The sequence below is a fragment of the Dermochelys coriacea genome, chromosome 2 (assembly GCF_009764565.3).
Source record: "Dermochelys coriacea isolate rDerCor1 chromosome 2, rDerCor1.pri.v4, whole genome shotgun sequence".
Lineage (NCBI taxonomy): Eukaryota > Metazoa > Chordata > Testudines > Dermochelyidae > Dermochelys > Dermochelys coriacea.
Genome location: NC_050069.1, coordinates 94786157 through 94930335, shown reverse-complemented (window position 1 = coordinate 94930335; position 144179 = coordinate 94786157). Strand labels below are relative to the sequence as shown.

The following is a 144179-nucleotide window of genomic DNA, read 5'->3' as shown; positions in this document are numbered from 1 at the left end:
CAACAAAGTCCAGCTTGCCCTCCAGCGATGGGGGGACTTTAATCAAATCCTCTGGGCCGCAAGAGCCCTCATGGGGGAGGGGAAAAGGACCGGGAGGCAGGGCGCCGCGGCCTACCAGCGGGTCCGCCTCTTCAGTGACTCCTTACTCACCTACGGGGTGGGTCACGGACTGCTGCGCGGCCCGCCGGAGCCATGAGCATCCCTGCCGGCGAGGATCCCCCCCAGCCCTCCTCATGGCACCCTTTACCATCGCAACATTGAACACCCGCGCCTGTAAGATGGGTCTCCGCAGGTCCCAGGTGCTCTCCTTCCTTCGGGAGGGGAGGTACTCTGTGGTTTTCCTGCAGGAAACCCATACGGATCCGACCGCCGAAGACAGCTGGTGGCTGGATTGGGGGGACAGGGTCTACTTTAGCCACCTCACAGTTCATACGGCAGGAGTGGCGACCCTATTCTCCCCCGACCTATGGCCCGAGGTGCTGAGGGTCGCCGAGGCTGTGCCGGGCCGCCTGCTGCACCTCCGGGTCCGCATGGAGGGGCTGGTAGTCAACCTCGTCAACATCTATGCCCCAGCAGCGAGCCCGGAGCGGCTGCAATTCTATCAGCAGGCTTCCGCCTTCCTCGGCACCTTGGATCCTCAGGAGTGCCTGGTCCTTCGCGGCTCCCGCTTCTTCTATGCCCTGGAGAAAAAGAGGGGGGCTAAAAAACATGTCATCTGCCTACTGGCAGAAGATGGCACCCCCCTCACGGATCCGGTGGAGATGTGCGGGAGGGCGAGAGCCTTCTACGCAAGCCTTTTCTACCCGGATCCGACCGATCGTAACGCATGCAGAGTGCTGTGGAAGGAGCTTCTGACGGTCAGCGTGGTCGACCGAAACCGAAGCAGCAGCCACCCTAAAAAAGACTTGTGCAAGCACACGTGGGTGCATGTGCCCCCCCCCCGGACTGCCTACTCCCCAGCTTTGCCCTTTACTACCTGCCCCATTGGCCACCTGTAGCTTTGCCCCCACTTTTGCCCCAGCCCCCTGTATTAGCTTCAGTTTGTTTGCCTGCCCCGCCCATTTCCTTCTGCAGCCTTTGTTTGTTTGCCCCGCCCCAGCCTCTGAAGCTAGCCCTTTGGTTTCCCTGTTCTACCTCCAGACCGCTTAGCTCCTCGCTCCGTGTGCCCATGCCCCCTCCCATGCGCTTGTGCAATTCCCCATTTTAGTTGCAACCCTCTTCACTACACCCCCAATGTTGTTGTATCCCCCCCTCCCCTAGTGCACCAAGAGGAGCTGGAATTCCACCTTGTGTCAGTGACTGATCCCTAACCCCTGATTGCCCCCCGTCCAGCCCACCCCTTTTGGCACCCTCCTCCCCTGCCTGCTTCGACCTGTGGTCGACCTGCTTCCCCTCTCCTCTCCTCCTTCTGGTGTCCCGCCTTCCCTTCTTGCTCATGATGGCGGGGGAAGAGACGGGTGGGACCCCTCCAACAGCCCGAGCTCCCCTTCCCCCGCCTACCCCTCCGTCACCCCCCAAGTTTGTACCTCCGCTGCCGAACCATCTGCCACCGCCCCCGCTGGGGCACCAGCAGCGATGGGCACCGGGATGACCTCCACTGCTGCCATGTCTCTCACCCCCTCAGATTCAGGGGGAGCCCCCCCAGCCGGCGGGAAGGGCCAGGGGAAGAAGAAAGGGAAGGGCCCTGCTAAAAAGACCAGGCCCTCCATGGCAGGGGCTGCCCCCAATGTACCGGCCCCACCGCCGGCTGGGGCGTCCCTCCCCGCTGTTCTCTCCACCAGCTCTGCGGGTGTCCCTCCCCCAAACCCCGCGGCGTACGCCCAGGTGGCGTCAGCCCTCCCGCCTGCCGCCATGTCATCTCTCCTGCCCACCACCTCCACTACCATCTATAGCGGCCGGGGCCTCTTTCCCACCATAACCAGGAAGCACGGCATCCGTTGCCTCCTGGTGCCCGCCTCGCCCCACATGGAGACATATGTGCGGGCATTGGCGAGGGTGGTGGGGCCCACGGCCATTGTGGCGGCCTCCAAAATGTATGGCAAGGTCGTCTTCTTCTTAACATCGGAGGCCGCCGCCCAGGAGATGTGCGATCTCGATTTCGGTGACCGAAACCGGCTAGAGCTGCCTCTCACTCTGGCCGAGTTCTCAGAAGCCCTCTGTCGCATGCCCACCAATAAATCTCCGGGCATGTACGGACTGACCGTGGAGATCTACCGCGTGTTCTGGGACGTCCTGGGCCTAGACCTAGTCACCGTCTGGGTCATAGAATCATAGAATCATAGAATATCAGGGTTGGAAGGGACCCCAGAAGGTCATCTAGTCCAACCCCCTGCTCAAAGCAGGACCAAGTCCCAGTTAAATCATCCCAGCCAGGGCTTTGTCAAGCCTGACCTTAAAAACCTCTAAGGAAGGAGATTCTACCACCTCCCTAGGTAACGCATTCCAGTGTTTCACCACCCTCTTAGTGAAAAAGTTTTTCCTAATATCCAATCTAAACCTCCCCCATTGCAACTTGAGACCATTACTCCTCGTTCTGTCATCTGCTACCATTGAGAACAGTCTAGAGCCATCCTCTTTGAAACCCCCTTTCAGGTAGTTGAAAGCAGCTATCAAATCCCCCCTCATTCTTCTCTTCTGCAGACTAAACAATCCCAGCTCCCTCAGCCTCTCCTCATAAGTCATGTGCTCTAGACCCCTAATCATTTTTGTTGCGCTTCGCTGTACTCTTTCCAATTTATCCACATCCTTCCTGTAGTGTGGGGCCCAAAACTGGACACAGTACTCCAGATGAGGCCTCACCAGTGTCGAATAGAGGGGAACGATCACGTCCCTCGATCTGCTCGCTATGCCCCTACTTATACATCCCAAAATGCCATTGGCCTTCTTGGCAACAAGGGCACACTGCTGACTCATATCCAGCTTCTCGTCCACTGTCACCCCTAGGTCCTTTTCCGCAGAGTCTTTGCAGAGCGGGGTCCTCCCTCTTTCGTTTAGGCGAGCCGTGCTGGCCTTATTGCCGAAGAAGGGGGACCTCCGCGATTTACAGAATTGGTGTCCCGTGTCGCTCCTCAGCACGGACTACAAAGTTGTGGCAAAAGCCATCTCGCTGTGGCTAGGGTCCGTGGTGGCGGACGTGGTCCACCCAGACCAGACCTACACCGTCCCGGGCCGCAGCATCTTCGACAACCTATATCTGGTCTGGGACCTATTGGAACTTGGGTGTAGGGATGGTCTGTCGTTCGCCCTCCTGTCCTTAGATCAGGAGAAGGAGTTCGACAGGGTGGATCACAGGTATCTCCTGAGCACTCTGCAAGCGTTTGGCTTCGGACCCAGGTTTGTGAATTTTCTCCGGGTGCTGTACGCCTCCGCAGAGTGTTTGGTTAGGCTCAACTGGACCCTGACCGAACCAGTCAGCTTCGGGCGAGGAGTACGGCAGGGGTGCCCCCTCTCTGGCCAGCTGTACGCTCTGGCGATTGAGCCCTTCCTCTGTCTCCTCCGAAGGAGGTTGACAGGGTTGGTGTTGCGGGAGCCGGAGCTGCGGCTGGTCCTGTCGGCGTACGCTGATGACGTGCTCCTCGTGGTCCAGGACCCGGGTGACTTGGCGCCAGTGGAGGCTTGCCAGGCCATCTATTCGGCAGCCTCCTCCGCGCGGGTCAACTGGGTCAAGAGCTTTGGTTTGGTGGTAGGGGACAGGCGGCAGGCGAGCTCCCTCCCACCCGCGCTTCAGGCCATTCTGTGGAGCACGGGTCCGCTGCTCTATCTGGGCGTTTACCTTTCTGCCACGCATCCCTCTCCGCTGGAGAACTGGCAGAATTTAGAGGGTGGGGTGATAGAGCACCTTCGGAAATGGACAGGACTAGTCCGGTGCCTCTCCCTTCGAGGGAGAGCGCTAGTGCTTAATCAACTACTCCCGTCCATGCTCTGGTACCAGCTCAACACCCTGGTCCCGGCCCCGGGTTTCCTGGCCAACCTCCGGACATCAATTCTGGAGTTCTTTTGGTCAGGACTGCACTGGGTCCCTGCAGGGGTTCTTCATCTACCTCTGGAGGAGGGAGGGCAGGGCCTAAAATGTCTGCTCACTCAGGTCCATGTCTTCCGCCTCCAGACCCTGCAGAGGCTCCTTTATGGTGCAGGTATTCCGGTGCAGAGCATACTGGCGCACGCCTTCCTGCGCCGCTTCCGAGGGCTCCGATACGACCGGCAGCTCCTTTATCTCCATCTGAGAGGTCTTCCGCGAGACCTCTCCGGGCTGCCGGTCTTCTACCAGGACCTCCTCCGGACCTGGAAACTCTTTACAACGACCAGATCCGTGGCAGCCACCGAGGGGGGCAGATCTCCTCGCGGAGCCCCTGCTACACAGCCCCCAGCTCCGTGTGCAGGTGGCGGAGTCCTGCTCAGTGCGCCAGAGGTTGGTCCTGGCAGAGGTCACAAGAGTCGGAGACCTCCTGGACTATGACCGGGGAGACTGGCTGGATCCCCTGACGCTCGCTCAGCGCATGGGGCTTTCCAGACTTTGTACTCCCCGGCGCATACTTATAGATTCATAGATTCAAAGATATTAAGGTCAGAAGGGACCACTCTGATCATCTAGTCCGACCTCCTGCACAGCGCAGGCCACAGAATGTCACCCACCCACTCCTATGAAAAACCTCACCATACTTCAGGAGGTGAAGGCCGCTTTGCCGTCCACTGCTCGGGTTCATCTCGACTGGGTCCTGTACGAGGGCACGACCCGCCCACCCGCTACCCCAGGCCCGCCGGACCTTTTAATTGGACCCCTGCCTCGTGGACCCAACCAACCCCTTCACCCCTTCACTAGAAGCCGGCTGAACGAGATGCAGCCGGTCTGCTTTCAAACCGCGCCAAGAAAACATCTCTACACACTCGTGCTCCACACCCTTCATGCCCGCAACCTCGTGTCCCGCCCCGATACAAAATGTCAGGACCTCCTGCCACCTTTGGAGGATTAGGAGCCCCGGTGGGCCATCCTATATTCCACCTTAGTCCCAAGGCCCGCCGGGGATGTCAGTTGGCGGCTCCTTCACGGAGCCATGAGCATGGGCTTGTACTTCGCGCGGTTCACTTCAATTCCAGGTACCTGCCCCTTTTGTGGCGTGAGGGATACCCTGGCACATGTATACTTGGAGTGTGCCAGGCTGCAGCCCCTATTCCGGCTCCTCACCAATATTTTATTACGTTTTTGGTTGCACTTCTCCCCTCACCTTCTCATTTATGCACTCCCTATCCGTGGCCCCACAAAGTCACGGGATCTCCTGGTCAACCTCCTCCTGGCCCTAGATAAAATGGCTATCTATAAAACCAGAGTGAGGAGGTTGGCCGATGGGACTGTGACTGTGGGGCCTATTTCCTATCCTCGGTCTGTTGACGTATCCGGGCAGAGTTCCTCTGGGCGGCATCCTCTGACTCCCTTGACGACTTTTAGGAGCAGTGGGCACTGTCCGGGGTTCTCTGCTCGGTGTCCCCGTCTGGTTCCCTTCGTTTGACCCTTTGACCGCACTCCTCTCCCTGTTATTTCATTAGTTGTCCCCCAGAATTTTTTGGGTATCTAGGTCCTGTGGATCCCCCTTTTAGGCTGAGGGGGATCCTTTAGCGGTGGACGGGCTTTGCCCGCCCACTTCCCGGATCCCAATAAGACTACTCTTCTATAGCCATCTGTCCTTGCCCCATCACAAGTGTTATAGAGAGCGGACAATTTATGAGTTTACCCTGTATATGCTTTATACATAGTAAAACTGATTTATCTGGGATTTGGATCCCATTGGAAGCTGGGGTCTGGGTGCTGGAGACAGGAGTACTTGCTGAGCTGTTTTCAGTTAAGTCTGCAGCTTTGGGGGCTTGGACTAGACCTGGGTCTGTGTTGCAGCAGGCTAGTGTGTCTGGCTCAACAAGACAGGGTCCCTTCCAACCCTGATATTCTATGATTTCTTCTTCCTCTCTCTTTCTCTCTCCCTCTCCCCCGCTCTCTCTCTATAGATACACACACCCACACACACACAGAATATAAAGCCTAGGGATTATGTGGTTTACTAGTATTCAGGATAATTATTTTTAATGGATAAACAGTATTATGTATTAAAAATTAAAAATAAAGTCCTCACTCCCATTATATATAGCTTGGATGATCTATTTGAAAAGTGGGTATTTATATTACATAGAAACAAGTGAAAAAGTTATTTGCTTCAGTCTTTTTTTAATCTCTAGTGCTGTTGTATTTTTAGAAAAGTGAAGGTTTGGTTCTAACTTGTGTTGATCCTAAATTTAAAAGAGTGGGAAAAAATTGTTTGTGTAAAGTAGATTTTATGAAATAAGACTAAATTATAGAATTGTTCAAATGATGGACATGACAAAATGTATCTTTAATATGCAGGTTCTCACACTGTGCAGAAAAAGGCAAAGAAAATTGTCCTACTCTGCACAAAAGAAATTTGGGTAATACTAAGAAAAAGTGACATTAAAAGGAGTTTATAATAAATTGAAATTAAACAATTCCTTTCATATTTGCACATTGCCTTCAGAAAAAGAAAATTGTCAGAGCACCAGATAATGCTTATATCTACTTGTTCTGTTCTAGTGGATGCAAAGAGATGAAGTCAAACTCACACTTGGAAGAGTCTAAAAACCTCAACAATAGCTGTGTTAGGAAAAAGTAATTTGGCTATATAATCAAATTGTAATGTGTTCAGTAAGCAGATGTATGCAGATAAAGGAACAACTACATTTGGGTTTGTGCCAATTGCTCTTTCATTTGTTTGCTTGTTTTTGAAGTCTTCCTATGATTTTTTTCTAGTTTACTTTGTGGTGTTAACATACTTCATGGTTTCGAAGATACCCCTTCTGGCTGCAGCACTGCAGTTTGCCAACAGATGGCATGTTGCATTATTTTCATCATTCCATGGCTTTCAAACAAGATAACCAAGTGTTCAATTGATATCTGCCTTAAAACCAACATAGCAGCATTTTGGGCCCCAATCCTCCAAAGACTTAAGCATGTGCATAAATTTACATATCAGTTCCAATGATTCTCAATTTTCTTAAAGCATAGGGATAACTAATTGTGCTACCTATGTCAATAACTGCCTAACTTATGATTGTTTAGGAAATAATTTTAGAAAGACGGAGTGTATTCTTTATACCGTCTACATATTTGTATAACGTATACATTCAGACATCTTTTATATTTTATTTTAAACTGAGAGTTTGTTAAGAATGTCCATCACTAGTGAATGGAGTGACTGCATAATAAGTACTGCAGTGCAAGTGATCGACATGATCTGTCACTTTCTTTTGATCACCAGATCTTGGAGAAGGAAAGCCCATGACAAAAGGTGGTAAATTTTTAAAAGGCAAAGTTTTAAATATTTACTCTGGGGAGGATATTACTTGAAATAGTATGAAACGTATATAGACTATTCATTTAGGGTCATCTTTGAATATGGGTCAAGTTTGGATTATATAATCAAGAGTTGTGCCAGGATATTAAAAAAATTAAATTCCACTTTATCTGCAAACTTAACTCATCTATAACTGTGGAGTCATGACTGATGCCTCTGTAATTTGAAACTAACAATTAAATCTGCCAAATGACTCTCTTGGGCCACAACTCCACCTCAGAGGAGCTGAAGAAATGAACAAATCATTAGCACATTAACCCCTTGCAGTCTTTGGGATCCTATTCATGGCTTTTATTCAGGGTACTGTCTAAGCCAAATCCTTCATTTCTGTAAGACTTCTGCCTGTACATTCACGGTTTTTGCCCACAGTGTGAACTGGAGAGGACACAAGTTCTAAAGATAGCAAGATGCTGTTAAAGTCTTAAGAACCCTAAAAATCAATAGGACTACAGACCTAATTCTCAGTTTCAAGAGCAGCTACTTTAAATAAATGAATAGTGGAGCAAAATGAATATAGGGAAAACAATGACAGATTTTAATGAACTGCAAAATTGTGAATGGCATGCAAGACAAGGAAACACTGGGCCTTGTCCCAGTATGTTAATGCTACATGGGCCAATACTAATTAATTCTCCCTCACTGAGAGGGATGATCAACTTTATAGCCCCAAATATGCCTGCATCCTACAATTTTTAGTACAAATTATTGATATCAGAAATGTTGGGTTTAGGGATCATTATTTAATTACAGTTAATAAACTGTTAGGCCCTTACTCAAAAGCCTATCTCTTTATAATAACTGCTTGGTTGCCAATCTCCCTTTTTAGGGCAGCATATAGAGAATGTTATGCCGAAGGTTGGAAAGGAAGCATGGTTCAGTGGTTAGGATTTGGGAGTCCCAGACTGAATTCCCTGTGCTTCCACAGACTTACTGTATGAACTGGGACAAGTCCCAGCCTCTCTATGCCTCAATTCCCATCTATAGGATAGGACTTCCCTACCTCACAGGGATGTTGTGAGGATAAATATGTGAAAGATTGTGAGATATTCAGCTATTATGATGATAGGAACCATATATGTATGGAAGATAGGGTTCTTTTTTCTGTCTAGCAATAGCTAGAGCGCTCACATTTCATTGACCCTAGTCAATTAACTTTAAGTAGATAATGTGGCAGAGAGACTTCATTAGTTACACTTGTTGATAGTATATTGAGATATGGATGGTATAGTGTCTCCAATGTGTTTTATATCTCTGTGGGCTAGGCCCCTAGATTATTTATCACTCCCCCAATCTTTGTATCATCTGCAAACTAAATTTGCAATAATTTTGTACTTTCTTTCAAGTCATTGATAAAAATGTTAATTGGTGTAGGGCCACAAATTGTTCCTTGCAGGACCCCACTAGAAACACAGCCACTCAGTGATCATTCCCTATTTACAATTGCATTGTGAGACCTATCAGTTAGTCAGTTTATAAAACATTTAATGAGTGTCATGTTAATTTAGTGTCATTCCAATTTCCTAATCACAATGTTGTGCAGTACCAAGTCAAAATCTTTACAAAAATCTTAGTGTCTTACATCAACACTAATACCTTTATCAGCCAAATGTGTAATACAACCAAAACATGATATCAACTAAGTTTGACAGGATCTACCTTCCATAAACCCATCTTGATAGGCATTATCTACATTACCCTACTTTAATTCTTTATTAATGAGGTTCTGTAGCAGAATTATTTTCCCCGGGATTAATGTCAGGCTGACAAGCCCTTAATTACTGGGGTCATGGGACAAACAAGTTGCAGGGAGTCAAACCCAAGGCCTCCCTATGGCCTCCCAGCCAGTTCCCCATCAATGGCTTGCAGTGAGGAGTATCAAGAACTGTGCTCCATGCCAGACCGAGACTTCAGCTCTAGGTAGGTCTTATTCAACAGGATAGGATGAAGGAAGGAAGCCTCACACAGTTTCCCCATGAAGTAAGACCAAGGTACCATTTAATCTTATTTCCTTATACCCAGAAGGCATGACTGATTTGGCTACTTCAATCTACCTGGAGCTGGACTTTAGGCATGGGTAAAATGGCTCAGAATCAATTCATACACAGTAAGGCTGATCTTATTCTGGTGCAGCTGGGGAAACAAACAGAAGAATTGTTATACAGTAGTTGATATCAGCTCCCTTAATCGAAGAATTTGCACACTGGCTACTGCTGCTCTGAATCCTGAGGTGGTGGCTAAGAATACTTCTTATCATTTGTACTTAGCTGCAAGGCTGCAACCTTTTCTTTCTGATGTTGACTTCACCCCAGCTACTTTCTGCTTTAAAGACTGGATTACAACAATGCTCTCTTCATGGAACTCCTCATTAAAACCTCTTAGGAAATACCAGCTGTTTTGGAATTGCAGAGGCATATCTATTAAGAGTTGTTTCCCATAGAAAGCACGTTACTTTTGTAATCCGATCTGCTTCCAATTTGTTTCTGAATGCAATTTAACATGGTGCCTTAATCCATAAACTAAGCCTTAAACAAACTGGGTGTTGCCTTTATCAGAGGTCACTTCTCTCCTTGTGTGACAATGTGGCAACTGAGATAATCTGATATGCTTAGGTTTACTCACTTGGTGTAATCACAGTTGTGCTGGAGACAGAACATTTTCAGTAAAGAGCCTTAGCCTGTGGAAGTCATTTTCTCTTCAATCCAGTGGGGACTGAATCTGTTGACCTTCAGGCGAAGTTGCAAGACCCTTTTCCTCTTCCCAGGATATGAGGTGGGGTGAGAAGTTAAGTATGTGAGACCTGAGAGAGTTTATTATTTGTGTACATTCTGGTATATCATATGTGGTGGTAGATTTTAAAACAGTATAAACAGGTTTTGAGAACATTGGATGGATGCATTGTTTAAAAAAAATCAAAATTTTAAAAAATATGCTAAGAAATTAGCTTCACATTGTATAAAGCTTCTTGCACTATTTTGCATCTCATTTTCATTTTTTGTCTCAATTTTGGCCTAAACAGGTCCAATGATACACTACACATGGGTTCCTCCTCAACTATATGTTAATAGGCCCATCCCACTAGCAATCACTAGCGGTTACTTTAGAGAACTCATGGAGGACATGAGGTGAGATTTTAGAGGAATGGAAAAGTGAAAACATAGTACCTGTCTTTTAAAATGAGGAAGAAAGAGGACCCAGGGAATTAGAGACCAATCAGCCTAACTTCAATACCTGGAAAGATACCGGAACAAATTATTAATCTATTTTGAGCACCTAGGAGATACAAGGGTCATAAGGAATAGGCAACATGGATTCACCAAGAACAAAACATGCCAAACCTGTAAGGACAGGATTTTATAATTGTACTACAAAAATTGATGTAAACTTTGAATTAATTCTGCCAGCCACCCTTTTTGAACAACAGAAAGGAATGAGACTGGGATCCTGTTTCCCATATGCCTTACAATTAGGATCTGTTATAAAGTTTAGATAGTAAAAGACAGGATTTTGTATTGTGTCTATGATAAATAGATTAGAGAAATGTTGAGGGCTTGAAGCCAATGTAAATCATTTTAGTTATAAGATTTAGCAAGGCTTAATGTACAATGTATTCTGCTACCTTTGAAGGTTTCTGTGAACGACTGTGTGAATGGAGAAAGCATGCATTAGGAAAAGATAAGGTGTGAAGACCATTGTTAACCAGATTGTCAAGAAAGGAGGGGCAAAGATGCCTAAGGAGACTTATCCTTGCCAGAGAACCATTAATGCACATCCATGATTGAGGAAGGGCAAATTGAGGACCCTGAGGTGAAGGCTGGCACCCCTAAAGACAGGACAATTGATTAAATCGGAACCAGGACAGGATAATCCTCTCAGAGGTGTATTGGAATGTTTACATCAGAAGATGACACCAATTAAGAAGTAACCTGTCACAAACTGACACAGCAAAATCCGTAGACTTCAACAGAGAAGAGGAACTGTAAGAATAGGGTGCTTTGCCATGGGATTTTGGGTTCATCTTGTCACTACTCCAGGAATATCGGATCGGGACCGACAAAGCCCGGCTCCCCTCTGCGACCAATCTGGCTGGCCACTAGATTGATCCAGACTAGTAACTATAAAAACATCAACTGGCAGGACTGTGTGCATGATGCGTATGTGTGTGTGACTAAAAAGCATAAGCTAACAGTTATATTTTCAATAGAGAAGACAAATATGCCATATTTCTTATAAAAGATCCCATGTGCTTTGTATAGCATAATAAACCAACCTAATTTACTTCTTTGACAAGGTTACTGGTCTAATGGATGGGGGAAGCAGTAAACATGAGATATCTTGATTTTAGTAAGGCTTTTAACACAGTCCCACATGACATCATAAGCAAACTATAGAAATTTCCTCAAGGCCACATTTCCCTAAAGTGGCTGCACCTGATAGTACCATACTCAGAGGAGTTATCCATGGTTTGCTGTCAGAGTGGGATATATCTAGTGGAATTTAGCAGTGGTCAGTCCTGGATCTGGTATTATTCAATAATTTCATTAATGACCTGGATAATGGTGGGGACAGTATGCTTATAAAATTTGCAAATGACACCAAACTGAGAGGGACTGCAAACACTTTGGAGGACACCATTTGAATTCAAAACACCTTTTACAAATTAGAGAATTGGTCTGAAATGGACAAAATTAAATTCAATAAAGACAAGTACAAAGTACTACACTTAAGAAGGAAAAGTCAAATGCACAACTACAAAATGAGGAATAATCAGCTAGGCAGCAGTACTTCAAAAAGGGATCTGGGTTTTATAGTTGATCACAAATTGGATATGAATCAACAATGTGATGCAGTTGCAAAAAAGGCTAATATTCTAAGATGTAGTAATGGGTGTCTTATGTAAATCAGGTGAGGTAATTGTCCCATTCCACTCAGCACTGGTGAGGCATCAGCTGAAGAACTGTGTGTAGTTCTGGATGCCACACTTCAGGAAACATGTGGATAAATTGGAAAGACTCCAGAGGAGAACAACAAAAAGAGGTTTAGAAAGCCTGACCTATGAGGAAAGATTTAAAAAGCTGGGCATGTTTAGTCTTCAGAAGAGAAGATTGTGAGGTGATTATAACAGTCCTTAACATATTTTAAGACTGCTATAAAGAGGATGGTGATCACTTAGTTCTCTATATCCATGAACATAGGACAGGACAATGGGCTTAATCTACAGCAAGGGAGATTTAGGTTAGATATGAGGAAAAACTTTCCAACTATAAAGGGTAGTTAAGCCCTGAAGTAGGCTTCCAAGGGAGGTTGTGGAATCCCTATCATTGGATATTTTTAAGAAGAGGTTAGACAGTCACCTGTCAGGAACAGTCTACGTTTACTTGGTCCCACGTCAGCATAGGGGGCTGGATGACCTCTCGAGGTCTATTCCAGGCCTTCATTTCTATGATTCTGAAATCCTGTATAAGACCGCAGGCTAACTTATTTCTCCATCAAAGAGATTCCTGTCAATACTGAATATGTTTGGAGTATTGTACATATTAGTCACCATTTCTATTTTAGTTTATTCCCAATTTTTTTAGGCATTCATGGGCTTTTCCACACACCAAAGCTTTAAAAATAAGCAGTTGCCACATTCACAGATGTGGAGGAAGCAAATCACTAAGGTAAAAATGCCCCTGTTTTCTCTAGTGCCTTTAAGAGTATAACCTAAGGGTAAAATTTTGATCCCATGAGCAAAGTGTCAGTAAAAGGATTTTGGCTACAGAAAGTATGTGAATCTTCCTTTCCTCCAGCCTGTTAGAAGGCTCTGGGGTGCCCTGGCGATAGCTCTCCACAATCTGCTTCCTTTCCCTCTGAACAGCAGAACTGCAGAAATTCTGCTGTGCTGTGGAAACAGGTTACTCACACAGGATAAACAAACTTTCCCCTTGCAAATAAACTGACTGACCCTTAACTCATTTGACAGCTTTAGATCTAAGTGCGTATCCATTCTATTGAAGGAAAAGCTGATTCTGTCTTCATATGATCACACTACAGATGTGGTAATGACATACGAAACACGCATCCCCCATGTGATTTCTGGAGGGGGGGGGCAGAAATATGCATTCCAAATGTAACATATAAAGCTTCTGCCAATCCCTTTTGTCATGTCACTCCCATCAAATCACACAATTTGAGTGGAGTTTGCTGTTCCATTTTAGGATGGTTTGTGCTGACTCCACAAAAGCCTCATGATGCCCATAGCAATGATACTAGGATGCTGCAGTGTAAATAATTTATTATCATGGAGTGGGGTGGGGGGTGATGGGGAAGAAACTGAAAGATATAGATAGTGATAGGGAAACAGCAGAGCTGAGTCTGCTTAGTGTACAGCAGCAGAACAGAATGGAACAAAACGGCCAGAATGCCACTCTAACCCTTCAAGCCCCATGATTGTAACATTACTAATGCTACAAAAATATGAAATGCAGCTGAGCCCTCATCCTCACGAGGTTCATGCTTTTAAAAAATAAGAGGGCTTGGAGGAAAAGACATAGTTCTTTTGAATCCCCAAATAATTTGAGTGTTACTAGTTTTTCCACATGGAATTCTGAAAAGAAAATGAAGCAAAACTTCCCCAAAGAGAGTGGAATTTAGACAGCTATTATTTCAATTCTAGCATATTTTAGAGGAGTAAACAGCCAGAAAGTGTCCTGATATGGAAACTGACATGCAGTGGAAACATTTGATCTCAGATTTGTTCAGAAGCCAGGATAGATTGTCTTTATTTCCCCTTCAATGGCCAAGGTATGGGGACCAGATGTCTCAGTTTAAGTGCTCAAGTTCCAATTTTTTTTTAAATGGACTGGCCCAGTGTCCAATGATTTCTATTAGGATGCAGAAACATCCTACCGTTGTCTTGCCACTAGTCTACCCTCAGTACAAAAATGGCTGGTTCACAGACTTTGCTCCACCTCCTCTGTATGTTGTGTCTACAGTAGATGATCAAATTCTCATCAACACAAGGGGAGAGTCCAACCTGGCGGTTGAAACACATCTTCAAATGTGAATGCTTAATGTCTCTTGCCAACGCTGATATCCAAGAGGAAGCCAAATGCTGGTGTAGCCAAGGATATACTCCACAAGATCTCTATCTGCAAGCAATTGAACGTAGACATGAGGAACAGGTATGGTTTTTATGCACCCTCTTTACTGTTTTATGCCGGCTTCCATTTAACACTCTCCAGCCATCCCTTTTCCATGTTTAGCTTAGTCGTCCCCTCTTTTCAGCTTCCAGTTCTTACCTCTCCAACCTGATGAAGAGGTTGTGTTTTTCATAAACCTTCCTTGACTATTTAAATTTCTAACAAGAATTGCTGCTGTTTGGGCTCTGTGTGGTAAGATATCACTAACAGAGTTGTTGTTTGATGTATTTTGGGGGTAGTCTGGAAATACCTGTTTGGTCTCATTCACATGTTAACAATGTTTTCTGGTCCCTCTGCTTTAAAAATGATAGGTTCAAATTCCCTACCAAGTTTTGCTTGGCACTACAGAGCGGGGTCACTGGGTTGTCCGGAAACCTAATATAGCACCCTGATTTTCAGTGTGGTTGTATGGTCAATCTATAATAGAGCACCCTACCTTGCATCCCTGGGGTTGGTCTGCCAGCTGTCTTTGGACACTGGGCCAGTCCATTAAAAAAATTGGAACTTGAGCAATCAAACTGAGACATCTGGTCCCCCATATCTTGGCCACTGATGGGGAAATATAGACAATCCATCCCGGCTTCTGGACAAATTCCAGGCCTCCATACTGGGACTAGGAGGGAAGAGTAGTGCAGGAGGCAGATATGCAGGCTCTGTGTCAGCAGAAAACTTGCCTATGCTGAGAGAATTGTCTTCTGGACAGTAGCACAGAGGGGCTGGAACACAAAAGGCAAGCTGGGCTATGTACTCTGAGTTTCTATTCTCCTGTTCTAATAATAGCTTCACATTCACAATGGTGTCAGGCTTTCCTGTGATAAAGTCTGAATTTCAAAGTTTTACAGTATACATTGTAGTCATACCAACTTAGTTTGTGAACCTGTCATTTCTCAGCAGATAAATAGGGTTGGGCTGGAGGAGCACTTAAATGGGTGACACAAAGAAAAAAAAACAGGTTGCTATAGAAAGTAGGGTTATCCAGTAAATTACCCTCTTACCTTTTGATCTGTGCTGCACCAGAATGCATTAGGGGTATTGCATTTCTGGAGGTTCTTTCAGCCAAAGGCCTATCTACTTGTGATCATTAAAGCACATGGTATAGCTTTTTACTAAAACTGAGATGACTCTAGTGTCCTAAATACAGTGGAATTAATTACAACCTGTCTACCAGTTACCTAACATTTGCTATGCGGTTTCCGCTGGATCCAGTACTCTTCAGTCCCCACCCTGAACTGTTATGAATTACTGATTTATATGGTTAAATAATTTCACTTTACAACCAAAAGATGACAGCATTTCAGTGAAGAGATTCCTATGTGTGGAATTTATACTATACAGATGAACTGTTTGAAATACCTCGATGGTTTTGATCAGTCCAAAATAAAGCAAATGTGTTTAAAATATCATTTTGAAATTTTATCTACCAGTTATAAGATATTGATACACTATTGTGATGCTGGCAATCCAGGTGCCAGCTTTTGAGATGCCTTTCAGCCTCAGCTGAGCACTGATGATATCATTGCTGAAAACCACTCCAGGTAATGTGTGTGTTAATATAGTTAAGATGCGTACTGGACTTAACAACAATATGTTTAGAGTTTAGACTTTATGAAGTGCTTGTAAATTGCTATTTAGAGTCAGAGAATCATAGGACTGGAAGGGACCCTGAGAGGTCATCTAGTCCAGTCCCCTACATGTATTAATCCTACTTATATTGTCTGTATCCCATGCTATAACGTTATACTTAAATGTTTGCTATATAGCTGTAAAATGTTTGTTCTGAACTGTATAACTTACCAAACAAGAACAAACTTTACCTAGTGCAAAATGCTAAATTCCTATGAAATGTATAACAAATTTATTAGAGCATAAGCTTTCATGAGCTACAGCTCACTTCATGTAGCTCACGAAAGCTTATGCTCTAATAAATTTGTTAGTCTCTAAGGTGCCACAAGTACTCCTTTTCTTTTTGCGAATACAGACTAACACGGCTGCTACTCTGAAACCTATGAAATGTATAACATCTTGCCAATCAGGAAGATTATCAAAACTAAATTGGCCACTGGGGGACATCACAATACAAAGACCATGTTAATTGCCTCTGTACACCTACGAAGAAACTACATGTAAAAGGGCTTGCCCCATCAGCTTGAATTCTGAAAGAAATACAGACAGTTGACAAGAAAATTTTTCATCTCTTTTGCTGTTTGGACTCTCACAAGGCTGGAGCCGTAAAATAGAAGCAGAGAGTCCCATGATCATCCTGGATTAGCACTAAATGACATTACGTGCTGACAGACTGCTACAACTCTGTTACGTTTTGGAACTATATACTGTAACACATTTGTGTATATATATGTTTGCCTGCTTTAACCTGTAAATAAGTCTTCTTTCTTTTTTCTAGTTAAAATAATAAGTCCTTAGTTTACTATAGGACTGGCTACAAACATTGTCTTTGGTGCAAGATCTGAGGTACAAACTAACCTGGGGTAAAAGACTATTCTCTTGGACCTGGAAGCAACCTGAATCTTTGGTGATCAGCAACCAACCATCACTAAGTCTGGCTTGCATGTAGCACGATGGACTCACAGAATACCCATGGGCATTCCAGTCTATGTTAAGACAGTGTTAGTGCTTCAGGAGTTTATATTTGCTACTGGGTTAGTGAAATATAGTTACAGAAAATAGAACCAGTTTGGGGTGTCTGCCCTCAGTTTCACACTCACAGTCATGAACCATAATACAGATTTTTTTTAGCTATTTTGCACACAGATATATGAAACTAAAGTACCATAGACACTACAATTTAATTTTAAAAAATTCTTCTTAAGATAGCTTTGAAGATAATTTCAGTGAGTATCTTAATATATAGACTTATTGCACAAATATATCTAGCCATGTTTGAGTTTGTACATTAAGGTCTTAATCCTGCACCCATTGAAGTCAATGGTAAAAGCTTCCTGTGACTTCAGTGGGGCAAGATCAGGCACTAAGTGCTCAACCCTGCAGGATGATGAGCAGTCTGGCTATGATCCACCATAGCACTATGCTTATCTTTAAGCATATGACTATTCCCACTGAAGTCAAAGAGTGCACTTATAGTTAAGAATGTGCTTCAGAGATGAGCTGGATCGGAGTCAGCACCTTATAGAATCAGACCCTAAATCTGATTTCTCTAAACCAGTGGCTCCCAAACTTGTTCCGCTGCTTGTGCAGGGAAAGCCCCTGGCAGGCCTGACCGGTTTGTTTACCTGCCATGTCCGCAGGTTCGGCGGATTGCGGCTCCCTGTGGCCGTGGTTCATTGCTCCAGGCCAATGGGAGCTGCTAGAAGCAGCAGCCAGTATGTCCCTCAGCCCGTGCTGCTTCCAACAGCTCCCATTGGCCTGGAATGGTGAACCGCGGCCACTGGGAGCCACGATTGGTCGAATCTGTGGATGCGGCAGGTGAACAAACCAGCCCTGCCTGCCAGGGGCTTTCCCTGCACAAGTGGTGGAACAAGTTTGGGAACCACTGCTCTAAACTATTCCTTGTTATTTTCAGTTTATTTTAAATGTAATGCAAACAACTCAGTGCCGTTTGCCAGTGCATGAAAACGAAAACTGTTATTTGGAAAATCTGCTATTGCGCTTGGAGGCTGAGGTACTAGATGTGCAACTTTTTGTAACAAAGCTGTTTTGATATTTAAGGATTTAAAAAAAATCACAAAAACAAGAAACATTAAAACACACACACACACACACACAAAGCAGTTCAGAACAAATTAAAATTAGCTACAGGCTAACACTGTTCCTATTGCTAGGAGTAACTATTATGACGAACGGTGTGTGATAGATTAGTCTTTATTCCCACTTTGAATAACACTGCCTAAACAACATTAGCAATATCCTTGCTATATTTTACATCCTCAGCTGCTGTGTCCCCATCCCTGCTTCTCTTAGTTTTAAGGGTTGAACTTTTTCAGTTCATTGTTGTTTCTTGGCAGCTTAGGTACTGACATAGGGCCAGATTGTGCCTTGCTGCTCAATGGATGTGCAAGGGGTGGAACAAGTGCAAGCAAGCCTTCTGCACCTTGTTCCCTAGTACAGTGACACAGGGTACAATTGGTATTTCAGGAACTGCTCCCTCACTGCAAGCCCTCGGTTGCAAGATCCTCCAAAAGAGGATGGGGACGAAGCTATTCTTCACTTCTCCTGTGGTGGTATCCATCCATGCTAACCCCACACCTTAAAAATACAATGGAGCCCATACAGAAAAAGGTGCTTTTTTGCTTTTTAATCACTACTAATATCAATGCTGTATTTTAGAAAGATATGAACTTTAGTATCCGAGTGTTTATATTTTAAACTAGTGCTGGTTTGAAAAAAATGGGGGGTAGGGGTATTCTGGAGGGGAAAAAAATGACAAAAAAAATACTAATGGAAAATTTAGATTTTTTTGCAAACATTCAAATACAAATAATAATAATAATAATAAATAAAAGGGCTTGGGTGCATTGTGTTTGAGATTAAACATCACAATTTTCCACAGAAAGCAGACTTTTTTTGCAGAAAAAAATCATTATGGAAAAATCTAATTTTCTGTCTATTAACAAAAAACAAAACAAACTAGTTCTGATGGAAAATTTTTGACCATCCTTAATTTCAACATTGTTTCATTAGCTCATGCATTTACATTTCTGAATCCAGTGTTGCCTTACTGTCTCAATTGTATCCTGAGTCTCACAATACAGAATGTCTTCCTTCAGTCTGAAGGTCCTAGCAGCATGAGATTACATGAGAATCTTATCTTTTATTTTTAAAAAGTTTCTAGCCCCCTTGGTTGTAGAGAAAAGACTGAAAATGTGAACCTTAACTGTACAAATTCTTGGGAAAAAAAAGATTTTTGTAAAATGTCATGATCAGTAATCCAATCTCATGGGTTTTTGGACTGCCCGATTTATGGTTTTTGAATCCTTGGGGTTGGTAATACGTTGATGGTTAGTGTAATAATACGTTGATGATTCACAATGCAAGATCCACATACTGACAACTGACATCCCTGAATTGTAATAAATAAATCTAAGTAACAGGGTTAGATAGCAGGCTGAGAAATTCTGTAATCTCTACAGAGTAGCCAATGGATCATCCTCTGTTTGTGGAAGGGTAAAGTAAATTATTGTGGCATCCTTAAATGCAACATCCTGCAGTTAGACATGACCCTTTCATGGATAATGCAAAGTGGGTGCGGGAAGCCCTTTCCTTACTTCCATCACATTATTGTGCTTGGTACCCAGGAAGAATCTGTCCCTAATAAAATATAATAATTACTACTATACTCTACAGCTCCTTCCTTCCAAAGCTCTCATGGCACTTTACTAACTTTAAATAATGATCCATACAAGGTAGAGAATCCATGTCAGGTTAAAAATCTTCTCTTCTGAAACAAAAATCTTCTCTTCCTGATTCAGCAGAGATAGAAGTGGTATGCACTTTCCTTTGAGCTGCTGCCTTCTTCCGCCAGGATTCCTGAGGAACTTTCTCTGCCCCCAGCTTGTCCCAAGCAGCAGTGGGGTAAATTCTGCCAATCAATTTCCATGAATAAATTGTTTGAGTTTATAAATACACTTACTTTGGTACTGTTTTTTGGTTTCAGAGTAGCAGCCGTGTTAGTCTGCATTCGCAAAAAGAAAAGGAGTACTTAATAAATTTGTTAGTCTCTAAGGTGCCACAAGTACTCCTTTTCTTTTTGTGTTTCTTGGGTTCATTTTCCAATAATGTTCTAGGGAAGGAGTATGCTGGCAAGAATGTCTACCACGATAGCCTCTTTGAAGCAAATATTGGAGAATATTGCTTGCATTCTGAATTTGTAAGTGCAAGTGGTTGTGCTGGAAACCTAATTCTAAGTGTTCTGTTCATCCACTTAGGAAATGGAAGCATACTTTCTGTCCATAGAAAGTCATGTTCAATCTTTGCAAGAAAATGTCTGAAGAATACCACTCTCTGTCTGTGGTCAATTCAAGCACAGAAAAGGAGGCAGCATTTAACGAACACAGTCTTTATTAGGAGTAGAGCTGGTACACAATACATACATGTCTCAGTGGGAGGAAACACCTCTCTGACTGAGAGGGATAGTTCAGGCTCCATACACCATTCAATTGTTGGCCTACATGACAAGACTTCAAACCAGGTGTCGCTTGTTTGTGTCCATATTGGGAGCAAGTTCACCTGTTCACCAAGAACTGGACTGAAATGTCAACTGTTTTCACATGGACAATGAACAGCTATTAGATAGTAACAACTTTGTGTACTATTGGCTTAGGCCCCAATTCAGCAAATCATTTAAGCAGCTATATGTATCCCTGAACTCAAGGTGAACCACATAGATTCATAGATAATAAGGTCAGAAGGGACCATTATGATCATCTAGTCTGACCTCCTGCACTATGCAGGCCACCGAATCTGTCACTGAATTGCCAAAATCATGTTAACCACATGCTCAAGTGCTTTGCTGAATAGGGATGGAATGCTGAATCAGGATATTGGGTTGTGTTTCAGCTAATAACGTGGGGCCTGATAGTCAAAGATATTTAGGCACCTAACTCCCACGGGTATTTGGTTTCCAAATACCTTTCAGGATCTGGGCCATGATTTAAAGCCCATTGTAGTCAATGGGAAATCTCCTGTTGATTTTAATGGGCTTTGAATCAGGCCCAAGATGCATATTGTTTTGTAATTCCCTGAACTATTCAGTTGACCAACAAATACGCTTCTAACTTTTGCCATAAAAGTGCTATGAGAGAACATAAGATAGGAGGCTTTGTTGTGACACTAAAGTAGTTCTTGAGTCAGTTACATTTTTTGTTTCTAAATCTTGTAGTGATCACAGATTTCAATATGATCCTTCATACTAGAACAAGGCTAATATAATGCTAATGATAGTGACCAGCTGACCATGATCAAGACAGAAAAGTATGTTTTAATGCTACTCTTAGGATTTTATCTATTTTTCCTTTAAAAACAAAACAAAAACCAGCTTACAAAAGACATATACTTCACAAACTCTAGTGGCATGAGCATTAAGAAAAAGTCATGACATAAGCCTTAGGCAAAAAGCTATACCCTCCACATACCTTAAAGCTATATAACTGATATTAAATCTATTGAACTGTGAGTTAAAGCTATTTCAGTAACTCTCTGCTGAATGAATGTTTCATTTGTCAACACACATGAAAAAAGAGAAAGAAAACTAGACTAGTGTCTTCAATAAACAAACCTGCTAGCAGATTTTGTTCTTATTCCTACTGTAGAAACAAACAAACAAAAATCTTATAAAGTTACAATATCAGCATGGACATAATTTTGTTTTACCCTTGAAATACAATTCAGCATCACAACCGTATATCACAACACGATGTATCTTTCATCGTGTTACCAGACATATTAGATCAATCTAGCACCCATCACTTTTTAAAAACACCAAATTTGCACACTTTCTAACCCCTAAATCAGCCTCACAATATGTTAAAACACATTGACATGGATCACAAATTCCTCAAAACGATGCTTGTCTGACATATTTCTTTAGCAGTATGAAATACTAATGTGAGCAGAAATAAAGCTATTTGATGCAATGTGCTGGTCCTATATTCAGATCCCCACTGGGCAGATGGTTATTTTTAATAGTCTGACCTAATTTCTTGCTGGTGATCCACAGATAGCATAAAACTCTACAGCGGGACTGTTCTATCACATAAAAGTAGCAGGAGGGGAGACTAAATATTTATAATAGAGCATTTGTTGGTTTCAGCTTAGTCTCTAATGCACAGCTGTCCATATGACAGAAACATTAGGTGCTATTAGGTTAAAATGGACAATCCTTGGGAGCAGGGGAAACCCAGCTAGAATTGTGTTACCATGAAGAAAGAATTAGTGCTGGTTCCCAAGAAGGAACTGCTGCATTTTCACAAGAGTAACATAACTCTATATGAAGTTGTTCTTTTATTATCTGTTCTGGGGGTAATCAGAGAATGGATTTCTTTTTTATGGCTGGCCCTATGCTGCATGTACCCTTCCTTTTATAACTGTTAAGGTAAGATGATGGTAACAAATAGTAAAAAAAAAAAGTGCATGCAGCAGACAGAATGTGTAGACATTGGGACTGCTTCTGCTTTCATTGAATTCAATTGAGTTATTTCTAATTTGTATGATGTGAGAGCAATATCTAGCCTATTATGCATAACAAAGTTCAGTATATTGCCAATAGGCAGCCATTTTCTGTATGAAATAGTGGCCATGCTTGGATCTGATAATTTACCCTGAAGAATTAGCTCCAACATCAGATAAACCTGGGGTAAATTCTATTCGTGAATGAATGCATACATCTCCCATTGATGTTAATGGAAGCTCTATGTTCATCTAAGAACTGAATTTATAGAAACACTACCAAAGGCCAAAATCATCACGCAGTCTACGCTTGTGTGTTAGATAGCACAGGAGTGTCAGCAGTGGCAAGTAGTAAGGCATCCAGCTATTCTGACCAGAGAGAATTATGCATAGTTCCATGCAGCCCTGCATAATCTATGTACTCTCACAATAACATGGCAATATGCAAATGAAAGGGAGTCACCCAAGGCAGGGTGGAGTTTAGCAAAGGAGCATTCTCTGTGGCCCCTGTGTCATGAGCAGGTATTAGCATGTGATCTTCTAGCCTGTGATATCCACACAGCTGTAGCAATTTAACCTGCCAGCTATGTTCAAACAGGAATGTGACAACACATGCAGGGCACGAAGATCAGGTGACCTGTAGTGTTCTCTTGAAAACCAAGAAGCAGACCCCAAAACAGTGCAAGCGTGTTCCCCACACCAGTGAGACTATTACTTGCTCAGGGTTGCATTATTCAAGAGAACCCAGACTTCTCCAGGGACTTTTTATATCTGTTTAAGGCTCACTAGGTCATGATGCTGAACTTGCCCCCTTTACTTCCTTAGGGGGTGCAGTAGTAGCCGTGGCCATCACTTATTCACACTGGTCATGCTGCAAGTGCACAGTTGGGGATCTGGCTTACCCCACTGTAGGAGCAGCCTGTGATCATTGGCAAGGTGATCTCTGGAGCCTATAACAATGGGTTAAAATTTTGTCCATACTCTACAGTACATGTCCAAAATATTGTAATACCATTGTTTTTGAGCCATTACTAACAAACAGTAAAGTACTATTTTAAAGGATTGGGAGTGCTGTCTATGAAAAAGGAACAGAAAGCTCTCTCTGGTCCTTAAAATTGGTTCAATGATAAAAAAAGGAGGTCTGAAAAAAAACAACAAATAATGCATTCAGAATAGAAGAGAAAAATGTATTTATAATCTCTTCCCTGTTTGGTAGTGAAAGGATACATGGGCATAATTTGAGAGAAAACTGCTTTTTAATTAAAATGCAAAATAAGCAGACTCCACAACCAAAAAGTCATTTCAGGCTGTGTATTAGTAAACTTATTTCTGCACTTCATGATGCAACTGAGGTGTGCACCTGAGCCTACTAATACAGAGGGGTTTTTTTTTGCCATAGTATATAATAGGCTTAATAATTCTCAGACTGTGATTGGTTAAGCACACTATTGTGCTAATTATCTCCGCAGCACAGATGGGATCCTTTTTCTAGAAAGTGACTTCATCACAAGCACTAAAAACTGGATCAATATTCCAATTCCATTTGAATAAGTCAACAGTTTAAACATCACGTTTACAGACTAATTGGGTCTGATATCCACTTTAGTGGAGTTATACCAGCAAAAACCTGATATTGTGGCATAGAGAATGAGGTCTCTGATGCACATATTATATAGTAGGATGGCCCTCACCCAGTTCTGTGCCATTTTCCTTTCCACCTTTGCTGCTTAAGATTACCCTCCTTTTGGCTATCCTTTAGATTCCAAGAAACAAATATTGTGTGTGTTCTCGTTCAGTTTGCAATGACAGTTTGTCACCCCAGGTCTCTTCCTACATTTGTACACTGTCTCTTTTGAATGTAAGTGCTTTAAGACAGACACTGTCTTCAGACAATAACTAAGGCTATGCTGGAATGATAGGTGGTTAGGAAGATCCATGACTACTAGAAAATGCTTGGGTAATGGGGATATGAACTGTAGGGGTAGAGAAGTTCAGAACTAAAACACAAATGTGCAGAAAAGTCTGAGTAACCAGGGATGCTGTTCACAGGAAGATGGAAATCCTGATTCCAAAATAATAAAGGAACAATACGACTGGCTGGCAATATGCTGTATTTAAAAAAGGAAGAAAATGAATCAGCAACCTGGAAAATATTTCAGTGCTACATTGTGTTAAATTGTTTGGTTGAAAATAACTCTTTAATGTCTCCTCCATAAAATTTTAAGAGTTTATTTTTAACATTATTGAACATTAATGTTTTAAATACTTTTTAAAAATGATGATATTCTAATCTTACTAAGACACTTAAGATCTCATAATAGAGTTGATTAATATCCACCTGAAGTGAAACATTAATTGGGACTCCCACATAGTCTATCATGTCTTATTACTCAAACACCTCATGAAGATCTGAAAATAAGTTTCCTGCTGTACAATACAAATAACGTTGAACCTATTAATTCTCTTTAAAAATTACTGATGCATGTTTGCCATTTAAGAGAAGTCCAGTCATGTGTTTTATTCTCTGGAGAATGCTGAATGTTTATTTTTTGAAGTATAATATACTTAAGTGTTAGGTTTAGAGAGACATAGCAAGAATAAATTATGTGAAAATGTAGTCAATGGGATTCCTTCGGTTTACTGAAAAAACAATTTAAGATGTCTCTTCATGTTCACCCATAAATTACAACAACAGAAAAGATTTCTTCTCATTTTGCATGCTAGCTGCTTGTAAAGGTTAAAAGTATATAGCTGAACTATACTGGCATCTTCTTTGGAATGCTTGGGAGGCCATAAATTGAATGGGTTTGGAAACTAACTACCCTCATTGAGACATCCTTCTTAAAGCCCTTGTAGATTTAAGTGACAATCTGTTTGAATTTCTTTTCAGAGTAGCAGCCATGTAAAAATCACAAGACAACACTGAGATCCACCAAGCCTGAGTTATGTGCCTAGCCTCCCTATACAATCAGTGGGGAGTGTGACAAAGTTCCTGGTCTACCTTGGTGAGTCTTGCGCTTATTGGCGGATTTGCTCGCCTTGGAGTTTCACGGCAGCCCTCAGCTTGACCATTTTTCTGAATTTACAGTCCAAGTCAACTCCTCCTGTGTTTGATCAGGAGTTGGGAGGATTTGGGGGGAACCCGGGCCCTCCCTCTACTCCGGATTCCAGCCCAGGGCCCTGTGGAATGCAGTTGTCTAGAGTGCCTCCTGGAACAGCTGTGTGACAGCTGCAACTCCCTGGGCTACTTCCCCATGGCCTCCTCCCAACACCTTCTTTATTCTCACCATAGGACCTTCCTCCTGGTGTCTGATAGTACTTGTACACCTCAGTCCTCCAACAGTCCGCGTTCTCACTCTCAGGTCCTAGCGCCTCTTGCTCCCCACACCTCACACGCACACCACAAACTGAAGTGAGCTCCTTTTTAACACCCAGGTGCCCTGATTAGCCTGCCTTAATTGATTCTAGCAGCTTCTTGATTAGAACACCTGCAGCCAATCAGCCTGTCTTAATTGTCTCCAGAAGGTTCCTGATTGTTCTGGAATCTTCTCTGTTACCTTACCCAGGGAAAAGGGACCTACTTATCCTGGGGCTAATATATCTGCCTTCTATTACTCTCCAATAGCCATCTGGCCCGACCCCGTCACAGGAGAAAGAGACCTTAGTATGGGATACACAAAGCCAGCATGGTAGGCAAGGAGCCGCTTAAACTAGCCAATAGGAGATGCTGTCCAGAGGTGCTAATCCCTACCCCTCTCACAGAAATAAGCCACTAAATCCCGGCTACAGGGAGGTTCTTAGCTCTGGTTGAAATGCACAACCTGGGAGGAGATAGGTGTTCAGCCACCTAGTTCATGGGCAGGACCTGAAACAAACCCAGGGCAGGGTTGCAAGGACCCTACCCTTATTACCTATCAGCTAGAGTACTCACCCAGGCTGTGGAAGAGGCTGGTTCAAGGAGGGGAAGGGATTTGAACAGAAATCAGCCATCTGTATCAGTAGGATACATTTCAGAGTAGCAGCCGTGTTAGTCTGTATTCGCAAAAAGAAAAGGAGTACTTGTGGCACCTTAGAGACTAACAAATTTATTTGAGCATAAGTTTTCGTGAGCTACAGCTCACTACAGAGTCATTCAGCCAGACACACCTCTCCTAGGAGAGACCCTTACTGAGCTACACAGCAGTATGTATATTTGGGGTTAATTCCACAAAGGATTTAGAGTTGGCTCAAAGAGGCACTCCCAGCTGGGAGGTAATTAGGTACAGTCCAGTCTAGGTAGGCTCAGCACCTTGAAGAAGGTCAGAGATATAGGTTTGTTGATCCCAAGTCAGGACAGGGAGCTCTAGGGAAACAGAAATGCTGTGTTGGTTTCCTAATTGATTTTTGGAGTTTACTGACTGCAAACTATATAGAAGGAGTGTGGCCAGGGACTTATCAAGTTGATCATATTTCTAATTCTAGCCAGAAATACGAGAGTTTTTTTTGTTTGGTTGGTTGGTTTTATTTTGATTTGATTTTTTGTTCAAACCTGAGACTCTGTGAACCTCTCTGTCTGCTCAGCCCTGGCCCTGGCACATAAAAGACAGATGTTTATTTCTTAAATGAGCCAAATGGGTCAATATATTTTTTCAAGCCTTTTCTGGTTATTTAAAGGTGTTCTGTTGCTTTTCTTTTCTCCTTCCTGAATACACACACCAATGCTCTTCAATATAAAAGTGGGGGGAGGGGGGAAGGATTTCCTATTCAGACATTTTGCAGACAAATTTCATCCTGAAACCACAGTCAGGAGTGGGGTTTATAAAAGAAATTACAAGTAGTTCAACTATCTGTGGCATCAGAAATATGAACATAAAAGAACAAAGTACTCATTTGTGTAAGCAACCACTCATTTCCTTCCATCATTGGGCTCATACTCAACCTAAAGTTGCTTAGTTCAGTAAAAAGAAAAGGAGTACTTGTGGCACCTTAGAGACTAACAAATTTATTAGAGCATAAGCTTTCGTGAGCTACAGCTCACTTCATCGGATGCATTTGGTGGAAAAAACAGAGGAGAGATTTATATACACACACACAGAGAACATGAAACAATGGGTTTATCATACACACTGTAAGGAGAGTGATCACTTAAGATAAGCCATCACCAACAGCAGGGGGGGGAAAGAAGGAAAACCTTTCATGGTGACAAGCAGGTAGGCTAATTCCAGCAGTTAACAAGAATATCAGAGGAACAGTGGGGGGTGGGGTGGGAGGGAGAAATACCATGGGGAAATAGTTTTACTTTGTGTAATGACTCATCCATTCCCAGTCTCTATTCAAGCCTAAGTTAATTGTATCCAGTTTGCAAATTAATTCCAATTCAGCAGTCTCTCGTTGGAGTCTGTTTTTGAAGCTTTTTTGTTGAAGTATAGCCACTCTTAGGTCTGTGATCGAGTGACCAGAGAGATTGAAGTGTTCTCCAACTGGTTTTTGAATGTTATAATTCTTGACGTCTGATTTGTGTCCATTCATTCTTTTATGTAGAGACTGTCCAGTTTGGCCAATGTACATGGCAGAGGGGCATTGCTGGCAAATGATGGCATATATCACATTGGTAGATGCGCAGGTGAACGAGCCTCTGATAGTGTGGCTGATGTGATTAGGCCCTATGATGGTATCCCCTGAATAGATATGTGGACAGAGTTGGCAACGGGCTTTGTTGCAAGGATAGGTTCGTGGGTTAGTGGTTCTGTTGTGTGGTGTGTGGTTGCTGGTGAGTATTTGCTTCAGATTGGGGGGCTGTCTGTAAGCAAAGACTGGTCTGTCTCTCTGATCCCACTGAGAGTTACCAAAAGAAACTACAGCATTTGCTCAAGAAACTCCCTGAAAAAGCACAAGAACAAATCCGCACAGACACACCCCTGGAGCCCCGACCTGGGGTATTCTATCTGCTACCCAAGATCCATAAACCTGGAAATCCTGGATGCCCCATCATCTCAGGCATTGGCACCCTGACAGCAGGATTGTCTGGCTATGTAGACTCCCTCCTCAGGCCCTTCGTTACCAGCACTCCCAGCTATCTTCGAGACACCACCGATTTCCTGAGGAAACTACAGTCCATTGGTGATCTTCCTAAAAACACCATCCTAGCCACTATGGATGTAGAAGCCCTCTACACCAACATTCCACACAAAGATGGACTACAAGCCGTCGGGAACAGTATCCCCGATACTGTCACGGCTAACCTGGTGGCAGAACTTTGTGACTTTGTCCTGACCCATAACTATTTCACAATTGGTGACAATGTATACCTTCAAATCAGCAGCACTGCGATGGGTACCCGCATGTCCCCACAGTATGCCAACATTTTTATGGCTGACTTAGAACAACGCTTCCTCAGCTCTCGTCCCCTAATGCCCCTACTCTACTTGCGCTACATTGATGACATCTTCATCATCTGGACCCATGGAAAAGAAGCTCTTGAGGAATTCCACCATGATTTCAACAATTTCCATCCCACCATCAACCTCAGCCTGGACCAGTCCACACAAGAGATCCACTTCCTGGACACTACGGTGCTAATAAGCGATGGTCACATAAACACCACCCTATATCGGAAACCTACTGACCGCTATTCCTACCTACATGCCTCTAGCTTTCATCCAGATCATACCACTCGATCCATTGTCTACAGCCAAGCGCTACGATATAACCGCATTTGCTCCAACCCCTCAGACAGAGACAAACACCTACAAGATCTCTATCATGCATTCCTACAACTACAATACCCACCTGCTGAAGTGAAGAAACAGATTGACAGAGCCAGAAGAGTACCCAGAAGTCACCTACTACAGGACAGGCCCAACAAAGAAAACAACAGAACGCCACTAGCCATTACCTTCAGCCCCCAACTAAAACCTCTCCAACGCATCATCAAGGATCTACAACCTATCCTGAAGGACGAGCCATCGCTCTCTCAGATCTTGGGAGACAGACCAGTCCTTGCTTACAGACAGCCCCCCAATCTGAAGCAAATACTCACCAGCAACCACACACCACACAACAGAACCACTAACCCAGGAACCTATCCTTGCAACAAAGCCCGTTGCCAACTCTGTCCACATATCTATTCAGGGGATACCATCATAGGGCCTAATCACATCAGCCACACTATCAGAGGCTCGTTCACCTGCGCATCTACCAATGTGATATATGCCATCATGTGCCAGCAATGCCCCTCTGCCATGTACATTGGCCAAACTGGACAGTCTCTACGTAAAAGAATGAATGGACACAAATCAGACGTCAAGAATTATAACATTCAAAAACCAGTTGGAGAACACTTCAATCTCTCTGGTCACTCGATCACAGACCTAAGAGTGGCTATACTTCAACAAAAAAGCTTCAAAACAGACTCCAACGAGAGACTGCTGAATTGGAATTAATTTGCAAACTGGATACAATTAACTTAGGCTTGAATAGAGACTGGGAATGGATGAGTCATTACACAAAGTAAAACTATTTCCCCATAGTATTTCTCCCTCCCACCCCACCCCCACTGTTCCTCTGATATTCTTGTTAACTGCTGGAATTAGCCTACCTGCTTGTCACCATGAAAGGTTTTCCTCCTTCCCCCCCTGCTGTTGGTGATGGCTTATCTTAAGTGATCACTCTCCTTACAGTGTGTATGATAAACCCATTGTTTCATGTTCTCTGTGTGTGTGTATATAAATCTCTCCTCTGTTTTTTCCACCAAATGCATCCGATGAAGTGAGCTGTAGCTCACGAAAGCTTATGCTCTAATAAATTTGTTAGTCTCTAAGGTGCCACAAGTACTCCTTTTCTTTTTGCGAATACAGACTAACACGGCTGCTACTCTGAAACCTTAGTTCAGTAAGTTTTCATAAAAACAGGAAGAAATGGTTTAGAATTTTTTTGGGGCTCAAACTATGTACCACATGAAGAATCACTGTCACATCTTCCACAAGTATATATATATATATTTCCCTGTTATAAATCCAAGTCTTAGTCTAAAGGGACTTTCATCTGTTTAGTTTGTCTTGTGAACATAAGATAATGATGGTTCAAGTAGATGTAATAATGATCCGTCAACTATATTTGTGGGTAAAAGATATAGTGCTCATAATAGTGAGGGACCGAAGGCATTGGCTAGAGCAGGGGTCTCAAACTCGAATCACCAGGAGGGCCACATGAGGACTTGTAGGTTGGCTGAGGGCCGCATTGCCCCCCCCCCGCCTGCCTCCCACTCCACCCCGCCCCTGCCTGTGAGGTGCAGCAGGGCAGAGGTTGGGGTGCAGGAGGGATGCAGGGTTTGGCAGGGGCTTGGGGTGCAGGCAGGGAGTTGGGGTGTGGGGTGCAGGAGGGGATCGGGTTCTGGCCTGGCGCTGCTTACCTTGAGCGGCTCCGGTGGCAGGGGCATGCACCGAGGCCAGGGTAGGCTCCCTGCCTGCCCTGTCCATGGCCATGGCCCCAGCCCTTGCCACTCTGCTCCGGGAAGTGGTGGGCACCCTGTGGTGCGGCCCCACGGGGAGGGGGAGCAGAGAACTCCGTGAGCTGTTATTTCCTGTAGGTACCTCCCCCGAAGCTCCCATTGGCCATGCATCCCTGTTCCCGGCCAATGAGAGCTTCAGGGGAGGTAACCACAGGCAAAAACAGCTCGGAGTTCTCTGCTCCCTCTCCCGGGGCGGCAGGGAAGTGGTGCGGGGCCCTCAGCACCACGGGGTTGGCAAATCTGCGGGCCAGATCCAAAGCCCTGAAGGGCCGGATCTGGCCCGGGGCTGTAGTTTGCCCACCCATGGCCTGGAGGTAGGCTGGGGACGTGGCTCGCTGGGACGGGGACAGGGAGGGGCTGTGGGGAGCTTGGCGGGCCGCACGGGCCGCAAGTTTGAGACACCTGGGCTACAGCCACTAGACTCGGAGTGGAGCCATGGTCAAACTAGGAAAATAGGTCACTTTTGAGAATCTGGTGAGCTTTAAACATGACCTTGAACCTCGCATAGGCACGGTTTAATCCTCTGGAAAGTGTTAACTGGTCAGAGTCAACAGTAGTAGGGAATCAAAGGCTGCAATAGAAACTGGCACAATGCAACAACATAGCACTGCCAATGCAACTCAATTTTCTTATTTTAATTGAGGTTTTCAACACTACTGCTATCAGACAGGTTTATCAGGGATTTTCAGATAATCAGGACGTGTCCTTGAATGTTTGAATTGTCCCATGTACATAAAGTACGAGACAGAATTTTAAGATGTCTTCCTAATTATCCTGATTCTGATTCCATTTACAACAGGTTTATACTTTACTGGGGTTACTCCCAATTTAAACAGACCTGGGGTCAGACTCAGGCCTCACATTTGTGTAGCACAATTTCAAATGTGAGATTTTTGATAACATAACTTTGGATACATATCAGTTTTATTGCAGTATGTTGGCTATGGCCCTCTTCCAATAAAGCATGTGCTTAACTTTAAGCATTCAATTCATCCAATTGAAACCAATGGGACTACTCATGCTTAAAAGCTTTGAAAAATCAATTCCTATTGCATTATATGAAGAGACAAGGTAAGTAAGGTGAAGAATGTGAAAGAAAAAAATAAGAAAATAAAATACTTTACTGGGGAATGCAATATTTTGCATTGTCATATGTATTCTTTTCCTGTGTGTCAAATCTCTTTACTCATGTCCTGCCATGGCACAAATGAACATAATCAAGGAATTGGATGTACAGATCCTTGAATTTTTCTATTATCATGTCCACTGAAAATAAGTCACTTACATGATGCAGCTTCTGCTAATACCATAATACATTCATTAACTGTGGGTGGTCTTTCCAATATCCAAGTGTATTTTTTTTAAACCAGCATGAGACTTTCTTATCCTTTATAATAATGTCTGAAGGAAAAAAATCAGTTTGATTTATACAATACTGTTCACATGTCTCATGGTGCTTTAACAACATCGACATAGTCAAACTAAAAAACTCAAACTTCCACTGTTCTGGGGAAAGAAAAAAAAATCACTGTAAACTTCAAAATGGGAAATGAAGGCCAGCAGTGTTCCTTCGTTAGTAGATTTTGACCCAAGAGTGCTTTAAGTGCTGAATACCCACAAATCCCACTGAAGTCAATGGGAGCTGAAGAAACTCAGCATCTTTGAAACCAGGCCATAAATGTGCTAAGAATTTAAACGTAGAAATGGCAGGGATAGCAGGACCAACATCAACAAATGACTCAAATGTAAATAAAACTGTTGGAAACAAATGTATGAACTAACTCCTGAAGATAAAATGTGCTGAGAAGAGTCAATAGTACAATTTGTATCTAAATCTCATTTGCAAGTGTTGCGATTGTAAAAAAAACCCTGTTGCAGCAAGGTGTCCAAACCAAAAGTCCAAGTTGATGGACCAATTTACCAGTCCCTTGATCAATTCAACCTTTGTTCGCTCTATTACAAGAGATTTGCCCCTCAGCATCTCTATCAGGGCTGTAATTTAATTATTAGCAGATCCCAAACAGAACATGGATTTAGCCCTGTAGCTCACAGAATCCCTGGGGCAGATTTTTCATTTCAGGGGAAGTTGGATCTCAGGTTCCCATCGCTAGTCCAGATAGAGAATGTAACCTGGGATTGAACTTCCTCTGGTTCTGAGGAATTGCTCAGAATATCCAATGCGCTACAAGGTAGAATTTACCCTCGGGAGGGGGGGGGGGAATCTGTTAATCATTAATGTACAGTCTTAGTAGAGAGGCAATGTGGTCCAGTGGATGGGACACAGGTATGAGTACCAGAAGGCCTGATCTGTTGAGTGGCCAGGTAAACTGCTTTGCTGCTCTGTGCCTTATTTTCCCCATCCATGAAATGAGGATAATATTTGTGTTACATTGTAAAGCACTTTGAGACCTTCAGATAACACTGCTTCAAAAAAGCCTTAGTATTGGTATTATTTCTTAATTATTAATCATCTTCTCCCTGTTTAAATCCCTCCTTTAAACTGACTTTTATCATGATGCCTATAAATCACTACAATCTGGCAAAGCTGGTGACCACTTGTGATTTCTGAAACCACTGTTATGACTAATTTATGAAAAAAGAAAAGGAGTACTTGTGGCACCTTGGAGACTAACAAATTTATTAGAGCATAAGCTTTCGTGAGCTACAGCTCACTTCATCGGATGCATTTGGTGGAAAATACAGAAGGGAGATTGATATACACACACAGAGAACATGAAACAATGGGTTTATCATACACACTGTAAGGAGAGTGATCACTTAAGATAAGCCATCACCAGCAGCGGGGGAGGAGGGGGGAAAGGAGGAAAACCTTTCATGGTGACAAGCAAGGTAGGCTATTTCCAGCAGTTAACAAGAATATCTGAGGAACAGTGGGGGGTGGGGTGGGGGGAGAAATAACATGGGGAAATAGTTTTACTTTGTGCAATGACTCATCCATTCCCAGTCTCTATTCAAGCCTAAGTTAATTGTATCCAGTTTGCAAATTAATTCCAATTCAGCAGTCTCTCGTTGGAGTCTGTTTTTGAAGTATTTTTGTTGAAGGATAACCACCCTCAGGTCTGTAATCGAGTGACCAGAGAGACTGAAGTGTTCTCCGGCTGTTTTTTGAATGTTATAATTCTTGACGTCTGATTTGTGTCCATTCATTCTTTTACGTAGAGACTGTCCAGTTTGACCAATGTATATGGCAGAGGGGCATTGCTGGCACATGATGGCATATATCACATTGGTAGATGCACAGGTGAAGGAGCCTCTGATAGTGTGGCTGATGTGATTAGGCCCTATGATGGTATCCCCTGAATAGATATGTGGACACAGTTGGCAATGGGCTTTGTTGCAAGGATAGGTTCCTGGGTTAGTGGTTCTGTTGTGTGGTGTGTGGTTGCTGGTGAGTATTTGCTTCATGTTGGGGGGCTGTCTGTAAGCAAGGACTGGCCTGTCTCCCAAGATCTGTGAGAGTGATGGGTCATCCGTCAGGATAGGTTGTAGATCCTTGATGATGCGTTGGAGAGGTTTTAGTTGGGGGCTGAAGGTGATGGCTAGTGGCGTTCTATTATTTTCTTTGTTGGGCCTGTCCTGTAGTAGGTGACTTCTGGGTACTCTTCTGGCTCTGTCAATCTGTTTTTTCACTTCAGCAGGTTGGTATTTTAGTTGTAGGAATGCATGATAGATATCTTGTAGATGTTTGTCTCTGTTTGAGGAGTTGGAGCAAATGCGGTTATATCATAGAGCTTGGCTGTAGACAATGGATCGTGTGGTATGATCTGGATGAAAGCTAGAGGCATGCCATCACCTTCAGCCCCCAACTAAAAGTTAGTCTTTGCAAAGACTAACACGGCTGCTACTCTGAGACTAATTTATGCACACACACACATATCCGTGGTGGTTTTCTGCCCAATCCTTCCTCCATTTTCTCCATTTAAAGAAAAGGAGTACTTGTGGCACCTTAGAGACTAACAAATTTATTTGAGCATAAGCTTTTGTGAGCTACAGCTCACTTCATTGGATGCTTGAATTCAGTGGTGAAGTGAGCTGTAGCTCACAAAAGCTTATGCTCAAATAAATTTGTTAGTCTCTAAGGTGCCACAAGTACTCCTTTTCTTTTTTTGAATACAGACTAACACGGCTGCTACTCTGAAACCTTTCTCCATTTAATCACCCTGTCTTGTTTTGTCTACATCTTAAATTGTGTGCTCTCTAGATCACAAACTGTCTATTTGTTTGTAGAGTGACTAGTGCAATGGGGCCTCGATCACTGACTGAGTCCCTTGTGACACCACAATAGAAAAAAAAAACAATTAATGTACAGCCTTGGGAGAAATGCTGAGGGGTGAAGACCTTCATTTGGAGTGTGGAATTTGCGGGGCGATGGTAGGCTAGGAAGTAATGTTAATTTTGATCTCTAATAAAACTGAATCCTTCACCTGCATAAGCCACAATGTTATTTGTCCTTTTGGTGTGGCAATTTACAACACTGTGGTACTTTAAACTACAGTGCAAAATGGACTTATTAATGTCAAAGATACTGCATTCATGTATCCTATATTCTCTTTCATATTGTTAAAGGTGAAGCTGAATACTGAAGCCCTGACTGTACTAAATTCTTTTTACTAGTCAACAAAAAAAACAAAAAACTCACTATGAGAGACAAATAGCAAGTAATGACCATTTGTCTTGACAGCAGGATAACACAACATAAAACACACATTCGATATATAAAAAAGGAGCTCTTGAAGAGGTCTATGTATGGCCTGAAGCACTGTCTGTTCATTTTATTGAAATGATTTAAATATACAAGCAATACCAACTTGAGGTATCCCCCCCTTGGAACTTCTTGATACAAGTTTCCCATTTCAACTAGAGACGTAATGAATACACTTTGTTATTCATTCAATTACATGCCAAGTAGTAGTTACTGGTATGCAACATGCAACTGGTATGCTGAAAATGAATACCCAATAATCCTGCAAGACCAACCCTGCAAAACTGCAAGGTCCTTTGGACAATTTTTATAGGGGATTCTTTGGAAACATTTTTTTGATTGTTTGAATTTTTAACCTTGCTCCCCGCTCTACCAGTAGGAGACAGGAGGTAAAAAAAAAAGATTATAAAATGGCAAGTGGGCTTCCAGCTATTTTTAATAAAATCTTCCTTTGTTAATTTCAAAGACTATGTCTTGGGGAAGACTCAGAGTTAATCACAAAGAACTGTATCCTTCTACCCAGATTTAATGATTTTACTAAATAGTGAATGAAGTAGACAGAATGCCTGCCTCCATTTGGAATTGTCTGGTTCACATTGCTTTTCTCTGCATGATTGGACTGTATACAATTATAAGAGGCTTTAATTTTCTGACAGTTTTTGGCATACCCAGGAAAGTGAGCCACCTTGTTACCCCCTGCCTCCAGTGTGAAGGGAGTCATGTTTGTACTTGGCTAGGTATCAGGTTCCTATCACTGCCAGCCTTTCAGTCACTCAAGCACTTTCCGTTTGGCTATGCCAGCCCTTACTGTGCCTTGAATGTTAATAGGTGGGCCCCAGTCCCGGAGTCCCTTTGATGCATCCTCCTGTGATATCCAGCCTTTGTCACTGGCTACTCATACAAATACCAAGTCTGCTGTCCCCAGAAGACTAGTATATGCACCAGTTTGCAAGATTCAGCTAGAACCAGCACTTTGCTTAATATCACAGGACTTCGGTATATTTATAGTAAAAACAAGAATAAGTTTATTATTAGTAACTCAAGATTCAAGTGATAGCGAGTTAGGCTACTGGATACAAAAGGTTACATATAAAACAAAATCATAACATGCTTTCTAGAGACTAAAACCTAACAGTTTAACTTCCTGTCTAAAAAAAATTCTCACCCAAAGTCTTTTGCAGTGTTTTAACCAAGGATGTCTGAGATCCCATTTTCATGAATGTATGTTGCGCTAAGCATTTTATTCCTAGCTGCAGGATGGAGGGATGTCTTCTTTCCCTGCTACAAATATCCACAACGTTCATACTCTGTCCTGTATGGTGATATTTTACGTATCTTTAATACTTTGGGAATGAGAGGCATTGGACAGATTTTGAAGTGACTATAATTTATATTTTAAATAAAAACATTTCCTTGAAGAGAAAACTGTATAGATGAGGAGCATAACATATATTCTACCATAACACACTTAGGGCAATGTTTTGCTTTATAGTAATAGGTGGTGCAGAGCTGTATCAGTCTGGAACACTTCCACATGTCTTGCCAACTTTAGTGGCCTGTGTAGGGCAGAGAAGGTGAAGCCCCCTTTTCACCCGATCTACTCCTGGGTGAAGTCACTGCACTCAAGTGTGCCTATCCTGCAGGTGGCACAAGGGAGGGAAGTTTCTTACAAACTCCTCCTTTTTGCATACCAGTCCAGCAGTCAGGCACAATCCGACTCATAATTAGGAGGTTTGTATATGAATTTTTTTAGTCTAGTAATTTTTTAATAGGCTTAAGGGAGGAGATACTGTATTTGAACAGTACATGTGTGTCCATGTTTTGGGGTACAATTTGGTCCTACTCTGGAGGTTTTCAGTGGGAATGTAAAATAAATAAAAACTGTGCACATGCTCATTATTCCATTTACCCAAAAACAAACACTAGAGAAAAGATCTGATTCACCAGTGCCAGAAAACAACTTTCTGGAAACGTTATAAACTGAAATTGTTAATAATCCATGTTCCTGTGTGAATTTTTCCCTTTACCTGTTGCTTGTTCTCTTATTCGTCTGTCTGCTTCTCTGTCTGTCTTATCTTCAGCTCCGAAGACAGCAATATTTGCCCGTCTATCTCAATCTCCCAAAGTTCTAAACTATATCCCGTGGAAGGAGCAATTGCCAGATAAGGCGAAACACAGCCACACATTTCTTTGCTTTGAAAATGTCAAGTGAATTATTTTTGCAACTACCATGCCCTGATTACTGTCAATTCAGCAAAGCAAGTTAGTGTGTGCCATAGTACTATTGACTTCAATAGGAATAAAGCATATGCTTAAAATTAAGGACATACTTAAGTGCTTTGCGGAACTGGAGTGAGAGAAAATAAGCCCCTTTCCAAATCTTAGAATCATAGAATCATAGAATCATAGAATATCAGGGTTGGAAGGGACCCCAGAAGGTCATCTAGTCCAACCCCCTGCTCAAAGCAGGACCAAGTCCCAGTTAAATCATCCCAGCCAGGGCTTTGTCAAGCCTGACCTTAAAAACCTCTAAGGAAGGAGATTCTACCACCTCCCTAGGTAACGCATTCCAGTGATTCACCACCCTCTTAGTGAAAAAGTTTTTCCTAATATCCAATCTAAACCTCCCCCATTGCAACTTGAGACCATTACTCCTCGTTCTGTCATCTGCTACCATTGAGAACAGTCTAGAGCCATCCTCTTTGAAACCCCCTTTCAGGTAGTTGAGGTAGTATCAGGTAGTTCAGGTAGTATCTTGCTTCACCTAGCAGATATACTCACTTTCCATTTAACATAACATCATAAATTTATCTGAAGTTCTCACAAGCCTTAGCGAGAAGAATATTAGAAACAGTCCTCTTTAAGAATTTGAAAATATTTTGGTCATAAGCAAATGCCTGCAACTTTTTTTCCCAAATTGTATTTTTCATAAATATAATTATCTCTTTCCTGCTGCTCCACACAAACTAAAGTGAGAATCTGAAAAAAATTCTCAGTTGGATCTAAAGCTATAGTGTGAATCTGTCATTCCTCGATATATTGAATGAAGAGAACTTAGAAAATGCTTGTTGCTAACAGCAGTTGAGCTGAGTTTGAGATTCTTTCTTTTCAATGGTATTTAGTAGCACATTTTTGACCAAGGTTATTACTATTGCAGGTAATTCAATTTCTCTTATGAGATATAATTATCGCTGGAAGAAACAGGAGAAAGGTACCATTCCATCTAATTTTCTATGATTTCCTCATCCAGAACTTATTTTCCTCCCCACAAACATGAGGGTCTGTGTGTTACATGTTTGATTTTGTGTTACTGCACTGACTGTGGGGCACAATAAGACTCCATATTTAGCACCATTTTCTTTATGCTCCTGCTATATAAATCACAGCAGAATTGCTAACAGTATGCGACTGACAATCTTTCTTGATAGACAATTTGTGATCCTTTCAGCCTTTTACTAACAAGCTCATTAGGATAGAAGGGCTGAAAATACTTCCTAGTATATTGCAATGAACCTCAACAAATTCAGTGCATGTCAGACCATTCAAACTTTAGAGAATCAATCTTTCTTCAATCAGAACTTTGTCAGCTTCCCCTGATTGTCTGCTGAAGGTCACTGTGGTGTGTTTGTATGTGTTGGTTTTGTTTTATATTGTTTCATTTTTTAATAAAGCATTCTGAGAAAAACCTCAACAAGCCCTCCAAATGAATGCAGGTCAAGGTGAAAAAATTTTGAACACTTTTTTTTTTTTTAATTTCCCCAAATCAGTATTTGGAAATCATTTAAATACTCTATTTTGATTTAGTCACTATATTTAAATTTGAAATAAAATCTAGGCTACATTTTCCAAAAGTAGCTAAGTACTATTTTTTAAAAGCAACATTAGGTGCCTAAGTGCAATTGACTTTGGCACATAGAGATAGATATCAAAGGTATTTAGGTATCTGCAACATTGCAGATACATGAGTAGTGGGATTTTTCAAAAATGCCTAAGCAGGCTAGGTGACTATGTTGTCCTATATAGCCAATCACCTAGTTCTTTACTGCCTAAGCACCTGCTGTAACTATTTCAGAGTGAGGATAATATGATCCTTATGTGTACAATCAGTTAGCAAAAGTTTGTAAAGTGCTTTGGGAATCTGTTTGGATGCCAGGTGCTATCTAAGTGCACGATCATTACAACATTCCTCAAAATTAATTGTTGGGGCACACTCTTTTGTGCTTTTAACATTTTACAAAGTGTCTTCTGGTAATTGGATAAAAGGGCAGCAGATGGGAAGTGGGGGATGTAACCTTTCCCCAACACAGCCAGATACTTACCTGGAAGAAATTATTATTCTTGCCAGGTGTATGGAAATGTTTATTGTTGTGCCTCATTTTCATCTTATTGTGAGGTCTATGAGTGAGTACAATTCATTTCACTGTTAGTTACTAATAGCAAGTATTGTCTAGATATGATGACTGTTCATATATCTTATTTTGCCAAAATATAAATTTGGCTTAATTTAAACATTTCTGATTAATCATGTTATTTTAAAATGGAATTGTATCCTTTTTTTCCTTCTTTCAATCTCTTCATTAATATGTAGCATTCATTATACTTTCCTGAGACCTAGATAATTGGACATATAAGTGCAACTAAGTTAGTGACAAAACCTCTTGCAGGTCATATAAAACCAATTTTATGCAAATTAATTAAAGCTTGCAATGATAACACATGTATGATAAAATAGGAATGAAGACGGGAAGGACAAGTAAAGAAATACTAGTGAGGCTATAAGCAAAGGAATACTTGTGGCACCTTAGTGACTAATAAATTTATTTGAGCATAAGCTTTCGTGAGCTACAGCTCACTTCATTGGATGTATAGGGAGGCTATATTACTGTACTATGTCTCATGGAAATGCAATTAAAAAAATCAATTCTATTCAGTGTCACAACTGTTAGTGTACATCAAACTAAAAGTATAATATCATTTCAGGCTACGGCTGGGCTGTGTAGATAATGGCCGATGAGTTGTGAGGTTCCATGCTGTTCTATAAATCCACCTCCTTTCTAATGTATGGCACAGCTAGTAACACCTCTCCCTCCCTCCCCCCCCCCCACCCCTTAAAGGAGGTGGTGGCAATTGCATCAAATGGGGTGTGTTGTATCTTATTGGGTTGACAAAGTATACAAGTGACTAAAAAAAAAGATGTTGGTTTATACTCTTGTAATTTGCAGTAGATTTGAATCCTGGCATAAAAATAATGACTAAAACTTAGAAATCCAACACAATTTCCCTATCTAGGTCATTACTGAGTTATATTTCTTGATGTCTATGTAATGTACTATATGCAGCATTTTGGGGCTTGGGAATAGATATTTCTTTGGGTCATAACACAAAAATCCCAATATCTACTGTTGTCTTCTTTATGCCAATAAAATGCTTTCCAAGAAGAAAAGATGCATCATGAATGTCACAGTTTCAGAGTAACTATAGCTGTGTAAAAAGAAACTGTACCTATGTAAAACCCACATGGGTTTTAGTTCATGAAAGCTTATGCGCAAATAAATTTGTTATTCTCTGAGGTGCCACAAGTACTCCTCGTTCTTTTTGCTGATACAGACTGACATGGCTACCACTCTGAAACCTGTACCTATGTAGGAGCAGGATTTTATATTTGTACTATAAGAATTAATGTATGATTTGATCATCCTGCCAGCCACCCTTTTTGAATAGCAGAAAGGAGTGACTCTCTGGGACATTGGTAGAAATGCATATGACAGACTGCCAGTGTCTGTACTGATGTTAAGGCAGGGACAGACCAGAACAATTCTTATGACTGATTATGGTCACCCTTTTGTTTTAGGATAAGTTATAATGTCTACTATGGTTTCCTATATGTATTATAAATTAGGCACTCTAGTTAAATAGAGATTTCTTTGTTTTAAGGTTTAAGTAAGTAAGAGACAGGATCTTGTATTGTGTCTATGTTAAGGAGATTAGAGGAATGTTGAAGACCTGGGCTACAATGTGAACTATTTTGATTACAAAATTTAGTAAGGTTTAATTTACAATGCCTTTCTTCCTCAACATGAAAACTGCTGTATATCTTTGAAGGTCTCTGTAAAAGACTGTGTGAACGAGGAATGCATGCATCAGGAAAAGATAAGGTGTGAAGGACATTGTTAAAAATCAGATGGTCAAGGAAGGGGAGAAGTGAAGAAACTTAACACTAGAGAACCATCAATGCGTATCCATAAGTGAGGAATGGCAGACTGACGACCCTTAGGTGGAGGCTGGCACCCCTAAAGACAAGACAATTGATTAAATCGAAACCAGGACAGGATAACCCTCTCAGAGGTGTTTTGGAATGTTAACATCAAAAGATAACACCAATTAAGGAGTAACCAGTCACAAACTGACACAGCAAAATCCATAGACTTCAACAGAGAAAAAAAAGACTAAGAACAGGGTGGTTGGCCATGGGACTTTGGGTTCATCATGCCACAACTCCACGAACATCGGATCACGACTGACAGAGCCCGCTCCCCTCTGTGACCAATCTGGTTGGCCACTAGATTGATCCAAACTCTGGACTGGTAACTACAAACATCAACTGGCAGGACTGTGTGCATGGTGCGTGTGTATGACTGAAAAGCATATGCTAACAGCTGTATTCTCAATAAATGCGGCGTGTTGCCTTTTTCCCTGAAAAAGATGCTTCTTATAAGCATAACAACTATATCCCCCCCCACACACACACACGGTCCCTCAACAGCACCCACATTAAGTTTCAGACTCCTATTTGCCACCTCTCTTGGGTGGAGACCCACATCTCTCTCCCTTCTGAATGAGGGTTTTAAGGCTCCACAGTCCCATGTCGTACAATGTGGTATCTCTAGCAAGCCACTCTGCCTTGGTTCTGCTTGTTTTCCAAGGGCTATGAACAGTATGTGCCAGCACTACAAGTTAGCACACAGTTTTTTCCTCAGGGGAGTACATTTGTTCTTAGGATGGCCGAAAAAAATACACAAAAATAACAAAAGTTCCTACACATGTACTAATAAACCTATCTGAAATCACTCATCTTCCACATGGGGAGTCTTCAGGTATGTCTACACTGAAAGAAGCCCACAAAAAATGCAGCAGTGAGTCTCAGAGCCTAGGTCTACAGACTTGGACTTGCAGGGCTCACTCTAGGATGCTAAAAATAGCAGCATTGACATTTCTGCTTGGGCTCTGAAACCCGGCAACAGGATTGATTCTCACGGCCCAAGCATCAGCCTGTGCAAGAACATCTACTCTGCTATTTTTAGTGCCATAGCATGAGCCTGAGTCTACAGACCCAAGTTCTGAGACTGGCTGCTATGGGTGTTTTTTTTGTTTTTGGTTTTTTTTAAGTGTAGATATAACTTGATAGGCCAATATCCCTGCAAACCCTTCAGCAAGTTTTGGGGCCTTTCTTTGAGAGGAAGGTCCTGTACATTTGCTAAATCTCAATGAAGCCAACCAGTCTGTTTAAACTCATCTGTTCATAGCCATCTAGTCTCTGAAAACCCAGTTTGAACCAATATAAACATATACCAAGGGGGGTACCTCTGGATTTGTTTACAGTCTTAGTGACAGTGCTTTTACCAAGTACTAGTATTATGTATTAGAAGAAATAACAAATTGCACAGGCAACTCTGTTGTTCCATAACCTTCAAGTCCTCAACTTTGCAACCTTAATAACATTCTTTTAACATAATTTTATATGTTATGTTGATACTTTTACAATTATAGGTTACTTGAACATTAATTTATTCTTGAGATGAATATAAAATTGTAAGTCTGAGTGTGATTGTAATTGTTTAAAGCGTGAGTGGCAGTGGCAGATATCTATAAAGATGCCTCTGTGCATGCCTTTGTATAATTGATGTCAATTTCCCTCCTTCTAGATATGTAGTTTTTAAAAGTCATATCAAAATTCTTTAAAGGTAAATTAAACTAAAGAATGGAGCCAACTTCAAGAAGAAGCAGTGGAAGCATAACCATTAGCACTTACAGGTGACAACTTAATAAGCACCTCTTGGAAATGATAAAGAAATACAAGAATCTTTCCTAGAAAATAAATAAATCAGGAATCATTCCAGCCCTAATATTCTGTTTCATATCACAGAGATTGTGACAGAAGCAATACCAGAAGAGAGAGGGTAATGTAAACTGGATTTCATCTCAATAGCTATTTTTTACTCCAATAACAATTTTAAAGTGCCTGAGATAAAGTATAAATGTTAAGAATTGATTGGTGTAGCATCTCATAGAGCCGATAGTACATCTATCTATGATCACTTATTTTTTAAATAGAAATAATCCTCATTCCTCAGAAGAAAAAAAAAGTTCTATTAAAACTAGGGAGCCTGATCCTTAACTGAAAACATCACACTGAATAACATTTCAAAAGAAACCTAGAAATGTAAGCGCTGTCTGGGGCTACCTCTCCACACTGTGATAAGATTGTTATACTAGAGGGGAAACTGAGATCCTATCTTACATCTTATATGTTCCAAGTTTTTCTTCTTAATTCAACAATGTGTTAGGAGGGTGTAAGCTTTAAAAGCATTATTTTTTTTTAAAAAATCTGTTCTTTTTTATACAGTTTGTGAATTAGATAAGAACATAACTGAAGGGACAATGTTTAGGGATGTTGGGTTTTTTTGAACAGTGAATCACGGTGAACTGGTGTAAGTTAGTCCCATTATGTTCAAAGGGTCTACACATATGCATATGGCTGCTCTGCACTGCACTGCAATGAAACACTTGCAGCTGGCCTGTGTCAGCTGTGGGGCTATAAAACTGTGGAGTAGATGTTTGGGCGCAGGCTGCAGCCTGGGCTCTGGGACCCCATAAGAGGGAATTCACTGACTCTACTTGACTATACTAGGGCAGAGTTTAGACTACAATTTTTGACATAATTATATTCATAGATGTCATTGTTTGTCAGTGTTACAAGGATCCTAAAATACCCTGTGCCCAGAAATTTCCAAGTAGTAAAAGAAAATAGTATCATCATGAGACCAACCCTAGGGATTTCCCCTTCTCGCCTTTATAATTTGAGACATAACAAGTTAAACAACTCCTCTACCCACAATACCATCAACCTGCAAAACTTATTTGCTGGGTGGTCTTATTCTGAGCTATCAGTTTTGTGTTTGGATTGTCTGATTTTATCATAGGCACCGAAAACCCCACCGACATCAATGACTTGAGTGCCTGAGGGCAACACAGAATTTTAGAAGTCTAGATCAGCTGTGGGGGGAAGAACTGTGCCCTAATAAAGTAAGAGCTCTAGGGCGAGATTTTTTGAAGATACAAAAAGACATTCAGGCTCCCCATTCGCATTGACTTTCAGTGGGAGTTAGTACTTAACTTCTTTCTGTGTCTGGGAAACTCTCCTGCTAACTGTTGAGTCAATTGCAACTGCAGATTAAAGTATAGCGGAACAGTTTGCAAAATCCCAGGAAAATTTGTTCATTGAAGTGAATGCAAATGGGGGGAAAAAAAAGTCAGAGTTCCATCCACATCCTATTACACAATGGTATAAAAGAGGCTACAACTTTGCTTTGTTTTGTTTTTCAGTGTAGGAGAAGAGCCATGGGATTTTTTGTAATTATTTATTTTCTTTCCCTTTATTTTTAAATACTACTTTTTAAAAAAACAAAAGAAACTGGAGTAAAGCAAAAACAACATATAAGACCATTACTTATGGACTGAATTTTCTGCTGGTATAATTCTGAGGCCAACTGACTTTCAGCAGCAGAGATTTGGGCCCATTTTGTTTGTATTCCCAGTACATGGAAATTGTGTTACTCAAGTCTCCCCCCCATTGAAATAAGGTTACAGCTGAAAAATTGTAATTTAAACAAAAACAGTGAAACCCAGAATTATTGCTATAGCACTAATGCTACTCTTTATGGACCCTGGTGTTGCTTAGTATTCTTGAATCTACAGTACTTTTTGTAATATAGCCATTGTTCTGAGTTCCTGAAATTCTTCATCACAACAGGGTGAGTTAAGAATGCTGGAACATCTCTAACTCTGAATTTCTTTCCTTTAGTTGCTTTAAATGACAGCCATAACAATATACAGGCAGTTTAACACTTTGACAGTGTGGGATTTGGGCAGCAGACTTAGTTTATTGTTGACAAATGTAGTTCTTGAGCCTGAGCCATCTATCCTGGGATAGAAGATGGTATAAAAGGTTGTTGACTGGAAACTTTGAATAATTCATAACATATGCTCTCTTCAGTGAAGTCCTATTTTAGATCAAGCTTCCCCGTACAGCAGAATGTTGTCACCTAGAATGATTGGAAACATTTTTTGCTACTCTTTTTGTTTGAATTGAGTTCTAAAGGAAAGTTCAAAGGGCCACAGCTGACAAGGATAGTCTCTCATAATAATCTTGGCAGTACTAAATTCATGTAGATGCCCACAAGAGAAAAGAAGTAAACCCTGTTTTATAACAAAATAAAGAGATACTTGAATCACATCATGATCCTTTTTGTGATACCAGTGCTCAGCGCTAGTATCACTGGGTAGAGATACACTACACATGTGTCGGATAGAAATGTGATGCTAGCTCTGCGTGCTGTTAGCATGGGGCATTTCTGCTGATAAATGTTAACTCTGCATGACAGGTTGTATTGATAATATCACCATGAGACCATTCCTAGGGATTAGCACTTTGGTAATTTAGAGTGGGGGGAGTTCAACCTCTATATCAGACAACCTGTTGTTTAAAAAAGTGTAACAGTAATGATTTTTGCATTTATATTGCACTTTTCATCCAAAAACTGCAGTTCAGATTTCTGTTTCTTGTGATGTCACTAGTCTCTGAACAGTTGTCCACTGGAAAGTGAAATGTCCAGACCAGACATTCCTAAAGTTAAAAAGGGGATTTTTCTTTTTAATCAAGTCATGTTTATTTACCATAAGGAGCAGTAAAGTTCATATTTTTTTCTTTTCAGGCACTTTAAAGGCCCAGTGTGCAATTTCAACAGTTATTCAAGTAAGTAGACAAGACTCTGAAAATGCAAAGGATGCAGATCCATTCAGAAGTAACATGCTTCCGCCTCCCACCCAGAAAACAATGACATTTAAACTTACTCTTTGGTACTTGATTATTACAACATGCCAAATAAAACAACATGTGGCATAGCAGAGCTATACAAAATGCTGCATTTGTATTACATAATCCCTACTGACTTTTTCTAATGTAGCAGGTTTCTCTTGTAAAAACTTCTCAAAGCATACTATTTGAAGGCTAGCCCTTTAAACTTAGCAGACTCAAGCTGCTACCACACCATAGTGGCCATTTTGCAACTGGCTTCTGCTTGCTATATCTCTTCCTGGTTTTGCTGGTAAGTATTTCAAGTCTTTATGCTTTTTCCCCACTTTTCCTTTTCTAATTTCTGAGAGATGGTATGTTCTCACACATTTTGACCTAGTTTCAGAGTAGCAGCCGTGTTAGTCTGTATTCGCAAAAAGAAAAGGAGTACGTGTGGCACCTTAGAGACTAACAAATTTATTTGAGCATAAGCTTTCGTGAGCTACAGCTCACTTCATCGGACCACAAGTACTCCTTTTCTTTATTCTGACCTAGGTATTCAGGAGTGTCTGCTAGCCATAGAGGAGTGGCTAACAATACTTAGGGAGTCTTTACTTTGAATTTGTTTTCTGGTTTCAGTTAGTTTGCTTATTTTACTTTAATAAAGTTTAATGGCTTGTTGGGGAGGATTTGGATAATGATTTCATTTAGCTTTGAACAAAATAAAAATTGAGCCTGAGCTGTCTATTGAGGAACAGAGGATGGTATAAAAGTTTGGTGACTAGGCATGTTGAATAATTCATCATACATACTCTTTTCAGTGAAATAGTATGTCTGTTTGAAATAAAGCTTCCCTGTGTGGTGGAAGGTTATCACCTAAAATGATTGGAAACATTATTTTGTTACTTGCTGCATTTTGAATTGAGTTCTAAGGGAGAGTTCAAAAGGCCACAGCTGACAAAGACATTCTTTTGGAAACGTGTATACAAATATTGAAGATGTTCAGGAGACCAGTCTACTGAAATATAGAAAAAATTTTATTTACTCTCTAAAAATAACATTAGTAAATCCTTCCTAAGAGTCAACCCAACATCTGAATTACTCTAAAAACCTAATAACTTGGAGGATTTCAGTAATTCATACACAATTTCATGATTAAATTCCTTGTTTAAACAAGACAAAAAAATGATAAGCAGTATAAAAATGAACTGATGTCCTAGCTCTAAAATTTTTTTTTAAATTAGATTAAAATGGACTGTGCAATACAATAAATATAAACCCAACAATATAGATAAATACTGCACACTAACAACCAACCTCTCCCTTCAAGCCCCCAGTTCCCTCACCAATACAAAACATATGCAACTTAGTCTTGAAAAGAAGATACCTAAAGGATCATATTATGATAGCTGCCTCTCAGCCCTCAGGCACAATTCCATCTTATCATGGGTATAATATTTTATACACTAATTTAATTTGTCAGGCTGAGAAAAAGTAAGAGAGCAGTTAGCATCAGAATACAGGTCTCAAAGCTCTTGCTCCATGCTACAGAGATGACAAATGAGTAAGATTCCAATGCTACAGTTTGGAACTGTGGAATGTAATAAGCAGATAGCCAGAAATCACTCTAATGACAACCCCCTTCTCCACTCTTACATCTGTTGGATACTATTACACTAAAGTCCAACTGCCCCCAGTGCACAGATCAAGTGTGTTACAGTTCTCTCCACATAGGTGGTGAAATCACACAAATGGGAGTAAGGTGTCTTTGAAATATTCAGCATGTTCTGCCTCCCAGAACAAGTGGTTGTTTAAAATTTTTGATAGATTTGCTTTGTGTCTACTTAATGTCATATGAGAGATTAATTAGGCATTAAATTTAACAATTTGAAATCCTGAAGGAAAAAATAAATGGAAAATATGTTATGGACAATAGTTTTGGAAATAAACAGACATGAGCTATGACTTACAAAAATTCTGATGTACTCTATAGTTTCAGTGTTTCCTTTCTAAAGCATGAGTATTGTGGAGAAGGAAAAGGGACTTACAATTGCACTCTACATTTATTTACACCCATGCAATCCTATTGACTTCAGTAGGTCAGACAGACCCCCAGCAGTAAGAATCCAACACTTGCTTTATATGGGCCATAACCAGAGTGTTCTTGTTCAGCAAATAGATGCACTGATTATCTTGAGGGAACAGGATGCCTCTGGAGTTTCCAGCACAGAATTAAGCCTGATCGTTCCAGGCAAAAGACTTCCAGGAGAAAGGTCATGACTGAAAATCTTCCTGCTTCGCTCTGTTATTAAATTGCCACTGTGCATGATCCAGCCCCTTCTGTGCCAGGAATAGGTGTCTGCACACATGCTCATTTCCCATATTTTCCTATATGTATTCTATTCAGGTTCTAATACGGTTCTGATCAATGAGCACCTGAACACCTCTAGTGATGCTTTTAAGCAGATTCTGATTCTAATGTGTTATGTGTAGTTCCTCTCCCCAGAAAGAAAATTGCATACAAAATGTTTGTGTGGTTTTGTACTGACTGTCATCTTCACCACCACTTGGACTCGGAGATCGAAAAGTCTGTCCTTTCAAGGTTTGAGCTCAGGGACTAAATCCTGGGACTGGGAGCTGTAACAGACTTGTATCTTCTGTGGATAGAGCACAGTGTGGAACACGTAACATGCACTGTTTGGTGGGTGTAAAGGGGCTAGGCCAGGGCTCAACCTTCTCCGGGGCAGTGGGGAGCCACACCGGCTTGCTACACACAGTTGACTTTGGGGGAATTTATCCAGCCACCAGAGTCTCCCTCGGCAGCCTTTGCGGTAACTGGAATCAGCACCATAGGCCCGGGCCCAGGGTCAGGGCGGGGCACCAAATAGTTAATAGCTCAGGCCCTCAGGCAGAGGCTGAGCAACACAGCGTGTGTGAATTAGCCTAGGCCTCCAAGTACCTGGAAGAGGGGGAGACTGCCACCCACAAGTTGGGTGGCAGGGCGGGGAACGCAGGCCCACCCACTCCACTGCGTCCCAGCCCGGGCTCTAGCGTGGCAAACGACCTGCTGCTGGGTCAGTGGGGATCCTGACCGCAACACACTGACATGGGTTCTTGCAGAGTTACAGCCAGACTAGGGTCGGCTGTCGCCGCGCTACTTCCTAACTCCCCTCCTTCTGGTACCTGGGTCACAGTGGTGTTTTCTGGGAGGTCCAGCACCACGGGATCCTCGGGGCAGTGGGCAAGCGGCAGGTCCGGCAACTCCCCTGGATAGCTGGTGCAGGGCAGGGCACGGCAGGGCAGTCTTGGTGTGGACCTGGAGCTGCGGGGTTTCCCAGTCGCAGGCTAGGCTGGCTATGTCTGGCCTCCCCAGCTGCTGGTCCTCTAGTGAGCTCTGAGGGCCCGCCTTTATATTTCCGGGTCTCGCCTTTCTACTTCCGGCTCGCCGCCTGTCCCTCTGAGGGGCGGGCTCAGAGCTTCCTGGCTCCGCCCCACTCTGGTTTCTGGAGGGGTTCGACCCTCTCCGGGGTGGCGGGGAGGCACACCACCTCGCTACAGTGGGTTATACTTCTTTTATGTATGAAGGTGAGGTCACAGTTGGAGTAGAAAGTGGGATGATGATGATGGTTTTGTGGTCCTGCAGGAGTGAATTTCACAGTCATGTAACTGCCCCCAGAAAAATTCTGAGTGAAATCCTGGCCCTATTGAAGTCAATAGCAAAACTTCCATTGACAGCAAGAGGCTGAGGATCCACCCTTTGTCTCCTGCGCAAATGGATTTCATTCGTGCATTTAAACTCTGCCATGATAGGAGATTTTGACCTAATATGTGTATGAAACTTCACTAATTTACTTTATTTTGATTAATAGAACGTGCCTATCCCATGCTCTAGGCACATCAAAGTACTCAAACTGCTTATATTTTATTTGATTTTTTAGCAATTGTATGCAAATCAGAAGGAAGGAAAATATATTCCTTTGCCATAGGTACTTTTATTTGTTTCAATTCATACTACACTAAAAAATAACCAAAAAGCCTAAAACAACCATCCCGGGCTCTGGTCAGCTATTACATTCATTTGTATAGATTAATCATTTATATGACATGGCAGTTAGGCAACTGAATAAACGGAGTCTTTCAGTTACTCCCAAATCACCATAATTTAGCAGGAGAAATCTAAACAAAAACTTAACTTCCCCCCTTCTCCTGCTGCCTTCATCCCCCAATGTCATACCCAAATCTTTAACAATGATGATGTTTGGCTGTCTGTGCCAGGGCAGTGGTGATCTAGTGGGGCATCGCTCTGTGTAGTTCATATGCCAGAAAAGGAAACTTCATGCTAGCTGATAATAATTTACATAGAATGTGAGATTTCTCTTCATTTAAATTAATTTGAAGGGTATTTTTCAGTTGAAGAGTGTGTGGGTGGGGTGGGGGGGTGTAAACTTGCATTGAAAGCTGTTGTAGTAACTTCTTTTTTCTTTAAGTAAGAATTAGTTGTGGGGAGGGAAGTGACTTCATACTTAAAGCCAGATTCTGCCACCCTTACTCACCCCATGGAGTGCTTTGGCATTATTAATAAATCAATGAGACTACCTTTCTGAATAATGAATGTTGAGAGGATTTGATATTATTCTGATTTGGGAAAGATAAGGCCTTTATATGGCATTAGCAGAATCACAATATTTATATATTTTTATTAATATATATTTTGCAAATATAAAATATACTAAAAAATCTGTGTGTGCTGCTTTTATGTATTTTGCAAAATAAGAACATGAACTACTTCGAGGTACGTACAGAATGAATAATTTTGCTTTTGTAAGGCTTGTATCAAAACAACTTTTACCACGTCTCATAAGATTACTATTACTAACTTCTCATATATATTCTAGACCTGTCTTTTTCTTCCACTGAAATTCTTGTTTGTTTAAACAGTAACAAAATTACAGAGCAAAACAAGACACATGCACAATGACAATGTAGCCTGGGCCTTACACCTTCTAGTTTTTTTAAAGGAATAGAGTATGTGCCAGTCTATTTATCCTTATAGCAGTTCAGCAACAACTATAATCTCGAATGGAACAAGCACTGCTACCTCCATTCTTGGTAGAAGTTCAAATTGTACCATTTCTCCAGTGGAATTAAGCTCTGAGACTGGCCACTGCATTGCAAAAGAAGGGAAATATGCCACATAAACTGCTCAAGATGTACCATTACTCAGCAAATCAATGTGGAAGCCTTGCTAATATCCAGTGTCTTTTAGTAAGAATAGTGGTTACAAACACTTCATCTTTACTTTTGAAGAAATTGACCTGAACCAAAACTTCATATTCAAACAATTGTAAACTTTGAAAACTATTGCAAATCCAAACATTGATGTGCACAGCTCTTAACAGGTTCTAGAACAGACCAATATACATAAGACATGACTCAGACGTAAGTCAGGATTTAAACTCACATCTTCAGAAATATCTTATCCTTAAAGGTACACATGCAGCATAAACAAATGACACAATCCCTCTTCAATCCCAAGACAATTTCACCCTTCTTAAGGACAATGTGGCCCTCAAGCAATGTTGTAGTTTTGAGACTCTCTTGAACAGCAAATCTGAAGTCTCAGCTGCTACCATGGAGTCCATTCTTCGGCATCCAATAATAGAACATCTTGCTGACCCCCCATCTTCTGAGAAAGTTTGGTGAGCCATCACTCAGACTAGAAACAATGAGGTGCCAGGCCCAGATATCATCCCTGTGGAGCTCTTCAAAGCTGGTAGAATGGCACTTGTGCAAAAACTTCATCAACTTCTTGTTAGAATTTGGGTTAGTGAGGAAATTCAACCCTACCTAAAGAATGCCAATAGTGTGACCATTTTTAAGAAAGAGGAGAAGCCAATGTACAGGAATTACTGAGGTATTGCCCCCTTTTCCCATTTCCAGGAAGATTCTGCTCGCATCCTTTTGAACCATCTCCTCCCTCTGGCTGAAGATATCCTTCCGGAATCCCAATGTGGTTTCAGACCATCTGGGAGTACTATTAGCATGATTTTTGTTGCATGACACATCCAAGAGAAGTGTAGAGAACAACACCAGCCATTGTTTATGGCATTTATTGACCTAACTAGGGCCTTTGATTCTATTAATTGTAAAGCAATTTTGGAAAGTGCTGTCTAGGTTCAGTTGTCCATTGAAGTTCACTTGTGTTCTCAAGCTACTTCATAATGGGATGACCATTAATGTCTTCTGTAATAGGTTGGAGACCGACCCATTCATAGTGGGGTACTGTGCTATTGCCCCAATCCTTTTTTCCATCTATCTTGCTGTAATATTGATTCTTATTTGTGACTGCCTTTCTTTAGAAATTGGGATTGAACATCGCATAGATGGCCAGCTATTCAATCTGCAATATCTTCATTCTAAAACTTAAATCACCAGGACTCTTATTATTACTGACCTTCAGTATGTTGATGACTGTTTTATCCTAGTGCACACTGAGGCTGACTTGCAATCCACCCTGCATCTGTTCTCAGGTGCCTATCATAGCCTGGGATGTCCCTCAACATTGAGAAGACTAAAGTGCTCCACCAGCCTGCCCCAGCACAAGTTCCCCCCATTCTCCCACATATTGTCATTGGTGGTGAACCCGTGGAAAACGTTGAGCATTTCCCTTACTTTGGTAGCCACCCTTCCCAGACGGCCAGTCTTGATGTGGAGATTGAGCACAGGATCATTGTGCCAGCATATACTTCAGAAAGTTGCTTCATCATGTCTTTATTGATGGAGATCTGCGGATGGAAACTAAGATCCTGGTTTACAATGCAGTAGTCATCCCCACTCTTCTTTACGGGTGCAAGACATGGGTGACATATAGAAGCCTTCTTAACCATCTGGAGTGGTACCAACAGTGCTTAGGAAGATTCTCCATATCAGATGGGAAGACCTTCACACTTATGCCAGCGTTCTCTCTGCAGCTAACATCACCAGTGTTGAGGCGAAGATTATGAAACATCAACTTTGCTGGGCTGGCCATTGTGTGTGGATGGCTGATACACATCTTCTGAAACAAGTCCTCTTTTTTCAACTTAGTTGTGGTAAGAGGGCTTTTGGTGGACTGAGGAAATGCTACAAGAACACCCTAAAAGTATATTTTAAGAAGGGAAGCATTGACCCCATGAACTGGGAAGAGCTGGCTGGCACTAGAATACAATGGCATTGCATCATACCTCAAGCCTCAACCTATTTTTGAAGAGAATCACGTTACTCAAAGAGGGTGAGAAATGGCAGAGGAGGAAGAAAATGGTACAGCATCCCAAATAGCAGTTGTGCTCTTTCCAAGCAACCACCTGTCACATATGTGGAAAAATCTGTAAACCGCAAATTGGACTCCTCAGCCATCTTAAGTCTCATAAAGACTTTCCCCGTGGCAGACATCATCCTTGTATCAAGGGACAGCTACCGCAGCGTAAACACATCAAAATTTGTCAGTGCAAATCTTAGATGTAAAGTCCCAGGAATAACACCTCACTTATTTTCATGTCCCTCTGCAAAATAAGCCAGCTGGCTCACTCGTCCTTGCAAAGGATATAGCTATTTTTGGGTGCAATGATGTTATTTTCTTCACTGTTTGTGAATACATTAAAAAATTCTTTGGGGAAATTAGTGTTTTAGCAAAATTCTGGATTGACAGCCCTGGAGACCAGAGTCCTCTATTAATCCACGGAACATGAAACATGCACAGCCACAGTGCAAGTTTCCCCAAACTGTCTTGCCAGCATAACTCACTCTTCATGAACTACTTCATGGGAGAGAAAGTAGTCCAGTATTCATGCTGTTCAATCTTTGGTTTCTCTCTTAAATGGAGAGTGTGATTAACCACTGATTACAATAAACTGACTCCAACATAAAATTGGAGTTAATGAAGTGGTGAATCAGTCCCAAGGGTCTTTCATGTGGTAAGATTTTATTTTAATCTGGTGATTTATGCATTGTAAACTAGATTGAAGTCAAAAAGATTAATTCCACAAGGTGTGAACAGCCATTAAGTGTTAACTACTCTCACTTATTATTTGAATGAACCATCCTGAAATTACAAGCTCTATATTCCATTATCAGTATCAAGAACCAAACAGTTTCCCCATTGCTTGTGAATATTATGTAACATGAACTCTGCACATGAATATTAGAGCTGATCAATTTTTAAATGATTTTTTTTAAATTGAAAAATGGTCTTGTTTTGAAAATGATATTTTAAATGACTTTTTTGAAAGTCCTGACATTTTTTGTGTGACTTTTTTGGAAAACTTTTCAGCCATGTTTTTGCTGGGGGGTGGGAGGGGAGGTACAACAAATTTCAAAACGATGTAGATTTTATTTTCAATCAGGTCTATTGAATATGCAAGGCACTTGGTTTTGACAAGCTAATGAGACTAAACTAATGAGAAATATTTTCAGATACAAAAGTAAAGTGTTAAGCCTTTGTTTGCAAACTCTGCAATGTTATCATTGGCTTGACATCATAAAATTCAATATGTAATTGAGACACCTTAAATGTCTTCCTTTGTTCTTTTATTGTTATGTTCATTACAATTCTATATCTATATTGTTGTTTGTCTAGTCATTCTATATGACAATTACAAACTGGATAAATTTTAATTTCAGATTTCAAGTATAGATAACGTATATCATAGATAACATCTATGTTGCATATTTTTAATGACCAGTTCAACATTAAAAGTCACATGTTATTGGGCCACATCCTGAAGTTCTTTTTCCAAAATTGACTATGCTTTGTTGGCACAGTGCATAGTAAGGGGCAGTGTGGAGCTCTCCCACCTGAGGAGGTAAAGGGCAGCACTCTGCTCATTGAGAATATTCCTGAAGCATCTGTTCAGACAGAAGCAGTGAATAGCAGCTACAGCTTTTTCCATCGTGTATGCAGCTCACTCTATGGGATGGTGTTAAATGGAGTAGAGCCCTGGCCCTGCTTCCTCTTCCCCTCTTTGAAACATTATGCATACCTGATGGAGGAGAAAGAGATCAATCCTCGCATGAGTTTAGGTAATATAATAATGCCTCGTTGTCTTGGCAGCCATAAAGGCCAAGCAAAATCCAGATATCAGTTTTCGCTTAGTCCTTACTCACACAAAACTCTCACCAAATCAATGAAATTTTTGCCCAGGTACTTCCGGATTTGTTCCAATATGTGCAATTCACCTAATCCCAGATCCAGTTTACTCTCATCCCTAAAAGCAGACAGTCACTCACATTGCAAAACCAAACTGCCTACTATTTAACTCCAAGACTGAAAATGTTTGATTGTCAGCTGTTTTATGCTGCAGTGGTTAATTGTGTCCTGTAGCAGAGATCAAAATAGAAGAATTTACTGAATCTTAACTTTAGGGATGAAAATGGCTTTCAGCACTGCTAATATATAATCCAAATAACATAACTTTTAGAATGTTAAGTGCAATGGCAGTATTAAATGTAATCCCTTGTTTTCAAGGGATAAGAAAATTTTCCATGCCAATATAGGAACCTGGATAGACAGACATGCAATATAGACCATTTCCATAAATTTACATTTGGAATTGAGATTTGTCCTAGCAATGCAGAATGCTATCTAGATTGGGTTAAAACACTAATACTCCAATACAGGGAGTTCCATGTAAAGAATCATAATACCAGGATCCTTCCTTGTCCCTTGAAGCTTCCAGGCAGTAGGAAAGAAAGTGAAGAATTAACCCATTCCCACCCATCAGAAAAAAGTCAGAAAACCTCTGTTGTGTCCTCTCCCATTGTACAGAAAATTGCAAGGGAGGAGTTTTTGGACTTGATTTTCAGACTCACTTGTGTATGCACAATTTTGCACACTTGCTCAGCTTTGAGACACTGTCTATGCAGTAGCACCTCTTCATGTAGTTAATGGCTTCTCACCTTTGCAAGCTCATATGTCCCAGTGGATTCTGAGTGTGCAGTGTCCAACCCCTATGCACACACGTTTAGAATCTAACACAGGGTCAAAAAGTGCATGTGCATAACTATGCAGTGGAGCTCAGGTGAGGCAACAACAGATATGTTGAGACAAATGGTCACAGGGACACCAAATCCCCATAGTAAGATGTGCCTATGCTTTCATTGTATAATTTGTACCATAGAATCCCATCAATACATGGTGATGTTTTATGACAGCCATACAGTGTGACTGTTAAGAGCTCCTATTTAAAAAAAATGCACATTGGAAGCTATTTGCAGTGCACAACAACTTCTGTTGGTTCTAGAAAAACCTATAAGTAATGTTCTTGAGTGTTCTCTCACAGGCACGTTATCTATTAGCTATCTGCATATGTACGGACATTCCTTTTCTATCCCACAGCAACAGTCACAATATAAACATCGCAATAGAGTCTCAGGTCACTGCAGTGCCACTGACAATATTTTTAGCATGCTAGCTCAGACACAGAAGTATAGCTTTGGCAGCACAAGCAGTGGGAGGGGCTAGCCACCCCAAGAACATACCCGTGGTCTCCGATGGGATCATACTTGGCATGGCTAACCCTTCGTGCTGCTGTGCCTACATTCTATTTTTAGTCTGATTGAGCTTGCCTGGGTATAACCTCCTCCATCTGGAAATTACACCTTCCAGCTATAGTGTAGATATACCCTGAGTGACAAAGTGCTGTTCCTGCTCTGTGAGGTTGAGTGAACACAGTCAAGAATGGTGAACCACAACATCTGACTGAGCAGCTTTGTTTTGGCTTGTAGGTCTTCTATTTGACCTGCATGCTTCCATCTTGCTAGCAGGTGGGCTTTGAGTCCCAGTCTGGGAGAAGCCCAATTTGCTTGGCTATATAAACAAAAGAGGAAGGCAGACCAGAACGATGGTGCACATCCATAATGATAAACAAATCCCAGCAATCAATCTTAGCTTAGGGCTTAATGGAAGAGTTGCCATATTGACAGTGTAACAGCATTGCCATCTTTCATAATTTTATCACACAAATTTGAGGGTGTTCTCAGAGTCCCATCTGCTGGAATCACATTATTGCATGAGAAGCCTCGGCTTTTTATTTGATAAATAAGTACGTTTTTAGCCCTCATAGTTGCAGAGAAAAGCTTGATAGCTTAGAGCAGCGGTTCTCAACCCACGGGCCATCTGTGGCCCAATTAGCACACAGCTGTGGCCCAGCTCAGCTGCATACTAAAGGCTGACATGCCTCGCAAGGCAGGGGTCTGGAGTCCAAGGCTGCCGGCCAGCCCCGCACAGAGTGAGTCAGGGTCCGGGCTGCCACTGCCCTGCCATCCGGCCCCTGCGGTCCAGGTAACATATTATGGTCCTCATATAACCACTGGCTTAGAGTGTATGCTATAGATACAGAAATCAAAAGGAAAGGAGAAGAACCCAAAACTTTTTTTTTTCAGTAATATGATTTTAAGAGAAACTTATGATTTTTTTGGGGGGGGGGAAGCGAGGGACGCTGATTAATGATTTTCAAATGACTGAGGTGAGATGAGTTATTTAGCCCTCATTTAACTGATTTTGGTTAGTGTTTGTTCTGGGTCAAAAAAGATGTTTAAAAGATTTTTTATGTGTAGGCTAAGTTCAGAACCTGTTTATCATAACAAGTCCCACTTCAACATGTATTCTTTTGATACTGCAGGATATAAAACACTTGGCATTGTAGGAAACTGGAGGTCATGAGACAGACCAATCAGTCTTGTATCCTCAAGTTTAAGTACTAGCATTTATCTATATTTAAATTTCCATGTAGATTTTTACATTCAAGAGTTGTTATAGTTCCTACCGTGATGATTGTGAGAGTTCTCTTCATCATGCTAGCTGCCAAAGTCATTGACTAATATTTATAGCAAAGCAGTTTATTCTGCAGCTGTAGAAGGAGTAAATCCAGCAAAAGTAAAAAAGCTGGTTTTGAGTTAAACGTGCTTAGCCAAGTCCCACACTACGCTTGAAGTGCTGTTCAGGTGCAAACAAATATTTGTCTACAGCAACTGCTCATCCCTCTCGAGGATGCAGTGTGTAACTTAGCCTCGCCCACCTGTGAAGCATGTTATTTCTTTTCGTGCATTTACAAGAAACTTGTGACAAGGTTTAAAATAAAAACCACAGAACCTGAAAGTGCAAAAGGTTCAAAGGTTAGCATAGTGATAACGTGTGCAAAGTTTGGGTAAAAGAATGTAAGAACGTATCATGTTCAAGGTAATGTATTACCAATAAAAGTTCCATGCCATGTCACTATGTCTCAGTCTGAAATGTCATAAACATTAGAATTTAAAATAATTGGAACATATAAACTTTGTTTTTCATTTTTAGAAGTTCTATTTTAAGACCTTGCCTTTAATTATACTTTCCAGAGACAGTAGATAGTTAAAATGCATATGTTTGGTATGACCCTCTATTCTTTACAGCTCAGATGCCTATGAGCCTGATCCAAAGTCCATTACAGTCAAATGAACTCTGCATTAATTTTCGGGGACTTTGGGTCAGGACTTTTGAGCACCCACAACCCAATTTAGCCCATCTCTCCTGTTATGGAAGGGAACCAGTCATGCTGGTCCACTGAGGTGTGCAATTAGATCATTACTTGCTTGCAAATAGGGGCATGGTTCTGATCTTACATGTATTGGTTTTATACCAGTATAACTTTGTTTATATCAGTGGAGTTACTCTTGAATTACATTAATGCAGAGCACCATGACACCCAAGTGTTGTGGGTGTTTATGATGAAAGGGGGTATGGATAAAACACCAGCCTGTGCCTCAAAACAACACTCCAAAATTTGGGTTTGAAAAATTTTGCCTTAAGGGGAAAAAAGTGTTGGCCTCTGAATTTCCAAGTTTCTCTACAAACAGAAGTAGAAATTCTGTGAAATCTATGCTAGATCACCTGTCCTAACAGCCTGTAAAATACCCATCCTTGTGTGAACCTCTACATATTAATTACAATGAATCATGTAGCCATCTGTTAAAACAGCCAGAAAAAACACATCTCTTTAGTGACAACTTTGATGGGTTCCCCCCGGGATGTCATCTGGAACAGGGGTACCACTGAGCAGCCTGACCCACTAGCCTGCACTCCCTCTCACACTGTACTGGTGTGACAAGCTGCAAAGCTCTCCAGCCTGCACTTTCACCAGCTCACATACACGTAGGGACACACCCAGCTGCAATTACATGCAGGCTCTCTGACCAGCCCTTACACGGGAAGGCTACAGCTAAAGCAACTCCCAGCTCTTCAGGCTTGCATCTCCTCTGGAGTATAAACCCAGAATTGTACTGTCTTGCACTTCACAGGGAACTGTACAGCATAAGTTCATAAAATTTGCCCCCCTCCTTCAATATAGAAAGGAATATGCAACAGCCTTTGCGCCACTTCACTCCAACTCACTGCTTTAGATAAAGCAAAAACAAGTTTTAACTACAAAAGATAGACTTTAAGTGAGATCGAACAGATCAAAGCAATTGTTTAGCAAATAAACTAACCAAAACCAGGCTCAATATACTAATAGACTGGATATCAATAACACCCTAAAAGATCTCACACTTATAACGGTTCCGAGATCAGCTCGTTAGTTTGTAGTTCGCAAAAGAAACGGAGCGTACTTGTGGCACCTTAGAGCTAACAAATTTATTTGAGCATAAGCTTCGCGCTTACAGCTCACTTCATACGCTTAGATTTCACTTAGGGTACGTCTTCAATACCCGCTGGCAGGTCGTGGGATCGGTCTATTGGGGATAGATTTATTGTGTCTCGTCTAGACGCAATAATCGATCCTAATCAATGCCTGTACTCCATCAGCCCGGAGCGGTAAGCAGAGCGTACGGGGAGTTGCCGCCTATGCCTGCATTGAGGATGGTAGGTAAGTCGAACCTAGATCTCTGACTTCGCTGTACATGCATCATAGCTGAAGTTACATATCTTAGTTAAACCCCCCCCAGTGTAGCCCAGGCCTAAGTAATGGCTGCTGGACTCTACAGGGACATGTGATCAGACCACATGATGCTGGACTCCTTTGGGATGCAGTATTTTTCTAAAGACTGGTCTGGGACCATGCTTTGAAACAAAGGGCCCAACCTCTGCAAAAGTTATATAAGACAGGGGTGACACTACCTGGTATTCTTCACTCCCCACACAAGAAGATTCTTGAAAACACCTGAGGAACACAAAGACTGAACTGGGGGAAATGTTAGACCCAGGCTAAAGGGATTTCTAGCCTGTGAATGAAAACACCTGGGGATGCCAAGCTTGCCCCTTAAGAATCTGCAGCCTGCTTGTATCATCTCTTAGGCCTGGGCTACTATCGGGGATCGATTTATTGCGTCTCATCTAGACGCAATAAAATCGATCCTGAATGCGCTCCCCGTCGACTCCGGAACTCCAGCTCGGAGAGGCAGAGGAGTCAACGGGAGAGTGGCAGTGGTCAACTTGGCAGCGTCCTCATGGCCAGGTAAGTCAACCTAAGATACGATGACTTCAACTACGCTATTCACTTAGCGGAAGTTGTGTATCTTTGGTCGACCTGCCCCCTAGTGTAGACTAGGGTTTATTTTGACTTACCTGGCCATCCTTACGGCGGCGAGTCAACCACGGTGGCTCCCCCATCGACTCTGCTTACTCCTCCTGCCGAGGTGGAGTACAGGCGTTGATTCGGGGATCGATTTATCGCTTCTAGACAAGATGCAATAAATCAATCCCCGATAGATCGATCACTACCCACCGATCCGGCAGGTAGTGAAGACGTACCCTCAGAAGCTGTCTGTCGCATTCTCTGGAAGGCTCCGCAGGTGGGAGATAAGCTTCTCCTAAGGCCTTTTGTTTTTTCCTAATGGCCCATTGCCCTGAATAGGCCCTTCCCCACCCACTATCTTTATTTGAGCATAAGCTTTCGTGAGCTACAGCTCACTTCATCGGATGCATTACGTCTTCACTTAGGGTACGTCTTCACTACCCACCAGATCGGCAGGTAGTGATCTGTCTATTGGGGATAAATTTATCGTGTCTCGTCTAGATGCAATAAATCTATCCCTGAATCGATGCCTGTACTCCACCTCAGCAGGAGAAGTAAGCGGAGTCGACGGGGGAGCCACCACCATTGACTCGCTGCCATGAGGACGGCCAGGTAAGTCGAACTAAGATACTTTGACTTCAGCTACGTGAATAGCTGAAAGAATCTTGTGAAGTGGGCATTACCCAGGTGTAACTACATTTGAAATCCAGATGCATAGTCAATTCATAACACAGCTACAAAAACGATACATGCATACAAGTATAATCATATCCAGCAAACCATAACTTTTCCATGACACCTCACATAACTTATCTTGCATAAAATACATCATAATTGATCATAATCATATCACAATAATATTACTATGCTGAACATGGGGTGCAGTGTCACAACTACTATCAACAATTTTTCTTGCAATATTTGGAATAAAGTGAGAAAAGCTGCTTTCACGGTATTTCTAACTCAAGTGAATCAGGAAAGACTGGGAATCTCATTAGATAAGATTTCTTGACACACTAGATTTTGATAAGGATCAAACTCCTCAGCACACTCACCTCCATTAATCTAACAGGACCTTTGTGCGTGAGTTGATACAGTAGGAGCTATTCCAGGTCAGAAATGTCTACTCCCTGTGATGATCACATGAGAGTGAGTGGAAGCAATTGGCTGATGTGTATAGGTTTGGGCATTTTGGTACTGTTTGCTGTTAGCTGAGATGTTTGTCTAGCATATAACTTCCCCTCCCAATCAAGCTTATTCTTTCACTTGATCCTGGACTCATTTGTTACACAAGTATGTCTATATTAAATGAGCTTCCTGCGTCATGCCATGGGCAAAACAGCTAATGCTCTCCAGGGATGCATAAACAGGGGATCTTGAATAGGAGTAGAGGTTATTTTTCCTCTGTATTTGGCACTGATGTTACCACTGTTGAAATACTGTGCCCAGTTCTGGAACCCACAATTCAAGAAAGATACTGATAAATTAGAGAGGTTCAGAGCACAGCCACGAATGAAAAGGATTAGAAAACATGCCTTTTACAGTGATAGACTCAAGGAGCTCAGGCCATTTATTAGCTTAACAAAGAGATGGTTAAGGTGACTTGATTACAGTCTATTAGTATCTATTTGGGGAACAAATACTTAATAATGGACTCTTCAGTCTGGCAGAGAAAGATATAACATGATCCAATGGCTGGAAGTTGAAGCTAGACAAATTCAGACTTGGAGTAAGGCATACATTTTTAATGGTGAGAGTAATTAGTTATTGGAACATCTTACCAAGGGATGGATTGTCTATCACTGGACATTTTTAAATCAAGATTGGAGTTTCTCTAAAAGATCTGCTCTAGCAATTATTCTGGGGCAGTTCTATGGCCTGTGGTATACAGTAGATATACTAGATGATCATAATGGTCCCTTCTGACTTTGGAATCATAAGTCTATGAATTTGATTCTTTTTTTTTACTATGTGTAAGATCCACCCCATGTGCCCAACACAAGCTATGAACCCCCTTCAGTCTAGGGATGAATCTCTCCCAAATGACTTCACCTCAGAGCCAGTAGTAGGGCACAGTAAGCTGGGAACTGAGTTAACGGATATTGCAAGAAAATATTCTGAAGAACAGAATAAGGAAATGTATTTAAGTCTATAAGTTTTAAAGATTCCCCACAATGACTTTTTCCCCTTTCTAATATGAACTGCACTGAGGACTTGCCTGAGCTCCTTTCATCTCCCCTCATCAGTCACCCAATGCTCTCCCAGCTGCTGATCCCTCCTCCTACCTCTTCCACCAGGTCCAGCCCCTCCCCAGCTCTATTACCCTTGCTGGACATCTCTGTACCCAAAAATGCACTAATCTGATTGGCCCCATCTCCTGGCCTCTATGCTCCTTTGGTCTTCCTACTCTCACCAGCTTCCTGACAGTGTCTTACCTGAAGATGTAAGATCTCTTACCTTCTCATTTAACCCACCTTTCCCCTGTCCTGTGTGTTGGGTCTGGAATTAGTACTGACTGAAAGGAACACTTACTAGAGATCGGAGAGGGTTACCTAGAGGGAGATAGGGTGTGTTGATTATTCCTTCAAGCAAGAGACCTAGCCCACCCCACAACCTTGCTGCCAGAACCCCTTCTCTTTCACACTAGTTGCCTCACACACATTGGACTATTGCCAACCTGTTTTAAACAGCCAGTTTCCTAAGGATGAAGGTTCTTTTCAAGGCTGTCAGATTTCCTGAAACTGTTATAGCCTATTAATTAGGTATGGTATGTTTTTCATCATTAAGTTATCAGCATGTATTGTCATTAATTATCAGCTCAACTCTGCTGTTTATGAGAGATTCTCTGTTGATTTGCATGCACTCTGAATACATATATCGGCACACCAGAGAACTGCATACTCCATATTTGCTCTCGCCTTGGGCAGACATAATCCCAGAAATGAAACCATTAAAAAGGAACATATTTTGTAACCCTTTATTACAATACAGCAGGGCTAATACCACTAAGGCATCTTTATTATTATTTTTTTTTTGTATCTCAGAGTACTGCTGAATGAGGCTTGCACATTACATACTTAGAAAGCTCTGTAACAAATAAAACAGTTAAATCTACGTCAGCACAAGAGACATACTGAATAGTTCCAAGGTAAACACAAATCCCAGGAATAGTAAAAATATCTGTTTGAGCAAGGTGTATGTTTTTTCTAAATTAATGAGACTATGAGATAGGTTTATTTATTTATTTTTGTTTTTGTAGGTTTTTGAATCCATGGTATGCAATGTATGTCAACAGGAAGGGTTACATAGTGGTTAGTGCACTGAAACAAGAGTTAGGAGTCCTGGGTTCTAGCCCTGACTCTGCCACTGGCATTTTTGCGAACAGATATATGACACTATTCCCTCCCCCTCCCACTATCCACTTTTCCCCCCAAACACATAGATTCATTACCTGCTTCATCTCCACGGATTCTGTGAAAGCATTTGCTAATATTGAATTGCCAGTCTCCACTTAAAGTGTTTTGAATCTAGGTTTTTAAGGAGAGTTTAAATGGATTTAGTTATTCTAAACGAGAACTGATGGACTCAGTTACAGGTTACCAGCCAGAATGCAGGACTCTCTTGGGTACAAGACAAGATTGCTCAGCCTATTCATCTTCTATCTAAGGTACTTTTAAGGCTCTCATCACTACAGGATCTGAGCAAGTCATGATTTGTGATGTATTTATCCTCACAATACCCCTGTGAGATAGAATTATTATCCCATGTCACAGATTACAAAACTGAGGCTCAGAGACTAAGTGATTTACCCAAGGTAACACAAGAAATCTGTGACAGAGCAGGAAATTGAATCTGTCTCCTAAATTTCTGGTTAGCACCCTACCTACAAGACACACTTGCTTTAAACTCTAACTCTCTAAACTAAGATGATTGTAAAGATGTATGCTATCTTTGCAAGAGGTGAGCCTCTTGGATGCAATAAGAGGTCATTGTCTAGCCCTTGACACAGACAACCTGTTAGCATTTGCTAGAACTAGGGAAATCAATTTTTGCTTCAATGAATTAAATTGACACGTTTTGCTGGATTTCAAGGTACTAAACAATTATCATATATTCAAGGTTCTGCTGTGTGAATTTAGCACTTCCCATAATCTCTTTTCATTATTTCTTCACGTCACCACACAAGAGGGAATAAATATCCCTGTGGATTTAAACCAAGTCTTTAAAATAAATGTCTGATTGATCTGAAACACCATTAAGGAGCTCTGGGAAGGCAGACTGACTTAACCATCTCCCTGCTAGAAAAAATCTCATTCATAGAAATGACTTGCTCCCCCTTTTATTATTTGCTGCAGATGTACCTGAATATTCTCAAGAACCCTTTATTAACAGACTGACAAGATGCTTTGCAGCATCAAAAAGCTCCCAATTTCTCTCAAAGGATGTGCTCAAGTGGGCACGGAATTTATACTTCAAAATTTTAATTCTGGGTAACCCAGTATGAGGTTAAATCCAATTTGGAAGAGACATTTTATGACTATGTAGTTGGGCAGGCACTGGAGTGCATTGTGTTTCTTCTTTACTATTTTGAGAAGATAAACATATACCATCAACTGTGGGAGATAGCTTAGCAGCATATGGGAGCTATCGCTCATGGGGGCATTTTAAACAGACTCTTTATACATCCAGAGAGAAAACTGACAGACCATAAAATTCTTCAGAAACAGAGTTTCCATCAGGTTTATTAGATAATATTTCAACAATGAACCAGGATGGAACTATAACTCCAAACTCTAGAACCAATGGGAACAAGAACATAAGATATGTACTTCTGCAAAAGACCAATGCTCCTTATAATCAGGTATCCTGCCTTTGACTGGAGTCAATGCCAGATGTTTCAGAGAAAAAATTAACCTTAATCTACCACCATCTCCCTACTCTGTTATGCACCTTACTGTGCAGTACTATACCACAGAGGGAAATATGTTCCTTACACCAGCTGGTGATCTATTTATGCCATGAAATATGAAGACCAATTGGCCCAGTAATCTTTTTTATTCCAGCTTGTGTAAGTAAAGATATTATTCTTATTCATATAAATGTCTAATCTTTTTACCTTCTACTTTTAAAGCAATGTCCCATTGGCCAATCCATTAGTTATCCTCACTGGGAGAGTGAGAAAAGAAAGGTGGGGACAAAGAAATGAGTGCACAAAAGTTAACACCTAAATGTTTTCCTTTTACAGTATACAGAAAGGTAGTGTGACATATACTCATTAAAAGTGAACACTACTGTTATATGAAAATTTGGTTGTTACTGTCTGACTTCAAGGACAAATTTATTACTTGTACTTTTTTCTCTTTGAATATGCCACATCTGTTATTTATCTCTGTGCACCCATATATGGGGGTTGTTGGTTTTTTGGTTTTCCACCTGCCTCATAGATATAGCTACCTCTCTACAGCCCATCTCTGCTAGCAATCCAGAATGGTTGTGGTGGTGCCTATCTTATACTTTTTAGCCTAGTGTTAGAGCACTCTGCTGGGATGTGGGAGACAAGGGTTCAATTCCCCATTCTACCTGAGCAGGAGAAATATTTGAACAGGGGTCTCTCACTTCTGAGAAGCGTGCTCTAACCACTGAACTATGGGATATTGTTGTGTAAAGCTTTCACAGGCTCTTCTGTTGAAGCTTTGCACTCTGTATACATAATTAGAAAGTCATTAGAGCAGAGAAGGACTGGGTCTTCTGCCTCCCACATGGGTGCCATAAGCCCATAACAACCAGGCTATAGTCTCTCTTAGAATCATAGAATCATAGAATATCAGGGTTGGAAGGGACCTCAGGAGATCATCTAGTCCAACCCCCTGCTCAAAGCAGGACCAATCCCCAATTTTTGCCCCAAATGGCCCCCTCAGGGATTGAACTCACAACCCTGGGCTTAGCAAGCTAATGCTCAAACCACTGAGCTATCCCTCCCCCCTCTCTCTCAGGCTATAGTTTCTCTCTCTTTCTCATTCTCATTCAATGCCTCTATTTATCTGAACAGGAGAGACAAGCCTTGCACCAGAGTATTCAATAGGCAAGTGAATTAGAGCTGTCTCCTGAGAGGTTTGGGAGAGCCCTGTTCAAATCCTTTCACCCTGTAAAGCAGACGGCGGAGCTCAGCGTGGGTCTCCAACATCCCAGGTGAGTGCTAGGACACATGTGCCTAAGTAGATCTGGGCAAAATAACTAATCAATCGGAAAGGCAATAGAGAATGAAGCCCAATGTGTTTGCTTCTGACCCTTTGTTCTTAGGAAGATTCATCCAAACCTACCTGCCTCCCTGATATTCAATTCTGGTCAAATCTTAGCATTGTTCTCCCACTGTTTGTGCTGGTATCCTAGAATCAAAACATTTCAGAACTCAGGACCCTGCTTTATCATCTCAGCTCTTATATTAAACTTTTACTCCAAGAGTGCTGTGTCCCTGCTAGAAGATGACACTACTTTAAGCTGCTTTCACTACACACACGAGAAATTATGTAATGTTTGTGATCTCCATGTAAACAATATCCTGCATATACCACTATCCTCACTACTGTGAGATGGCTAGGAAATGTGGTGCTTGGACAAGGCAATTAGTGCTTGGAGGGAGGAGAGAGAGAATGACTGAATCACTTATCCTTTAATTGGTAGGAATTAGCTGTGCTGACATAAATTGGCCTTTTGTCAGTTTTCCCTGACACAGTAACTCTTTATTCAAATTAAAAGAATGAAATGAAGTAAATACTCAACTCATAAATTGCCATCCCAGAACCTCAATGTCTTTCTCTGTTGGTGATAGCTGGTGTTAAAAATCACATGTTGTGGACATTCTGCAATCTTAAAAGAGAAAACAACAACTCTCTCTCTCTCTCTCTCTCTCTCTCTCTCTCTCTCAAAAGAATAAAAAGAGAGAGAAAGTGAAACAGTCTCCCCACCAAGCCAAGAAGTAGGTGTTACTAAAGTGATATTTACATTCAAATGAATATAGCAACATAAAACGTTTTAGTTGGAGCTATTTACCCATCAGGACTATTGGCCCATCAGGCCTCATCCATGTTAAGTATTCCATTTCTTTAGAACAGCACCTAATTGTTTCTTGAATGATCCTTGTGTTTTGCCTCAGCAGTAGTGCCTGATAAGCCATTCCATATGTTTATTATGTTTAAAGTGAAAAAAGCCTTGCTAACATCTGTTGTGGGTTAGCTTCTCTTTAGTTTCCACTTATGTCTCTTGAAATTCATACTGGATAGGAAATAGTGATTCAAACTGACATTCCGCATTTTCTTTAGATTCCAGCATACTTCATTAAAGTACCTCTAAATTTTGTTGTTGTTTATAGGTTACCAGGGGTGCTGGAACAATTTTTATAGTGGGGGGTGGGGAGGCTGAGAGCCATTGAACCAAACTGTGAAGCCTGTATATAAAGGAATCCACTTCAAGCCAGAGGGATGTGGCAGCACCTCTAGTTCCAGCACCTAAGCAGGTTACTTTTAATTTGGTCTATATTATTGGTTTTTTATAATACAATTGTTACAATAATTCTAATAAGAAAAGGAGTACCCGTGGCACCTTAGAGACTAACAAATTTATTAGAGCATAAGCTTTCGTGAGCTACAGCTCACTTCATCGGATGCATTTGGTGGAAAAAGCAGAGGAGAGATTTATATATACACACACACACACAGAGAGAACATGAAACAATGGGTTTATCATACACACTGTAAGGAGAGTAATCACTTAAGAAAAGCCATCACCAGCAGCAGGGGGGGGAAAGGAGGAAAACCTTTCATGGTGACAAGCAAGGTAGGCTAATTCCAGCAGTTAACAAGAATATCAGAGGAACAGTGGGGGGGGGGAGGGAGAAATACCATGGGGAAATAGATTTCAGAGTAGCACCCATGTTAGTCTGTATTTGCAAAAAGAAAAAAGAAAAGGAAAAGAAAAGGAGTACTTGTGGCACCTTAGAGACTAACAAATTTATTAGAGCATAAGCTTTCGTGAGCTACAGCTCACTTCATTGGATGCATTTGGTGGAAAAAGCAGAGGAGAGATTTATATATACACACACACACACACAGAGAACATGAAACAATAGGTTTATCATACACACTGTAAGGAGAAAAAAGAAAAGGAGTACCCGTGGCACCTTAGAGACTAACAAATTTATTAGAGCATAAGCTTTCGTGAGCTACAGCTCACTTCATCGGATGCATTTGGTGGAAAAAGCAGAGGAGAGATTTATATACACACACACACACAGAACATGAAACAATGGGTTTATCATACACACTGTAAGGAGAGTGATCACTTAAGATAAGCCATCACCAGCAGCGGGGGGGGGGGAAAGGAGGAAAACCTTTCATGGTGACAAGCAAGGTAGGCTAATTCCAGCAGTTAACAAGAATATCAGAGGAACGGCATTGGCACCCTGACAGCAGGATTGTCTGGCTATGTAGACTCCCTCCTCAGGCCCTTCGTTACCAGCACTCCCAGCTATCTTCGAGACACCACTGACTTCCTGAGGAAACTACAGTCCATTGGTGATCTTCCTAAAAACACCATCCTAGCCACTATGGATGTAGAAGCCTCTACACCAACATTCCACACAAGATGGACTACAAGCCGTCAGGAACAGTATCCCCGATACTGTCACGGCTAACCTGGTGGCTGAACTTTGTGACTTTGTCCTGACCCATAACTATTTCACATTTGGTGACAATGTATACCTTCAAATCAGCGGCACTGCGATGGGTACCCGCATGGCCCCACAGTATGCCAACATTTTTATGGCTGACTTAGAACAACGCTTCCTCAGCTCTAAGTCCCCTAATGCCCCTACTCTATTTGCGCTACATTGATGACATCTTCATCATCTGGACCCATGGAAAAGAAGCTCTTGAGGAATTCCACCATGATTTCAACAATTTCCATCCCACCATCAACCTCAGCCTGGACCAGTCCACACAAGAGATCCACTTCCTGGACACTACGGTGCTAATAAGCAATGGTCACCTAAACACCACCCTATATCGGAAACGTACTGACCGCTATTCCTACCTACATGCCTCTAGCTTTCATCCAGATCATACCACTCGATCCATTGTCTACAGCCAAGCGCTATGATATAACCACATTTGCTCCAACCCCTCAGACAGAGACAAACACCTACAAGATCTCTATCATGCATTCCTACAACTACAATACCCACCTGCTGAAGTGAAGAAACAGATTGACAGAGCCAGAAGAGTACCCAGAAGTCACCTACTACAGGACAGGCCCAGCAAAGAAAACAACAGAACGCCACTAGCCATCACCTTCAGCCCCCAACTAAAACCTCTCCAACGTATCATCAAGGATCTACAACCTATCCTGAAGGACGACCCATCACTCTCACAGATCTTGGGAGACAGACCAGTCCTTGCTTACAGACAGCCCCCCAATCTGAAGCAAATACTCACCAGCAACCACACACCACACAACAGAACCACTAACCCAGGAACCTATCCTTGCAACAAAGCCCATTGCCAACTGTGTCCACATATCTATTCAGGGGATACCATCATAGGGCCTAATCACATCAGCCACACTATCAGAGGCTCGTTCACCTGCGTATCTACCAATGTGATATATGCCATCATGTGCCAGCAATGCCCCTCTGCCATGTACATTGGCCAAACTGGACAGTCTCTACGTAAAAGAATGAATGGACACAAATCGGACGTCAAAAATTATAACATTCAAAAACCAGTTGGAGAACACTTCAATCTCTCTGGTCACTCGATCACAGACCTAAGAGTGGCTATACTTCAACAAAATAGCTTCAAAAACAGACTCCAACGAGAGACTGCTGAATTGGAATTAATTTGCAAACTGGATACAATTAACTTAGGCTTGAATAGAGACTGGGAATGGATGAGTCATTACACAAAGTAAAACTATTTCCCCATGGTATTTCTCCCTCCCACCCCACCCCCCACTGTTCCTCTGATATTCTTGTTAACTGCTGGAATTAGCCTACCTTGCCTGTCACCATGAAAGGTTTTCCTCCTTTTCCCCCCCCCTGCTGCTGGTGATGGCTTATCTTAAGTGATCACTCTCCTTACAGTGTGTATGATAAACCCATTGTTTCATGTTCTCTGTGTGTGTGTGTGTGTGTATAAATCTCTCCTCTGCTTTTTCCACCAAATGCATCCTATGAAGTGAGCTGTAGCTCACGAAAGCTTATGCTCTAATAAATTTGTTAGTCTCTAAGGTGCCACAAGTACTCTTTTTCTTTTCCTTTTCTTTTTTCTTTTTGCGAATACAGACTAACAGGGCTGCTACTCTGAAATCTATTTCCCCATGGTATTTCTCCCTCCCCCCCCACCCCCCCCCACTGTTCCTCTGATATTCTTGTTAACTGCTGGAATTAGCCTACCTTGCTTGTCACCATGAAAGGTTTTCCTCCTTTCCCCCCCCTGCTGCTGGTGATGGCTTATCTTAAGTGATCACTCTCCTTACAGTGTGTATGATAAACCCATTGTTTCATGTTCTCTGTGTGTGTGTGTGTGTGTATATAAATCTCTCCTCTGCTTTTTCCACCAAATGCATCCGATGAAGTGAGCTGTAGCTCACGAAAGCTTATGCTCTAATAAATTTGTTAGTCTCTAAGGTGCCACGGGTACTCCTTTTCTTTTTGCGAATACAGACTAACACGGCTGCTACTCTGAAACCTAATAATTCTAATATTATAATTACACCCAAAACATTATTAAGATAACTTTTAAGAAAACACTATGGGCCTGATCCTCAACTGATGTAAATCAATATAGCTCCAGTGAAATCAATGGAGCTCTGCTGATTTATACAAGCTGTGAATCCGGCCTCAAAAGATTATAAATACACCAGCACAAGCTAAATAAATAAATCAGAGTTAAGGATGTTGCCTTATGTTGTTAAGTTTCAGCGAATCAAGGATCTCGATGTAGGGACTGATGTTACACTATATATCATATGGTCTGTATTAGTAGAAGATATTTTCACTAGGTGGCTGGGCGTTTGAAGGGGAGTGAGAGCCCAGTCTATCTGTGATCGGCTTCTGCAAGGAGACAACCTATCTCAGCCACCTGTCAGTTATTAACTCTCTATAGGTTTTCCTACACTGCAGTTGGATACCTGCAGCTGGCCCATGCCAGCTGACTCAGGCTTGCAGAGCTTGGGCTAAGGGGCTGCTTAATTGCAGGGCAGATTTTCAGGCTCAGGCTGCATCCCAAGCTCTGGAACCTTCCCACGTCGCAGGGTCCTAGACTTCAGGCTTCAGCCTGAGCCCAAGTGTCTATACTACAGTTAAAGGGCCCCTTAGCCCAACCCCCACGAGTCTGAGTCACTGGCACAGGCCAGCTGTGAGTGTCTAATTGCAGTGTAGACATACCCTAGGTGGATGGCTGGCAGCTAATTGAGTAGGGAGTACCTGGACTTGACCAAAGGCTATGGGAGCTCCTTGAAAAAGAGTGTTCCAAGAGAGAGGAGCAGGATGTGTGTGGATCTCTTGATTCAAGAGATGAAACGACTGGTGGGGAAAGGGGCCAAGTGGATAGAAGCTGATTGAGGCCCGAAGCCGGCCTTTTTACTGGTTTGGGACTTTTGATCCAAGAAGACTCTGACTGTTTACAACCCAGCTCTTGTAGGAGGGCTGTGGGACTCCTGAATACAAGGAGGAGACGCCTACCTGAATTATTACATAGGCCCAGGAAGAGGTTGTTGGGTTCCTGATCCTGAAAGAGGATGCTTGTTGGTGTTAACCCCAGGACCACAAGAAGGGTTGGACTTGAGAGGCTAAAGAAATTAATAAAGGAAGACACCTAAAGGGAATATCTTATTCTTAGTACCTGTATCATAGAAAATGATTGCAAGAACCTGAGGGCTGTATACCTGAAGGACCAGAGGGAATTCTTGAGGACTGCACAGATAAAATAAGGTGAGCTGCAACTGAAGAGACAACCTGAGTTTTGAATTTCTTTCCTTTTGATAGTTTGTATTTGTCTAAATTAAAATTGAATGCTAACTTATAATTATGCCTGGTGTTCGCTCTTTTCATTTTGGTATTGGCCCTTCAGTGTAGATTCTAATGATGATGCACTTTGGGAATAACAAGAATGACTTGGTATATTGGGCAACTGGCAAGAGTTTAAACAGTAAAACCCAAAATGTTTCATAATCTCTTGTTGATTTCAGTCTGACAGATTTGTGCTGACATTATATTTCTAATTTGGATCTCAGCCTGGTTTTGTAGTCTCTTGTGTCTGCAATTTTTAAAGGAAATTTTAATTATGGTAGTACTACAAAAGCTGCTTCCACAGCACTGTGTACTCTCAGCCATTCTGGGAAAGAAGGCCTGCAGCAAATACTAGACTGCTTGCATGTGTGAGAGATCCTGTCACAGGCCAAGACCAAGCAAAGAAATTCAGGCCCTTATCATGGGGTGAAAGGAAAGGTTGAAATTAGCTGCCCCCATCTCCCTTTAGTGGTTCCAAAGCTCTGGAAAGGAGATAATCCAGTGTTCCTTAGTCATGAGAGCATGAATTGGTCTCTTTTCATGGCTCCAAAGATGCTCTTCCTTGTAGGAAGTGGGGGAAGGGGAAGGAACAGGCTGCTCTTATGTGGCACAGGAGGAATGTACAGTGCAAGCAGCAGTGAGAGTTGCTATGTTATTACTACACTGAACTTGGGCGTCTTTTGTAACTCTGACGGAAACAAGCCAGCTTATCTCCTGGATTCCATTGCTGTTTAACAACATTAAGAAAAAAGGAAACATGAAAAGGGTGTAAATTTGAGCCAGGAAAACAGAAGGTAGATAATTATCGCTCAATAGCTGTAGATATGAAAAACAAGTTAAGAGAATACATATGCAGATTTGCATGCAGAGATCAACGTATCTTCAGCTGGCTTGTTTTCCCATCAGAATTCCAAAATTGTGGTGTATCTCAATGGCTTACCATAGAAAACAAATCTGATTAATGTAAAGTCAAACTATTTTTGTTTAAGCTACTAGCTTTGTAAACTCAGCCTGGGATCTGTGTTCTTTTCTTTTCATGTATTGTCACGTATTACAAAGTATCCTTTTTCAAAATTTTGCCCTTACCTCACTTATGCCAGTTTAATGCTTTTGTCTTAAAATTGTGTGCTCACTTACATCAGTGCAACTTCACTGATTTTTTTTGTTAAGGACCCATGCAACTGAGGGCAGAATTTGACCCACAGTTACAACTTACGTAGCAATTCTGTTGACTGTTTGTAAAGCATTGGATCTAGCTGTCCGAATCCTATAGATATGGTCATGCTGCAGATCTAAAAGGAGTGTCAAGTGCCATTTGTCACTAAATTAAGCAGATTCTGAATACACATAAGTAGCATCTGTAGAATAAGAAGGTACCATTTTTACATCATCACTATGCATTAAATTGCGATGCTACAATGAAAAGTTGGCCCCCAAAACTGTCACTCCATTTATTGTTCTCATTGGTGGACCTGGAGCTGTGGACTGAGGTGGGGGGGAAGGAGACAGACAGACAGACACCCCAGAAGAAGCATCTATATTTTTCTCCTTTTTCTCCATCTCTTTCAACCCTATCGTCTATCTTCAAATTCAAGAGACTTTACAAAATAAAAATGTGGGGTTCTTTCTATTTACCTTCTGCTTTTTGAAGTTTTAGGGTTCATATTCAAGCTTTTCTCCACAACCAGGCAGGTTGCTTCCCTCTAACCCTACCCCACAAAATGAGGTTGCACCACTGGGAAGTGTTAGTCTTCAAATGAGATATTAACTCTTTTGCTATCAAATAGTACCACAGATTAATTGGTGACAATACTAATGTACAGTGCTGTATAAAATACATTTGTAAGCGCACTACATCAGATGTGGCCATTTGCATACTGTACGGGTTTGTGTACACAGTAAAGAAAAATACTTCTGGGCTCTAGGACCCTGTGGGGTAAGAGGGTCCCAGAGTTTGGGGGTTTCAGCCTGCTCCTGGAAGTTTACACAGCAGTGAAAGAACCTAACAGCCCAAGCCCAAGTCGGCTGGCATGGACCAACTTCAGATTTTTCTTTGCTGTGTAGATATGTCATCCTCTAGGTATGCAATAAACTTTTCCTGGAAATCGTTCTGTTATTATGGCATAATACCATGAAATACCAAGTATTGCTGTCACAGGAAAAGTGCACTGCTGTCAAATTTTAAGTGATTGTTCAGACTTCTAAGGCTCTGCTTGTTCCATATCAGAACAAATTTACTTTAGAGGCTCATTTCCAACACTTGCTTGCCTGTGTCCATGATTGGTAGTCTGAACAACCAGCACACATTTACAGAGTTTGGAAATACACATAAAGTACAGCAGTCTCTGTTCAAATCCTAGCTCCCGGTAGGGTCATGGGGTAACACTCAGTACCTCTTTATCCTGAAGAACCTCCTAGTGTGTTTTAATTCAATTGCTAGAGTTACTCCATTCACACCATGTACTGTGGTATACAAAGAAGGCCCAAAGAACAACAGAGAAAGGTTAAAGGCTTCTGACATTCTCCCGGGTGCAACCTGAATGGCTGAGCTTCTGTGTCCCCTTAGCTCTCCAGCCTGGGATGCTTTTTTCACTGCTTTACTAGTGGTCAACAAATCTCTTTAGATGCTGATCACTCACGGCCACCAGCATGGAGAGTCACTCCCAGCTGAGTACATGAATACTATGCCCAGCCATCCATGAATAGATAGAAGGCAACACCTACATACACCTCAGTCCCAGCCTTGCCCTCCAGAAAAGTATGTCTTGTACCATTCAGCAGCCCACTGGACTGTACAAGCTCATAAATCAGTTTGTCATGCCATCAAGGAATAGTCGTCTCCAGCCTGTAATGCACCAGCCTGGTTATCTCCAGTGGAGGCTTCCCAACACTTCAATCAACACACTGGTTTTGACAAAACAGTAAAACAACTTTAGAGTAACTAGAGAATGATAGATTTTAAGTGATTATAAGTGATAAGGCATATAAGTAAGAGTTAGTTACAAAAGAAATATAAAGATAAACGCACAATACCTACTAATACCTAAATTTTACCAAGGCTAATAAGCAAAAAGGTGTGTCTCACCCAAAAGCCTACAGCAGGCTGTGCTAGCTGGAAAGCCTGCTGGATAGGACCCCTTCCCATGGTTCCAAAAGCTTCCTTTGTTCTTTCAACCATTGTAGGTGCCATGAGCAGGGATGGGGGGAAAGAAGGTGTCTATCCTTTTTATACTCTGACCCTTTGCACTAGAAAACTCTTTGCTGGGTCATGGGGTCAGACAGTTCCATGGCCTATGTGAACTGCCAAATGTCCTTCAGGTGAACTGTAAATACTTTGTTTATACCCCTCTTCCTCCCAAAGGATGACTGCTTATCTAAGTGATAGAGGTGATAGTCCCTGATGATTTGTTTGATTATGCTGATCCCTCATTGTGCCTTTGTCTCTGAAAATCTAGTTTGGACCTCCTTTTCTAACTTTGTAACATAATACAGTAAAATCATGGTTATACAGTATAGTCTCATAACTTTACATACAAAGCTGATACACACATATTACCAGGCTAATAATGACAGGTTTCAGAGTAGCAGCCGTGTTAGTCTGTATTCACAAAAAGAAAAGGAGTACTTGTGGCACCTTAGAGACTAACAAATTTATTAGAGCATAAGCTGAAGTGAGCTGTAGCTCACGAAAGCTTATGCTCTAATAAATTTGTTAGTCTCTAAGGTGCCACAAGTACTCCTTTTCTTCAGGTTAATAATGTTCATCAGTTTATGAGTTTTCAAATGATACCACACAAGGCATACTTTGTATAAAATAACTATATAAATGCAGTGAACATAGAGTACAGGGTTCCACATGGGTTACAGTGTGTCAGAAGACTATCCTGAATAGCCATCTCCTCTGCTTGGGTCAGACCCCACCAATAGTTCATATAAGTCAGAGTGCTTCACAGGCCAACCGGAGCAGCTGACACTCATTCTGATTCTTCTCTGTTTGTTTCTGCTGCACTTTGTGATCTTTGCCTACTAAGCTATTGTGTGAATGGTGTACTCTAGGTTTCTAGTGTAGGCTGTTTGTGCAGAGGAAAAATGATATACATAAGGTATGCAGGCATGAAACTGCTTTTGGGAACCTGTGAATGATTAATATCAGTCAGTTTGAATGGCACTGATGCGGATCTTCCATGTTACCCTCTAGCTTCACTGAAAACAAATGCAGTTTAGCTTTACAGTAGAGAAGCATGAAGGGGGGATACGGTGAAGAACTGCCTCGCAAGGATGTGCAACTGATTTGAGGAAACATCCAGTTTGGAATGTGAATTCAGGCTATTGCATTTTATTCCATCTGTTGCTTATGAGATGATCTTGAAACTGCTCCTTGCATGGAACACCCAATTGAAATTCCACTCCTGGGGTGACTACAGGAAAATGGATTGTTTATTTATGATTCAGTGAAGGGGCTGTTCTCCCAAAGTATAAGACAATGTGTACATAGAAGATGATGATGTATCTTTCACCTGTTTGTTATAATTTAATTGTTCCTAAAGAGCCCAATCAGAATTGATGCCTCCTTGTGCTAGGTTCTGTACAAATCCATCTGATGATCCAGGCTTGTACTGGAGATCTTATAGTCTAAACCCATAACATACTCCAAACAAAAAATAACAAATTATCCTTCTCTTCTTTGAACTAGTGAGGGAAACCTTAGAAATTATGTTAGCTGACTAGGATTATATGAAGTCTAGAGTCTGACATGTTTTGTCTTAAAATGATACAATACAATAATCAAATATTTATTATGGAAGGGACTGGAACCCAGGTGTGTTTTCCCCCTCCCAGATGTGTACCCTGACCACCAGGCTATGGAGTAATTCTCTCTTTCATCTCTGGTGCAATTAATATTTAATTATTTAATACAAAATGGAACAGCTTCAAAAGGAGAGATTGAGAGAGACTTACCCCATCATAGCCAATAACCTGGTGATACATGCACTCATCTTGGATGTGGGAGACCTGCTTTCTAGGACCTGCTCTAGAACAGGGTTTCAAATTTTAGTCTCCTGTGTCCCAAATGAGTGCCCTAACCACTGTGCTATTGGATATAACAGGGGGATGCACAATCTTCTCTTTCTCTTCAGTTCTCTGAATCTAGTCCTGAGCTTCTCAAAGAGGGGCTCAGTGCAAAATGTAGTCGGAGGTGGGTGAGAAGCTTTAGGGGAAAAAAGACTTATGGCGCGCATTTTACCCACAGCAATGAATAAATAGCAAAGCTGATTCCTCCAGACATATCATGTCCTCAGGTGGCGCTGTTCATTTGACTCAAAAGCACTGTGCATTTCAATGGATTTCTATGAACCTTGCATAGCATTATACAAAGTCGTTGCCAGCTGTAAATTAACTCATTTGCTATGACACAGTGTGTACGTTCAGTCATAAACATCAACCCACAATTGCAGTTTTGCTTTTGCTCTTACTAGAATGGATGGTTAGTTCTATTTGAATCAATGCCTTACTTTTTTTAATATTTAGTGAGAGTTGCAGGTTGATTATTTTTTATCAGTGGATGTATTTGTGTAGTGGGAGGGGTGGGCATGAACTACTATAAACCCAAAGAAGGGGGCGTAATCAAATAAGTTTGAGACCCACTGATTTAGTCTGAAAGCAAAATGTTTCATGTGATCTGATACAAATTATTTTCCAACTTGTTGATTCACTGAAAATTCTGACTTTTTCAGGTTTTTGGAATTTACCCGAAACATTTTTTTTAACTGGTGCCAGTGAACGGAAAAATCAGTTATTGGCACAAATCTATTGCCTGCAGTAGGGAATGACTTGACCCCCACCCCCAGACTTAGTTAGATCAAATGCAGGGGCTGCTCTACCTTATAGTAACCTTCTTTGGGTTACCCATAGACTGCTCTGCAGCCCAGAATATGCCATAGTGCGGAACACTACTTGTGTGCCCCTCCTGTTCCCAGTCTGTGTTTTCCCCTCCCCTGGCATGCTCTCTTCATCAAGGACAGCTTATGTTAGCCCTGTGCCACTCCTGCAACAGAATAATTCTTCCCTGCCTGTAGCATGTCCTTTATTACTCCTGTACACCACCAGAGTGGCATGTTGGGGCTGGAGCAGGGCTAGAATTGATCCCTTTTTTTAAAAAGGGAAGAAATAATTCAGGTTTGAAACATTTTATATAAAGGGGCTATGAAGCAAAAATAAAATTAGCCTCATATGCTAGGTTAACTGCTTTTAAAAGAATAACTACTACTAAAAAAACCCTAAAATTTCTATAGTAACATTTTTTAAATGGATGGCATGAGTTGTCATGTACACAATTGTTTTTAATACATACTCTAGAAAGAGTTATATTGAAAATGACCATTAACTGAGTAACCTCTACAGCAAGGAACCACTTCACCTATTATGCAGGCCATCTCTCCTCCCAATCAAAATCTTCTTTGTCTTTGTGGCCCATTTCTGTAGCGACTAGAAGAAATCCTTGTGGGGAGGTAGAAGGGCTTGTCTTGTTTCCAGCAACTGCTTTCTACAAAAGAGCCTGGGTGCCTGCAAAAGCACCTAAAAGGAGAAGGGACTAACACCATATGAGCAGCCAGCTGTCTGTGAACCATAATTTGAGACTGCTGATTTAGTGCATACTCCAGTATTTCAGAAAACAATTACAGAGCCCAATCCTCAGGTAATATAATTGGCATAAGTCCATTGAAGTTCATGGAAATATGCTAATTTACAGCAGATGAGGACCTCACCAAGTCTTTTACTTCCCCAAAGTATACTATACTTTGAATATGGACCTAAGGGTACATTTACATTTGAACTAGGAGGTGTGATTCCCAGCTCACATAGACATAGCTTGAGTAGAACTAGCACAGGTAACACACTAAAGACAGCTGTGTAGCCAAGGTAGAGCAGGCAGCGGCTTGGCTAGTGTACCCGCAAGGGCTGGTACCAGCGAAAGGATGACACTCAGGCCTGAGAATAGTAAGCTACGCTTTAATGAAGGAAGAACTTATGCTCCAATCTGCTTGGGAAGCCCCTAGGATGCGCGGAGGGGCTGCAGGGGACTCTGGTCGTTGGGACAGCTGACCAGGCAGGACTCCGCCAGGGGGAAGTCCTCTGTGATGCTATATTCTCCGCGCTTATCTCGGGGTTACATAGGGTCAACAGCTGATTACATTCTTACATGTATAATTTATGCTTGTTATATAAACTAACTTGTTTACAGGCAAAAGTATGCTGAGCTATGCTAAGATATCTTTTGGCAGGGCCTGTCGGACAAAGTTCATTCAAACTGCCTGCATCCTCCGCTTACATCCAGTCACATACTCAGTCCACCACTTAGCTCTTTTCCAATCTTCCGCAACCTTGCCCTTACAGCTAGTCAGCCGAGTACGTACCCACCTGGCCCTTCTGGGTATATACTAGCACTGTAGCTCAAGCGGACCTGGGGGGGGGGTATGTCTATGTGAGCTCAGAATTACACTCCCAGATGTACCTTACAGCTGTGCAAAAACAATCTCAACTCTGCAAATGAGACTTCTAAGAGTTTTCACAAGAAAGTGCAAATTTTGTCTGGGGAGAATTTTAATTTTTCCACCAGTGAACAAAAGTCTTTATTTCTCTGCAGCAATCAGTGGCCACATTTCCTCCTGGAAGCATTAACACATTTTCACTCTTCTGCCTTACATGAAAAGTGACTAATTTTACAGAAAAATATTAACATTTTCACAGCAATGACTATTTTTCTCTTGATGGAAGGAGGAAAAAAACAACCCCAATAATCTCTTGTGGGAAAACTGAAAAAAATTGAGGCAAATCAAATGCTTCATTTTCAAAAAACCAGCAAAAATATGATTTTTCTGTGGTCTAATCAATATTGACTTTTTGGGCCAACCTCTCCATGCAATACATGATTTTTAGACATTTTTCTTAGTGTGGAAATGAACAATGGGAAAACATGATTTGAAAGAGCCTCCTTTTGATTTATAGACAACTTACTTTGACTTCTAACCAAATGCAAAAGCTTTTTGTTACTCCTACCAGATACTTCCAGTACCAGTTGATAGTTTATTTGTAGCTTACTTCACAAGTAGAGTAACATCAAAATCTGGTTTAGCTGGAAAAATATGAAGACACTGAAACGCTTGTCAAGCATTTTAGTGCAATGATGAGTAAATCAATTACATCCCAGTAGTTCTGTACTATTAAGATCTATTCACTTCTATGAACATTACAGCAAAACACATGGCTCCCTTAACAAGGCCTCCTGCTGTTTAAATGCAAGAAATGTCTGCAAACACTGGCATTGCATACAGAAAACTAGATTTAGGGGCTTGATCCTGCTTCATTTAAGTAAATAGGAACTTTGCCATTGACTTTAGTGTGCTGGATTGGGCTCTAAGTGCTTTCTGGGCTCAATGCCATTTTCTGAATGCCAGCAGGTTACTCTGCCCCTTGCAATTTATTGTTCATAGAACAATATTCTATGGGATATTCATAGAATGGATATCAAACTGTAGCTATTGATCTGTGATGGTTTCTTTTCTAGTCATGCTAGATAGGATTAAGCTACCCTGTGGCTTTCTTAGTGAGAACAGTTAATGGAAATATCACAGGTGAAAATTGCAAAATTCTTCCAATTCACTGTGATGATTATAGTCAGGCACACATTCCATAAGATTCCAATTCAACAGAATCCCAGACATTTTTACATACTGAATATATTGAGCCAAATCCAATATGCAAGAAAATTATGGCTGAGGGGAGTGTTTGTGACAGATGAATCCTGGCTAATGCTTGCTACTCTGAAAACCTACTGAGAGAGGTTGCTTTGCCTGAGTCAGTAATGGGCCCAGGGCTAATTCAAAAAAAAATTGGGTCTCCTTTCTGAGCTAATCAGTTCAGCACCTCATTAGAACTGAAGGTCTAATTCTCATTTACACCACAGGCCTTTTACACTATTGTGTAAATGCCAAAATAATTGAACAGAATAACATTCTGAGCCCAGACTCATGCTGTCACTGGAGCAGCTGTAGTTAGAGAAGGGGAAAATCCTCTTCCCAACCTCTAGGGGTGGGAGTAGGTAGAGAGGGAAGGAGATGGCCCACACTCCCTGATGCCTCCCTTTTAGACCTTCCAAGACATTCCCCTCCTCTGGAGGCACCACATGAGGTGGAAGCTCCCCCAATTCCCAGGGTAGGGAAAAAGAAAGGCCTGGATGGGGCTGGGCTCTCAGGTGACCGCCACAGATGCTTTTGTCCATCCTTCCTCTAGGATAAACAACCTTCCCCTGCTGCCAGCTATTGTAGTTCTGTAGCCTAGTGATAGTTTGTGCTGCACGTTCAGACCCTATTGATGATGCTTGATGGGGGAGATTGTTACAGATTCACACAATGGAACTTGTGTTTATCTTTTTCCTTAAACTGAGAGATTATATAAAAAAATTCGGATAAGAGTATTATTTAGTCTTCACAGCCCCCTGGTGCATATGTATTATGGTACACTTTTTCATTAAATGATTGTATTGTTTTACCACAGGACCCATGCCTCATTTAATGCACAGGATATGTGCTGAATGGGGAGAAATAAAGTTGCATGAGCAACTGTAAATCTGGCAGTTCCTTACTTTTGAGTGCTTGACTTTGCAACCTAAATGTTCTTTTAATGCTGGGTAATGTTCTTTTAATGTAATAAATCTGTAAAACTGTCAATCTCCGTTTATTGATGAAATGGTATTTGTACATTTTAAATTAGAAATATATATCATTTTCCCCTTGATTAGTGTAGTCCATTATTTCAATAATTGTTAGCAAAGTTTAAATTTTTTCGATCTTCTATTGTTTGTTTCATACATCAGTAAAAACTCTGTTTAGCTGCCACAGGATAGAAGAGTTGTAGGTCAATGAGAACAGGTTTTCTTTTATAAAAACTAACTCAAGTTTGCACATGTTCAGATCAAACTGACTGAAATATAAGCCCCTCTTCCTTAGTTGTCACAGGGTTTACATAATTACCAGAGATTTTGGAGTGTCTTATAATGTTTTTCATCCTTCCTCCCCACCACACACCCTGTGCAGGTTTTTTTAGTAGTTCAATTATTTTTGAATGCTGGGAATGTTACTTGCTTTCCACTCTGTGATTATTGGTCTTAACAGGCAGTCCTTTTTTTTATTTTTTTGTTGTTGAGTAAATCATAAAATCTAGGTGGTGTCTCTAGAATGTTATGGCTTTCATCAAAACCTTGATTGAAAAGCTTCAGGTTTTTTACTAACCTGTATAAGTTTGTTAACTGTTGACAGCAGTGGTTGGCCATTTGTTTCATGGTACAGTAAAAAGAAAAGTAGTACCCGTGGCACCTTAGAGACTAACAAATTTATTAGAGTATAAGCTTTCGTGAGCTACAGCTCACTTCATCGGATGCATTTGGTGGAAAAAGCAGAGGAGAGATTTATATACACACACAAACACAGAGAACATGAAACAATGGGCTTATCATACACACTGTAAGGAGAGTGATCACTTAAGATAAGCCATCACCAGCGGGGGGGGGGGGGGGGAGGAGGAAAACATTTCATGGTGACAAGCAAGGTAGGCTAATTCCAGCAGTTAACAAGAATATCAGAGGAACAGTGGGGGGTGGGGTGGGAGGGAGAAATACCATGGGGAAATACAGGTTTCAGAGTAGCAGCCTTGTTAGTCTGTATTCGCAAAAAGAAAAGGAGTACTTGTGGCACCTTAGAGACTAACAAATTTATTAGAGCATAAGCTTTCGTGAGCTACAGCTCACTTCATCGGATGCATTTGGTGGAAAAAGCAGAGGAGAGATTTATATACACACACACAGAGAACATGAAACAATGGGTTTATCATACACACTGTAAGGAGAGTGATCACTTAAGATAAGCCATCACCAACAGCAGGGGGGGGAAAGAAGGAAAACCTTTCATGGTGACAAGCAGGTAGGCTAATTCCAGCAGTTAACAAGAATATCAGAGGAACAGTGGGGGGTGGGGTGGGAAGGAGAAATACCATGGGGAAATAGTTTTACTTTGTGTAATGACTCATCCATTCCCAGTCTCTATTCAAGCCTAAGTTAATTGTATCCAGTTTGCAAATTAATTCCAATTCAGCAGTCTCTCGTTGGAGTCTGTTTTTGAAGCTTTTTTGTTGAAGTATAGTCACTCTTAGGTCTGTGATCGAGTGACCAGAGAGATTGAAGTGTTCTCCAACTGGTTTTTGAATGTTATAATTCTTGACGTCTGATTTGTGTCCATTCATTCTTTTACATAGAGACTGTCCAGTTTGGCCAATGTACATGGCAGAGGGGCATTGCTGGCACATGATGGCATATATCACATTGGTAGATGCGCAGGTGAACGAGCCTCTGATAGTGTGGCTGATGTGATTAGGCCCTATGATGGTATCCCCTGAATAGATATGTGGACAGAGTTGGCAACAGGCTTTGTTGCAAGGATAGGTTCCTGGGTTAGTGGTTCTGTTGTGTGGTGTGTGGTTGCTGGTGAGTATTTGCTTTAGATTGGGGGGCTGTCTGTAAGCAAGGACTGGTCTGTCTTCCAAGATCTGAGAGAGTGATGGCTCGTCCTTCAGGATAGGTTGTAGATCCTTGATGATGCGTTGGAGAGGTTTTAGTTGGGGGCTGAAGGTGATGGCTAGTGGCATTCTGTTGTTTTCTTTGTTGGGCCTGTCCTGTAGTAGGTGACTTCTGGGTACTCTTCTGGCTCTGTCAATCTGTTTCTTCACTTCAGCAGGTGGGTATTGTAGTTGTAGGAATGCATGATAGAGATCTTGTAGGTGTTTGTCTCTGTCTGAGGGGTTGGAGCAAATGCGGTTATATCGTAGAGCTTGGCTGTAGACAATGGATCGAGTGGTAACCAGCAACCACACACCACACAACAGAACCACTAACCCAGGAACCTATCCTTGCAACAAAGCCCGTTGCCAACTCTGTCCACATATCTATTCAGGGGATACCATCATAGGGCCTAATCACATCAGCCACACTATCAGAGGCTCATTCACCTGCGCATCTACCAATGTGATATATGCCATCATGTGCCAGCAATGCCCCTCTGCCATGTACATTGGCCAAACTGGACAGTCTCTACGTAAAAGAATGAATGGACACAAATCAGACGTCAAGAATTATAACATTCAAAAACCAGTTGGAGAACACTTCAATCTCTCTGGTCACTCGATCACAGACCTAAGAGTGGCTATACTTCAACAAAAAAGCTTCAAAAACAGACTCCAACGAGAGACTGCTGAATTGGAATTAATTTGCAAACTGGATACAATTAACTTAGGCTTGAATAGAGACTGGGAATGGATGAGTCATTACACAAAGTAAAACTATTTCCCCATGGTATTTCTCCTTCCCACCCCACCCCCCACTGTTCCTCTGATATTCTTGTTAACTGCTGGAATTAGCCTACCTGCTTGTCACCATGAAAGGTTTTCCTTCTTTCCCCCCCCTGCTGTTGGTGATGGCTTATCTTAAGTGATCACTCTCTTTACAGTGTTTATGATAAACCCATTGTTTCATGTTCTCTGTGTGTGTGTATATAAATCTCTCCTCTGCTTTTTCCACCAAATGCATCCGATGAAGTGAGCTGTAGCTCACGAAAGCTTATGCTCTAATAAATTTGTTAGTCTCTAAGGTGCCACGGGTACTCCTTTTCTTTTTGCGAATACAGACTAACACGGCTGCTACTCTGAAACCTGTCATTATTCATGGTACAGTGTTTGTAATTCGGACTTGTACTATTCATCTAATGTGTTCATGTTGCTTAATAGTTTTGTCCATGGCTAAAATAATGATGTCAATAATAATAATTATATCTTAAACCCTGCTCACTTAAAACAACTCATTTCTTCCCCAGTGGAATGTTATCCTTATGAGCTAGACTGTGTTATAAACACATGTTTGTAGGTCTCCTTCTCCAAACCAGAATCATACTGAGTGTCACAAATGACTTATTCCATTGGAAACATTGGGGCTGCTCTTGTGAGTAAGTGCTATTCTGTGGAAATAAGGCTTGCAGAGTCAGGTCCAAAAGTACATATGGAGAGGATTGATCCTGCTGACAAACATGGTATGTGTTTGTAGTATATTTATGTTCCCATTCAATTTTATATACTTGCAGAATGTACTTTCCAGATGTTTCATATTTTAATTACACTCTACTGCTGAAAATTATTGAATTAAATAAGCGGTTCTCAACCCGCAGCCCATGGGCCCCTTGCGGCCCAATCAGCACACAGCTGTGGCCCATGTGACATCCAAGTAGTGTGTGTGCATGTGTGTGTATGTATATATATATATTGTGGATGTGGTCCATATAACACAGAGAGAGCTGCATATGAAGCCCACAATGGTAAATAGGTTGAGAACCACTGCATTAAATCCTCAGGTGAGGAATGTGGCATAGTTGAGAAGCATAGGTTCCTTTCTGACACCTTTCTGTCTGACTTCCTCTTTTCCAGTCCCCAGAGTGCAAGTTAGAAAAGCCTCAGGACTAGAGCTGGGTATCCCATGAAAACCTTTGAGCTACAGAAAAAAAAATTGTCCTGAATTAGTACAAAAAGTCAAAATCTCAAATTTTTGTGAACTGAAAACCCAAAATTTTGCTTTGAGTAAACTGAAAAATTCATTCAGATTATGTTGAAACATTTTGTTTTGATTTTGAACCTTTCTCCTTACTGTAATTTGTTTAATTTCTAAACAGCTATTTCAAAGCAGAAAACTGGTAATTTTTTTTTAAGTCAAAACTGTTTCAACAATAAAAAAATAACTGGTCAAAACGGCCCTTTCCTATGAAAAGTTAAGATTTTGATAAATTGGCATTTTCCAAGGAAGAAAATGTTTCATCAAAAGATTCCTGACCAGCTCAACTCAGGAATGCTCTCTAACTTGTGCCATCTGGGACAGTGGAAAGGACCACCAGGGCATAGCACCACCAGTTTTGTCACAGGTTTCAGAGTAGCAGCCGTGTTAGTCTGTATTCGCAAAAAGAAAAGGAGTACTTGTGGCACCTTAGAGACTAACAAATTTATTAGAGCATAAGCTTTCGTGAGCTACAGCTCACTTCATCGGATGCATTTGGTGGAAAAAGCAGAGGAGAGATTTATATACACACACACAGAGAACATGAAACAATGGGTTTATCATACACACTGTAAGGAGAGTGATCACTTAAGATAAGCCATCACCAACAGCAGGGGGGGGAAGGAGGAAAACCTTTCATGGTGACAAGCAGGTAGGCTAATTCCAGCAGTTAACAAGAATATCAGAGGAACAGTGGGGGGTGGGGTGGGAGGGAGAAATACCATGGGGAAATAGTTTTACTTTGTGTAATGACTCATCCATTCCCAGTCTCTATTCAAGCCTAAGTTAATTGTATCCAGTTTGCAAATTAATTCCAATTCAGCAGTCTCTCGTTGGAGTCTGTTTTTGAAGCTTTTTTGTTGAAGTATAGCCACTCTTAGGTCTGTGATCGAGTGACCAGAGAGATTGAAGTGTTCTCCAACTGGTTTTTGAATGTTATAATTCTTGACGTCTGATTTGTGTCCATTCATTCTTTTACGTAGAGACTGTCCAGTTTGGCCAATGTACATGGCAGAGGGGCATTGCTGGCACATGATGGCATATATCACATTGGTAGATGCACAGGTGAACGAATTAGCCTACCTGCTTGTCACCATGAAAGGTTTTCCTCCTTCCCCCCCCTGCTGTTGGTGATGGCTTATCTTAAGTGATCACTCTCCTTACAGTGTGTATGATAAACCCATTGTTTCATGTTCTCTGTGTGTGTGTATATAAATCTCTCCTCTGCTTTTTCCACCAAATGGATCCGATGAAGTGAGCTGTAGCTCACGAAAGCTTATGCTCTAATAAATTTGTTAGTCTCTAAGGTGCCACAAGTACTCCTTTTCTTTTCACCAGTTTTGTGTCACCTACCAATTCCTCTCATATAGGGTAGCTTTCTGGATGATTTGTGATGCCTGAGCCATATGAAGCATCTGGCCAATTGTATTGAGCATATTGTTTATACTTGTTACAATGTGTGACATACATTTACCAAATTCTGCATGTTTGGAAGCAGTACTGAGCAATGACAATAGTTATTGCTACTTTGAACGACTTTCTACCAAAACTCTCTGGTGGGATAAGGATTAGGTATGCTCAGTGGATGAAAATAGAATGTAAATAACAGAAAATAAGTTGCTCAAATCCAGTGTGAATTGATCAAAATAAACAAACAAAATAAGTTCTCTCTATAAAATTATAAATAAAAAAACAAAAATATATATTTACAATAAAAATAACTGGTCAAAACGACCCTATCCCATGAAAAAATTATGATTTTGATAAACTGGCATTTTCCATGGAAAAAAATGTTTCATCAAAAGATTCCTGACTAGCTCAACTCAGGAATGCACTCTAACTTGTGCCAGCTTGGTCAGTGGAAAGGTTTTATATTTGTTATTTTATTTATATCAAAATTGAAAAGAAATGGGGGGGCTTGTGTCATGAAGCTGGGGAGGTGGTTGTGGTGCTCCCCCTCAATACCCTGAGCAATACAGCGCTCACTCGGATTGTAGGAGACCAAGGTTCAACTCTCTTCTCTGAAGGAACCCTGGTCTCCCCCTTTCTATGTGAGTTCCCAAACCTCGCCTCATCTCTGTTGAAGCTATTCCACTTTGTATAATTAATTAATATTAATGGGAGGCAGGACTGGAACCCAGGTTTGTGAGTGCCCTAACTACTGAGCTATAAAGTCATCCTCCTTCTCTGGCTGAATGATTGTTCAAGTATTTTATACAGAGTGGAATTGCTTCAACTGATGAAATTGAGACAGACAAGCCCCAGAATACCTTGGTAATTAGGGCACTCACATGGCAGGAGGGAGACTTGGCTTCAAATCCTTGCTCTATAGTGGGGATTTGAACCTGCATTTCCCACATGAGTGTTCTGACAGGACTATTTGGGGGGTGGCGGGGAGTGAGGGAAAGGAACACCTACAGCCATCACTTGACTTGGTTTTGTGAATGGCACCTGTATCCTTTCGTGAATCTAGTCTGAAAAACTGAAATATTTCATTTTGACAATGACAGTTGACATTTCTGACTTTTCTAGCTTCAACTGAAAATATTTGTCAATGACACTGAATTCAGGAGATGTTCCGGTTAATCCATAGCTGCCATTTTCAGCCCGCCCACCCCGCAAAAGTTTGGATGAAAAATTTCACCGAGCTTTAAATATACCATGTCCTAGCTGGAGTGGGATTGCTGCCATCAAACAAGGCAGCACATGGACAAAGGTAGGGATTCTGAAAGATAAATCCAAGGAAATCAATACTCCCCATAATGATGAGATAGGCATTGTCCTCGCTGAAATACCCTAGGGAGCAGGCTCACTAGTAAATGGACTGGAAAATATTCCCACATTTAGCCCAACTAATTTTCTTCCCCATTTAAACTAATTGTGTATAAATAAAGTAGCTGTTAAGACTAAGTCTGCTAAATCCACCCTAAATAGTGATCATTGATTTGAATTACAGAATGGATCAATGAGGAAAGTAAAACTAGAAAGCAGGGACAATGCACAATAAAAAGAACCTTTTGGAATTTGTGCTCAGAATTGTGCTAAAGTATACAAAATGGTTTTTGTGTTAAATATTCCCCATATTTCCTAGACTGCTTAGATATACATTCCTGGTATGGCTGGGTTCTATGGCAATCGAGGGATAGCTGGTGCTTATTTATAAAATAGAAAATATGCATGGATCTATACTGGCTTTGCTTTAAACCAAACACTGTGTGCAGTAACTACTGTATGTATGCCTAGGCTTCTAAATTCAAGCAGTGAAATAGCTTCAGTTTTACAGATACACATTAGGAAAGCAAAAATCTCCTTTAACATGAATGTAGAAAAACTTATGTTTAAAAAATATAGAAAATAACTGAGAAAGAAGAATCCCCAAATGTTATGGCCAGAAGGTAGTGAGAGTGAGAGATTTGGATTATGAAAATTGAAATATATGCCCTGCTTCAAAAGGGAAACCACAATAGATGGAGTGTAACCTTTCATTTTTATTTAGAAATGTATGAGTACTTCAAGTAAGCATTAGCTGTGCCAAAAATAAGTAATAGAGAGTAAAGATGTTACACTGGCATTTGTGTCCTTGCACTGTAATTTGAAAATTAATGTCCTCCTTGGATCAGGAACATAAAAATCAGATGGACTTCTTAGGTAAATGGATGTCTGGGGCAATAAGGATACTAAACATTTCAGAAGCAATCTTAATTGACAAGGAAAGTTCAGATATTGCAAATGTTTTAGTTGAACTAACTGTGCAGGGAGGTCTTGCATATTAAACAGAAGCACCTGTAAATCTCATTGCTTCTTTCTGCATCATGAAACATACAGGGCCAGATTCTTGGGTAGTCTAAATTAGTGCAGCTCCTTTAACTTACACCAAGGTTGTGCATGGGCAATAATAGAATTTTAGCTAAAACTGAAAAGACTTGTAACCCTTCTATTAATTCCGGGGCCAGATTTTCATCTGGTACAAAATTAAAAACATAAGAATGGCCATACTGGGTCAGACCAAAGGTCCATCTAATCCAGTATCCTGTCTTCCGACAGTGGCCAATGCCAGATGCCCCAAAGAGAATGAACAGAACAGGTAATCATCAAGTGATCCAACAGGTAATCATCAAGTACCTCAATTGATTTTATTTGTTTATAAAGACACAAACCAATGCATTTCTCTTTCCAAAAATAGGATTTTTCCCATAAAGTATGCACCAGTGACTTATAGAACTTCAGATTTAGACCAGCTGAGGAGCTGACCCACTCTGTGAGTCCATTAGAAAAACCTAGAGCTCTGAATCCCCAATCCTTTTGTGACTAAGGTACTCAAATGATGTATGCATCACCATCTTACAGAATCATAGTTTTAGGCAAAAATATATTTTTTTAAGAATTAGGCAATCACAGACATTACTGAAGGGGGTTTATTTATGGTACTGGGAAGACTAATAAGCAGCTTTAAAATATGGTGTCATAGAGGCCAGTTATATATATATATATAATGAATTTATTTGCATTTATTTGTATATATAGAGACAGACATTGTTACAAATCAAGAGAGAACCCTGAACAAAGATAAAAATAAGAACAATAGGTACATATACAGGTTATTTTACTACATTCAACATTTATGGCTACCTTGCGGGGGAAGGAGGCGGGGTAGGGTGGGAGGTAGGGATGAGTGCTTACAGACATCCAGTGGGTTGTGAAGGGTGGGTTAGCATTGTTCTTTTTTATTGATAAACTGAGCTAAGTTATTATGTATTGACAGAAACTATGTTCTTGCTTTTTAGCAGTTTTTGGTTTTTTTGCTGGCTGAATTTTGATTCCTTCCTGACAATAGAAACTAGCGCATATATAAAAATATAGCTTCAAGTGCTCTGATCATTGCTGTTTTAAATAAGCCAAGGGATAACAAAGCTAGTTCGGACAATGCCGCCAAACCTGTTATAGCAGAGGACAGCTGCTCTTAAGGGTCTCATCCCACTGAGTAGAAGCTGAAATACTAGCTTGTGCTTTACTGCTTCTGCTCCTCTGTGGGGTGATGTTGATTATGAACCTATTCTGAGGGATGTAATGATAGTTTGAGGTATTGTATACAAGTGGAACAGCTTCAACAGGAGAGACTGAGTGAGTCAGAGTCTAAGGCCAGAAGGGGCCAGCAAACCATATAGGCTGACCTCCTGTATATCACAGGCCACCAACACCACATGGCATCCTCACACTAAACCCCATAACTGAAATTAGACTTAATGATTATGGCCCACTCCAGAATATCCTATATCCCACTTTCCTGAGAGGTGCTGGAGACCCCTGTTCAAAGCTTTCGTCCCCATTAAGGAGAGGGGGGAATTGAACCCAGATCTCCCACATCCTGGCAAATACTCTAACCATTGGTTTGTGAATGGTGCTCAAGTCCTGAAACTATTAAGCGAAAGTATGTAAAATTCACCATTGTTTCAGGTCGACCAAAACTATTTGTCCGAAAAATTTCAACCAGCTTTATAATGTGATTGAGTTGGGGGACGGAGGGGGTGCACACAGAGTCTTGGGTCTTCTAGTCAGAAGGCCCAATCAATTGGTTTTGAAGGAGGCCCCATTCTTGCCTGAACTGGCCCTGGAAATGAGGCTCCCACAAACTCCTTTTGAAAACTGTTCTCCCATGAGACTATTTGTAAGTATTTGTATCAGTTCCAAAGGGGAAATGCAGAAATAAGTAGTTGGAGACAAGACAACTCTTTTTGTCAGAGATTAAGACTCAAGCAACAAATTCCTAGTTAGTTAATCTGAACAGTTATTCACATATATGATTTGCTTCAGGCTTTTGATAGATTGGAATTCACCGAAATCAACTTACATTAATGAGCTTTTGCTTGAAAAAACAGGCATTGCACAAGTACAATATATGGAGCAATTTGAAGGATACAAAGTTAGCTTACAAGTAGAAAACAGTGCATTGCCAGGAAAAAAGAGGACAATACACCTGAGTATAAATAGCAAGGGAGTTACAGAGTAAATAAATAGTACATGGTGACAAAAGGTTGCAGCCAGAAAAGCCAGGTATGCAAGATGAAAGGATCCTTAACACTGATCCCCAGCCAAACCTTTGTTGTGATACAGGGTAATCAGTAAACAAGATCATGAAACAACTTGAAGTTTCTTAACTTGATAGGGATAAAATCATTTTTCAAAAATGACATATAAAATTAACTTTGATAAATAGGGAAAGAAATAGCTCAGCGGGGTGGTATTGAATGTTTAACCTTTTAGCCACTGATTAAAATCCATCTCAGTAGTGATCAAAAGTCATTTCCATCTGAAATCTCTGAAATGTCCTATGTGAAATATTATGGTGGTCTCAGTCTAGTTTCTAGTGGACAAATGTACACATCACATCAGTCAGATATCAAATAATTGAGCTGGCAGATGTTTACTCTGAATATTTATTCATTCCCAGGGAAGTGCTACAAAGATTTCACTGTTTGCTTTGCATATTAATAATCTTAGTGGTTGCTTGAAAAAGACACAGTTGCATGTGGAAGATGATGGTACTGTAATCTATTGTCATGGAACAAAAGCCAAACAGTACTTCAGAATGTTTTCTTTTCTTCCAGCTTTATTTCTACAAGTTCAAGCTGAAGGCTGATTGGTTATTTTAGTTTAGTTCCCAGTGGCCACAATTGGTACAAACCACATTCACATTGGCAGAATGTACAATGCCATTTGCGCTATAAAACAAATGCCATTTAGTCTTGGGGGCGGGGGAGGTAAATTTTTAAAAAAGCACTTACGTCACTGTGGAGTGTAAAGCCCACTGAAAGTAACTGAGAATTGGGGCTTGTCTGCATTAGGAGTGCTACAGTGGCGCAGCTGCACCACTGCAGCACGTCTGGCAAAAGACACTCTGTGCTCATGGGAAAGAGCTCTCCTGTCGGCATAATAAAACCACCTCTGTGAGAGGCGGAAGCTATGTCAGCGGGAGCAGCTCTCCCGCCAACATAGCGCTGTCCATACCGGCGCTTAGGTTGGTGTAACTTATGTCACTTGAGGGGTGGTTTATTCACATCCCTGAGTGGCATAAGTTAAACCGGTATAACCTGTAGTGTAGACAAGCCCTTAGGTTTTTAAGTGACTTAGCTGCTTCTGAAAATTTTACCTTGAGACTGTGAATCCATTACTCATGAGCACTAAACTCATTTTAAAAAATAGAGGGGTCTGGTTCAATGGGACCTATATTTAAGTTTCCCTTGGTTTTGTTTTTTCCAATAAATAATAATACATTTTATTTTAAAGCATTTGGGGGTGGTGAAGAACAATCATTAAAAAACATTGCATTACATAAAAATTCCCCAACTTCAACAAAATTACAAACAACTTGGATACAAGAAAAAGATGCTTTTTGCAGAACCAAAGTCCACCCACAGTTTTGCCAATCTCTGCAGTTAACGTGTCTTTAACTGTTTAGCTCAGTGGTCATCACCAAGCACTTTATTAAAGATTTTAGCATGGCAATTCAGTTCATTCTCACTAGATTCCTCTAGCATCATCAGTCCCCACCTGTGTTTAGCTTAATCTTTCTTTGCAGTTCTAGAAGACATATAATGTATAGAATCTTGTCCAACCTAACTCAATCAAAAACTTGACAGTGTAAGACACCACAAAGTAAAGTCCCTTGTTGCTACATTCATTTCTCCCACATGCAGATGTTCTTCATGTTAAAAGCAAGGAAAAATCATATATGTCAGTATGTATTGTTGTACCTGGATTAGTTAAATCTGTCAAATTCTGTTTGGGATCTTATTCCAAATGATTACCATTTACACCAATGTATACCCACCCATGCTGTTTGGGAGGTATACAATCAGACTTGCTTTTCAGGAAGCCTCTGACCTTAGCTCAAAAGACTAGATCAGTGCCACTGAGGTCAAACAGATCAGTGAATAATCAGATTTAAAAAAAAAAAAACCCTCCCAGTTTACACCATCTCAGTCCTTCTCACCCCAATAATTAAATTCCCTCTTTTTATTTTTTTTTATTTTTTTTTTACCTTGGCTTTATTTTCTCCGTTTCCTGGAAAAGATTGTTTCCTTTCTTTTTGTACAATATTCAGTACAATGGGTCCACTTCCAATAACTCATTTATTGTTTTTTGTTTTTTAGTGGGAGTTGTCCTTGATCATAATGTTTATGGTAGCCTTGAGAATTGATAGAGACCTCTCAAGTCCTTGCAGTTTTAGCAATTACTCGCTGAATCTTACCACTCTCACAAAAAGGATTCTTAAATCCTTTCAAGTCATGGTATGCAAAGACACCTTTTTTTTCCTCTCTCCTTCTTCCATCATGACTTTGAGTTCCTAATAATCCACATGAAAACAGGGCCCTTATGGCTCAGTACTTGATCATTAGACAGGCAAAGGAACCTGCACTTTAAAAATATAATCTTTAATTGCATGTGCATTATCTTTCAGTTCTGCAGTTATAAAAAGGTAGAGATATCCCTATATAATACTGTGCTAAGACATTAAATTAAAAAAGCCGCACACCATCATGGTTATCCAATTATGTTCACTAATGCAAGAGGATGGGACCTGAAAGTACTCAGGAGTTGGCATGATGGATTATTTTTACAACTGAGAGATCACAAGGAGGAGGTCTGCTTTTCAGACACCTGAACTGATGACTAGACTATTGATTTGAGTGGGAGTTTGAAAAGGGAGTTTGTATTGTGCTTGTTTGGGGTTTGCTTTTGCTGGGGGGGTGGTCTTTTTGGTGTGGCTTGTGTTTCCCAGATTAACAGGATTTAGGTGGGAAGGAGATGACAGATACAGAGGCAGCTGTGGGAGTGACTCCTGTAGTGAAAGACACATTGAGGATGACAGGATGTGGAAGCTGTGGTATGTACATGATCCTGGAGGGGGGAACCGGTAAGAGTTTTGTCTGCATGAAATGCCGTCTGATAGAGCTGATGGAGGAAAAGATCCGAGGTTTGGAGATGCAGGTGGAAAGTCTGGTTGAGTTTAGGAAGGGGTTTGAGCAGATGATGGAGCAAAGATATGAGGTATCTGAAGGGAAAAGCTCAAACTCGCAGATGGAAGCAGGGCTGGGGAATTTTGAGGGGAGACTGGATGAGGAAAGTGGTCAGTGGAAACATGTGACTCAAAGAACCAGGCAGAGAAAAAGACAGGCTAGTGCAGGAGAAATAGAGCTTAGGAACAGGTTTGCAGAGTTGGAAAATGAAGAAGGGGCTCAGCAGGTAGTCGCTGAAGGTGGAAGGGTAAGGAAGAAGAGAAGAGAGGCTAGCCCTATAGAAAAAGGGGAAGAGTCAAGGGAGACTACACCAAATATGAGCCCCAGGAGGATACAGGATGGGTTGAAGAGAATTGTAAGGGAAAATAGGAATGGAAAGAACTTGCAGCCAGAGGGAACAGGGGAGAGACTGGAGAATAGCACTGTCACCAGGAAAAGGCAGGTCTATGTGATCGGGGACTCTTTATTGAGAAGAATAGACAGGCCTGTAACTAGAGCTGATCCTGAGAATAGAAGGGTGTGCTGTCTTCCGGGTGCTAAGATACGGGATGTAGACCTGAGGTTGAAAAGGATCCTCAAGGGAGCGGGAAAGAATCCCCTAATTATCCTTCATGTGGGAACAAATGATACAGCCAGATTCTCGCTGGAAAGTATCAAGGGAGACTATGCTAGGCTGGGGAAGACGCTTAAGGAAATTGAGGCTCAGGTGATCTTTAGCGGGATCCTTCCTGTTCCTAGAGGATCCTAGAGGATCCTTCCTGTTCCTAGCTTTAAACTAGGAATTGGGGGGAGATGGATGGGAGATGTCCAGAAAATCTCCACGCCAGATTTTAGCATTGAGAGGGAAGAAGATGAAGTAAGAAAGGATACAGCCATGGGTAGGAGAATGTATATAAGGAGCGAGGGCGGTGTGGATACTAGTCTAATAGGTTATACTGGCTGTAGAATGACTGTGCCTAATAGGGTACAAAATGTGAGCGAGGCCAAACAGCAAAAATTAAGATGTTTATACACCAATGCGAGGAGTCTAGGTAACAAAATGGAGGAACTAGAGCTACTGGTGCAGGAAGTGAAACCAGATATTATAGGGATAACAGAAACATGGTGGAATAGTAGTCATGACTGGACTACAGGTATTGAAGGGTACGTGCTGTTTAGGAAAGACAGAAACAAAGGTAAAGGTGGTGGAGTAGCATTGTATATCAACGATGAGTTAGAATGTAAAGAAATAAGAAGCAATGCAATGGATAAGACAGAGTCTGTCTGGGCAAAAATTACATTGGGGAAGAAAACTAGTAAAGCCTCTCCTGCGATAGTGCTTGGGGTGTGCTATAGACCTCCGGGATCTAATTTGGTTATGGATAGAGCCCTTTTTAATGTCTTTAATAAAGTAAATACTAATGGAAACTGCGTGATCATGGGAGACTTTAACTTCCCAGATATAGACTGGAGGACCAGTGCTAGTAATAATAATAGGGCTCAGATATTCCTAGATGCTATAGCTGATGGATTCCTTCATCAAGTAGTTGCTGAACCGACTAGAGGGGATGCCATTTTAGATTTAATTTTGGTGAGTAGCGAGGACCTCATAGAAGAAATGGTTGTAGGGGACAATCTTGCCTCAAGTGATCATGAGCTAATTCAGTTCAAACTAAATGGAAGGATTAACAAAAATAAATCTGCAACTATGGTTTTTGATTTCAAAAGGGCTGACTTTCAAAAATTAAGGCAATTAGTTAGGGAAGTGGATTGGACTGAAGAACTTATGGATCTAAAGGCAGTTGAGGCCTGGGATTACTTTAAATCAAAACTGCAGAAGCTATCGGAAGCCTGTATCCCAAGAAAGGGGAAAAAATTCATAGGAAGGAGTTGTAGACCAAGCTGGATGAGCAAGCATCTTAGAGAGGTGATTATGAAGAAGCAGAAAGCATACAGGGAGTGGAAGATGGGAGGGATCAGCAAGGAAAGCTACCTAATTGAGTTCAGAAGATGTAGGGATAAAGTCAGAGAGGCTAAAAGTCGAGTAGAGTTGGACCTTGCAAAGGGAATTAAAACCAATAGTAAAAGGTTCTATAGCCATATAAATAAGAAGAAAACTAAGAAGGAAGAAGTGGGGCCGCTTAACACTGAGGATGGAGCGGAGGTTAAAGATAATCTAGGCATGGCCCAATATCTAAACAAATACTTTGCCTCAGTCTTTAATAAGGCTAAAGAGGATCTTGGGGATAATGGTATCATGACAAATGGGAAGGAGGATATAGAGGTAGATATTACCATATCAGAGGTAGAAGCGAAACTGAAACAGCTTAATGGGACTAAATCGGGGGGCCCAGATAATCTTCATCCAAGAATATTAAAGGAATTGGCACCTGAAATTGCAAGCCCATTAGCAAGAATTTTTAATGAATCTGTAAACTCAGGAATAGTACCGAATGATTGGAGAATTGCTAATATAGTTCCTATTTTTAAGAAAGGAAAAAAAAGTGATCCAGGTAACTACAGGCCAGTTAGTTTGACATCTGTAGTATGCAAGGTCCTGGAAAAAATTTTGAAGGAGAAATTAGTTAAGGACATTGAAGTCAATGGTAAATGGGACAAAATACAACATGGTTTTACAAAAGGTAGATCGTGCCAAACCAACCTAATCTCCTTTTTTGAAAAAGTAACAGATTTTTTAGATAAAGGAAATGCAGTGGATCTAATTTACCTAGATTTCAGTAAGGCATTTGATACCGTGCCACATGGGGAATTATTAGTTAAATTGGAGAAGATGGGGATCAATATGAACATCAGAAGGTGGATAAGGAATTGGTTAAAGGGGCGACTGCAACGGGTCCTACTGAAAGGCGAACTGTCAGGTTGGAGGGAGGTTACCAGTGGAGTTCCTCAGGGATCGGTTTTGGGACCAATCTTATTTAATCTTTTTGTTACTGACCTTGGCACAAAAAGTGGGAGTGTGCTAAAAAAGTTTGCAGATGATACAAAGCTGGGAGGTATTGCCAATTCGGAGAAGGATCAGGATATTATACAGGAGGATCTGGATGACCTTGTAAACTGGAGTAATAGTAATAGGATGAAATTTAATAGTGAGAAGTGTAAGGTTATGCATTTAGGGATTAATAACAAGAATTTTAGTTATAAGTTGGGGACGCATCAATTAGAAGTAACGGAAGAGGAGAAGGACCTTGGAGTATTGGTTGATCATAGGATGACTATGAGCTGCCAATGTGATATGGCTGTGAAAAAAGCTAATGCGGTTTTGGGATGCATCAGGAGAGGCATTTCCAGTAGGGATAAGGAGGTTTTAGTACCGTTATACAAGGCACTGGTGAGACCTCACCTAGAATACTGTGTGCAGTTCTGGTCTCCCATGTTTAAAAAGGATGAATTCAAACTGGAGCAGGTACAGAGAAGGGCTAGTAGGATGATCCGAGGAATGGAAAACTTGTCTTATGAAAGGAGACTTAAGGAGCTTGGCTTGTTTAGCCTAACTAAAAGAAGGTTGAGGGGAGATATGATTGCTCTCTATAAATATATCAGAGGGATAAATATAGGAGAGGGAGAGGAATTATTTAAGCTCAGCACCAATGTGGACACAAGAACAAATGGGTATAAACTGGCCACCAGGAAGTTTAGACTTGAAATCAGACGAAGGTTTCTAACCATCAGAGGAGTGAAGTTTTGGAATAACCTTCCAAGGGAAGCAGTGGGGGCAAAAGATCTATCTGGTTTTAAGATTCTACTCGATAAGTTTATGGAGGAGATGGTATGATGGGATAATGGGATTTTGGTAAGTAATTGATCTTTAAATATTCAGGGTAAATAGGCCAAATCCCCTGAGATGGGATATTAGATGGATGGGATCTGATTTACTATAGAAAATTCTTTCCTGGGTATCTGGCTGGTGAATCTTGCCCATGTGCTCAGGGTTTGGCTGATTGCCATGTTTGGGGTCGGGAGGGAGTTTTCCTCCAGGGCAGATTGGAGAGGCCCTGGAGGTTTTTTTGCCTTCCTCTGTAGCATGGGGCATGGTTGACTGGAGGGAGGCTTCTCTGCTCCTTGAAGTTTTGAACCATGATTTGAGGACTTCAATAGCTCAGACATGGGTGAGGTTTTTCATAGGAGTGGTGGGTGACATTCTGTGGCCTGCGCTGTGCAGGAGGTCGGACTAGATGATCAGAGTGGTCCCTTCTGACCTTAGTATCTATGAATCTATGAATCTATGATTTAATTTACAACAAAGAAACTGCCGGCCTACATAACTACTTATCTTATTTTGCTATTTTCCCTAAGAATCATTTCCTTTCCCATTGAAGCCATCCCCAAGATCTTAAAATGTTAGAGAAAATTGATCACATTTTAGTTTTTCTTCAAAGCAAGTGGTCTTACAATGTCTCAATAAAGGGTGTTACTTGGAGCAATGGTCCAATGTTTAATTCTTTATTCAGGCATTACACAAACAGGAGTTTTGCATGAGCAAAGAATGCAGGATGGAACTGCATTCATTACTGTGTGTAGTTGAGGAGTAACTTGGTTTTCATTCTAACCTTGTTTTCACTCAGTTTTTTCTGCAAAATTATTTCTTTTTCGGTGAGACTTATTATAGCTATAATATAAATGCCTATTTTTTTAAAAAAAGTATTCTTGCTTATACTTTAAAAATGGCTGAACTTCAAACTCAAAATAAAATTTATGTGGGACTTAAATGATGCTTTGGTCACTTACTGTCCCTTTGCACCAAGGGAATTTCACTCCAAAGAAACATACAGTCCTTGGAAAATGCATAACAAATATTGGTTATTGATTCAGCGGAGGACATCCATCTACTTATTTATTGATGTACTTATATGGCCCTTCTCATTTTAATATCTGAGTAGCTCCCACTGTTTCTCTTTTATTTTCCTGCCACTCAGAAGCAGCCTTTCTGGATTTATTGCTGCGTTTTTTGGGTTTTTTTTAAATGAACCTAGGTGTACTACTGTGAGAAAAGGATCTAGCACTTACCTTTGAATGCAGCAAGGCTCACGGTTTCTCTGCTGGTAATAAGTAGGGTGGCCAGGAAAATGAGGGGGACTTGACACCCAAAGTCCAGTTACTGCAGGTGGGAGAGGCAGGGAGGCACCGAGTCATCACCCATGCCAGCCCCTACTCAGCCTGGGCCACTTTTTATCTGCATCAGGCAGCTGCAGCTCCCAGCCCTACCTCTGCAGGCAAGTCCCTCCAAACCTAGGGTGGGAAGGGAGCAAATGGGAGATGGGGATTTGGGGGAAAGAGGCGGGGTGGGGGAGGTTCCGCCACTCTTGCTGGAGTGTCTGGTTTTCAAATATTGCGAAGTTGGCAACCCTAGTAATAAGTTCCACATTCTTGGTTCAGCAACTGTGAAAGTTTTGTTTCCTGTGGTCATGGACCTACCCCTAGAATTTTATTGTTCTGTGTGAATGCAACTGTCATTGGGAGGCATGGACAAAGAGGGAGATGTGATCTCTCGAGTAGCCAGAACCCATTTCATGAGAAGATTTGAAAGTCAGCTCAGCAACCATGAACTGAACTCTGTTCAGTGAGAAGCCAGTGAAGACTTCTGGGATGATGTGCTCCTGGTGACTGGTGCTGCTGAGCAGCCAGGCTCATGTTAGGGAGTGGTAATTAAAAAAAACATGCTAAATACCTCTAAAGAGACTTTCTGTAGACAATTGCACTGACTATTCCTGTAGCAGAAAGATAAGAGAATGAAAGAGAAAATGTTACAATGATTAGTCACCTTAATATGCAAGGTCTGCTACATCCTATTTTATATATATGTGCATCTTCCATTTCCCTATGATTATATTTTAGTGACCTCTCATCAGCTGAAAAGTACTGGACAGTATTTTGGTTGTGCTTCTAGAGAGGAGAGAACTGTCTTAAGACCTTGGATACAAATATGACAAGCTCTGTAGATAATATGAATAAAATATGTACAGGTTTCTGTTTTGGGATAAGAGAATCTTTAAAGAATTTTTTTTTCTCCTGTGAGGAAAACAGCTTTTCCTGAATAGCAAAATGTTCAAAGGAATCTTTTCTCTTTGATTATTTACAGCATTTTGAAGGCAGTGTTCCTACCCTTGTTAATCACTGTGACTGACAGGGTCTACATTTGACTACATTTTTGCTGCATTAGAAAGTTTTCCATTTTAAGTAGTGCAACAAATCAGCTACTACCTGAGTATTTCATTGTTGCCACGGTATGCAGCCCATTGACAACTTAGAACTTCACAGAAACTTCAGGGATTGAACTAGTCTTTCAGCTTCAAAAACATGGGCTCCTGCTATTTGACTAAAAGAGAATCTTTGCTAACTGTTAGCACTACAGGGTCAATGACATACAGATGAGTAGTTCTAGCCAGAAAAGAGGTATAGTACACATAGACGCTATCCAGTTCATTACAATATTATTTAACAAAGTAGTGGAAGTTAGTAAAATGGTTGTCCTCATTTTAGACTCCATTTCAGTGGTATTGCTCATGCATAATCTTTGATGGTTTTGCATGCTACTTCAAGGGACTCGCATCGTAATGGTAATTATAAAATGATATTTGAAAATTAGCCATTCAGATTGGTCAAGTAGTTTCTGTTTACTACAGATAAGTGCCCAGAAGCTTATATGCTTATCCAAACATCTTCAGTCTGCAAAATTGGACTAGAAATCTTGTGAAAACAGAGAATTCTGGTGGGTATTTTCAGGGTGAAAACACTGCACTCAGATGCTGAGATGATGAGGACTATTATAAGAACCTGGAAAGTAAATCCATAAGAATGGCTATTCTCACATTCCCAGAATTTTGGCAGCTCCACTCCTGGCTTGGCTAGAACCACACGATGCAGTTGCATGAAGTGAAAAATAATAGGGTAAAAATGTTACCCAACTAACCTCCATACATGGTGTGGTTTGAAGTTATGAACTGGTTCTTATTTTGATAGTTACATCATCCAAGATCTCAACTCATGTCACTGTCCTTCTATAAATAACAGTTGTTGACCAGTCAAAATGCAGGATTTACTTATTAAAGTATAGACATGGAAACAATGAAATTCAGACACCACGATGTGTTTATGTTTGGAGTCTGCAACATAATTAACGACTAATATCAAACTGGGGTAACCACCCCCAGCTACCCATCAGGGCTGTTCAATTGCAGAGCTCAGCTGGCACCAATGGCCCTTGAGGTATTAAAACTCCCAAGGATGACTGTAAAAATATGAAGGGGCTTTGTCCCTTTCCCCATGTACCTAAGGGACTATTAAGGATACACTGGCCCTTTAAGACCCCATTATCCTTGTCATCTGACCAATGCTGGCTATTCTTTAATCCCTGTATTGTAATCTTCCCAAGGGACCGACAACATGGGCCTTGGGAAGTCTGGCCCCTCTTAACTCTTTCCCAGCAATCTGACTCCACTCTCCAAGCGGTTTCTGGGTCTGTTCCTTAGACAGCTCCTTGCCAGCTCACTCCTGAGAGGCTCCTTTGGTCCGCCAGTCTCTCTGAAAGCCTGAGCTGCACCCTTTTCCTCCAATTGTTGCTGATCATGTACTTAGTCACAGATGGCTGTTGGAAAGTAGTGTTTATACAGCCCATGACAAAAGGCTATTCTCTCTCTAGCCTCAGATCTTCCAAGAGACCCTGACTGGAAGCCAGACTCCTAGTCCAGAGCTGAGATGAAAGGAGCCACAAACTGTGCCAGATGTAGAGGCAGATCCCCTCACCCTGCCTTGTGAGTGTTCAGGACCAAGGCCTTGGCAGCCAACAGGGTTACAGAGATCTAAGTAGGGCACCTCATAATCCATGTACCACACTGGAACCTACCAAAGTTGTAACGATTGTAATTTAACACCCCTCCAACAAAACAAAACAAAAAAGCCCATGCCTCCAGGAAGCCAAGTGGATGGAGAGAAAACCCACACCAAAGTTTGCCACGTGCAGAAAAAAATATCCCTTACAGACTCCAAAACTGGCAAGTTGCCTACTCCTGGTATCAAAGGAGATGCAACAAGTTGATTAAGAGCAGTGTTGAAGCCCTGAGCTAGCAATGATTACCATGTCTAGGAAGCAAAGTGTATCACCCCTCTCCAACCACCACCATGAAATGGGAGCCAGTCGCTTGGCCTTGTGCCACCCACATTGTCCAATGGCAGTGGTACGGGGTGGGACACAAGCCCGATGCTACAGGTAACCCCCTCCTCCCACTCACCAAACTTGGAAAGGAATGGATAAAAATGGAGGGGAAGAAGAGTGAAGCAACTGCCCCACCCAGATAAAAGGAGGACGTATGTGGAATATGCATCAGCTGCTTGTGGCTAAGACCTCCATTCCCCACCCCAAGGGTGTCTCCACAGTTCCTAGCCCCTACTCTGATTAGATTGATGAGCACATTTTTCATTATTTCCCATGCCTTTGTTGCATTTTTTGCTTCACTCCCTGCCTTTCTCTCTCATGTATCTACCTGCTGCACCCACGTTTTAGAGGTATATTTTTACTCACCTCTCACTCCCCTCTCATGCCACCATCCACTCTGCTTTCCCCATCCCTCTGACCATGCCTGCCTCTAATCCCCTCCTGTTATTGTCTCTCTCCCACAATCCTTTCAACCTCAACTACATCTTCCTGCACCGCAGGGAGCACTAACCATCCCCACCCCAATGCACACACCACAAAAGGTATGATTTGTTTTCTTTTTAATGTAGTAACAGTGGAGTAGCTCGTGAGATAGCCAGATTGTGAAGGGGGGGAGGCAATTCTTTGGGTTGCTGATGAAAAAGCATCCTGGCAGCAGTTTCATAACTGCAATTTTCCCTTTCTGGAGTTGCCAGGGTGAGTTTCACTGCCGTGTTTCTGAATGGCACTTTGCACACCATGGAGTTTACTTCAGGTTGTCGTTTCCAAACACAGCTGAACTGGGAATCCCACACTGCTAGCAATTCCGCTTTTCAGTTCAGCTGAATAACAAAATCTATTAATGCAACATTGTGGGCAAAATTCTGCCTGGCTACTCTGAAAGGCTTCCCCTGAATCCTTTCCACCTCCCTCCTCAGAATGCCTCTAGAAAGACACTGATTGCTCGTGCCTGAAAGGAGGGAGGAAACCTGGCTGAGGGGTGGTGTGATGATTCATCTTTGCAGTGGTGGTGTAGGTGCCACAGTGCTCTGAGCTGCCTATGTGCACTCAGGATGAATTCTGTCTGCAGGGCAACCCTGGCACAAATCCTCTTATGCACACTAGACAGTGCTTCAGGCATAAGCTAGGCATAATTCAGTTGCACAGGTGTAAATCTGGAATAATTGTGATGAGTTTTTTGTACTGAAAAAAGACTAATGGCAGAAATAACATCATCTTTAAAACTACCCTTTTAGTGCTAGCACTGGCCATACTGAGTACTTCTTTTCTTCCTAATTTCTTTGTCTCTTTCATTCAGACCACAGGCACTGTAGCACTGGTTTGCCCCTAATTCAGCATGCTCTATTTATTCCTTGCTCACTAAGCTTCCCGTGAAATTAAGCATATATTTCCTAATTCTTCACACAATAGGGATTTTAATGATGAAGAACACAATCAATCCCAAAGGGCTGTTACCCATAATCTCCTTTTGGAAAGGGCTATTTGTCATTCACAGTAACAGGTCCACACAATTAGCATGTGATCATCATGCCGTTTAAAAAAAAATGATGGAAATCAGTTTCGTTTTGCAATTTTTGTGATTGTCTTGATTGTAGTGAGGTTACACACTGCAGTGAGGCTTTTGAAAAATAATCCTATGTATTACACGCAGCATGATTGATGCTGAACATGGCACCTTATGATCTGTATCAGCACTGTCCTTCCATTATGCTTTTGTAACTTAATTCAGCTTGTTCTCTTTAACCTTTGCATTCAAACATATTTTACAAGTGCACATATTTTATACATTAATATGGCATTATGCCCCTTTGCTCACTGATTCCACCTTCAAACAATATTGGAAATCACATGTTTTTTAATGCATGCCTGCTCTTCTTTTTCCTCCAGAGTGAACCAAGTGAATATGCAGAAGAATGGTGTCATGACATTGTTCTCCATGACTAGTATGAAAACTGAGAGAAAAGGGAAATGGAGCAAACCCATTCCCATTAAAGTTTTAAGTATAATAACCTACAGTAGTCCTCCTATAAATATAGTGGGAGTAAAGGCTAATACCTATTAAGACCGAGTACTTCATGCAGATGGATCATTTAGCTGTACTGATGTACTAGAAGTTATAGTAACGTAGGAATAATTCTTGTTTCAGCTAGATATTCAAAATACTGTGTAATAGATGGGAATTCATTTTGGGGAATGCCAACAAAAACAATGTACATATTTTTTCCCAGCTTACGGAAGGATTAAAATCATGTTAACTTGTAAACATTTGTATAAACAACTATTTAGATCCTTATACCCTCCCTTTGTAAAGAATTTCTACTGAAGAAAGGTATATAAGAGGTACTTGGTAATGGTGGTTGTAGTTTCCCTTTCATTATGTCTCCCCAAAAGCCATGTGCTATTATCAGCATTGATTCATTTGAAGAGTTTTGTCTACCATTAGAACTGACTATTGTAAATGTATGTAAAAGTCTCTGCAAAAAGCCCACTTCCTTTTAGGCCTATTTCTGCCTTAATGGGATTCATTGCTTCCCTAAGCAGCCCTTGCAATTTTCAACAAGGTCCTTTAACTCATTTAATGTGCAACATTTGTTCATGCCTAATTTGTCTGAGCCAGGCCATGTTTGTGTTTTCTTTGAGTTGCAGAAAGGTTGATTGTGAGGGTGGAACTGCCTGCCTCTAGTGAATATATTTCTCTCCGAATTACAGTAATTACTTTAGGTTTCATTTGGTTGATGCTCTCTTCAGTGCCCCTCCTTGACAAGGTTAACAAGCAGAAGGTAACTGAACATCAAAAGATAAGTGCCTAATCACACAGGCAATTGTTGACAGTACCATTTTTCTGGGAATGTTCATAAGGCTTTGTTCCAGATTCTGCTGCAGAGGCACGAAGGCATTAAGTTAGCAATGCTAAGGATAGTGATCGCAGATATCAATACATCAGCAATACTTCCTGATTGTATCACTAGGATTATGTTGCATCTTTTTTTTCTAATTCCTTTTCCCCTTTCAAAATCTGCTGAGTTTAAAATTCAGAGTTTTTGAGGTTTGTTGTTTCTTTGTTTTTACTGTAGTCATTTTAACTGATAGTATTTTATGGTAAAAGTGTAAGATCTAGTAATTTAGTATAAACTGGAAGCTTTGTTTATTGGATTATCTATGAAATCAAAGGAAAGCTCTCTTTGCCCTCGTTTCTCAGAGTTCCTATGCAAAAGAGGGAAGCTAGGATTCTGATTACATCTGAAGAGATACACTATTTTTTTTATAAATCTGATTTGCCCTGAGACTTTATAAAATTAATTCACTTCTAAATTTCTTACAGCTGTCATTGGCCACCTCAATCTGCACTCTGGTGACCTCAAACTCTTAGATGAAAAATTATGAAGGAAAATCTACCTCTGTTATTTTTCTCCTGGTGAGAACTGCATAATAAGGGAGCAGATATTTTAGTTTTAGCATAATTTTCCTTTGAAGTTTTTGCCTTTTAAAATTTCTTATACAATACATTATACCACCATCCAGTGCTTAATGAACTAGATGACCAAATATCAAAAATATGCTTCCTAAGGAGACATGATTTATTTTTAAGATTTTACAAGTATGTAAGAGTTTCTTAGAAGCTTCAGGAAATTAGATTGATGACTCAAGCTAATTATTTCTGTGTAATCATCCTCACCCAGAACCATTAAAATGGCTGTGTTTACCTATGCCCTAAGATCTGGAAAAATAGAATATTTTTCCATGATCACAGCTATTATTGCTCAAGCTGGAATTTTAGGAGCAATTAACATTCAAATATCCTTGTAGCTGCTGCTGTTCTGTTGCCTGAATGTTTCTCAGCCATGAGAAGTCCTCAGATTTATACATGACATTTACAGTTCTTATGGTTTTTAATTTGGTAATAGAACATATACATCATTTTAGAATGTTGATCCTGGTTCTAATCTCATTTACACTGGTGTAAAACCAGTGTACGTGCCAATGACTTCAGTGGAGTTACATGTCAATTAGCTTGGTGTAAGTGAGAGCTGAATGGGATTCCCTACTTCCAGCAGATGTTTATATTTAGCCTTAGGGCATTTTAGCTGTATATTTGGGTGTGCAGTAGTCTTTTTGTGGTGTGTGGAATTATTAGCAGCTTTCAGGTATTGACTGCAGGTTATTTGGTGTTAGGATGTGGATATTTAGGCCTGTCTGTAAAGGCCTATATTCTAAGAATTTAGGTGTATTCTTATCACTTGGCTAGTTATAGAGCTATAAAAGAAAGAATCAAAATCACTGTGTGCCGGTGTAAGAGCCTTCTCTTACTGTGACAGTCTGAGCCCCTGTGCTTAGGCTAAGGCCTTTGGCTAAGCATCAGAGGCAGACATAAGCTGGAAGCGACTGGTCACATCCTCACATTCTAAACTTGTCATATTGAAATGAGCCCTGGTCTAAACTAAGAGTTGAGGTCAAATTTAGCAGCGTTAAATCGATTTAACCCTGCACCTGTCCACACAACAAAGCCCTTTTTTTCTACTTAAAGGGCTCTTAAAATCGATTTCCTTACTCCATCCCCAACAAGGGGATTAGCGCTGAAATCGGCCTTGCCAGGTCGAATTTGGGGTACTGTGGACGCAATTAGACGGTATTGGCCTCCGGGAGCTATCCCAGAGTGCTCCATTCTGACCGCTCTGGACAGCACTCTCAACTCAGATGCACTGACCAGGTAGACAGGAAAAGGCCCGCGAACTTTTGAATTTCAATTTCCTGTTGGCCAGCATGGCAAGCTGCAGGTGACCATGCAGAGCTCATCAGCACAGGTGACCATGCAGAACTCATCAGCACAGGTGACCATGATGGAGTGCCAGAATCGCAACAGAGCTCCAGCATGGACCGAACGGGAGGTACAGGATCTGATCGCTGTATGGGGAAAGGAATCTGTGCTATCAGAACTACGTTCCAATTTTCGAAAAGCCAAAACATTTGTCAAAATCTTTCAGAGCACGAAGGACAGAGGTCATAACAGAGACCCAAAGCAGTGCTGCATGAAACTTAAGGAGCTGAGGCAAGCCTACCAGAAAACCAGAGAGGCAAACGGCCACTCCAGTCAGAGCCCCAAACATGTCACTTTTATGGTGAGCTGTGTGCCATTTTAGAGGGTTCAGCCACCACTACCCCAGCTGTGTTGTTTGACTCCTTCAATGGAGATGGAGGCAACACCGAAGCAGGTTTTGGGGACAAGGAAGATGATGATGATGAAGTTGTAGATAGCTCACAGCAAGCAAGCGGAGAAACAGGTTTTCCTGACAGCCAGGAACTGGAGCCATTATCCCCCGAACCCAGCCAAGGCTCCCTCCCAGACCCACCAGGCAGAGAAGGGACCTCTGGTGAGTGTACCTTTTAAAATACTATACATGGTTTAAAAGCAAGCATGTTTAATGATTAATTTGCCCTGGCATTTGCGGCTCTCCTGGATGTACTCCCAAAACCTTTGCAAAAGGTTTCTGGGAGGGCAGCCTTATTCCGTCCACCATGGTAGGACACTTTACCACTCCAGGCCAGTAGCACTTACTCGGGAATCATTGTAGAACAAAGCATTGCAGTGTATGTTTGCTGGCATTCAAACAACATCCGTTCTTTATCTCTCTGTGTTATCCTCAGGAAAGTGATATCATTCATGGTCACCTGGTTGAAATACGGTGGTTTTCTTAAGGGGACATTCAGAGGTGCCCATTCCTGCTGGGTTGTTTGCCTGTGGCTGAACAGAAATGTTCCCCGCTGTTAGCCACAGGGAGGGGCTAGCCATATGGTGGGGGGAGGCAAAATGCGACCTTGGAACGAAAGCACATGTGCTATGTATGTAATGTTAACAGCAAGGTTTACCGTGAAAGAGTATACCCATTGTTCTATAAAATGTGTCTTTTTAAATACCACTGTCCCTTTTTTTTCTCCACCAGCTGTATGTGTTTCAAGGATCACAAAATCTTCTCCTTCCCAGGGCTAGTGAAGATTAGAAGACGAAAAAAACCCCAACTCATGATGAAATGTTCTCTCAGCTCATGCTGTCCTCCCACGCTGACAGAGCACAGACAAATGCGTGGAGGCAGACAATGTCAGAGTGCAGGAAAGCACAAAATGACCGGGAGAAGAGGTGTTGGGCTGAGAAGAGAAAGTGGCAGGCTGAAGAGAGGGCTGAAGCTGAAAGGTGGTGGCAGCATGATGAGAGGAGGCAGGATTCAATGCTGAGGCTGCTGGAGGATCAAACTAATATACTCCATCATATGGTTGAGCTGCAGGAAAGGCAGCTGGAGCACAGACCACTGCTACAGCCCCTATGTAACCAACCACTCTCCTCCCCAAGTTCCATAGCCTCCTCACCCAGATGCCCAAGAATGTGGGTGCGGGGGCCAGCCAGCCACTCCACCCCAGAGGATTTCCCAAGCAACGGAAGGCTGACATTCAATAAGTTTTAAAGTTTTAAACTTTTAAAGTGCTGTGTGGCCTTGACTTTCCCTCCTCCACCACCCTTCCCGGTGCTTCTCTCCTCCACCACTCCACCCGGGCTACCTTGGCAGTTATCCCCCTATTTGTGTGATGAATTAATAAAGAATGCATGAATGTGAAGCAACAATGACTTTATTGCCTCTGCAAGCGGTAATCGAAGGGAGTAGGGGAGGGTGGTTAGCTTACAGGGAAGTAGAGTGAACCAAGGGCAGGGGGTTTCATCAAGGAGAAACAAACAGAACTTTCACATTGTAGCCTGGCCTGTCATGAAACTGGTTTTCAAAGCTTCTCTGATGCACACCACACCCTCCTGTGCTCTTCTAACCCCCCTGGTGTCTGGCTGCACGTAACCAGCAGCCAGGCGATTTGCCTCAACCTCCCACCCTGCCATAAACATCTCCCCCTTACTCTCACAGATATTGTGGAGTGCACAGCAAGCAGTAATAACAGTGGGAATATTGGTTACACTGAGGTCTAACTTAGTCAGTAAACTGAGCCAGCGCGCTTTTAAATGTCCAAATGCACATTCTATGACCATTCTGCACATGCTCAGCCTGTAGTTGAACAGCTCCTGACTACTGTCCAGGCTGCCTGTGTACGGCTTCATGAGCCATGGCATTAAGAGGTAGGCTGGGTCCCCAAGGATAACTATAGGCATTTCAACACCCCCAATGGTTATTTTCTGGTCTGGGAAGAAAGTTCCTTCCTGCAGCTTTTGAAACATAGAAGAGTTCCTGAAGATGCAAGCGTCATGTACCTTTCCCGGCCATCCCACATTGATGTTGGTGAAACATCCCTTGTGATCCACCACACTTGCTTGAGGCACTATAGGAAAAGTACCCCTTGATGTTTATGTGCTCGCCGGCTTAGTGCTCTGGTGCCAAGATAGGGATATGGGTTCCATCTATGGCCCCACCAGAGTTAGGGAATCCCATTGCAGCAAAGCCATCCACTATGACCTGCACATTTCCCAGGGTCACTACCCTTGATATCAGCAGATCTTTGATTGCATTGACTACTTGCATCACAGCAGCCCCCACAGTAGATTTGCCCACTCCAAATTGATTCCCAACTGACCGGTAGCTGTCTGGCATTGCAAGATTCCACAGGGCTATTGCCACTCGCTTCTCAACTGTGAGGGCTGCTCTCATCTTGGTATTCATGCGCTTCAGGGCAGGGGAAAGCAAGTCACAAAGTTCCATGAAAATGCCCTTACGCATGTGAAAGTTTCACAGCCATTGGGAATCGTCCCAGACCTGCAATCGTCCCAGACCTATGCGGTTCCCCGCTTCTGTGCTTGTTTCCTGGACCCAGAATCGGCGTTCCACCACATGAACCTGCCCCATTAGCACCATGATGCATGCATTGCCAGGGCCCATGCTTTGAGAGAAGTCTGTGTCCATGTCTCATCACCACGCTGACGTCACCTACTCGCCCACTTTCGCTTTGCCAGATTCTGGTGCTGCATATACTGCTGGATAATGCAGGTGGTGTTTAATGTGCTCCTAATTGCCACAGTGATCTGAGCGGACTCCATGCTTGCCGTAGTATGGCGTCTGCACAGAAAAAAGGCACGGAACGATTGTCTGCCATTGCTCTGACGGAGGAAGGGGCAACTGACAACATGGCTTACAGGGTTGGCTTACAGGGAATTAAAAACAACAAAGGGTGTGGCTTTACATCAAGGAGAAACAAAAACAACTGTCACACAGAATGGCCCCCTCAAGGATTGAACTCAAAACCCTGGGTTTAGCAGGCCAATGCTCAACCCACTAAGCTATCCCTCCCTTTGTTATTTCAGGTAGGACTGAATCTCCATTGAAGTTTTCAAGGTGCCCCTGATAGACCTCACCAAAACAATTGTTGGCCGTTGATTTCACGGAGGGAGGAAAGGAGTGGGAAGCAAATGAATACAAAACAAATCTGGTCTATTTCTTGTTTTGATCCACTCCATCTATCTTTTACATCTTTGGCTGGCAGCAGACAGTGCAATAGGACTGCTAGCCATCCTCATCTCCTGCCTGCTCACCATAAGATGGTACCATAGGACTGCTTGCAGGACTAAAGAGAATGACCTGGTCGAGTTACTCCTAATTTAGTCCCTGCACCCATGTCTGCCCATGTGCTCCTGGCCGACCTTATTGAGGCAGCCAGGAGCACCTCGGACACGATGAGGATGGTTTTTAGGCCTATTGCACCATCTGCTGCCACAAGGCAATAGGTTGCTGCTGCTGTGTAGGAATGCAGTACTGCGTCTGCTAACACCCAGGAGACACACGGTGACAGTGAGCTGAGCGGGCTCCATGCTTGCCATGGTATGGCGTCTGCACAGGTAACTCAGGAAAAAAGGCACAAAACAATTGTATGCCATTGCTTTCACAGAGGGAGGGAGGAAGGGAGGGCCTGATGACGTGTATCCAGAACCACCCGCAACAATGTTTTTTGCCCCATCAGGCATTGGGATCTCAATCCAGAATTCCAATGGGCAGCGGAGACTACGGGAACTGTGGGATAGCTACCCACAGTGCAACACTCCGGAAGTCGACGCTAGCCTCAGTACTGTGGAAGCACTCTGCCGAGTTAATGCACTTAATGCAATTAGAGCATTTTGTGAGGTGACACACACAATCGACTATGTAAAAATGATTTCTAAAAAAACGACTTCTATAAATTCAACCTAATTTTGTAGTGTAGACATACCCTAAGGCAATCTGGGGCTGTTGGAAAAGTGATCCGATCTATCACCTCCAGAGAAAAGGAAGAGCCTAGAGGATGTAAAATGAAGTTTCGTTTGATAGCTTTCTGTTTGGTAAGAACTCACCTGTTAATAGACACAGCTGGGAAACCTTTATGTCTTTATAGGTGTAGTTGTGAAATCCTCACTTCTGTATTGTTTTGTCATTATAGTTCCCACTTTGCTATTGTTTGTCTTTATAATCTCTGACTGGTTCTGTGATTGTTTCTTCTGCTGTATAATTAATTTTGCTGAGTGTAAACTAATTAAGGTGGTGGGATATAATTGGTTAAATAATCATGTTACAATATGTTAGGATTGTTTAGTTAAATTTCAGTAAAATGATTGGTTAATGTATAGCTAAGCAGAACTCAAGTTTTACTATATAGTCTGCAGTCAATCAGAAAGTAAGGGGGGGAAATGGAATCATGTTTTGCTAAGGTGGGGAATGGGAACAGGGACACAGGTAAGGCTCTGTGGTGTCAAAGCTGGGAAGGGGAACACTAAGGAAGGAAACTGGAATCATGCTTGCTGGAAGTTCACCCCAATAAACATTGAATTGTTTGCACCTTTGGATTTTGGGTATTGTTGCTCTCTGTTCATGCAAGAAGGACCAGGGAAGTAAGTGTGTGAAGGAATAAGCCTCTAACATTTGGCACCATGCAATGGTATAGTGTATTTTAACAAGAGATTGATCTGAACTAAAATCAAAATCCCAGATATAAATACCCCTGAGCTTCACAGCTGGCCCTTTCCTCTGTCAGGCATTCATCCTAAATCCTGCAACTGTATACAACTTTGGCTCTGGATCCAAACTTTACTGCTTTGGCTCTAATCTTGTCCTGTGTTGAACATTGGTAAGCAATGGGCAAAAAGCCAAAGTAGAGCTGTCTGGAAATTAGAATTCCTGTTCCTGGGGTAATTCTGAAATTTTAAAAAAAGAACTGAAAAGGAAGAAATTAAATTTCAAAATTTCTTAGAGAATGGGAATTCCAAAATGTTGTGTTGAAATGGCATTTCATTTTGCCCTTTTCAAAACATTCCTGATTCTCCCCAAGCTGGCTGAAGCCACAGCAGCCTGCCAGGCTGAGGAGTCAGGCAACTCTACGAGCCAGGGAAGCATGGAAGTTAGGACTTCCAAAGCTTCTGGCCTGCGCCAATGCTAAGGACCATGGAATCCCTAGTAGCCCAAGCTCCAAGGCAGCCTGTGTGGTGGGCTGATCTGGAGCTAGTGACCTGGGAGCCCAGACTGCTAAGGAGCTACGAGCGTGGGATCCAGGGCCTGTAGAGCTTCCAGGCTCTCAGTTCATTGCTAGTCCACCAGGTGGGCTGCTGGAGAGCTCAGAGACTGGAAGGGTGAGCTGGCAGGTTACCAGGCAGATAGACATTTCCGTTAGAATTAGGTCAACATTGCCATGTTCCTACAGAATGTTTCTGTTGCAGAAAATCAGCGTTTTCTAATGGAAAAAGATTCTGTCTGAAAATTTCCAACCAGCTGTATTCCAAAGGTACTGAATTTAATTCTGCTAAATTTGCATGCTTATTTAAATGTCTTAGGCCTTCAGATCTCAATAAATTTTCTGGTATTTTGACTTCCAGCTTAGCCTACAGGTACCGTGGACTAAATTCTGTTTGCTTCTCATACTGGTGTGTAGTAGGGAGGGAAACAAAGATATTTCCTCCTCTTTTGAACAACCCACACATGGTAAGGCAAATAACAGTTCCTGCACTCAGTAGAGGACAAGCATTGCTCTGTCCCTATGCACTCAGGATAGATGGCATTTCAAAGAGAATAGGGAGAGGTAGAAATGAGATGGGGCCATGAACTGGCCCCCTATTGCATTACTCGTGAAGCAGGAGAGAGTAAGCAGCATCCCAGAAAGGAAAATAGAAGGTGAATTTTCCCTTTGAATCATCCCTTTCAGGATGTTCAGAGAGGTAGCAGAATTCCTCCCCATGTTCTCACCAGGGATGGAGTGACTTTGCACCAACCTTTGCTCTGAGGTAAGCCTAAATGACATATTGAGTCCTATGAGAACTGTCTAACAGTATTTTGACACTTCTAATTCCATTCCTAGATGAGTCAGAGGCAGGGATTCATACTTCATGAGAACATAAAAGTTTTGATTTGAGTTTAGTTCTAAAAATGGGCAAAGATTTGGAGGAGAGGGATTTTTCCTGTACATTGCCCAAAGCAGTTATTCTACCTTAATGGGATTATTTATATACCGATAACTGCTTCTGTTTATTCTTGGGTTGTGCGGTCCTTTCCCCCTTTATTAAACTTCACATTTTCATATTGCATCTTATAGGTAGATAGATAGACCTGTAGATGTTCCTTCTAACATCAAAGAAAATTGAGTGTTCTAAACACACAAGTGAACAAAGCTTTGTATGTTTATGAAAAGACAAGGTTGTTCTTGTTTCTCCATATGCATCAATAAGAATATAAGAACGGACATACTGGATCAGACCAAAGGTCCATCCAGCCCAATATCCTGTCTTCCAACAGCGGCCGATGCCAGGTGCCCCAGAGGGAATGAACAGAACAGGTAAACATCAAGTGATTGATTCCCTGTCACTCATTCCCAGCTTCTAGCAAACAAAGGGTAGGGATAACATCCCTGCCCATCCTGGCTAATAGCCATTGATGGACCTATCCTCCATGAATGTATCTAGTTCTTTTTTGAACCCTGTTATAGTCTTGGCCTTCACAGCATCCTTTGGCAAAGAGTTCCACAGGTTGACTGTGTGTTGTGTGAAGAAATACTTCTTTTTGTTTATTTTAGTCCTACTGCCTATTAAATGAGAGACAAAGACTCAATCCTGCCTTCTGATATGTACCATGCATTGTCTGCAGGTGAAATTCAGATGCTTGAAAGGCAAACAGAAAAATACCTTTTTTTTTAATGATATGCATTGATGTGGTCCATATATTGGAGCATGCAATTCAGCCCTAAGAGACAAAAGGCTGTGGGAGTATGCCCTGGGCATGAAAATACCAGTTTAAGATATAATCTAGTCATTATGTAAAAAGGCTCATGAAGAGGTAGACCGTGGGTTATAATTTGGACAAAGACATGGATTTGTATGACCCTGAGGTAATGCAGGATTCTCAAATTGCTCAGTGGCAGGCAAAGTTCATTAGTCACTTTTAACCTTTTGTTGTTCAAGTAGTGAATAGCAAGAGTGCATCAATGATGTTCTATGGTGAAGAGCTGTTTACAGCAGCCTCCTAGTGGTGTTTTTCTTTAACCTCTTAGCAGCAGCATCCACTGAGAGATACATTCAGTAAAAAAAAAAAAATAACCTAAATGGTGCACTCTCTAAAGACAAATAAACAACACTAGGGTGAAACTCTGCCATGGTTTATATTCTGTGCAAGTCCACTGACTTTAAAGCAAAATTTGGCCCTTCACTTTAAAGAGAAAAAATTAGCCCTCCTATTGGAAAACTAACCTAGATAAACAAATGACATATATACTAAATGAGATTATAGAAACATAATGGAACACATGCTGTAAAACAAAATCCTTTATAAGCAGCAGTCACCACAGACAAAATCAGATAAATGTATTTTTGTGGGAGGTGAGAATGTTTTCTTTTACACCACAATGTTTAGTTTCAAATCATTACTTCAGAACAGACAGTGAAAGGGAGCTGCCCTAATGAGATGTTATGCTGGTTATACATCTATGGGCCATTTCATCTTGAAGTCAGACTCTTATTTTTTAGTGAACATTTGTACTGCTAACAATACATCTACAATTGTATCAATATGTATTTTCTTCCCCTCTTTTGGCTGAAGACTGCGATCTTCTGAGAATAAGATTTTTCAGGTCATGGGGCTGCTACTGATTTACATGTAGATTACTATTCAGAGCTACACATGGTGCCAAGCTCATTTCACTCTAGATGAAGAAAGGAGAATATTTTACAGACTTTGTCACAAACTCAAATGGGTTTTTCATTTTTGTAAGAAGGCAGGCTTGATATTATATGTCCTGCTTATAAAAAATATTTAAAGTCCCAGCTAGGGCTTTTGCTCATGGTCCCATGATATCCAAAAGGAAAAGGCTTTTGAAAATCTGCAGCGATTGAGAACAAATGATAATGTTTAGCTTTGCTTCCAGGCCAGCTGAACTGGGGCCTGTGAAGGATTCAGCTGGTTGGAATACACAGAAAATGAGTGTCTCTGCTGGAGTCTTTAAATTATGTATTCTTTCCCCCCACGTTAGTATAGGATCTTCCTTGAGTGGTTTGCTGACAGTATTAAGCAAACTCTTGATGGAGTTCTTGATTCATTTTAGCCTAAAATGCAGTTTAGTTCTCTTGTTGCTAGCTGACTATTCACTTGCAGTGTGTGGTGTTCTTTTTCTCTCTCCTTTCCTTTCAGTCCATCATAAAATATCAGTTTTATTTATCTAGAATATCTATACTGTGTGTTGCAAAATCTGTCTTTTCATTCACACTGCTATCTTGTGACTTCATTTGTATCTCTGCAGCTCTATACATGAAGAAGAGAAAATACTGAGAAAAGCAGAGTGGGCACTCTGGGGGAAAAACAGCTTCTATGTTTATCACTTTAATTTAAATACTCAAGTAAATACAACCACCACTTCCTTTTCCATTATCACCATGTTGTTACACAGAATTGAATATCTGATTCATACTATAAACCCGTATGTATTTGTACCTGTTTGAAGAGGTCTACCTTAACACAAACTAGGTACCTTCTAGTGTGTGCCAGCAGCATCCACATAGGGAAGTGACAGCACGTTGTTGCATGCTGCAATTCATCCCTCATGGTCCACACTGTAGTGCAGTGTAGAGATAGCATAAGAGGAAGTGGGGTTCATTCCTATGTTGATCAGTTCTAAAGAGCTGCATAATACTATTTATGTACTCCTTGTGCAGGACTGCTAGGGAACAAGCAGCTTCTGCAAGACATGTCAGAACCTAAGGGCTTGTATTCTTTTCCCTGGTAACCCCAAAGTGCAACTCAGTAGCCAGTTGGTGTGTCTGGAGTTGCTTCATCACCCAGGTCAGAAATAAACTGCCTTCTGCTGGTGTATGGAGTCAGGGGACTTTGTGGGGGGTGGCAGTGTTTGCGCACACATACAAATGCATTGCAGACTAGCACAACTGACCCATTAAGTACAATATAGTTTTTCTAAAGCCTTCAGGGTTGTAGTGGGGGTTTTTTTTAGCTGTTATATGCAGCAAGTGGCCTCTGAAGTCTTTTGTAAACATTCTTTAAACATTCCCTAACTCTGACTCAAATTAAATAGTATTTGTCTATATGTACACACAGTACAAATCTTACTCCCCTCTAACTATACATATATATGTAGTTAGAAACACGCATGTGAATATGGATGCACATATATAAAATGTTAGAGAAGTGAGATTTCTGCTATGCTCACTATGCTCTAATACTGAAATTCTGCTGTCTTACACAAAAGCAGAGTGAAAAGATCTTGATAGGTGAACTAAATTAAATAAGTTTGGGGTAATGCTGAGCCATTGTATGAGTCATCTCAGGTGACACTGTCCTGCATCATATAGATAATGTAGGGGTTGTGGTCAGTAGCTCTCTGCAGTTTGTGCACCCAATGACCACAATCTTGGCTAACTGACATTTCCATTATGTATTTCTACAGATACTCACTGAACAATCAAGCTCCCTGGCATCTAGGGAGCTGCAGAGCACCCCTCTCTGCCAAGAAGAAATATAGATCAAAATCCTGGCCTATACTCCTGCTGCTTTGTCCTGCTTTGGCAACACAAAGCAGCTCCAAAAGCCAGAGAATCTGAACCCTTAGGATTCCCCTTCATGGCACCTATGCTACATCCCTTCGCATTCCCCAGTGCCACAGTTGCCAACTTTCACAAGGTAAATAAGCACCCCGACTTTCATAATAAGCCAAAAAAAAGCTAATCCCATTTCAAAACAAGGCCAAAACAAGTCAATCCCTAAATCGCACTCTATATAACTAGATTCCCCAAGCGTGAAGTCTGGGACTGTGGTGGGCCTGCTGTGCACCCCTGACTCTCTCCCACCCTTGCCCTTGCTTGCCCCTTGTCCTGCTTGCCAATCAAAAAAAAAAAGAATCTACAAGAAGCAAGCAACAAGAAAAAAACTAGCCAACAAGCCAATCCAATTAAGCCAAAAACAAGCCCAATTTCTTTTTTTTTTCGCAGGTTTGGCATGTGTACGCAATGCCGTGGGCATGTCCAGGAGAAAGTGAGCATGGTTAAAGTGCCTTATGACATGGTGGAATCATGGGCAACCTGATTTGGTCCCAGTGGGCCCCAGAGTATAGGAGGCCCAAAGGTGGGCACTTAGGGTGACCAGATGTCCCGATTCTATAGGGACAGTCCTGATATTTGGGGCTTTTTCTTATATAGGTGCCAGTTACCTTTCACCTCCTGTCCTGATTTTTCACATTTGCTATCTGGTCACCCTGTGGGCACTCAGCACACCCTTGAAGCTTTGCCTTCACTCACAAAAATGTGTCTTTTTACAGCAACATAATTAATGCACTGTAAAATCCTAAATGGAGAAAAGGCTCTTGCAGATCTTAGCGCAAGATTGTTCAGCGAGGTCAGTACTATATCCTCCCATTTATCTTTGACCTCATCTACTTTACCTTGTGGTCAAACTACAGTGCCTTGTCTCCACTCTGTTTTTACCATGGAATAGGTAATCATAGAATAGAATCATAGAATATCAGGGTTGGAAGGGACCTCAGGAGATCATCTAGTCCAACCCCTTGCTCAAAGCAGGGCCAATCCCCAATTTTTGCCCCAAATGGCCCCCTCAAGGATTGAACTCACAACCCTGGGTTTAGCAAGCTAATGCTCAAACCACTGAGCTATGTGGTACAATGTATAGAACTTTAGCTCTGGCTTGCTGCAGGCAGGAAAATTTGGTGTGACTGATTTGCCCAGTTAGAGGTCATGAATAAGAGGAGGGAGAGAGGGCATTAGCCAGCCTGAAAGTACAGTACAGCAGAATGATCTGAATTAAAGGTACTATCACTCTGACAAAAGCAAGCCCAAGTGTATTAATGTTTAGAATAAGCTGTTTTCCTGAGCACTGTCTTTTTTAAGAGAGGATATGAGAGATTAATTTATATCCTGCAGAGGCCCTGCAGTTTTACATAACTGTTTCAAGGACACAAGGCCACACTTAGTCACTATTCTGCACTGACTGCTGTATCTCTAATGCAAATCTGAAATGTTTGGATTGCTTCCTGGAACAAGACAACAGTGCTTTTAATTCTGTTAAATGCTAAGCAAATAGCTCCTTCTGGTCTTGAAGTGACAGGCCAGCATGTATTTGTTTACCATCAGGGATCTGTAGTAGGTAAATCTGGCTTACACTTCATTACTGTTTGCTGTCCTTTCTGTTGCTATTTACCCTCGTATTTTTGAAAGGAACCTGAAAACTGAACAATTGGGATTTGTAAATGGATTAATACTGTGTCCCACAAAGATAACTCAAGAAGTCAATGACAGCTGGACTTCCCTTTAAGAGCTAGATCATATGCCTCATAAGAGCTGCTTTACCAAATATATTTATGCATTGTCTCTAATATGTAGGGTCTAATGTTATTTCTTTATGCATCTATGAAATTATGTAGTATTTCACATGGATAGAAACAAGGGTTTTTTTTATATTTTTAAAGGAAATCATAAAAAAAAAAAAGTCCAAGGCAGTTAAATCTCATATACCAGAAGATTAAATGAACTTCAGTACATTATAAACAATAAATTAGGTAACCAGAGAATCATAAAAGCTGTCCTTGGCTTCCAGAGACATTAGTAAGTTGCAGAATGTGAAAGTGTCATCATAACTTTGAAGAAAAGTTTTCTTTTTATTATTGTTCTCATCATGCATGACAATACAAAATGAAGTCCAATATGAAGAGAAATTCAGAACATTCATGAGCACTAATAATGGTTACTTGAAACCAGTTTTATTAATAAGTTTGGATGTGCTTTCTTTGTTGAATACATTTGCCTATTTTATAGCATTTCTAAGATTCTTTGTTCCATGAATTAAAATACATGTCTATGATGTACACAGTAGCATGTAGAATAATACTAATCTACTTTAGTTTGACAGTTCACTGTAGACAGAAGACTGTTTTTAGGAATTCTTGTAAGGAAGGAGGGATTACCCCTTTTAGTTAACATCTGTAATACTCCTTTCCTCAATTTAGTAGGTGAGGGGAAGTTGAAAGAGTGTGTATGGCAACACCAGTAAGGAATTAGGGCAGAATCTGAGAGCTGAGGGGCAGATATTTAGAATTATGCATATATAGTTGTACAAGAACAATTATATTGAGTGTGTGTGCATTCACAATAATTGTACATTAATTTTATGCATATATGTTCGTGAACGCACTACTAAATATCTGACCCTGACTTGCAGCTGCTCTTGAGAAGGAGGGACTTTGAGTATAATCACTGAGGACTAGGCACAGTACAGATCTGCACTGCACATAAGACAGAGCTTTCTCGGGAGCTGGTAACTGTATAATTATAACTGGATCTCTGGGGTACAATCTGGAACTGTGGGACCGCTGTGCTCCCTTAACTCTCCATCATGGGTTGTCTCTCACAAAGCTATCAGCATGTGACGTCCCAAATCCACCTAATTACATGAATACTCCCTGAGCCACTCATGAATCATACAGAGGAAGGCACCAGCCAATCACCCCTGCCCCAAGCTTTACACCCCAGAAATGTAACATCTTACTCTGCTCAAGACTTCCTTGGACAGTGCAAGCTTATTAATTAGTTTGCCATTTCATGATAGGAAAGTGGACATGCACCAACTTTTGTAATCTGAGCTGAGATTCCTCAAGCATTTCAAGCAAAACCACACCATTTTAGATAAAACATAAAACAGATTTATTAACTACAGAAAGATAGATTTTAATTGATTATAAATAGCAGGCATAGAGATCAGAGTTGGTTACATAAGAAATAAAAATAGAAATGCATTCTAAATCCTAACTTTAACAGACTAACCAATATTTGAATCAATCAGTCTCTCCCCGTAACAGATGTTACAGGCAGCTCACAATTCTCAATACACAGACTGAGCTATCTTCCAGCCTGGGACCAATCTTCCTAGTTCAAAGACTATGTCTTCCAGATGATCTTCAAGATGCTGAGATGGGGGATGGGGAGGAAAGGGGGAGAGGCCAAGTGATGATGTCATTCTCCATCTTTTATACTTTCTTCCAGCTGCAAGAACAATCCTTGCTGTGATGTGGGGGTCAGGCAGTCCCCATTGGTCAGGCAGTCCCCCTTGCATAGGTGCTCTTTTTGGGAAGTCCCTGGGATAGTGAATTCTTTTTGATGGGTCAGTAACGCCTGTCTGGCTAGTGATAGGTGCTCCTTTGTCCCTGTGAAAGGCCAGCTGTGGACATCTCCCAACCTCACAACATATTTCAGTAGCACATAAGGCAATATTTTATAACTTCACATACAATCATAGTACATACAATACAACAGGATATTAAGGTTCAACAGATCAAGACTTTTAAAACTATACCACACAAGGCATGCATTGTACAATACATATCATAATTACATGACAGTGGTGAATATGCAGTTCCAGGGTGCTACTTTGAGGTATAGCATGTCACAGTAATAAAGTCACACAGGACTAAGGACCACCACAAACCTCACCACCTTCCATTCAAATGCAAGGTGGAGTCTTTTCACTTTGTCTTCTCTAATATAAATATATAGCAGCAGGTACACATATATACATTTGTATATTTGTATGTTAAAAAGCCCTACCAAACCTAAACACAGCAGATACAATTAACCTCTGGGGACAGGATGAAGAGAGAATGAACCACATTCAGATGTTAGTTATGTTGCTTAATGCACTACTGGAAGGATCTCAGTGATGAAGGCCGTATAAGAACTTGTATAGATTAGAAATGAGCCACAAATCTCCTGGTTGACACTGTGGACTGTGTTTGCCACAGGCTGGAGTAGTAGCCATATCTCACTGTATATTTTGCCTCTGAGCAAGGAGTCTGTTTCCTTCCCACCCCAAAGTAGTCCTTGTGGGCATAGGACTTTTATTGAGGCTATTTGACCATAGGTAGTACTAATTACCATTTATTATTTGCAAAAAGAAAAGGAGTACTTGTGGCACCTTAGAGACTAACAAATTTATTCGAGCATAAGCTTTTGTGAGCTACAGCTGTGTCCCTCTGAATGCATCCGATGAAGTGAGCTGTAACTCATGAAAGCTTATGCTCAAATAAATTTGTTACTCTCTAAGGTGCCACAAGTACTCCTTTTCTTTTTGCGAATACATACTAACACGGCTGCTACTCTGAAACCTGTCATTTATTATTTGTATTGTAGTAGCAGCTAGCAGCCCTCTCAAGGATCAGAACTCAACTGTGTGTGGGTGTATATTTTTAAAAAAATAGTCCTTGCCCCAAAGAGCTTATTATTATATCCTACATAATGAAAGGTCAGTCAATGGAATCCAAGGTTTCATAGTCGACTGAAGAACTTTCTTTCTTAGCTCTATCTAACGCCTATGTACAAAGAATTTATTGAAGAAAATAAAACATTTATTTTTATAAGTGATCCTTTATAAGTAAACTTTGCCTGTGGTGAACAGAAATGTTCGGTTTTAGTAGCAAGCTATTATTCCTTTTAGCTTCAATCATAGAGCTGAGGTCAGGAAGGAAAATAGATATATCTCTTTGATGATAATTTCCCTGCTCTTTTTCCTTCAACACAGACAATTTTCTCTCTTTTACAAAAGTCTGATAGAATTAACATTGCCATTTTGTAGCTCTTTTCATTTATGTACTATGTTCAATACCAGCTTTCAATGCCTCTTTGCTACTGTACACCAAGACTTCAGAGTTTATCAGTGGTATCTCTCAAATTCAGAAGATCTGGGTTCTAGTTCTGCCTCTGTTGCTGACATGCGTGACCTTGGGTAAACCACTTAAACTCTCTTTTCTTCAGTTTCCTCATCTGAAAAATGGGTCTCATGCTGCACATCAATCTTTATAAACTGTCGTAAGAGGTATGTGTATAAAAGCACCATAAAAGTGCTAATTATTAAATAACACTCAAAGGCATTCATTCTCTTTTGAGGACTCACTGGGGAACATGGTATTGTTTTAGAACATGGCAGGCATGCTCATGAGGTACACAGTTAGATTCTTTCAAACATCTCACATTCATTCTGTGGCCTTAATCACCAGTCTCTAATAAACACCATGCTAAAATAATTTTCTCTAATTTGTATCAATACAACTGTTCAAAGACCTCAGAATTTTGTTTACCATCTTACTTTTTCTGAATGCTTTGCCTGAAACTGTTGGTTCAAATCCAGACATGAAACCTATCTGTATCCGCACATAAGTAGAACCTCAAAGATGCGAACATCAGAGCTATGAACTGACTGGTCAACTGGACACCATGTCAAACTGGAAGTAACCAATCAGGCAGCAGCACGCGCACACACATACACACACACGCGCACACACATGAAAGTACTGTACTTTGCCTGTATTGCATATTAAAGGTAGGCACATCTGGGCTGCCTGTTCCCACCCCACCCCCACCTGCAGGGCAACCACTTACAGCAAGACACAGGGGCTGCCAGCCAGAGCCAGGAGCAGCACTGGGATCTGTGTAGCTTTCACACCCTCCCCGTCCTCTCCTCCGCCCAGCCAAGAGAGGGACCTGCTGTTTTTACGCCCCCTTCTCCAGGCCTGGAGAGGGATGTGCAATTTTCTCTCTCACACACACACACACACCCACTCATTCGGGACAAGGGGACAAGCTTGTAAACTCATTCAGGGGGCTGAGTAGGGAGCTCAGCTGCTGCTGAATCCTGGCCTGCAGTGTCAGCTGCTGGATCTGGAGCCTGAACTGTGCTTTGTTCAGAGTTACGAACATTTCAGAATTACAGACAACTGCCATTCCTGAGGTGTCTGCAACTCTGAGGCTCTACTGTAGATGTGCAAATAACACCCAGTTTTTCACACTATCAAATGTGCAAATGGGATGTAAATTCTATCCAATTTGTCAACACATTTGTCAAAATGAGTCTGTGCCAATAATTCTGCAAGTGATGTGTGCAAAGAAAACTTGTATGTACAAATTGAGACTGGCTTGGACTGAGGCTCCTTTGGAAATTTTGCCCCAAAATTAATCATGTGCTACAATCTTCCAATCTTCCTTCTGATCTGTGCATAGTAGTGAATGATGTTAATGACACTGGGCCCAATTATTGTACCCTACTCACCTCAGTGAGCACTTAACTCCCATTGGGAATTTTACCTTGGTAAGCACCTCAAGATTTGGCCATACATTTATTAATGCATCGTTTCACTAGTTGTCTTATTGAAGGATACTGTTACGTTATACTGATGAAACAACGACTTCTGTATAATAAAGTGACAGACTATTGATGCTACTCCTTCCTCATGTTACCATACTGTTTAATATCACCAGCTAGGAATCAGCAGAAAACTGTCACTTTGAGAGAGTGGGTTAATATTATGTTGATGTATTTCACTGTACTGCTCCTTAATTCTCAAGGTTCAATGCTGGCCTTGTCACGTTTTTAATATATTCAGTACATAATCCTTGAATCAAAATATGCAGAGCTGTAAAGTCTGCTTACCCTACTCTCATGTCCATACTACATTGTTTGCTTTCTCAATATACTTGGAGAACATTAAGAACTATGTGTCTTATCAAACATTTGTCAAATTTAAATTGAACAAGGCTGAGGTTTTAATCATTCCACTTAGCTCCAAATTCCCATCTGTTTATATTTTCTATATTTAGTAGCTTGTGATTTTGAAGCGAATGTCCTGATTCCCATATTTGACCTTAGGCACTCTTGATTTTGTCCTTTTGTTTACTCTGTGTGTTTTCTAAGTTCACATTCCTTGTCAATACTTTTTAGTAGTGAAAAGTAGTGACTTGTTCTTCCTATTTTATTTTATTTTATTTTATTTAAGCTAAGTGTTTGGTTCTTGCCAGACAGTCATGCCTCTGTGCTGGATTGCCTGATTTACTGCATATCTAAAATTCTGTTGCCTGGGTTCTGACACAAAAATACACAAAACTTATTACGCCTGTTGTTGCTTCTTTCTCTCTTTGTCACTTGCTCCTGATCAAGAATATAATTGAATTTTTTTAAGATCTTACTCCTTGCATATAAAGTGCGATGTGACGTGTTCGTGAACACGTAGGATTTACTGTCTTTGTAAAACTCAGCAAGTCCGTTTCAGATTGAATTGTGTGGGTTTGATAAGCTTTGCTGTATCATCCTCTGATTTCAAAGTTACGTGCTACAGGACTTTGAAATATCTTCAAGGAGATATTTGTGATAATGGATCTTTGATCCTGCTCAAGAACAAACTGGAAGTGATAACCTATATTTTACTGAAGATCACTCTGTTTGATATTATTCATTTTAATACACTTTTAAAACACTCTTTACTCAGTTGTGCAGGGGAGCAAGACTGTTCGTGAATCCAGCAATGTGGAAAGAGCAGGGGCTGCTCACCTGATACTCAAAGCTAGCATAGAATCATAGACTCATTGGGCTGGAGCAGACCTCGAGAGCTCATCTAGTCCAGTCCCTTGCACTCATGGCAGGACTAAAGTGTTATCTAGATCATCCCTGACAAGAGTTAGTCTAACCTGCTCTTAAAAATCTCCTATGTTGAGATTCCACAGCCTCCCTAGGCAACTTATTCCAGTGCTTAACCACCCTGTTTAGGCTTCCACCAGTTAGGAAGTTTTTCCTAATGTCCAACCTAACCCACCCTTCTTGCTGCAATTTAAGCCCATTGCTTCTTGCCCTATCCTCAGAGGTTAAGGAGAACAATTTTCTCTCTCTTCCTTTTAACAACTTGAAAACTGTTATCATGTCTCCTCTCAGTCTTCTCTTTTCCAGACTAAACAAACCCATTTTTTTCAATCTGCCCTCATAAGTCATATTTTCTAGATCTTTAATCATTTTTGTTGCTCTTCTCTGGACTTTCTCCACATCTTTCCTGAAATGTGGCACCCAGAACTGGACACACTACTCCAGTTGAGGCCTAATCAAGGAGGAGTAGAGCAGAAGAATTACTTCTCATGCCTTGCTTACAACATTCCTGCTAATACATCCAAGAATGAGGTTTGGGTTTGTTTAGTTTTTTTGCTACAGTGTTATACTTTTGACTCATATTTAGCTTGTGATCCACTATGATCCCAGATCCCTTTCTGCAGCATTCCTTCCTAGGCAGTTATTTCCAATTTTGTATGTGTGCAACTGATTGTTCCTTCCCAACTGGAGTACTTTGCATTTGTCCTTATTGAATTTCATCCTATTTCTTCAGACCATTTCTCCAGTTTGTCCAGATCATTTTGAATTTTGATCCTACCCTCCAAAGCACTTTCAACTTCTCCCAGCATGGTATTGTCTAACTTTATTAGTGTACTGCCATTATCTAAATCATTGATGAACATATTTAACAGAACCGACCCAGAACTGATCCCTGCAGGACCCCACTCAATATGCCCTTCCAGCTTGACTGTGAACCACTGATAGCTACTCTGGAGGAATCATTTTCCAACCAGTTATGCACCTACCTTATAGTAGCTTCATCTAGGTTGCATTTCCCAAGATTTGTTTATGAGGAGGTCATGTGAGACAGTATCAGAAGCCTTACTAAAGTAAAGTTATACCACATCTACCACTTCCCCACATCCACAAGGCTTGTTACCCTGTCAAACAAAACCTATTAGATTGGTTTTACAAAATTTGTTCCTGACAAATCCGTGCTGACTGTTACTTATCACCTTATTATCTTCTAAGTGTTTGCAAATAGATTGCTTAATTATTTGCTGATTTATCTTTCTGGGTACTGAAGTTAAGCTGACTGGTGTGTAATTCACTGGGTTGTCCTTATTTCCCTTTTTATAGATGGGCAGCATATTTGCCCTTTTCCAGTCCTCTGGAATCTCTCCCATCTTCCATGACTTTTCAAAGATAATCATTAATGGCTCAGATATCTCCTCATTCAGCTCCTTGAGTATTCTAGGATATATTTCATCAGGCCCTGGGTGACGTGAAGACATCTAACATATCTAAGTAATTTTTAATTTGTTCTTTCCATATTTTATTCTCTGATCCTACCTCATTCACTATGTTAGATGTCCAATCACTACTAACCTTTTGGTGAAAACTGAAACAAAAAAGTCATTTAGCACTTCTGCCATTTCCACATTTTCTGTTATCATTCCCCCCAACCCCCATTGAGTAATGGGCCTATCCTGTCCTTGGTCTTCCTCTTGCTTCTAATGTATTTGTAGAACATTTTCTTGTTACCCTTTATGTCTCTAACTAGTTTAAATTTGTTTTGTGCCTTGGCCTTACTAATGTTGTCCCTACATACTTGTGTTATTTATCTATATTCATCCTTTGTAATTCGACCTAGTTACTACTTTTTGTATGACTTTTTTTTCAAGTTTCATATCATTGAAGATCTCCTGGTTAAGCCAGGGTAGTCTTTTGCCATACTTCCTATCTTTCCTGTGAAGTGGGATAGTTTGCTCTTGTGCTTTTAATAATGTCTCTTTTGAATAACGACCAACTCTCTTGAACTGTTTTTCCACTTAGACTTGCTTCCCATGGGATCTTACTTTCCAACTCCCTGAGTTTGCTAAAGTCTGCCTTCTTGAAATCATTATCTTCATTCTGCTGTTTTTCCTCCTACCATTCCACAGAATCATGAACTCTATCATTTAATGACCACTTTCACCTAAGCTACTTTCCACTTTCAAATTTTCAACCAGCTCCTCCCTATTTGTCAAAATCAAATCTAGAACAGCCTTTCTCCTAGTAGCTTTCTCCACCTTCTGAAATAAAAAAAATGGTCTCCAATACATTCCAAGAACTTGTTGGAAAATCTGTCCCCTGTTGCATTATTTTCCCAACATATATCTGGATGGTTGAATTCCCCCATCACCACCAAGTCCTGTGCTTTGGAAGATTTTGTTAGTTGTTTCAAAAAAGCCTCATTCACCTCTTCTTCCTGATTAGTTGGTCTCTAGTAGACCCCTATATGACCTCATCCCTGGTTTTTTACCCCTTTTATCTTTACCCAGAGACTTTCAGGAAGTCTTTCTCCTATTTCCATCTCGAATCAGTCCAAGTGTATACATTTTTAATATATAAAGCAACACCTCCTCCCTTTTTTCCCTGCTTGTCCTTCCTGAGCAAGCTCTACCATACTATACCAATATTCCAGTCATGTGTATTATCCCACCAAGTCTCTGTGATGCCAACTATATCATAGTTGTGTTTATTAACTAGCTTTTCAAGTCCTTCCTGTTTGTTCCCCATGCTTCTTGCATTAGTATAGAGAAATCTAAGATTTTAGTTGATTTGATTGGATTTTCCCCTTATGTTCTCTCTTGTCTTTCCCTTATCCCTGCTATAATGGTACTTGCTCCCTTTAGATTCTGAGCCTTCTCCCAGGCCTCCATGTTTTTGATTTACTTGTGGGCTTTTGTCACCTGACCCCATCAAATGTAGTTTAAAGCCCTCCTCACTAAGTTAGCCAGTCTGTATCCAAAGATGCTCTTCTTCTTCCTCAATAGGTGGCCCCCATCAATGCTTAGCAGTACTTCTTCCCGATCCCTTGGTCAAGGAAGCCAAAGCCCTGCTGGTGACACCATCCTGGCAACCATGCATTCGTCTCCAGGATGCATCTGTCTCTGTCTGGGCTCCTTCCTTTGACTGGAAGGATGAAAGAGAACATCACATTTGCCCCCAATTCCTTCATCCTTATTCCCAGAGCCCTGTAGTCACTTTTGATCTTCTCAAGGTCATATCAAGCATGTAGGGAAGAGGTGGAAAAGGTCAGGGAGCAATAGGAGGTATGGCTTCCACCACTTCTTCCCCTTCGCTGGCTAGAGTAACAAACTGGGTGTACAGAAGATAGTTATCTGTTTCACACATACAGATGGAGAACTGCCGAGCAAAGAGGGGATCAGGGCCTGAGTATCAGTTTGTTATCTGGTCAGCTCCTGGGGCTGCCCCATAATCAAGTCTTGACCCAAATCACATGTAAGTCAATTAAAAGATTCCTGTTGATCTTTTTTAGACTAGAATAATCAAGACAGTTGTTACCACGTATGATCATTCATACTTCCAAATAACTGCATGATTACATTTTTTAAAGCAGCAAGAATTCCTTCCAGAATCTGACTAGAATAAGTTTCCCTCTCTCCCTGTTTCCAGCTCATCTAATGATTTTTTACAAGAAATCCTCCCAGAGAGAGAGGAGAGATGTGCCTTGTTTCTGTTCCATGCTAATTAAAAGGGCAGGATTATAATCTCAAAAGATGGGGATTATAAATGGAAATGGTAATTCTGATTAGTTGTATAGAATTAAAATGAAGGTGGGTTGCTAAGAGGATCTCAGTGGTATATTTCAAGCCTTGATGGAGATCATCAGTTGCTAATCAAAATATATAGGTTAATGCAGTACTCAATTAGTGCCAGGGCTTGGCAGTGCATAGTTCTGGCTTCTCTGGGCTTCCTGCATTAGTTACAAAACTAAAAAAAAAAAAAATCACTTGATCCCTGGCATCTAATTGCTTGTGCCCTGGCACGTCTTTCATTACAAATTAAGCACTGGGTTAATGGCTAGTAAAATGGTACAAGGTTAGAAAATGTGAGATTAGTGATTTTTTTTTAAGTGCTACTTTTCCAACCCTAAAAACCATTAAAACCAGTAAATGGAGAGGAGAATTGACTGAGGGTAATCTCATAGTGAAATTGCTACTGGGCCAATGTTAAACCAAAATAGAATTGATTGAAAAAGACAGTAGAATAACTGAATGGATGGTGTTTATTTGAAGAAAAAAATATAGCGCATGGTAGAGAAATTCAAATAAAGGAAGCATACCATATTGCAGAATTATGGGCCTGTCAATTTAAAGATGACAATGCACTGAAGTTAAGAATTGAGAAGAATAAAGAGAAAGAATGAAAGTAGATATTGCATCTGAAGGGAGCACTGTAAATTAGGTAGTTGGCTTATGTGAAAGGATTCAGGATTGAACTGAAAAAAAGTGAAAAGGTAAAAATATATATAAAGATATCCTTCTGGTCTTTGGGACGTGATGAGAAGGTGCTTCAGGGTTATGTTTATATAGATAACTGAGGCCAATATTGTAGAGGGAACACTGATCATAGGAGACTTCAATTACTTTGTTACTGATGTCAGTATAAATTGGGGAATTGCAAAATAGGATCTCTGTTTCCAGATGTAATGTGAAATATTTCCTTCCTGTACTTTGCTGAATGAGAACTGAAGATATTCTATGTGTAACCCCCAAGAGTGAATCAGGTCAGATTACAAGATAAAAAAATGGCAGAGTTTTACTGCTCATTAAGTCTGAATGGGCAAAGCCAAATATATTAACTAATTTTCCTGCAAATAGCCCTCCAGGATTTACTCTGCTGCTATTAGTAATCCCTATCTCTTTGTCAAACTTGTGCATGTTATTTTTTATACATGGGAGTGTTCACCAAAAGCAAAAGGGCTAAGAGTTTGTCCACATTGAAAATGCTCACATAGCCTTTTTAAAGCTCCATGTGGGATATGAGAAAGAGGGTGTTTGCAGAAGAACAGAAGAAACAAGCAAACAAACAAACAAAAATAAACCAACAACAAAGTAAGTGGAGCAAGAGCTGTAGTGCAGAGGGAGTTAGTGTGAAACAAAAACCAATACCAACAGAGGATTTCCTAGCCTAGTGGCATTTCAAATGCAATGATATTTATGGTCACTTGAGTGTGTGCCTGGGGAATGGCTAGGCAATGTAGTTGAGGAATTGGTGGTTCATGTTTGGTAACCCTGTCACAGATCCAGCCAAGAGCCCCCTCTTGGCAACCAGACAACTGTGAAGATATCCAGCCATTGAATTCAGAGGTGTTTTAAGCTGCTTGATCACTGTTCTTGTCTTGGGGCTCCTAGGCACACTCTCGGGGTGCAGATCTGGCACCACCCCCCTTTGAGAACTTAGCCCACTCAGTCCCCTACCAAGCCCACTTGTAATGCTGACAGACCCCGGTCATTGGCTGGTGGGATCAGACCTGGAACCTCTGAAGCTTAGTGTATGTCTCTATTACATGAGATAAAAGCCACATGGCTCTTAGCCAAGACTAGCTGACTCATCAATCTCTAGATGGTTTAGGTACCACTAGAGGGGGACAGAGGGTCACAACAAGCAGTCATGGGTTACATTTGCACAGGGTTCTAACATTCTATTGCTCTTCATTTAAGCATTAGAAATATATAATGAATTCAGCAGCCCTCATTCTAGCTCATCCTTCTCTTGTAAGTCCTTGAGGGACCAGTGGTGTTCAGATAGGCCAGGCTCTCCTACCTCATCAGGCTTCTGCAACAATTTTTCTCCTTGAGCTGAAGAAAGTGGCCAAAGACTCCTAATAATCAGCCCCCGCCCTTTACAGCCTTCCAGTCTCTCTGGTTAATGACTCTTAGATCAGCCTCCCCAGGTGATCCCAGATCTTTGCCAGGTGATCTCTCTCCTGACAAACCAGTTTTCCTGGTTTGGAGCCAATCTGTCAGCTAAAGTGTTTGTAATGGATTGGAGGACCAGCTCAAGTTAACAAGCCTCTGTTTTCAGCTCTATACCACTACATCTTGGAATTTCAATCCAACATGGAGGTAAAAGCATAACAGAGAAGGCAATTAGCCCCCCACATTCAAAATGTAGCTTGGTAAAAATACATACAGAGTTTATATTTTCATACAGAACTTGTTCTAGCAGATCTCCAGCTTGTGTCACTGTCATTTACTTGTATTATCCATTATTCCATGTAGTGCCCTGATCTGTCACCTCCCCTCCAGGATACCCCTTGGGTGTGATCAGGCCCCAAGATACAAGCATTGTCTATGACCAAACAGCAGCACTGCTAGGGGAGAAGGGAGGGCAATGGCTGCAGATAGGATAGTCTTCATATCAAAAATAGCATTTGTATGCTTTGTCAATAAGGCCGTCAATGGCAGGGTTTGCAAATGAGAAAATAATTTGAATAGATATGTCAATGCTAAAAGCATCTTGCATTATTATCTTTCTCAACTCCACTTCTATATCCTGTTTTCTGCTGATACTCACCTCTGCTCTGGCATTGGGTAATTCAATTAATTAATTTTAATGAAGACCAACCTCTCAACATGCCTGAAAGGAGCCCCCAGAATGTTATTTTACTTATGTCCTGTCTGTTTTAGTGTTTGGAGCTCTGCTGAAGAGGTTAAAGGGGATGCAGCAGGGGAGCAGTGTGTGGTCCAGAAGATTATGGTGTATTTTGGCAAGAATGGCAGGAGTTAGAGTGGGGTTTGTTCATGCTCTGTGCGCATGTGGGGGGATGAATACTAAATGTTATAAGGTCTCAGTTTTAAAACCATCACTGATCTCGGAATGTAACATTTGGTTAGCCAGGCGAGAAAGGCTGAATTGTGGTGATCTGACCTCTCCATTCTAGCAAAAACAGCCCAAAGGTAATGGAAAGAGAAAAGTGATTTTGTAAAAAAGTTTTCTCTGGAAGCAGAAAGGGGAAGATTTATTTGTTTGTTTGTAAGGTCTATGGCTGGAAGAGAATTAGAGGACACTTCTTGTGGAGCTGGGAGGACTCTTATATCAGGTAAAGGATGAGCATTTAAGAGACGTTTGTGAGTCTATGGGTGTTTCTAGGACAAACTGCAGTAAAATTGCAGCAAAAAGTCACTTTTGCTTTAAACATATAACAATCATCTTTAATAGTGGAAATCTGGGAGAACTGGAAGATTGGGGATTGTTTGCATTGCTGGAATTAAGACAGAAGATTGTACACCTCAGTGTTACTGCCCCCCAAAAAAATCAAATTGAAACGACTAAAGTAGAAACATTTCAGACACCACGTGCTAAATTGAAAGATGCTTGAAATACAATGTCCGGAAAGCATTAAGTCAATTAAAATCCAAATTCCTATGAAAAACTGGTCATCCCCATTTCAAAAAGAGGGCTTTAAAATAATAGAAGAGATTGGCAACCCCTACCAAAGAGACTGTTTCACACTTTGGCTCATCAAATTAATAGTGGAATTTGAAAGGGATGCACTGAGGAAGAGATTATGAAAGTTGTAGTTAGAGCAGTTTGCCCACAGCTGAGCAACAGGACCTACCTGAAAGGGAAAACTGATCAGATCATGCCAAAACTGAGGTGCCTTGTAAGGTCCTATTATCAGGTAAGAGATGTAACTGAACTTCACCGGCAGCTGTTAAAGCAGCACAAAAACCAAAGAGTCACCTCAGGATTTTCTAGTCAGAACTCTTGATTTGAGACAAAGTATTGTCCGTTTCATAGGAAGCTGACTCTGACCTAAGGTCTGGTCCCATCCTTGTACAGAACATGTTCCTCCATTCAACCCTGGCAGGATTACAGAATGATAATATTCAGATAAAATATTCAGATCTTGGGAGACAGGCCAGTCCTTGCTTACAGACAGCCCCCCAACCTGAAGCAAATACTCACCAGCAACCAAACACCACACAACAGAACCACTAACCGAGGAACCTATCCTTGCAACAAAGCCCGTTGCCAACTCTGTCCACATATCTATTCAGGGGACACCATCATAGGGCCTAATCACATCAGCCACACTATCAGAGGCTCATTCACCTGCACATCTACTAATGTGATATATGCCATCATGTGCCAGCAATGCCCCTCTGCCATGTACATTGGTCAAACTGGACAGTCTCTACATAAAAGAATAAATGGATACAAATCAGACGTCAAGAATTATAACATTCAGAAACCAGTCGGAGAACACTTCAATCTCTCCGGTCACTCGATTACAGACCTGAGGGTGGCTATCCTTCAACAAAAAAACTTCAAAAACAGACTCCAACGAGAGACTGCTGAATTGGAATTAATTTGCAAACTGGATACAATTAACTTAGGCTTGAATAAAGACTGGAAGTGGATGGGTCATTACACAAAGTAAAACTATTTCCCCATGTTTATTTCCCCCGCACACACACACACACAGTTCCTCAGACATTCTTGTCAACTGCTGGAAATGGCCCACCTTGATTATCACTACAAAAGGTCCCCCCCCCACGCTCTCCTGCTGGTAATAGCTCACCTTACCTGATCACTCTCATTACAGTGTGTATGGTAACACCCATTGTTTCATGTTCTCTGTGTATATAAATCTCCCCACTGTATTTTCCACTGAATGCATCTGATGAAGTGAGCTGTAGCTCACAAAAGCTTATGCTCAAATAAATTTGTTAGTCTCTAAGATGCCACAAGTACTCCTTTTCCTTTTGTGGATACAGACTAACATGACTGCTACTCTGAAAAATATTCAGATAGTGGTATTACCTTATTTAAAAGATAATCAGGCTGCAGATGAGACCTTATCTGAGGAAACTGAACAGTGCTGAAATGGTCCGGTAAAAAATAATGGAGCTGGGGTGTGGCACATGTGTTAAGGCAATAAAATGTATTTCTGTGAAACCACTATGTACAGAGCAGGGGCAGAAAGTGAAACGATACCTTCACCTAAGGGAAATGAAGTCTCCAAAAGTAACTCTCAGATGAATCAGGTAAGGGAATTAAAGATCAGTACTGATTAAATTAAAGGTGTGAAAGATTAAATCAACATTAAATAAGCTGTCCAGGCACATGACAAAAGGACTGAGAATAGGAGGAGGATCCTTCAGATAGGCAGTCCCAGAGAAGAAGGTGTTAGCTCCAGGCAATCAGGCAGAAGCAGTACTGTTTCCGATGTGGAAGCAAAGAATGCTCTACCAGTAAGGTGCCATGCAGAGGGGCTCAATCAAAAAATTGTCCAGAAGGGGAAATAAGTCAGAGGGTCACCCCTACAGGACTGGGAGTGACTTGCAAACTCTCAGTGTCCCAAAGTCTACTTCAATATCAGGTAGGAAAATCACAAAACTACAGAGACAGAACTGATACTACATCTATTAACCAGGAGAGATCAGTATCGTTGCCACCTAATACCCAAGCAGGAAACCAGAGTTGCTAATTTGGTTGGATGTGTGGTATTTGATCAATAAAGCACAAACTCACGACTTAGGGGACACTGGAGCACAGGGGTGCATGGTTACAAATCACTGGGTGGAAGGTAATTTCCCAAGGACATGCCTTAGAAAGCTTGAGGAGTTGAACTTCAATGTGCCAATGGAACTCAAATCCCTTAAAAAAAGTATGTATTGAAGTCCAGTTCCAATTAAGCAAAGTCAATGACATCTTGTCTGTTCCTGTGCTGGTCAATCCACACAAGTTGGAGAACTTGATCACTGGCTACAATGTTATTCAGGAACTAGATACTGTTGCTACAATTCACTTAATGAGTCACCAGCCCCTAGCCTTATACACATTTCATATAGTTAATTTCCTCTTTTGGGGTATCACAAAAGTAGAAGCTCTTTCAAACTTTATCAGAAACAACAATCCGGAGAACTTGTGCATGCTTAAAGTGGAGAGAATGGATATAATTGTCTCCAGAGGAAAAAACACTTATGTAATATTAGGCTTATGCAGGCCTGGGTACTGAAAGTTTAGCAGCAATGTTAGAGACAGATGCTCAGTGACTTGAGGATTTGAACATAAGACATAAGTAAAAATAGCTACAGGATCATCTAAACATTCCCATCCACAATAATAATGCTGTTCCAAAGGGATGAACTGTGCTAGGACATTTAGAGTAAACAAAAATCTGAAATTCCAGTGGATACTCAGATAAAACCCTTACAGTGCCAAAGGAGAGAAGGTAGCACCAAGAATCAAGGGCAGTCAGTAAAGAGGAGAACAGCCTCTAAGCAGAGTGGATGATTGAGATCTGTTTGAACCAGCAGTGAACCTGAGATATTTGTCAGATATGCAAGAGAAAATGACTCAGCAGATGTTGAAAGAGGAGTCCATAGCTTTTTCTTGAGATGATGGAGATATGGGACAGATCAATAATCTGCAAATTCATATCTAATTTTATAATCAGTAACATGTTCAGAAGACTTACATCTCAGTGCCACATTCACTACATAAAGAGGATACAGGAATATCTGCAATATGTGCTAAACAAAAGATGTATCTATCAAAACCAATGAGGAGTCTGGTGACACCTTAAAGACTAACAGATTTATCTGGGTATGCACAAATAAGAAAGTAAATCTTTGTTCTGTTTTAGATCAAGAGGAGGCCTACCATAAAGTTTTCATGGCTCTACAATTAGTTACCTCACAGCTTTTATTACTCCATAGGGTCTGTATGAAGAGGTTAGAATCCCATTTGATTTATCAGACATAGCTGTTGCCTTCCATGGGGTGTATGAAAGAGTGCCTTGTGGAAGTTAGGGATCAGGTGTGTATTTCATATCTGGATGATATCCTTGCATATGGTACCTTTTGAAGAACATGTGGAGAAAGTAAGGAGAGTTTTGCAACAGTTACAGCAACATGGATTAAGCTAAAGGCTTCTAAATGTCACCTCTTTGAAGAGGTATATTAACTTCAGAAGACACCAACATTCCCAGATAATCCAGTTGGCATTTTGGCTGTTTCTCTGTAAGAGCACAAATAGCAAATACCATAGGGATCTACACAAATTGCTAGGTTTCTTCACCTACTATTGAAAGGTACATTCAAACCTTTTTTTGGAATAGCGAAGCCATTGTATGACTTTTTGACTAAGTCATGGATCAAGAAAACTAACTACTATGTCTAGGCAATGTCTACACTACAGCCGGGATCGACGCTCTGAGATTGATCCACAGGCGGTTGATTTAGCCAGTCTAGTGAAGACCCACCATATTGACAGCAAATCGCTCTCCTGTGCTCTACCCCTGACGAGAAGAGTAAGGTAAGTCGATGGGAGAGTTTCTCCCGTTGACCCCCCACGGTGTAGACCCCGTGGTAACTCAACCTAAGGTATGTCGACTCCAGCTACTTTATCCACATAGCTGGAGTTGTGTAGCATAGGTCAACTTACCGCAGGAGTGTAGACATAGCCTACAGCTGAGAAGAATTATCACCTTCATTTGGGGAAAGCTGGAGTTTCTAGATTTGAAATGTCACATAGCTGACACATTCTGTGACTCTTTCTTCTTCACACAATCCTTCATGATTTACAGTGATAGGTTAACTGGTTGTCTTCACTTCTGCAAGGCTGAATGACGCAGCACCCGGCAGCTTGCAGAATTAGCAGACTTTAACTTCAAAGTTAAATATCATCCATGTAAATCTAATGGGGAGGCAGATGCTTTTTCCAGGATTTTTAGGAGTTGGCAATAGTGTATTTGTGAATTCCAAACACTTTACAAATTTCCTTTATGAAGAGGCAGCTATCTGTATACTCAAACAATGAAAGGGGTGACCTCCGAAATAACAGCAAACAGAATCAACTGTTTCCTCTGTGAAACTATTCTCAAGTACTTATATTACTCCACCAGCTCTACTGACTGGGCATCAGACTGTGCTTGACCCTTACATGGGTGTGCAGATACAGAGAAGGTGCAAGGAGCTTTTACCTTGCATGGCCCACGTTAAGATCAGGCAGCTCTAACCCTTGTGCTGACAGATAGGAAAAAGTGGGGCTATGGCTCTACTCACAAGCCCCAAAGGGACTAGTGGGTGTGCAGGAGTTGTATGCCTCGGGTCTGCATAAGGCATTCTGAGGTAAAATGCTTACTGATTTTCTTTTTGTGAGGTCACTTCTTTTATTGTTTTAAGCATACATCTGGCTACAGGCTAGTCAAGGAAATGTGTGAAATGTTCAGGATTCACAAATGAAAGTAAATCATAAATGCATACTAAAGATTTTCTTTCATGGGCTGTGAAACTGACCCCCTTCAGTGCCTCTGGATACTGTATATGCTTTTGGGAAGGATACTCACACAGCTTTATGAATATACAGTACTGATAATACCAGATATGATAATGCCCCAAATACACTATGCTCCTCTCTGGAGATTTCCTTCATGTGCTGATGAGGGTGGGTCACAGTAATTCACATAACCAAGTTTGAGCCAGGAGTGTGTATTTGAGGGTATAGTGCTTTAGTTTCAGAAGCAAATTGATCTTTAATTCCACCCCCCCACACACATACACCCCACCACCACCATCACTATTTGCAGATAGAGGGATGTTAAAATTAGATTCTGATGCCTACAGAAGAAATTCTTGCCTGAGTTATAATCATAACACATGCCTCTAAAGTAAACCTACATTAACACAACTCAATGTGGTAATTAAGATAGAAAAAGGAAGTATTAAGCTGCATGGCCTATCAGATTCCTTGGGGAGAAAAAAAACCTACTGATGTGACTTGAAATGTGTCCAAGGGGTTTAGTTAGCGTCCAATTAGCTGCAAAGTTCCTCTATTAAAATGCATCACAAATACCAGCCTACGTGTCCCTGAACCCTTCATTATTTAAGTCCTAATTTCAGATGGTTCTTTTATTACAGCATATATCCCAAAAGCTAGCACTGACTTTTAATTACACTAAACAATCATTGCTGTCAGGTGATAAATTGGAAGGACAGCAGACTCTACAACATATCTCGGCAAACCACAAGGGCTCAGCTCTTAACCAAAAGCAAACAAGAGAACAAAGACAAACATTCTAGGAACAATCTACAATAAAATGAAGGCCAAATGGCCATCTCAACTTAACCTTGCATTTTATACCTGTCATGAACTCCCCAGAGAGTTTACTCAGGCAGCCAGATAGAAGTCTGAACACAGGGAATGTTGAGTAAAATAGAATGTGATCATGTTCCAGTCCTTAAACATCCTGAGATTCAAAAAGGACATACTTTTTTTCCCCCTGAGCCAGGATGACTGACTGACCCCCTTCCCCCATTCAGTTACAACAGTTGCAACCAGAGTTGTTTGCGTAATATCATACCTATATAATTAATAAAGCAGGTTCCAGAAATGTATGAAGTATGCTTAACAGTTGTCATTTAACACTGCCTAGCCTTTATCCATTCTGTCCTTTGAAGGTGTGCATCTCTGTGTATTAAACACATGAAATGTCTGACTTTGAAAATAGGCCAAGGCAATTTGTCATATTTTGCACACCATCAAACTGGTAGTATCTAGGTATCCTTAAATGGGTCAGGGAGTTAGTACTGTACCTCCAGATCAGTGGGACAGGGGAAAACCTCAATGGGACAGTCTTGGTCAGGAGAGTACAGCGGATGTGCAGAATGCAAAGAAAAGGTGGAGCAGAGAGAAGCATTTGAATCAGTACTGGGAAATCTTTCCTGTTCTCAGCCAGAGATTTTCATGTTCTCTATGGCCTTGATCCTGCATGTAGCTGAGCACTCTAGCCTTGACCAGCAAAGCACTTAAGTACATGCTTAACTTGAAGCAAGTGAGTAGTCTCATTGACTCCAAGCCCTAGTGGTACCACAGTGATTAAGTGCATTATAAATGAAACATTGTGGTTAATGCTCCTATGATTGTTTTCTGTGTACTGCACTTATAAGTGTAAGAAGTCGGCTATAGCTATCTGCTGGGGGTTAGAGGTGTGTCTGGGAGCGATGCAAGTGGACTATTTGATGGGTATTTTGTGTTTTGTGTGTTGTCTACTTAATATAAAAGAAGCCATTTAGCTCTTTGTGTATGGGGAAACATGACATACAGTATCTGCAGATGTACCATACTATATTCCGTTTCCTATCAACAATGTACTGTTCAGAAACCTATTCTTTGCCTGCTGTGAGCTCTTCTCCCCTTTTTGCAAATGTTCTTTCATGTGGGAGTTTACAGAGCTTAATATTCAGCTGAAGTATGTGTAAAGAAAACCCACTCGCCTTCTCCTCCTCCCCGTCCCCTGCCCCATCCTCTCAGGATAGCTTCCAGGAAACTATAGCAGCATTTGTATAGCTACAGTATGTGCAGTACACTTTAGGCAACATATAGAAAATGTATTGAAAATTGATACAATGGATTTTTCCATCAGCGTTACACAAGTTAGCAAGCATACTTTGTGAAATTTAAGCAGAAGGATCTTATTCCCCACACCCATAAACTTCTTGGATTCCTGCCCTCATCTCATGCAGGGTGGAGGGGTAGTTGAGGGGGAGAGTCTGCTCTTTTTTCCCTCCCAACTAGAGCAAAAATTTTGCCTAATGCATTGACTATGTTAGCATTATAATGAGCATGAGTTGTAAAATTTGGATCTGTGATTGGGTGTAGAATTTGAAAGCTCAGTCCCCTTCCAAAACGTTGCTGTTGGATTAGGAGGTTACAGTTAGACCTCATCTTCAGTAGACCCCACCATTAATATTATCTTAGAAAAAGAGAAGTTTTGAGAAGCTAAACAATAGCATAGTGATTAGATGATAGTAGGTAAGAGGATCAAATTCAGCTCTGGGGTAAGCAAGTGCAACTCACATTTCTAAGGTTGAATTTGGCCCCAAAGGTTACAGTAAACAAAGGAGAAGGGGACAGCTGAAAAATAATCATTTCATTTCAGATCATTCAGAGCTCACAGTCATTTTAGAAATGTGATGACTAACCATGTGAAATGAGGGTCCTATGTGGTGTTTTGCAGTGCTCAGTGATTGGGTGCAGATGCCAAGTTAAGGGGCAGGAAGACATTAATGAAGCAAAAGACAAGGAAACAAGAGTATCATACTATGAGTTGCCTACATCTGCTAATTACTAGTGCTTGTTAAAGTTAATATTCTCCTTTCTAGATAAGTAACATGAGACTGAGTTGGACATTAAGTGTACCATAAAAATCAGTCACTGAATAATATTGCTTCCTTTATGCTTGAAACTCAGTGTGAAATGTGCTTTAATTATGCTATTAATCCTCAGCAGCAAGATATATGTCAGTACATGAAATATCTGTTAGTATGTAGTACTTACCTGGGAAACATAATCAAAGTAAGAGTGAATTAATTGTGAAGTGTAGATTATTAAAGAAAATGTCATCTCTAGATTTAAAATATTTTAAAATATATATACAGGTTAGAGTTTACAGAGGGAGGATATTCTAGATCACTGACTTGATGTCAGATCTTCACACAAATTGAATGTTGCAAGGTTTCCCCTACAAGCTTAATTTTTCATTCATTTAAAGAAACTAATGCATAAGTGGTAAAACTTCTTACCATTACGTAGGCTAATAAATAGCCACAAATTCAATCAGAAATGACATATATTATTTTCTATTTTGTTCCATTGCCATGCAGTGGTTACAGCAGACAACTGGAGTCAGGGCTTCTGGTTCTGTTCCCAACTCTGACTCAGTGTGACCTTGAGCAAATCACTAGCATCACTTCCTTCAGTTTCTCCAGATGTAATGGAGATTTCATGGGTGTAAATCAGTCGTCATGAATTGAACCCAGAATACTGAACTCTGGCCTTGCCATGAGTAAAGGAGAAACTGGTTTTTATGATCTTTGGAAACAAAGATCGTGTGTATGAAAATGCTAAATTGATGCATATGTTGGATTAATGGTTTAAGGATATTTGTAAAGTAATTTTGTTGAACTTTACAAAAAAAAGTTTTGGCATTAAACAAATCAGGTTCATAGTTGCACCAAATGATTTTATCCACTTCTATTGGAGTATCACTGCATGAACTGTTTGGGAAGATGAAGAGGGGACATAAAAAGGTTCACCATAATAATAGCTGATAGTTGAAAGGTTTGGAAATTTCACCTGGATGCTGTTGATTTCACCTGGATGCTGTGCCCTTACATTCTTGCACCCTGGCCTGAGTGAGGTATCTCAGGTGCTTCCTTCCTCAGCATCCATCAGGTATAAGCTATCCAAAACAGACTTTTGTCCATTAAGGAGCACTTGCTTCAGAAAGCCTCATATATGGATTACAGAAAACAACAAAAATAAATCTTACTCCTATAAACAGTGTCTAGTTCTTTTTGAACTCTTGTCCCCTGCACCTGGAACCAGTTTCCAGTTCCATTTTTTTTTTTTGAAACAGTTTCAAGCCCCTTGCCTTCTGGATTCATCTGTTCTTCCCTCTTCTAGCCTGCAGAATGGTCTCTGTCTCCTCAGGGTTGCCTTTGGTTACAAGCTCTCTTAGTACCTCTGTTTCAGGGTTGCCTTTCAGTTACCCATTCCCTCCCTGGGAACTCCCTCTCTCAGGGTTGCCTTTCAGTTGCAAACCTTTTTTCTCTAGAGATATTTTCTTCTTCCCTTGGTGGACTGCTCAGGTAACCTTCTTAAAGGGCTCTCCACCGCTAACTGGCCACTAACCAGCCTCCTGGAGCACCCATTACTTCCAGCTGGTCTTCAGAGAACTCTCATGGGCAAGCTAGGCCCTGATTCCCCTGGAAGGGCCACTTGCCCCATGACTGATGCTTATTAAGGAGACAAAAAAATTATCTCTATTGGACAGCACAAGGTGTGAATCAGTATTGAATCTGGCCCTTTGCAGTCTCTGCTG

The 144179-nt window shown here is 41.3% G+C and overlaps 1 long non-coding RNA gene across 1 annotated transcript; it reads left to right on the top strand.

Moving 5' to 3' along the window:
- Positions 1-46931: 46931 nt before the first annotated feature.
- Positions 46932-110407, top strand: LOC122458731. Its single transcript, XR_006278934.1, has 3 exons — positions 46932-46975; positions 103896-104007; positions 110348-110407. It is a non-coding gene; the product is annotated as an uncharacterized LOC122458731 (long non-coding RNA).
- Positions 110408-144179: the final 33772 nt, after the last annotated feature.